The 144179-nt window shown below is 46.0% G+C and overlaps 3 protein-coding genes across 3 annotated transcripts; all 3 read right to left on the bottom strand.

Moving 5' to 3' along the window:
* Window positions 1-25960: 25960 nt before the first annotated feature.
* SMIM24 (small integral membrane protein 24) lies at window positions 25961-41548 on the bottom strand. The gene is made up of 6 exons (XM_085637886.1): window positions 41256-41548; window positions 36947-37073; window positions 35585-35608; window positions 32485-32556; window positions 30509-30580; window positions 25961-27684 (listed from the first exon to the last, which is right to left on the bottom strand). Exons 1-6 carry the CDS (start codon window positions 41317-41319, stop codon window positions 27591-27593), a joined length of 453 nt encoding a protein of 150 aa, XP_085494012.1. The 5' UTR covers window positions 41320-41548; the 3' UTR covers window positions 25961-27590.
* Window positions 41549-57567: 16019 nt separating this feature from the next.
* On the bottom strand, window positions 57568-79943 carry SMIM44 (small integral membrane protein 44). The gene is made up of 3 exons (XM_085639899.1): window positions 79390-79943; window positions 72062-73800; window positions 57568-58743 (listed from the first exon to the last, which is right to left on the bottom strand). Exons 2-3 carry the CDS (start codon window positions 72288-72290, stop codon window positions 58496-58498), a joined length of 477 nt encoding a protein of 158 aa, XP_085496025.1. The 5' UTR covers window positions 72291-73800; window positions 79390-79943; the 3' UTR covers window positions 57568-58495.
* Window positions 79944-84020: 4077 nt separating this feature from the next.
* Window positions 84021-119118, bottom strand: DOHH (deoxyhypusine hydroxylase). Its single transcript, XM_085639898.1, has 4 exons — window positions 118752-119118; window positions 95674-95750; window positions 94728-94965; window positions 84021-90304 (listed from the first exon to the last, which is right to left on the bottom strand). Exons 1-4 carry the CDS (start codon window positions 119023-119025, stop codon window positions 89988-89990), a joined length of 906 nt encoding a protein of 301 aa, XP_085496024.1. The 5' UTR covers window positions 119026-119118; the 3' UTR covers window positions 84021-89987.
* Window positions 119119-144179: the final 25061 nt, after the last annotated feature.

Here is a 144179-nt window from a genome sequence, read left to right as displayed (position 1 = left end):
AAAAGAACCAAGTATAACCAACTGATCCCCAGCAACAAAAGGAAAAGGTTCACCTTGAACTCACCATGTTGACAAGCCCCAGAATGTATTGTTTGTACTCACTCTTATTGTTTCCGTTGTCTTTTTTATCAAACGTAGTGGTGTGTTCCGACTCTGTAGAACTCTGTATCTCAACCTTTGCCTCAAAGTGAAACCCACAACTAGACTAGGAGAAGACACCTAGTGTAGTAAAAAACAATATTGACATATTTATAATATCCTGTGCCTGTTGCACATTAACTATCACCGCTATACCTTTGGGTAGCTTTTAGAGGCTCAGATACTCACACTATCTAAACCCTGCACGTGCTTATAGTTCTCCCTCACCCTATTTGCTAGCTAAAACTAATCAGCGGCCAAGAGAACTCATCTCTCTATCCAAGAGCAATTGTACTTGGAAAATGCTCCCCCCTGCATAGTTTAGTATTCCTAAAACTACATATGTAAATGTGGAGTAAATGACTTACAACTGCAAACGTATTTCATGATTCATAGTATTTGCAATTGAACTAGTAAAGTAAACATTGATATTTATAATTGATAACTTCTAAACATAATTTCTTAATGTTTGAGATATATTTTTTGAACCCATGTTATGATGAATACAAAGATAATTGTGTGATTGTAAGTAATTCCATCATTGCTGAGTATTTTGCCTTTGAAATGTACAATTGACATTTATTCTTGCAGGCTGTTTCGTTTCACACCAATGGATTAGCAGTTGAACTAATTTAGCCTAAACTCAAAGGTTTTTGATGTTTCGATGTAACATGTTTATCATTGCTTACGCTGGATCAACGGGATTAATGCTCTTGTGCTTGCTGGCCAGGAGCAGTCAGTAAGTAAAAGAAGAAAGCTGGAGCGAGCCACTGACAGAAGAACGAAGCAAGCCTCAGACACTTCCGAGCATGCGTATCTCAATTAGGAAGAAAAGTCTTCACTGGAAAACAGTCAAAGGTTGTTAAAGTTTTCAATGGCAGGCTCTCATGGTATTGGCATGGAGATCACAAATATCTTTCTGATGGTTTGAAGAATTATTATGTGAAATATCTTAAACTGTGAAACAATTAAGACTGAAACAAAACATATTTTCAATTTGAAGCCGACTAGAATATGCCGGAAACACAAATTACGTTCATCTGGTAACCAAAAATAAGTATCGGCAAAAGTAGGGTGTCCAGAATATTATAATTAATGTCTCATTCAAGTATATATAGGTAAGGACTCACTTAGTATTCTTAACTCCATACACAATACACATACTGTAAAGGCCAATACATGTGGAATTAACTACTTTTACTTATGCATGTGTGTGTATATGTATATATATATATATATATATATTCACTTAAAAAACCATAGGTTTCACACATGTTATAGTTAGCTGGACAGTTCCCTCGTAAAAAACCATTGAAATTCCCCCGTTATAGTTAGTGCAGGCAACTATAACTCACGCGACCGCAATCCTCTGCTGATGACGTCAGATATTACATCACTGATTACATATGTGTCTTTCTGAAAAATAAATATTTGTAATATATGTATAGCTAAAGATTAATGGAAGAAGACATGGGTAAATATGTGTCTAAATACAGTGATGTAATATCTGACGTCATCAGCAGAGGATTGCGGTCGCGTGAGTTATAGTTGCCTGCACTAACTATAACGGGGGAATTTCATTGGTTTTTTACGAGGGAAATGTCCAGCTAACTATAACATGTGTGAAACCTATGGTTTTTTAAGTGAATTTGCAAGGTTTTTTAAATGCTAATTCCTAACTATAACGTGTGTGAAACCTATGGTTTTTTAAGTGAATTTGTACGGTTTTTTAAATGCTAAGTTATGTATTTATTACTATTTTTTGTTTTTCAGGTTTTTCACTGTGCACGCACCGTGCGCGCGCTGTGGGCATTCGGTGCGCTTCGCGCACCGAGCGCCCACGATGCATTGTGCGTGCCGTGCGTTCACGGTGTGCGCACCCCGCGCTTTTTCGTAAAAAAAAAAAGTTTTTTTCACCCTTGGGGGTCCTTCAGTGACCCCCTGACAAAGGCTAGGGGGTCAGGAACTGTCCACCCTGCCCCCTTTTCACGTTCTCCACCTTTGTTTTTCACTGCCTCAGACTGCGAGAGACAAAATGGCGGACGACACTTCCTGATTTCGACCGATTCGAATGTTTACTGACATATAACAACCAATCAGAATTGCGCTCGCGCACGACACCGTGCGCGCACGGTGCACGCACGGTGGGCGCACGGCGCGCGCTTATAGATATATATGTACTTTTAACTGAAATTTTCTCAGGAACTACTGAACAGATTTATTCCAGATATTCAAAAGGCACATCCCTGACCTGAGGACTACCTCTCTGCCAAATATCAAGTAATTCTGTTCAGCCGTTCAGGCTGTACCTTGGACTAAAGGTCCCTATGGAAAAATGCATGGGGAAAACACGTTTTGGGACCCCCCTTTTTTCTCGGCCCCCGCTTGACTAATCACCCCGAGACTTTCAGGGTAGGAGCGGAGCGGAGCGACCCACCTATTTTGAAAAATTCGCGAGGATTCGTCAACCGGCGCCAAAGTTATTCAAAATAGAATTTTCAGATTTCCTATGGAAACACGGTCCTAACTATAACTATCTACTGGCGACCAGTAGATAATATATATATATATATATATATATATTTTGTTTTATTTTTATACAAAGGAGGAAAATATATATATACATGTGGGCTCTCTCTACAGCAGGCACCCTTTGTTTTTGATGTTGAGCGGCTTCGCCTGAGCCGCAGAGAAAGCCCCGGTGTTCTGCTGAACACCCCTGTGACGACGCCAACCGATGCCGCCGCGCAAGGACCAGGTGCCGGTATTGGGGTAATTACGGTGTCTACGGGGGCTAGAGTCCTGCCCCACACCCCACTTGGGATTGATTTTGCATTATTGGGAGGCAAGACACGCCAGCTCACTGGAGCTTTACCGAGCACTACGTTAACCAGCAGGCCCTGGTTGTGGCAACGCCCACCGGGGTGTGACTCATGAATTTAAAAGTGCCGAAAAGTGCTGTGCCTTGACCCCTCCTTTCCTGCCTCTGAAGAAGTGGAAACATGAAACGCGTCAGGCATTGGAATTGACATTGACTCCTGTGATGCAGTGCTCTGTTCCCGTTTTTCACCCTCCAATAAAATTGAATGGCAACAGACCTACCTGGTGTGGGCTCTCTCTACAGCAGGCACCCTTTGTTTTTGATATATATATATATATACTTACTTTTACAATATATTGCTGGACAAAGCTCCAGACATAGTTTTATAGTCTAATATAAAAAAATAAAAAAAAATGGTAGAATACGGTAGAACAAGAAGTGTTACTGGTGCGTTTAAATGGTATATTCCCAACAGAAAACTTCACTCTCTGCGAGACAAGACCCTGGTGGTTCCCAAATTTAAGAGAACCAACTGAGGCGGCAGAAACTTGATATCTGCACAGCCAATGCCTGGAATCAACTTCCTTTCCACATCAGTTACCCCCCTCCCCCCCACAAACCTGATTATTTTCAGGAAGGCTCTGAAAACATGACTGCTTAACAGTTAGGCCCAGCATTGTCATATTCCTTTTTTTCTGTCCATTCTTGTTTGAACTAGTGCCAGGACACCTTCAGGTAACCGTTGTGCTTTATAAATCCATTTAACATAATATGTTGTTGAGGAAGTTGGGGTGAACTGTTGCTTGTTGTTCTTGCCGAATAGTCGGAATTCTGTTCAGTTGGGGTTAAGTCTATAGAGGTGGAACACATCCATGTCTATAGAAAAGGTACAGGCAGCCCTTGAGATGTTGCATCTCTGGAGAGGACTTTCAATTGTAGTCTAATGCCATTGGAATGTACATTGAGTACATACGTACTTTACGGATGCTTCAGTTAGCTCCATAGAAGGAATAGTACCCTAGATGATGGCTGATTCTATCTAAATGTAGCGGTGAATAAGTGAAATATGTATGCATCATTGCGAAATGTTTGTGTAAATTCTGACTTCACAATTGAGAATGCTGAAATGAGGGCCGATTCACAAACTGCATTTTGTAGTACAACAGTAGTACTAGTTACTTAAAACAAAATATACTTCACAAACCTATGGATGACAATCTCCACCACCGCCTGCCATCTTTTCAATCTCCCTCAGGACTCCATTCCCTTTGTGAGTCTTAAAAAAAGTTTATTTAAGAGAAGGCAGGGGAACATGAGACCACTGCAAATTCTTAAAACAAAATTTAAAAAGGACAGAGCCAGCCGTTCTCAGAGGGTCTACAGTACCTTTCTTGGGACAGTGTGAGCACTTCTTAGAAGCTCTGCTACAACAGCGATGGGACAGTGTCAGCACTTCTTGGGCAGTCTCTTGTATCTTTCACGGGACAGTGTCAGCACTTCCTAGAAGCTCTGCTACAACAGCGATGGGACAGTGTCAGCACTTCTTGGGCAGTCTCTTGTATCTTTCACGGGACAGGGCCAGCACTTCCTAGAAGCTCTGCTAGAACTGCAATGGGAAAGTGCCTACACTTCTCAGGAAGTCTGCTATACTTTTAATGGGACAGTGTTAGCCCTTCCCGTGAAGTCTGCTGTACTTTAAATGGGACAGTGTTAGCCCTTCCCATGAAGTCGGCTATACTTTTAATAGGACCGTGTTAGCCCTTCCCGTGAAGCCTGCTATACTTTTAATGGGACCGTGTCAGCCCTTCCAGTGAAGTCTGCTATACTTTTAATGGGACAGTGTTAGCCCTTCCCATGAAGTCTGCTATACTTTTAATGGGACCGTGTCAGCCCTTCCAGTGAAGTCTGCTATACTTTTAATGGGACAGTGTTTGCCCTTCCTATGAAGTCTGCTATACTTTTAATGGGACAGTGTTAGCACTTCCTGTGAAGTCTGCTATACTTTTAATGGGACAGTGTGAGCCCTTCCCATGAAGATTGCTATACTTTTAAAGGGACAGTGTGAGCTCTTCCCGTGAAGTTTGCTATTTGTTAAATGGGACAGTGTGAGCCCTTCCCGTGAAGTCTGCTTTACGTTTACTGGGACAGTGTTAGCCCTTCCTGTGAAGTTTGCTATACTTCTAATGGGACAGTGTGAGCCCTTCCAGTGAAGTTTGCTATGCTTTTAATGGGACAGTGTGAGCCCTTTCTATGAAGTCTGCTATACTTTTAATGGGACAGTGTGAGCCCTTCCAGTGAAGTTTGCTATACGTTAAATGGGACAGTGTTAGCCTTTCCTGTGAAGTCTGCTATACTTTTAATGGGACAGTGTGAGCCCTTCCAGTGGAGTTTGCTATACTTTTAATGGGACAGTGTTAGCCCTTCCCGTGAAGCCTGCTATACTTTTAATGGGACCGTGTCAGCCCTTCCAGTGAAGTCTGCTATACTTTTAATGGGACAGTGTTAGCCCTTCCAGTGAAGTCTGCTATACTTTTAATGGGACCGTGTTTACCCTTCTCGTGAAGCCTGCTATACTTTTAATGGGACCGTGTCAGCCCTTCCAGTGAAGTCTGCTATACTTTTAATGGGACAGTGTTAGCCCTTCCTATGAAGTCTGCTATACTTTTAATAGGACAGTGTTAGCCCTTCCTGTGAAGTCTGCTATGATTTTAATGGGACAGTGTTAGCACTTCCTGTGAAGTCTGCTACACTTTTAATGGGACAGTGTGAGCCCTTCCCATGAAGTTTGCTATACTTTTAAAGGGACAGTGTGAGCTCTTCCCGTGAAGTTTGCTATTCGTTAAATGGGACAGTGTGAGCCCTTCCCGTGAAGTCTGCTTTACGTTTAATGGGACAGTGTTAGCCCTTCCTGTGAAGTTTGCTATACTTCTAATGGGACAGTGTGAGCCCTTCCAGTGAAGTTTGCTATGCTTTTAATGGGACAGTGTGAGCCCTTTCTAGGAAGTCTGCTATACTTTTAATGAGACAGTGTGAGCCCTTCCAGTGACGTTTGCTATACGTTAAATGGGACAGTGTTAGCCTTTCCTGTGAAGTCTGCTATACTTTTAATGGGACAGTGTGAGCCCTTCCAGTGGAGTTTGCTAAACTTTTAATGGGACAGAGCGAGTCGTTCCCGTGAAGTCTGCTATAATTTTAATGGGACAGTGTGAACCCATTCTATGAAGTCTGCTATACTTTTAATGGGACAGTATGAGCCCTTTCTATGAAGTCTGCTATACTTTTAATGGGACAGTGTGAGCCCTTCCCGTGAAGTCTGCTATACTTTTAATGGGACAGTGTGAGCCCTTCCTGTGAGTCTGCTATACTTTTAATGGGACAGTGTGAGCCCTTCCCGTGAAGTCTGCTATACTTTTAATGGGACAGTGTGATCTCTTCCCGTGAAGTCTGCTATACTTTTAATGGGACAATGTGAGCACTTCCTATGAAGTCTGTTATACTTTTAATGGGAAAGTGTGAGCCCTTCCCGTGAAGTCTGCTATACTTTTAATGGGACAGTGTGAGCCCTTCCCGTGAAGTCTGCTATAATTTTAATGGGACAGTGTGAGCCCTTCCCATGAAGTCTGCTATACTTTTAATGGGACAGTGTGAGCCCTTCCCGTGAAGTCTACTATACTTTTAATGGGACAGTGTTAGCCCTTCCCGTGAAGTCTGCTATACTTTTAATGGGACAGTGTTAGCCCTTCCCGTGAAGTCTGCTATACTTTTAGTGGGACAGTGTGAGCCCTTCCTGTGAAGTCTGCTATACTTTTAATGGGACAGTGTGATCTCTTCCTGTGAAGTCTGCTATACTTTTAATGGGACAGCGAGAGCTGTTTTCAGAAGATCCCCTGTTTTCTTAATGGGACAGTGTAGACACTTCTCTGAAATTCTGCTATAACAATAACAGACAATGGCAGAATATATCTAAGAAGAGCCTTTGTTCTTGTAATGGCTGCACTTTACATGAGATACACGCTAACTGCAATGGGACAGTATCAGTACATGTCTAAAGGTCTTTCTTTTTACCTAAAATAGGGCCGTGGCAGCACTGCTCAGATGGTCCATTGTACTTTTAATGGGACAGTTGAACTCTTTTCAGAAGGTCAACTGTACTTTTAATAAAGCACTAATCAGCAGGTCCACTCTACCTTCCCAAAAGTTTGCTCCACTCCTAATGGGATTGCCCCGGATTCCCCCAAATGGCTGTTGCACTTTCACTGCCAGCACTGGCAACAGAGTTAAGCACTTTTCATGTATTTGTAATTATTAATCCAGAGGTCTCAATGTTGTACCGCAGCTCTCTGCTGCCCTCTTGTGTACAAGAAATGCTGTGCACGCAGAATGAAAAAGGCTGAAGTTTGATTTTGTGACTGTCAGATATGGGCCAAATCAACAAAACCTTGTGTAGGCCTGTGTGAAAAATCTAATTACGCCTGGTATGATTTGCATAATCTTGGTAATTTAGAGTTGAGTTTGTTACGTGAATTTCTCAAAATTACCATTAACCTACTTAACATAATTACTTGACAAAAGTGTACTGAACAACAAAACACAAGCAGTTGTTTTCGGGGCTTTTGTTAAATGCGTCCTCGTACCAAAAATTGTAGCAAGGAGGCATTGCATGCAAAACAAGCATTTGCAATGCAATAGGTCTCGCATTTGTGAGAGTTTGAGCTGTTAGCATTGTAAATGACAATGCCCTTTATTGATGTGTTTTAAAAACTTGCAAGCAGTGCGTAAACACGCCCTTTGTACTTATAGCTGTTGCTTACGAGAAGCAAGTCTGGCTGTAACTGCGCCTCTTTTGTTGCCAGCCTTGCTTCTTGTAAGCAAGGACTATAAGTACAAAGTGTGTGTTTACACACCGCTTGCAGGTTTTGAAAAAACATATAAACTAAAAGGCACTGTCGTGTACAATGCCGATAGCTCAAACTCTTGCAAATGCGAAACCTATTGCATTGCAAATGCTTGTTATTTACTCTTGACAAGACTAGACAACTAGTGGATATTCCAATGAAGATTTGCTGTTTGGGTTTAATAAGAATTAGACCACTAATAAAGATATTTTGCTCTACCCCACCAAATAACAAACTGTATCTAAATGTTGAATGTGTTGGCCAAAGTCATTCTTGGCAGAGATGTAACTGAACTGTAATGAAAAGCACAAGATAGGTAGATGGCTGAGCGAAGCCAAAGCCACAGGGGCCGACTTAAAAGAAATGTCATTGGTTTTCTTGCAAACTGCTGCAGAGATGCTAACACAAGATTGCAAAATCAAATTTGTTGCCTAAAATACTACATACGCATGCAGCTCTCAACCTAGCTACAAGTTTGAATGTGTCTGGAGGTTCTGCATGAAAATGACGTGCTGCTTATCAATCAATTCTTTAAAAAAAAAAAAAAAATTATATATATATATATATATATATTGTCGGGTAAACAACGTTTACCACAAATCTTTTTACCCGCAGGGAATCACAACGCGGTTGTTACAACGACCGCGTTGTGATTCTACATACCATTACTCCGCAAGTCAGAACAACGACTTGTCGAGGTGGGGAGGGGGAATAGTAAATTATACTATTCCAACATCCAGCGCCCCCCCTCCGCAAGTCGTTGTTCCGACTTGCAGAGTAATGGTATGTGGAATCACAACGCGTCGTTACAACGCGTTGTGATTCCCTGCGGGGGAAAAGAATGTGTCATAAGAACTTACATTCATATAGTCGTGCTCAAATATTTAAAGACAAACTAAACTTTTCTTTTAAGCACATGGACTATAAATATTGCTAGCAGAAAGGTGATTTAAAACTACAATCAAACCAAGGTATGGGGTTACCCATTCTTTCGCTCCTATGCGTAGGACGTTGCTATTGTCTATACATACGTGTGATAGACTGGAATAGCATAAGTGATCATCTTCCTTCAGGTTTTGCAAAGTAACTTCCCTCCCAATTAATCAGAGATGGGACATTTTGCCACCGTGGCTCAGCTATTCACTCAGGTAGGCATTATATATCGCTTGCACATCTAAATCCAGCCAGCGTGGCGATTGTCAAAGCTGCTTTTTATGTCTGTGAAGTTGGCATTAGAATCAGGCAGGTGGTTTGGGATTCATCAGACCAATCCTGTGAGCTGTCTGCAAACAACCCATCCTGTAGTTGAAAGCGCAGTCCTCATTGGCATTTCGTTGTGACGAGCAAGCACATTGAGTATTCTCTCTGTAGTGAATGTCCGGAAACTTGGGCAGAAGCAACACATTTTCCATGTGACGGGTTCATGCATCGAATGCTCAGACTCGTCTCTAGTGACAGCAGTTGCAAACCAAGCATGCACATCGCAAACACCCAAAACGCGGGGACATGTTATAGGATTTTATTTCAATTGGACTTTCTTCCTGTTCTCTGAAGTTCTCTGAAGTTGCCAATTATTCCAGGCTGGAATGAGTAGCCTAGATAGAACAAATCCAAATCATAACACAGAGACATAAGGGGTTTCATATTGCGAAACCTGTGCAGGTGCAAAAAAGAGAAAACACCCTTCACACCTTTGATGATACTTGCACCTATGCATATTACACAAAGATGTATGCTCAGGACAAACATGGAGCAAACACTGGGCTGGGATTTAGGCACTCAGTCTATCCATGGCGCGTTAAGGGGGTCGGTATTTTCACATGGTGGGATTTACCAATGTGCCACATATAGAAATATTAGCAGGCACCTGTTGTTAGATCATTGGTGTTTTCAGGGTCACCGTTTGAGCCAAAGGACAAGGGCAGATTATCAACGGTTTTGGTGCAACTTATTACAAGTTAGGTGCACAAAACAGGCATTTAGAAAAACAAAATGGAACCCTGATTGACAAAATGGGAAAATGCTGCAATGTTGCTTTTGTGTGTGGCACTTATACATTCGGGGAGGATGGCAGCCAGCAGTGTTGTTGCATTCGTAAACGTTTGGGGCTAAAATTGTGAACTGGGGAGAGAGAGTGTCCATGCAAAACTGAGTGAACACCACAACCTTACAAGTTTGCGGGTAGAACCAACCATTTTGCAAGCTGTTCCCCACCCGGGAAAAAACACAAACCTAACAAGAACTTTAGGAGACGTAGCATAGAAGTTGATCGTCATACCCTCTGCCGCATCTCCCAGCCTTCCAGTGATCTATGGACGCAGCGAAACCACACCTCCTTTAGAAAATGGTTTAAAAAAATGCGTAGTGAAGTACCGTTGTGTACAGGCACCGGTTGCAGCCACAGAGCTTGCAGCAGTAGACGCCCATCCTGGGAGGAGGCGGCCTGCATTCAGTGTCCAGGTGAGCTTCCCCTGAAGTAGTACTGTCGGTGCGGCGACGTGTGCATTGCGAAAGCGCACATAGCGTGCTGCAAATGCAATACAAAACAAGATGACACCCAACATCCACAGACCCTGCAGGGAGAGGAGGGAATGCCTCAAAGACCCCCGGCGTCCACAGACCCTGCAGGAGGGTCTGTGGAGGGAGTGCCTCGAGAGGTACCAGCATCGGGGCCCAGGAGCAGCTGCAGCCCCTCCCGATGCCAGGGACCAGGAGGTGATTAGGAGGGCGACGCGGACTCAGGCGCGAGCTGAGGGGAGCGCACGCCTGGCCTCGCGAACACAGAGTGCTTGTGGTAAAATTGTATTGTAAAAAACAGAAAGAGCACGGTGTTCCTGAAGCAGGCACCGCGCTCCGAATTAAAGTAAAAAAACAAAAATAAACAGAGCGCGATGTCCCTAAAGCAGGCACCGCGCTCCAAAATAAAGTGAAAATAAATAATTAAACGGAGCGCGGTGTCCCTAAAGCGGGTACCGCACTCCGAAATAAACATACATTTTCAACATAACTCCCCAAAAACACACGTCAGCCATTATGAGTATTGAAGGTACCGCAATGTTAAACAACTCTTATACAAATGGTAAAAAAAAAGTGCTTACCCAGGAATTAAAAGACGTCTAACGCCGCAATTAAAAGATCCAGTCCGGGTGGGCGGGGCCAAAAGGAGACAGGGCCGTAACAAAAAAGTCCATTTTCAATGTGAAGGCAGCATTTAACATAAACTATGATGCCAGCCAATGAGAATAAACGGCGGGGCTTCACGTCCCCTTCTGAAATCTCCTCGATCATAATAGCCCTCACAGAGTGGGCAGCGCATGCGCGCTGCAACGCTAGGCGAGACCTAAAAATACAGAGTAAAATCTTAGATGTCCATTTCGCAAGTTGCGCATATGTTTTGATGTCATTTTGGGTAAAAATTCAAAAAACAAATTGCGCACATTTTGCACACTCCTACTTTTATGTGTTCACAAAAAAAAAATTCTCTTATCCAAAACCCAGTTTATGGGTCAGTAAATGTTAACAGATTCCAAAAATGGGTCTGCAACTGGACACCAGGTCTGTATTTTTAAGGGGTATCTTGTGGCCGTCCCTTACAAATACAGAATCTGTTGGGATGTATCAGTGGTTGGCGAGTGGAATTCTGGTTGCAAATCAGTGAAAGCTTTCTGACTACCAAGTTGGTGGTGTTCATAAGCAAAAAGGAAAAGGGTCCCTTTTATTGGATCACTTTCCCTTTTGGGAATTGGGGTACAACGCTAAAGGGAGAGTAGTTATAGATCGGGGGCACCACTGCCAAATCTGACAAACTTTTGAAAAAAAGATATTTTTTTAAACGAAACAGTCTTGTATACTTTAGAAAATTTGGATGTTAAAAAAAAAAAAAAGTCATCCTTTTGAAGGATGGCTGTCTACTGTCCCTTGCCGGCCATAATCCCGGTGATTTTGACCATTCAGAGAGGGCTGCAATTTTTGACCAACCTAATTAATATATATTAGGTAGGTCTTAAGGCGGCTGACTCTGTTTCTATATTTTGTTAACTGACCGATTAGTACATATGTCAGCTGGCAAAATAAAACCCTTCTTGCTATAAGACTGGTAGCAAATTGCAATCATTTTTGCAACTAGAAAAATTGTATATCTGGCCACATATGAGGGAATTAAATCCATAAGGAGTCTAGAAAGTACTCAGATGCAAATCTCTTCTACTGGGACTCCTGCTCAGCTCAGGGCTGTGAGAAGCAACTACCAAAAATCAAATTTTCAGATCTAAACCCTAACTAATAAAATCTTTCTTGCACCATGCCAAAAACTACCCAAGACGTCTATTCGACATAGTTAAGCGGGCCAACAGCCATACCACAAACAACTGAGACAGGATTCCTGAATTGGAAATGTGAATCCTTTGTAAAATTTGTTTTACTCAAAAGGTCAACTCTTTCCCTATCCTATCACTGATCACTTGGGTCAGACAAATCTGTGTACGAATGCCAATAAATCCATGTCCCATATTAAAGTATCTTGAAGTCTGAGCTTCTCAAAATCATTACCAAAGTCCAAACCTCGAACCACTTCATGCCAGGTAAAACTGGCCATCAAATGGCCCAATACTTGTTACAATACTAGACAAAGTCAGTGAACCGATTGCTAATCCAAAGTGTATTTCCATCTTGAAAACTGGGGACTTGCGCCTCTTAAGAAACCTTCAGCAGACCGTATTGACCTAAACAACTTTCTCCTCGAATCAAGTATTGCTGCCCGGCCCTCTCACTACATCCAGGGGGATAATCTCTTAGACAACTATCATCCTGGTTTCAGACTGTCAATTCAATTCAATTCAAAAAGACTTTATTCGGATAAAACAAACGTCCATAAAAGTTACATAGCGAATATCACAATAAGAAATAACATATTGAGATATGGAGAAAAATGACGAATGCAGCAGCATTCATAAAACATCTCGACAGTAAAACAATATTTGCAGCAATAATTCATAAAAAGTGGTACCATAGCAGAACATTCCAGTGACAACCCACAGATGAACAGGCAATGAACAGCAGAGTTAAGAGAGCATAGTGCGACGGGCCCTCACTGCAAATTTTAGAAAAGAACCAAGATACATGATGATTTCGTTGTCGGTCAATTGCAAAAAAAAGAGCGAAGGCTAATCTAACATGTCTAATGTTGGGGTATTTCTTTTTTAAAAGCAGGATTAAAAATTGTCTAGTATATCTTGCATAATATTTGCAAATGAATGCAAACTGTAACATTGATTTCTCCGACTTGCCATCACAGGAGCATGGGATATTATTCAGGTTCTTAATAAAGTCCAATGAAAACATATCAAGAATTTCACTGGGTCTGGACTACGACGGGAGAGTAATGCGCATTCTCAGAGCCCGCACGCACATCAGAGGTAATTAGGAGAAGAGTTTGACTTACTCATACTCAGGTAGTCTGTACCATTGGATTTAAATTTTACCCTGTTCCTTCTGCAAGTGTACATATAGTCATATAGGGGGGAGCTGTACATGTTTTTTGCAAAGGGTGTTACAAGTTTCAGGCTCCATGAGAACATGTTCCATACCAATTTTACAATATTCAGATTTAACATATGCGAGCCAGGGAATTAACAAGGAATTAACACCACTCTATCACGCGACAAGCAGTCCCATCTGATATCTCTTGATAAGCTAGCCTCTGCGTTTTCCAAATCGCTACCCACTGCAGCAGCCTTCCAGAAAAGACAGGCCCAGGTTTTCATGACAAACTGGATGAAGGAATACGGATGATCAGGAGTCTCCTACAGAAGCGATTTTCTTCCTTCTGGATGACCTCACATTTCGTGATACCCCATACCTCCGCCCCATACATGGCAATAGAGTAATGTTGGGTACCCAAGAACCGGCGGCAGAAAGAGTAGCCCCCAGGTAGGAGAAGGTACTCGTGCTGCTCAAGCAGTTAGTGCCAACAGAGAGGGAGGTAAGATGTTCCCGCTTTGGGCCACGCGCCAGAATGTGCAACTTGAGAAATTTGCTAGAAGGTCCAAGGCGGCCATTAAACTCACAAAGGACAAGCACCAGGAGACGCGGTGCCCTGGGAGTGCGTACCATGAGCACCAAATCATTTGCTTATAAAAGTGCTGGTAACAGCATACCTTTAATTTTGGGTGCATCTGGTGAAACGGTGCTTTAAAAAGGCTAGGGTTCATTGATATATAAAATATTTCGAAGAGAAGCCAACACACACCCCTGTCTCACGCCTCGACAGACGTTAATATCACCAGTAACCTCCCGTGTCTGCTAATTCTGATTCTTGCCTTCAGGTCAGTGCGCAAATACGGCAGAAACCTTTAGAAGGCCGTATTGACCTAAACAGCTTTCGCCTCGTATCAAGCATTGCCGCCTGTCCCTCTCACTACATCCAGAGGAACAATATATTAGACAACTTTCCATCTGGTTTCAGACTGGACTGTGGCGCTGTGAGTGAACTTTTGCAAGTTGTGGAAAATTCTCTCCACTTTGGGGACTTCGGTCGCTCTTGTTTGCCTGTTGTCCTCCTTTACTTTTTTTGCATGGACTTTGATACAATTAACGCATCTCCATGATTCACATCCTTAAGAATCAGATGGACATGCATGGCTTGGTCTTAAGGTGGTTCGCCTCATACCGGTCAAACCAAACCCAAGCAGTAAAACTCAGCAGCACTTTATCCAGCAATGACCACCCGCAACAAGGAGTCCCTCAAGGGTCTATCCTGCCACCAATCTCTGTCTAGAGCCGATTGGGAAATTCTGGGATATTGTACCATCAGTATGCCGATGACATAACCAGATCATTATGAAAATCATGTCCCTTAAAACATTTTACTTCTCTCCAAAAACTCTTGAACAAGTCCTAAATGGATGCCAAGTCATCATCTTAAATCCAGACTCTCAAACACTGAGTTTCTGCTAATCTTACTCTATAAACCCCACCTGTCCATCCAATCATGGAGGGAGTCCTGTAGTCGTCATGATTATAAGCCAGATGCTATAGACGGCGCTGCCTGGGTACCTACCTAGACCATAAATTTAACATGCAAAGGCAAATCTCTGCCCGGGCTAAAAGTGCGGACTTCCAACTCAAACTACTCTATGGCCTCCGACAATCATTCCTGGCCTTAATCTGAGGTGGATACTTTCCAGGCTGGACTATGGGAATTCTTTCTTCGTAGATCTTACCACCCGTTTAGGGTTAGAAATTCAACCTAATTTTCCCGGGCCTAACATCACAACTATGGAAGCTCGAGCGCAATATAAAATGCCAGAATCACCCTCAAAATCCTGCATTTCTACTGGTGGCCACCAAGTATGAAGAAATGTCCAATCCTTCTTCTTGAGTCCTCCAAATTACAAGACTTTGAAACTCGCTTCCTCCACCTCTCCGCACCACCTCATGCCTCACAATACTCTTGTCCAATAAATCTTTTGATTGTATCCGAGAGGCTTTTGGGGAGCTGGTTTTAGCCACTGCTCAGTCTGGTCTGACTCTGGGGTTTCCTGTATTTTGCCAAGAGTTTGTGTTGGTTACTCCCTGTACTTACCTCTTATGTTCATGAAGTTGGACTCCTCTGTACAGGACTCTTCTGACATAGGCATCTTTGTTTTAACCATAGATTTCACCTAATATTTTTCCTTACACTGCGTCTTTATTCCCGATATTCAGCTCCTATGTTGTTGACACTGGCTCTTTTGTGCAGCACTCAGACGTCCTTGAGACACGTTCGCACCATAGCAAAGTTCATCAATACCCTGTGGGGCTTATTCACAAACTGTACATTGTAATTAGGGCTCCCGGTTTTATGGTATTAATTTTTTAACATTTCCGTCTGTATTTATCCATATTTATTTTTGGGCCATTTTATATGTATTTATCCAGATTTATTTTGTGTTTTGCATATAAATGTAGTTGTAAAACTGTACATTTCCATATTTATTTAAATGATAGACACGCGCTCATACTTTGATGTCTGTCGTGTTTGAGCTATTTAAGTTGCCAAATTTTTCCTAACAGTACATCTACTGACAAATATTAGAATTATACCACAAATGTATGTTGACAAATGCAGTTATTTAAAGACATTTCATCCTGGTTTTTAATTTGTCATGCAGTCCATCCGCTCAGCTGCTGGGCTATAATTCATGAAAGACAGCAGGAAGAGTCACTTAAAAGAAGTAAATTTTCTGTAATTATCCATTTTTAAAAATAAATGCAGACAGAAAACACATTGGTTTCTGTCTGTATTTATCTGTAAAAAACAGTAAAAACAGAAAACTGGGAGCCTTAATTGTAATACACGCAGAAGTATTACCGTAGCTACTCGTGTACTACAAAATGTTATTCACAAACCTACATGTGAAAACCTCCTCCATCTTATCTATGTGGAGATCTCCATCCAATTGTCGGAGATCTCTGCTCTATTACGAATACATTTTAGAAACAAATGTGGGAAAAACTGCTGAGAGTGACTGGAAAATAGGGAATACTTACACCTAGAGAGTAGTTCAGGAAAGAGTGTTGGAGGGTTTAGGGAAGACTAAAGGGAGGGACGAATACCAGCCCACAAGATTAAGACAATTTCTTTTCACAAACTAGACTTTTAAAGGTTTTACAGCCAAAAGGTTTCCAAAACAGTAGTAAATGTACTGCAATACAGTTGTTGAGTAAATGCCGCACTAGACATGGCAATCCTGAAGGACTGCAACACAATAATAATTGAAATAATAGATGTCCCAGCTACAAACAAAATAATGGATGTACCAGCTACAAATAAAACCCCATAGAAAACAATGTTCATTATACAATTACACACATAGCATAATTGAATTAAATATTATTGTATGTTATATTATAAAATATATTAATTATGTTAACATATGTAGTTAAGAAATGGTATTTAAATATAAAATGTGATACACTTTTACCTGGTAATTAAGTTACGCTTTGAACTTTTGTAAGAAAGAAAAGTTAAATTATTTAAATTAATTCTATTAATAACTTTTAGTACATTTTAATACATAAAAAAATACGTTTTTTTACTGTGGAAGCATTTTTTAAAAAATGTATTTAAAAAATAGAATATATACATTAATTAAATATATTTTGATTCATTCTTTATTTATTATCATTATTCATCACACATTTACCTAAATGTGCTGTAACATTTTTGTTCTAGGTTTTAATTTATTATTTACAATTATTTTCCATTAATATCTTACATTAAAACATGTTTCATATGTTTTTAAGTTAAATACATGTTATTATTACTTCCCTGTACTTTACCATCGGGAGAAAAGTTACAAGTAATACCTTCACAGTCATAAATTCTCTTAAATGTCTCCCCCCTCTGGTTTAGAGGGTGGAGAAATGTATGTCTACACTCTTTGCATTAGGAATTGATACATAGCCGAAATAGTGTACAATTACTACAAAGTGTGATATTAAATGTACTCATGAGAAATGTAGATGTGTAAATTTACCTTTTTAGGTCTCGGCTAGCGAAGGCTGCGCTTGCGCAGTCTCACTCGCGAGATTTAATGACTTGGATAAGAGGGGCTTGAACCCGCCTCTCTTCTCTCCTCTTCTCCATTGGCTGGCCTCTTTAATGCTGGTCAGCCATTGGAGAAGAGGTCTGTCTCTCCAAACAAGCCCCGTCCTTTTCGGATTCGGGGGCGTGTTTTTTCGATTCTTTCGCTTTTTTTAACACGCCTTTTAACACGCCCATAAGACTACGGCATGTCTTGCTCACGCTGCCTACACGCGCCAGTCGGCTCTCTGATTGGTTGGCAACTACCAAATAAGCACTGTGATTGGTGGACCTTGTCAACCAATCAGAGAGCCTACTGGCGCGTGCAGGCAGCGTGAGCAAGACACGCTGTAGACTCGCGTGGTGCGATGCAGGGCTGTATTCCGTGTTGACGAAAATGCGGGAGTCTTGCAAACATTTCGCTGCTGTCTCTGGGCCAGAAGGCAGGCGACTCTTTCTGAATTCAGGAGACCCTTTGTGATGATGCCCAGTGTCGAACTCCAATAACCCCGGCACCCCGCCCCCAGCCAGGACCCTGTTAGCTGTTGTTGAGGATCACACGTTTAGAAGTGCTCGCTTACTTAACCAAGGGCCGCCTCGGCGGAGCTGAAGGCCAGCATGGAGCTTTCCTTGCCCAGGTAGGTCTTCCCCTCCTCGCCGTCGCTCTGCATTGCTTCGGGCCGGTCTAGGGCCCCCTGCAGGCTCTGGGAGCCAAACTTGCGCAGCGCCTCTTGGTTCCAATTCCACTTCCCCAGTTGCGGGCGGAATTGCTGTTCATGTCTCATCCAGACGGCCTTGGATTCAGGGGTGTTACTTACGCACCCTTGGAGTTACAAGCGCCCCATTAATTCCAGAAGTGCGGAGTTAAAGGTGATTTGCGCACTCTAAAATGCAGGTGTTTATGCTGACATCCTGGTTAAAGGTTTACCAAGGTTTATGGTTTGCAGCAGTCGTGACTCCGTCTGTGACAAACCAATGCATTTCTTTACACATCGTGTTGTGTGGGTCAGGGCTTTGCGCCCTTCAGGCTGCACGCGAGGGATCATGCCGCCTTTTCTGCAGTGGTGCCCTTCTGCATGCGTGTGGGGTGCGCGCTGGCGTGGGTGTTGTGGCTCTGTGTTTACAATAATTTGTATCAGGGCCTTAAGCGAGATTCAAAAAGCGGGGGGCCTCTAAATGTGGGATAGTCGTAGAGCTGTGACCAGGAGTCCTTTACGAGGCGCGTGGTCTAGGTAGTTAAGGGCGTGGCCTAAATCAAGTGCTCTAGAAACCCGTGACTCATAAATTCTAAAAGTGAGCATGCTGTCTGGGAAGCCAGAAGGTGCAAGGCCACCAGGCACAGTCCAGAAACTGTACCCACTAAGATAAGGTTGAAAGAGAGTCCAGGGTTCAGAGGAAGAATACGCATTATGATTATCCCATTTGAGTAAGGTTCGGATTCACGATCCTTTTGAGGCTGGGCCACAGTCCTCCTGCGGAACGTGCTAGGAGAAGTCATAAAAACAAAACAATTACATCGATTTTCATTATCGCATTGCACTATCGGACCCACGGTCAGAAGTGTAGCCAGTGAGTCATGGGCCCCAGCGCTAGGAATAAAATGGCCCCCCTTGGCTGCGTTTTGAATGATAAAATGCAACAATAATCACGGTTCAGTGGGTTCCTCGGGCCTCTATGCCCTGGTGCCACTGCACCTAGTGCACCTATGGAAGTTCCACCCCTGGCCAGCTCGCTGGTCTGACCGCGTTCTTTCTTTCACAATAACATTATTTCCCTTTCCGCGCAGTGCAGGGCCCCTACACACGGGTAGATGAAGACTCCTGCAAGCTGCTGGGAGCCGGGGAACCCTCCGGGCAGGGAGGCCATGAGGGTGGAGGGGAGCGCCATGCCCTGCGCCAGGCTGGAGCAGAAGCCCGCTGCCAGGCTGGCCATCTGGTGGTGCGGCTGTCCGGCCTGGGGCAGGCTGGGTGAGGGAGGAGGAGGCGGGGGCCGCACCACCGGCCGGTAGGGCATGAACATGGGGTACCCGGTGTAGACGAAGTGCCGGGGGGCTCCCTATGAGAGAGTCTGTGCTGAAGGCAGAGCTGCTTCCAAGGGGGGGATGCGTCATCGTCAGGGGAGGGGGGACGGCTGCACTCATAGGGGGCCTGGGGCGAGGGTAGCACTGAGAACAACCGGAGACAAGCGGGACCACTGCTTCAGCCTCTGCGGCGGACCATCGGGGGCAGGAGCGCAGGCACCAGTCAGGCGAGGGTCACAGGAGGCATCGAGAGCGAGCAGGCAGAAGCAGGGTCTGAGGCAGGGCAGGTGCAGCAGGGTGAGGCTGGCTCGGGTTGCAGGGGCTCCACGGGGAAGAGAGCTTTAGAGCAGTGCAGCAGGCAGGACGGGTTCGCGAGTTTCCCTGCCTGTCTTCTTTCTCCAGGTGCCTGCTGTGGCCACAGGGTCCACTGTTCCTTTCTGCCTCGAGCCTCACGGGCTCCTGTTCTCAGGCACAAGTCACTGCTCTGTGTCCGCGCAGGCAAGCACCTCTCAGCCCCTAGGAGCAGGCGGCTGCGTCCCCTGGCTAGGGTGACCAGACGTCCCGGTTTTGCCCGGACGGTCCCCGTTTTTTGTGAAATGTCCCCGTGTCCCGACACTGTACTCCAATGGAGTCAAATGTCCCCGTTTTAGAACAGTGTTCGTGTTGAACAAAGAAATGTCCCGGTTTTTTACTGTTCCGGTTGCGCGCATGCTCTGTTTGCACAGCTTGGTGACGTCACTGAGGTGAGCGCTGTAGCAGGAAGGGAAACCCTTTGAAGAGAGACATGTTCTCTCGGGATTTCCTTTGTCTACACAGCGCCACCTACGTCATCATGCAGCTGGTTAGAACCACCTGTGACCGGCATGACCCTGATTTTACAGCCTGCAGCAATCCACCGTGACCCTGCTCTGCCTTCAAGCGAGCGAGGGTCGGACAGTCTCAAACTACAGCAGAATCCAGCAGCAGCTTCGTGACGCCTCCCCAGCCCTACCAGCACCGTCGGGACACTGCCTTGCATCAGAGCTGCATCATCCAGGAATCCTTGCCCTCCCAGCCTGCAAGCCCGCAACGTGTATTTTAACCCTGAGAGTTTTATCCGCACCAGTGCAGGCTTCCTGGGGGCGCCGTGTAGCGTTTCTTTCCCCCAGCAATTACCAGGCCTCACATAAATGTCAAGAGTGTGATTAATTATCTTCCTGGAGACAGATCAGCATTTTGTATAGTTGAGGTTTTGACTTGGCTGAAGTTAGTGCAGAGGGTTAATATGCCTGCTGCAAAGAACGTGTACCAAGTAGATTACAGAGTGTGTATGATGTAAACAGATCAGCAGGGTTACTGCTTTCAAAAGAGACATTTTTTTGCTACTTGCAATTTATAACTTAAAGTCCTAATATAGAATAGTGAGCTATTAACTTTCATCCTAGAACTGCATACACACTGCAAGGTATACATTATTAGAACATTGATTAATGTTTCAAAAAGGGTTAATTTGGCTAGAAATCAATTCTTATTATTAAAGGAAACTCCCAACTATGCTGTTTCTTTTTCGACTCTGCGTTTGTGCTTCTCCACACCAAGCACTCTTAAACTATACTGCCTACCAGTATGGATGACATGTGACTCCTACACTTTCAGTCCTTTGGCTTATGTAACATTTCCTATACACTGATTTACACACGTATGATTGATTGTCTCTGTGTAATGTGTGTGTGATGCAAAGTGCTTGGACACCCTACACTGGTATGAGTGGCGCTATATATAATGCATCTGATAGAGTGTGGTTATGGTGACTTGGTCACTGTTAAAGGGTGCTAGTGAGAGAATCCGTGGTGGAGGTGGTCATTGGGGGGGGCGCCAACAAACATTGTCGCACAGGGCGCCACCAGCACTAAAGCCAGCCCTGTCTTATATGTTCTAAACTATTTACTATGCTAATGTGCGTAAATGTTTCCACGTAAATAAAGCAAACATTATTTATATTTCAGTCAACTGCGCTGAACGTAGGGGGAGTGCTTTATGGGAAGGAGTATTCTACAAACAGCAGTATCTGATTTTGACGATGACAGAATGTGTGTGTGTGTATATGTGTGTATATATATATCTATCAAACTCGCTAGCGATGCACTCGTTCACTTCCTCGTGGCAAAAATAAGAGCACAAACTCCTCTTCGATTGTGCAATTTTCTTTATTGTTCAGTTAACAATCCCAATATATATACTTATCTAATAAGAAAACAAACTTGGACTAAAGCAAATGTTGAGGCAAAGTCTGTTTAAATGGAATTAATGCTTACTGCCGATAAAAGACCTCTGATTTGTCATCTGTAATGCTTCATCTCGGTCTTGGAGGGAGCTGTCGTAGTCCTTTTTCTATGTTTATCACAGCTGTCAAATAGTCCTACTTTTATGTCGGTGGTTACTGCAAATCGTAGTCCTACTTCTATGTCTATGACCTGTCCCCGTTTTTTGTTTTGAGAATCTGGTCCCCCTACCCCTGGCTCCTCTGCAGGCAAGGCTCTCCTTTGAACCATCTGTGAGGGCAGGCAGCGATCTTCACTTCTTAAAGCCTGTCTGCCAAGCCCCCGGCAGCAACCCCTCAGGGCAGACAGAATTCCTTTCAGTCTTGGGTGCAGGCAGTGCCTCTTCTTTTTGTCAACTCGCACAGGCAGTCGGTGTCTCCCTGCTTCAGTCTCGCCTGTAAGCCTTGCTCCTTCTCAGACTCCGCGTACAGCACTTAGTGGTCTTGCTCTGTGTAGGTGGCTTTTTTTGTAGGTGGCTCTATGCGTGGTGGCTCTGTCTGTGTGTGGGTAACTCTGTGTGTGTGTAGGTGGCTCTGTGGGTGGCTCTATTTGTGTGTGGGTTGCTCTGTGTGGGTGGCTCTGTGTGGGTGGCTCTGTGTGTGTGGGTGGCTTTGTGTGGGTGGCTCTGTGTGTGGGTGCAAATGCAATAGGTCTCGCATTTGAGAGTAATTAAGCTATTGACATTGTAAATAACAATGCTGTTTCTTTAAATGTTTTAAAAACAAAAACATAAACAAAAATAATGTCATGAGCAATGCCAATAGCTCTAACTTTAACAATGCCGAGACCATTGCATTGTAAATGCTTGTTAAATCAGGTCTCTGTGTTTGAGGGTCGTATGAATGTTTAGAGACCTGGGTTTTCAGTAGGTCCTGAATGTTTTGGAGTTTGCTGCCCTCTCGTGGCTGTAGTGAGGCATTATCGGAACTTTCAAGCCTCATTCTTGTTCGGCCCCTCGGAGTGAGTCCATTCAGCTTTGGCTGGCGGGATGTTTCCTCCGTTGGTTGAATGAATTGAAGAGTCGAAATGTATTTATTTTATAGCCTGCGCCTTGCTTTGTAGACTGGCGCATGAAACACATAATTTACTATCTTACCTAGTTTTAAACTTGAGAGGTGGTTGTGAAGTCCTTTTATGGCGGATTTAATGGGACTGTTTCTTCTAATTGGAGGACAGCGCTGGCTGTCTGATTGCGTGACCACGGGCAGAGCTTCAGCAGGGGTGTTTGGGGTGTGACATCATCTAAATAAATGCATTCTTCGTTTGGTGTTGGGTCTGAGGGCCCTGAGTCGGGTCTACTTTGTCTGTGACGGTTTTTCAAGTTGCGACCTTTGTTGTAAAACAGGAGGAAAAAGTGCCAGAGATGTATACATCTGGCGGCTGAGTTTCAAAATGTGAAACCAGATAAACTGAAGTAAATCCCGGCTTCCCTGCTTGACAAACTGTGTGATCCTAGGCAAAAATGTTATATCACAAAACCTCCTTTATTTTTATTTATCACACAAGAGCACTTTTAAATACATGAGTTCAGTAAGTGCACTGTATGGGCACCACTTATATTTCATTTAACAGCCTGTAATTTTGCTCCATCTATAATAAGAATATAGGCCACGTTTAGGGTTTACATGACTATTTCTTGCCTTTTAGTTCACTTATGGCATTGTCGCCGGGGGAGGCGGTGAGCCTTTAAAGTTTTAAAGTTCATGTTTAAAAACCAAAACTTTTAGTAAATGTCTGTCTATGTAGTGATGTAATCCGATGTACTATGAAATAACACTTCAGCATGGTAAAGAAATACACTTTTTGGCATTTTGAAGGGACTGTATCATATTTTTACATTATGTCTTTTTAACAATATAATGCATTGGGGAGAGGATGTGGTCTAACGGCTAAGGCAGTCGACCTCAAATCGGGGGAACTCGGTTCAAGTCTCGACAACGACGCTCAACATCCTGTGATTCTGGGCAAATCACTAAATCTCCCCGCGCCTAACAACAATGAATGTGTTCCTGTGTAATGCAACTGGTGCTCATGGAAAGCGCTCTGACACCTTTGGGTCATGTTTGCGCTATATAAAACTCTGGGGTAAAAAAAAAAAAAAGCCAAATGTTTTCATGACATGGATCGCGCATGGACTCTTAGAGTCAAAGGCAGACCGCTGGCTCAGCTCGGCTCATTCTATTAATTTGCTGGTATCCCCACCTCTATTTGCGACTCAGGCTTAGTACTTCGGGCCGTCAGTCACTTGATGAAATGATTTCTAAAATGCGAGACATGGAAACATGGACCGCTGCCTCCATGCACCAATTTGACACTCCAACATGAAGGCTTTTTGTGGCAGAGACGAAGAGTGTGTGCAGTGGAAATACACTTAAAATAAATTACCCCAGAGTAAGGACTCCAGGCTGCTGTGTAGTGCGTGACCTTAGTCATGAGTACCCAGGGAGAAATGCCAAGCCTTGTTGGGGCAGGCAGGGGCGTAGCTTCGGAGGGGGCAGGGTGGCACACCCTAAATTTATTCTTGGCTTGACAGTCGGGTCTCGGGGCCCAGAGTTGGGTCTGCTGTTACAGTGTCGGCTTTTCTCATAATTGTCATTTGATAAAAAGCTTTTAACTTGTTTGTTTTTTGGAAAGGAAACAAATATATATATATATATATATATATATATATATATATATATATATATGACTGCTTTACTATAAAAAGTAGTTAATCGGCACCCATAAAAGTACTCCTTGAATGGGAGCAAATGTACTACTTTTTGGAATTGACAAGCATTTCAGTAGTAGGGTGGGAAAGCTGTGCCAGTCTCAGGTTTCCAGGCATACTGCTGGCAATCAAACACCCAGAAAGTGATGGAATGAATTCCTGCAAATAGTCTGCGTGCCACTTTAGACAAAGGCCCACCTAATGCAAATCAGAACCTCATGGGAACAGCCCATCCTGAACTTTGGTCATATCACCCCCCACCCAGCCTGCGGCCTACCACTTATTTAGTTGAGAAATTTGAGATCCACATCTCCAAATCTTTCTGACTTTTTTACGCCCCTCTGTGTGACCATTCTCAGCAGTTTAGGATAATTCATGCACACCTGTAGCACACACCCCACAAGACATACACACACATACATACAAACAGAACAAATGTGCTGGTGTCCATATATGTACAGAGCAGAACGCATACAGACACCCATGCCCACAAAGCAATATTGACTCAGACCACCAAACAGACTGAGCAGCAGTCACACAGGCATGCACATGCAAACATAAAACACAGGAAGAGGTATCTATGTGCACAGAAAATTGTGCCACTGGATTCAAGCTAGCCTGGCTGATGAGGGGTGAAACCCCGAAACCGGTCCTAGGATGCTTGTTTCCAGTCCAGGGTGGACCTGGCTTGGCAGTTGAGTCTGGACTGCTCCCATGAGGCACAGGGTCAAGACTGATTTGCATATGGCTGGGTCTAAACTGGAATGGCATGGTGAGCAAAAAAACGATGGATTTAGGCCCAGATCTCTTGACTGGGGGGTGAATGTTTTGATTTGTTCTGCATTCCGCCATCATTTGTGTGTCTTTAGAAAACACAGAGGGGCACAGGTATACCTAAAAACACAAAGTACATTACAACATACAAGCACAAAAAGGCAGGCGGATGCATGGATGATTATGGGCGAGTGGGAAAATATAAAAATTCTGACATTTGATGTTCCCAATGTTGACAATTGGATTTATTTTTTGTTTTGCTACTTACAAGGGAACAAATGTGTTTCTTATGTTGACATTTTACTACAGTCTGTGTTGCAGCAGGTTTCAAACCACCTGTAACTAATAAGAGGTCTCCATTGCTCCGCTGTGAGGATGTCAAGCAGGACAATCACACCGCACATCATTTTCCATGATGGGAGAGTGATAAGAGACAGTGTGAACGCTGAATATCTTCATTGTGGGACACGCCTGCCCTTGAGCATGCATACAATGGCCTTCTTTCTTCAGTGAGACAAGCATTGGTTGGCACATCAGCAGAGCCAATGGCTGACCCTGGCACTGTGAATACAGGAATTGTTTTTATTTGCTCTCCAATGACTTAAAGAAATCCTAAAATAATTCCTTGTCCTTCCTTGATTAGCACCAATCACAAAGACGACAATGAAACTTGACATTCTTGTTGCATGAATGAAGCAACATATGACCCCAGTATCAGGAGAAACGATAGAGAGCCATTCATTCCACGCTGATTTTATTATTGGTCACGCATTGGACAGCTACATCACTCACAATTATTAGAAAAATGACCAGAATGACAAAATGAAATAAAACATTTTGAGAAATCAAATGTATCACAAAAGTCTTGGGTCACATGATTAGGGAGGTCGTAGCTGGGACGGCTCTATAATGTCCCCTCTGTCCCCTTTGACTAAATTATATATTTTTTTTAAACCTTGTCACAATGCTAAACTGAGACCTCAAGATTCCCCTAGTGATGGTTCTACCAGGTTTAAGCTGCTGCGTTTGAAGAGTAGCTCAGGACTATAATATGAAAAAGTGGGGGGCTTTACTATGATGCATGACAGAATGTAGGAGCAGGTATAGTGCTGCTTTCCAAACTATATGACTTCAAGGCGCGTCTCGTAGACTCTTTTCCTTATCCACCCTAATCCACTTGCAGCAATCTCAAAGTTTATTATCCAGGATATTGGAGGCTATAACTAGTGCCTGATTGGCTAATCTCACATGAGAAGTGACTGACTCTGTCCCAGTCATACTCTTCTTTTAGGGGCAAGGCCTCCTGGGAAATCTCCCCATGTAACCATACACTCGAGGCCCTGACTCTGAGCCCTAATTTTCATATTCTCAATTCTAGACTAAAAGCTTGGCAATGCCCACGACTTCCTTTTCGAACCGCAACATCCACAGAAGAACCCTTGGTCCTGGCAAACACCTCTGTCCTCTTTAAGTGTGCTTCTTGGCCAACCCCACCTCACCCACTCTTGGCAAACCACATGAAAAGCCTCCAAGATGGCTACATGTCATTAAATGCCTCATGCCAGTACAACTGCTGCGGTGAAACTTTGGGGTGGTCATTCTGCCCTTGAGACGAAGGACTGAGGTGGCCTGTCTGGCTTTGATAGGAACAATGAGGTGGCCAACCTGTCTCGGAGAAACCACACGGAGATGGCCAGCCTGGTCATGAATTGAACATTATGTAGGCATTTCAGGCCTTGAGAGGACACATTGAGGTGGTCAAATCTGTCCCTGGGAATGAAAAATTGAGGTTGTCAGTTTGCCTTTGAGACTGTCATTCAGCCAGTGGGATGAAATATTAAAGTCACCAAGCTGCCCATCAGTTAATTATAGAAGTGGTCAGTATGTCCCCGAGAGTACATATTGGGGTGGTCAGCCTCCCCTTGGTGAAGCATTTGAGTGGTTAGTCGGCCCCCTAGAGACCACACCGGTGTGACAAGTTTGGCCTAAGATGAAGCATTGAGGTGGTCCATATTGATTTGAGATAAAGAATTGAGGTGGTCAGTCTGGCCCTTGGATGATGTATAGAAAAGGTCATTCTGCCTCTCATGATGCACATTGAGGTGGTCAAACTGGCCTTGAGAGGACAAGCTGAGGCGGTCAGTCTTCCACCAATCCCCATAAGCTCTAATATTGGTTACATAAAGCTCAACAAACATATAGAGAAGAAGGCACAACCACACCAGCAGGTGGCGCAGCAAACAACATCACAGAATGTTCAGTACAATAATCAGACCCTCCTCCCTGAGGGCCAGAGGTCCCTGTCAGATTCCTTTCCCTCCCAGAATCCTGTAGTTCACCGGAAGCTTCGAACAGATGAAATTCACTTTACATGGTGGTGATTTTTTCTCCTTCTTCTGGGTTTCCTTCTGTTTGCCATTTGGCCTTCACAGGGGCGTTCTTGGGCTTAGCTTCGTTGAGTCTGGTATAGAGGAAAGTGGAGGAATTAGATGTATCAGGTGATGGTGTATTCTGTAGAACTTTTAGTTTAAATTACACCAACATTGTTCATTCATACAGCAAACACCGCAAACACAATCGGCCCATGTACCCAACTGAATAGCAAGCATTTTATTTAAGCCTGGGCGAAGCACTACGCTACGCTCGCGTAGTTTGCGAAGTTCGCGCTACTTCGCACTACGCGAACTGCACGTAGCACAGTGCGAACACGCGTAGCGTAGTGTTGCGTAGTGCTGCGGTCATTTTTTGCTTGCTCGCGGTCCTCAACGTCAAGTTGGCGACCGCGAGCAAGCAAAATGACATCCCGGCGAGACTTTTTCCTTGTTCGCGATCAGCAACATCAAGTTGGCGATCGCGAGCATCGAAAATAAACCTCCCGGCGAGATTCCCAATGCGAGGAGGTCAGGTTTCTCGTTGCGAGGGGTCGCGTATGCTCGCGACCGCTCGCGATGAGAAACTACCAGTTCGCGTTGAGAGAGCTGCCGCTCGAGTAAAAATCTACTCGAGCAGCAGAAAACTACAGCTCGCACTGTGCAAGATGCCATTTTCAATGATTGCACAGTGCCGGTTGCTTGTCCGCACTGTGCAATCATTGAAAACAACATCTTGCACAGTGCGAACATGTTACTACGCAGTTCGCGAAGTGCTACGTGTAGTGCGAACTTCACTTTGCGTAGCTTCGCGAAGTGCTACTTCGCGAACTACGCCCACCCTTAATTGACCACGGAAGGATGAAAGACTAAGGAGCTGATTTGGAGTTTGGAGGGTGGACTGCCATCTGTAAGGGTGACCTTTGCCTTTCTGGCCGCACCACCGGTCACCATATTATAGACCTCCACGGTCCCTGCAGAGATCTCTGTGCCTTCCGAGGAGCCCTAATCATGGCAGCTTCTCTGAAGGCGCTGAAGTTATGCTGTGCAGTTGCCTTGTTTCATGTAGGCACTCAGCAAACTGCTATGGCTGATGGAGGACTGCGGGGCACAGCATTCCACAATGATCTTTTCAAGATGACAGTCTCTATCCATTATAATTATTGGGAATGCTATCAGAAAAAAATTGAGCGACCACAAAGTCCATTGTAGCCTTATAGCCTGCCATAGCGGGCTATACTGGCCAGTAAAGGCACACTCCAGAGATTAACAAGGGATCGGGCCTTTAATGTCAGTATAGCCCAACTATGGAGGGCTATAAGGCTATTAGAACATTCCACCACAAGGGGGCAGAATGTTCTAACAATTGAAACAAAGGCAGCACGGAGTCTGAGGGGATTGAAATCCCCTCTGGCTCCGTGAGGACTTAGTTCCCAGCAACAGTTGTGAACAAACATTGGAATGTTGGAGCGCCGGGCTTCTACCGGCCATTAGAAGCCCGGAGTACTCCACTGTTTTCAATGGAGCACCCAACATTCCAATGTTCTGATAATACATCAAGCCCTAAGACATCATTACTCCAGGATTGAAAATGAATTGTTCATGCATGCCCTTTGCTGTCCTTGGCTGACCACTGTCCAATCTATGCCAGAACGACAGGATATGTTTTTCTCAGAGGAGAGTTTAAGAGCTGTGATCCAGTCTAAATAGGTTTGGCAGCTCCCAACCAGCAGGTATTCGGTTGGGCAGGACAATGGGCAGAACAAAGTTGTATTCCACAAAAACAGAAAGAAAATACTGTCTTTGGACCAGGAAAATATATATAAATGCGTCCATGCCTACCCTCCATCGATGCACAGGTCTTCGATTCCCCTTCACTGGTTAACCTCTTACCTGTACATCTCTTTCTTCTGACCTTCTGGGATTACTCTCTCACCTGCACAGCTCTTTTCTTTGCACTTTGGCGACTACCTTTTCACCTGGACAATTCTTGTGTTTACCCTTCAGCTACTAACCTCTCAACTGACAGCTCTTTCTTTTCCCCTTCACTGATTAACCTCTTACCTGTACAACTCTTTCCATTCACCTTCAGGGATTACCCTTTCACCGGCACAGCTCTTTGATTTCCACTTTGATGATTACCCTTTCACCGGGACATCTCTTTCCAGTCCCTTTCAGTGACTAACCTCTTACCTGGGCTGTTTCCCCTTTGAAGATTACCCTTTCATATGGAAAGCTCTGCCCTTTCGCCTCCAATGATTAACCTTTTACCTGTACAGGTCTTTCCTGACCTCTTCAGTGATTTAAATTTCACCTGGACAACTCTTTAGTTTCCCTTTCACAGATTAACTCTTTCATGTGGACAGCTCTTTCCTTTTCCGTTTGGTAAAAAATATCTTCCCAGGACAGCACTTTCCTTTCCCCTTCAGTGATTACCCTTTTACCTGGACAGCTCTATCCTTTCCCCTTCAGTGATTAACCTTTTACCTGGACAGCTCTATCCTTTCCCCTTCAGTCATTAACCTTTTACCTGGACAGCTCTATCCTTTCCCCTTCAGTGATTAACCTTTTACCTGGACAGCTCTATACTTTCCCCTTCTGTGATTAACCTTTCACCTGGACACTGCTTTCCTCTCCCTTCTGGGATTAACCTTTCATCCGGACAGCTCTTTCCTTTCCTCTTCGGTGATAAACATTTTGCCTAGACAGCACTTTCCTTTCACCTTCGGTGATTAATCTTTCACCTAGACAGCACTTTCCTTTCCCCTTCGGTGATTAACCTTTCACCTGGACAGCACTCTCCTCTCCCCTTTTGCGATTAGCCTTTCACCTGGACAGCTCTTTCCTTTCCCCTTCAGTAATTAACCTTTCACCTGGACAGCTCTTTCCTTTCACCTTCAGTGATTAACACCTTACTTGGCTAGCTCTTTCCTTTCCCCATCTTCTCTCAGCTCCTTCGCGTCATTATGGTATATGTTCTCTTCCACCCTAAAAGAAGGAAGATATTTATTTATTTGAGACATTTATACAGCGCTAGCTAGACACGAAAGTTTCAGAGCGCTTTACAACAGTAAATGTTCACAACATAGATAAGAAGTATATAGAGAGCAGCGAAGTCACACCAGAAGAAATATTGTGTCTTAGCACTCAAACCTTCAGTGATCCACCGACCTTCTGATCCACAAACCATGGCCCTGGAGACTCTTACCCCTGCACACCAGGAGGATGCAGCCCATTCCACACCCTCTACCAGGAATTCACTCATCAAGAACGAATTGCTTCACTTTTGCCCACTGAAAGGTCCAGAGGAGGTCAAAGTTTTTCAGAATGTTACTCTCCTCTCTGTGGCTACAAATACCCAGGGCCTTTTCATTTATACGGCAATTACAGGCCAAACTAGAAAGCATTTTTTGCTAAATTATGTGGCAAAGGGAACCACACATCTTGTCCAGTGACCCAGAAATATCTCAGGGGTTGAGTGTGGGAGATATCAAGGCTGGTGCCGCATGTTTGCCAATGATAAGTCTTACAACCTCATTAGGACATTGTGACTGCAGATTTCTAAGGTTCAGGGTCACTATATCGCTTTCAATATATCACATGGGGAAAATATTACATCTAATAAGGTCATCCTAACCACTGCATTGCATGGTAAGTAGATGTGGAGTTAAGAATAGTGAACCTACCCTGCCATCTAGTGGCAGCAATATATTTGACAGTCGATGCTGTCTACTTGACAAACAACCGCTTGTTAATTAAATATAATTAGAGGGAGTAGAAATGAACAGCCAATGGGAGCACTAGGGGACCAAGGAGGGACCAGCAGTAGACACCTGAGTTATTCTATGGAAAGAGATACCTTGGCAGGTGAGAAATGCTGCAGCAACAAATGATGGACGGAATGCTGAATAAATCAAACATTCACCCTCATTCAAGCGATCTGGGTTAAATCCATGGTCTACGCCACCCCAGTTTGGATAAAGCCATATGCAAATCAGCCTTGACCCTGCTCCTCAAGGGAACAGTCCAGGCCAAAATGCCAAGCCGGGTCCTCCTTGGATAGGAAACAAGCATCCTGGGACCTGTTTCGGGGCATCACCCCTCATCAGCTAGGGTAGTTTGAATCCAGTGGGACAGCGAGCAAGGGACCCACGTCTGGGCATACACATCCCACTTAGGGCGAAAAGTGCTGCACAAAAATACTGTAAAACTCTTTCCGTTCACCTTCAGTGATTACCCATTCACCTGCACAGCTCTTTTATTTCCACTTTGGTGATTCTCTTTTCACTTGGACAGCTCTTTCCTTTCCCCCTTGGTGACCTTTCCCCTACAGTAATTACTCTTTCACCTGGACATCTCTTTCCTGTCCCTTTCAGTGACTAACCTCTTACCTGGTCTCTTACCCCTTTGATGATTACCCTTTCATTTAGAAAACTCTGCCCTTTCTCCTCCAATGATTAACCTTTTACCTGTACAAGGCTTTCCTGACCTCTTCAGCGATTTAAAATTCACCTGTACAGCTCTTTCGTTTCCCTTTAGTGAAAAATATCTTCCCACGACAGCGCTTTACTCTTCGAGGAGTAACCTTTCACCTGGACAGCACTTTCCTTTCCCCTTCTGTGGTTAACCTTTCACCTGGACAGCTCTTTCCTTTCCCTTCAGTGATTAGCCTTTCATCTGGACAGCTCTTTACTTTCCCCTTCAGTGATTAACCTTTCACCTGGACAGCTCTTTTCTCTCCCCTTCAGTGATTAACCTTTCACCTGGACAGCTCTTTTCTCTCCCCTTCAGTGATTAACCTTTCACCTAGACAGCTTTTTCCTTTCCCCTTCAGTGATTAACCTTTGACCTGCCCAGCTCTTTCATTTCCCCTTCAGTGAATAACATCTTACTTGGACAGCTCTTTCCTTTCCCCTTCTTCTCCCAGCTCCATTGCGTCATTATCATAGGCGTTCTCTCCCGCCCTAAAGGAAGAAAGATATTTATTTATATAGTGCTAGCTAGACATGAAGGTATCAGAGCGCTTTACAACAGTAAATGTTCACAACATAGATAAGAAGTATATAGAGAGCAGCTGAGTCACATTAGATCAAATATTGGGTCTTAGCACTCAATCCTTCAGTGAACCACCGACCTTCAGATCCAGACCATGGCCCTGGAGACTCACCCCTGCACTCCAGGTAGAAGCAGCCCTTTCCACGCCCCCTACCAGGAGTTCACTCCTCAAGAGCGAATTGCTTCAATTTTGGCCACTGTAATGTCCAGGGAAGGTCAAAGTTTTTCAGATTGTTACTCTCCTCTCTGTGGTTAAAAATATCCAGGTCCTCTTCATTTATACGGCAATTAAAGGCCAAACTAGAAAACATTGTTTGCTAAATTATGTGGCAAAGGGAACCACACATCTTGTCCAGTGACCCAGAAATATCCCAGGGGTTGAGTGTGGGAGACATCAAGGCTGGTGCTGCATGTTTGCCAATAATAAGTCTTACAACCTCACTAGGACATAGAGACTGCAGACTTCTAAGGTTCAGGGTCACTACATCGCTTTCAATATATCACATGGGGAAAATATTACATCTAGCACGTCATCCTAACCACTGCATTGCATGGTAAGTAGATGTGGCGATAAGAATAGTGAAATAACACCTACCCTGCCATCTAGTGGCAGCAATTATTTGACGGTCAATGCTGTCGACTTGACAAACATCCACTTGTTAATTAAATATAATTGGAGGGAGTAGAAATGAACAGCCAATGGGAGCGCTAGAGGACCAAGGAGGGGCCAGCAGTAGACACCCGAGTTATTCTTTGGGAAGAGATGCCTGGGCAGGTGAGAAATGCTGCAGCAACAAATGATGGACGGAATGCTGAATAAATCAAACATTCACCCCTAGTCAAGAGATCTGGATTAAATCCATTGTTCTACGCCAACCCGGTTTGGACCCGGCTATATGCAAATCAGTCTTGACCCTGCTCCTCATGGTAACAGTCCAGCCCGAACTGCCAGGCCAGGTCCTCCCTGGACTGGAAACAAGCATCCTGGGACCAGTTTCAGGGTTTCACCCCTCATCAGCCAGGCTAGTTTGAATCCAGTGGCACAGCGAGCAAGGGAGCCACGTCTGGGCATACCCATCCCACTTAGGGAGAAAAGTGCTGGGGGTGAAGCCTCTGGTTTCCACATTCCAACGCAGTATAAGATGGGACCAACAGACCAGGTTATACATAAGAGCTGAATACCCTGAGACTATTGTAAAGTTGCAGAGCAAGTTGTCAGCTGACCCATCACATGAGCAGGGGTTGCAAGTATTGAAAGATTTTCACCAGTCCCTGACAAGCACTGTGTGCAACTGGAGGGTCTTGCCAGTTCACCTTGACCTCTAGGCATGTGGCTTGCAATTGTACCTCTAAATATCCCCCGAAACGCTGGCAAGGTTCTGAAAGAGCAGAAAGTTGGGCTTGTACTTGAGAGGTAGGTCCTGGGAGTCTACAGTGTTAGTTTCCAGTGGGTCCATTTGATTTTACTCTAGTAAAAATTACAGTCAAACCATGTGATTGTTGTCAGCACAGCTGTCGCGTGTGCTTTAGAATGAACTCAACAGACCCGTTTCCTGCCATTTGTCACTTCTGTGAGTCTTTCTGTCCAAAAGGCTTGTTTCCCCCATTCCATATTCTCGTCCCTTCAGACAGGTACCGGACTCTGACCTGGCCATGCTTGGGTGAGGACTTTGAATGGCAGAGGCCTCTCATACAGATACTACAGCTCAGGTTGCACAAGGGGGACCTCTGTCATGGCAGCTGGTCTCTGGCTGGGGATGATGGCACCAGCTGTCAATCATTTCCCGCCTGGAGCGTGCCACAAATCACATTTCTTTGTTTTGTAGAGATTATGGCACCCAATCGGTTTTCTGTATATATATATTTCTAAGAAGACATTTCGCTGGTTTATCAAGTCCACCACTAAACAGTTTCTTTGGGCTTGATCAGATATTTAGGGGAATGTTTTAAAATGTCTCGTCAAGAAAAGTCAATTAACGAATAGTTGTTTTGTGCCATGAGATGTTTTATACATTATTCTATATTTTGAACGCATTATTAATTTATGCATTTAATTTGTGCTTAACTATTTATTGAGTAAGTTACAACACGCTTCCTATTCCTCTTCCTGTTTATGTACCTATGCTTTACCAATACTACCACTGCTTTTGCCTGGCTTACAACATGTTTTTTTTTTTTTTTTTTAGTTTTATATAGCGCAAACTAGACCCGAGACATCAGATATCAGAGCGCTTTACATGAGCACCAGTTTCGTTACATGAGGACACATGTTTGACTTGCTTAAGACTAGTAAGACAAAACAAGCCATGTTACGACTCCAGTGCACCTTCCTCAAGGCTTCTGAAGTGAAAACAGTGCAAAGGTCTAGGAGAGGCAGCAAAAGTGTCTCCCTCACTCACATTTAAAAGACATGCATCTTTTATAACAAAATTACATTGCTTCTGGCAAGGGGTTTGGAATCAATCTGTACTTTCATCAAAAATAGTTTAATACTAACGGAATGCATAATATAAAAATAGGAAACAGTTCTCTACATTTCAGTAATAGTGCTACCCAAATGGGTCTCTTGTCGGAGAAGGCCTACCGTGACGAGGCACGGAAACCGCTGTTCATTATATCGACAAAACCAGTGATAATAAATTGTGATTGTCATCTCCCTAGTTTTAATCGCTACATGACTTTGTTATAGTACGTTTGTATGTATGGTTATATTTTAAACTATCTTGATGTGATGAATTGATTAATTTACTAAGGTGTTCGATATTTTCGAATTCCGTAAGTTAATGGACACGCAATATATGAATTTTATCACTTTTATGTATTGTGCTTTTATGATTTAAGCATTTAAATCGAATAAAGCTTGTTTTGAATTTTAATTTTAATAGGGATTTCAAAATACAACATTTATACAAAGGCTCTGTGGTGGTTTTTTCTTACCTGGAGGAAACTGGCTCTTCATGCCTGAAGAAGAAGGAAGAGAAATATGTTAGGAAACTGGAGGGCCAATGAAAACATTGTAACACAATTATTCTATCCGCGATTGACTCAGGTGACCCACAGAACATCTATTTTTAGTGGGAATGAAGTTTAATTCCATAAATTGTGAAAGAATGTTAGTTTTAATTAGAATGCACTTAATAGTAAAAGTGTGCAGAATCTTCAGAAAGGAAAATTGAGGGTTACAATTTAAAATATCTTTGAACCTCGTCTTCCTCTAGATAACTATTCTTACGCAAGACTGCTCCTATGGAAATGGAGAAACAGCAATTTCTCTTAGGATTGAAAACATTTCTATAGGTTTACACTAGCTCACTAGGTAGTTTTACAAAACAAATTCTGATACGTAACCGTGGTTAGTGGATCTGTAGTTTTGGATTGTGCAAAATAGGAAGCACAGGGACAGATCTGAAAAGTCGCACTTTCCGGTTTTATACAAAGTAAGGCGGGTGAGTCTACTTTGTGCAAAGGTTCCACATCTCTGAGCCACAAACACATTTACTTCACCACGTCTGCATCCAGGTGTGTTTGTATACATGTGGCCATAAAACTGCACTCAGCAATGCATAACGATACACACTTACACAATTTTAGAAATCCCCAGGCCAGGCACTTGAAGACACAGACAAATCACATTCATCATAAATAGAGATCAAAAAACACTACAACTGTCACACACCACAAGCTACTAACCATAGACTCAAATACAAATACACACACCATCCACAGATAACTCACATTATGTACAATTGTATATTATGCACATTTACACAGGATGCATGCACATAAGAGCACTACAAACCCCTTGGAATCACTCACACGTGAACGTATGCTACATGTGTGCCACAAAAACAGACACACACACAGCACAAATACTTCACACTACATTAAATATTCACACTACAAACTGAACACAAACACACATGGAGACATGCACACAAACCAACCATTGGCAGCGGACACACCAAAAAATCCCACAAATACTCACAACACAAACCAAAGACAAACACTTGGAAAACATACTGATACATGTGTGCTCACAGACGCACGTACACACTGACACACACGGATGCACATAGTCCGGAAAAACAAAATGTCAGGATAAAATACACATGGCACACAACTCAGACACACATCCACACCGCAAAAAAACCAGCAAGCAAATACATCTAGTGCCAAACACAAAAAGCGCAATTTGAGATCAAGTCCCTGGGCTGCACCTCAGGTGTCACCGGCTCCGGGGAGGTCTCACCTATCAACAGCCGATCACCCTGATCGGTGATAGATTCCTAGAGGACCTACCTCTTCTTTTCACACCAGACCCTGTTGATGATCATCAGCACGAAGACGATGAAAAGGAAGACCACCACAGCCGTCAGGCCCACCAACCACGGCTGCAGGACCCTCGTGGGAGCAGTGGCTCTGCTGGCTGCGTGGATAAAAAACACAAACGTAAAATGAGTTCACCGATGAGGACACCATCGTTGACTGACTGGCCTATAAGGCAGCATCCATCCTCTACAGGACTTGCACATTTGGTGTTTGACCAAAGTTCTTGAAGTAGCGGTTCACGGATCCGACCATTGTCAGTGTGGTGATGACCACCCACCAGGTCCACAGTTTGCCTTCCTCCCAATCGTAGAACTGGATGCCTTGCAATTTGTTGTGGGCCACAGGTAAAAAACAAGTAGCAATGTGCCATCCCCAGCAAAAAGGTTGAGAAAATTATACCCCCAGTCCACAAAGCTTTCAGAAGATACTGACCAGTAATGCAATATCAACATTGTGTTCACAATAGCGATGCGTGCCCCACATTTTTTGGAAGATAGGGCCATTGAGGTAAATGGAACTACAATTGAATGCACAGGATAACGCTGAGGACATACGGGCACATTCGAAGATTATCAACTTGTAAGATGAATCTCTTTAGGTGATATGATCTTTTCCAAGATTTTAAATAACTGAATCTCTTGTTTGGAAACTGGTTCAAGATCTTAATCGTGATGTGAGCATTAGAAAAAACACTAAAAAACTGCCAGATTCCATCTTAGTTTATTCTGCAGCACAGTCTTATATCAATATATTTGTGTCAAGAACCTTGTGGTAGAATACTTGGGGGAGACCTCTGCAACTGGGTTGGAGACCTCCGTCTGGTAAACTATAGGGAAATGTTAAAAAATGTATTCAATACTTAATTCATTTAATTATACACATTACATTTTTGTTTTTAAAATATCTATTTGAAACAAAAATCCCCACCTAAATAAAAATGTTTATATTTATTGTTGTGTATTAAGAATTGCTAAAAGTTGTGTATGGAACAGATTTAAGTTAATGATTTTAAAAATATTAAAGTTACATTTTTTCATTTAAACGATGATTAAAATATTTTATAATAAAAATAATATTTGTTATTTATAAATACGTTTTTACTATTTAATTACATTTTTATATATTTTTCAAAAATTTAAATTTATTAATTTAACATTATTTCCTGTGGGGTTTTAGTTTACGTCCCTACCTTCATTATTTTCTATGGGACTGTGTTGCAGTACCAGTAGTTGGCCATGTGTGGTGCTGGGCTTACCTCAGGTCTGACCTGGAGTAGATTTAATGTTATGAGTCCTTTTTGTCTATAGTAATTATAGATGTGCTGTTTGTGAATAAAAATTGGCTTACTGTGGGTGCTTACACGTCCCTCCCTCAATTCCTCCCTAGCCCTCTTTTAATCCCTTCTTACTCCAACTAAACCCCTCTCATTTAGTAGTGGGTATCCTCGTTTGCAGCCACTCCCCTGACCCCCCCCCCCACCCATTTACTACTAAAATGTAGGCGTGCATGTGTGGAGATCTACACAGTTGGGGCAGAAGCCTTCACATAGAAAAGATAGACATCTGCACATAGGTTAGTGAATAGCACGTTGCAGTACTTTAATAATAGTATTGTAGAACTACTAAACATACTACAAGATGCACTGAGTGAGTACGCTGCATGGGAATGATTGTCTGAGGAGATTTCAAGCTTCCCATGGACGTCATGCTAGGCAGACTATTTAATAATACATTTAGACCCCACAGATCACCCGCCCTTATGGTACACCGGTCACACTTTACAGACATCTTTAGGGAGGGATTACACTCTCCCCTCCCACACGCACAATACTTTCTCCAAGATTGGCTACCATCTAATGTTGCGAACACTTTTATTCTAAAAATGTAACTAATGATTATATAGGACCATTGTGTATCTCATTTGAAAATAAAATTGCAGCCACACCCAAACCAAAAGAATAGACAATAAACAACTATCTGATAGATACGCGTGGTAGCTGGGACCAAATCAGAAGATCCATGATAAACTATATTGGACAAAACTAAAACACAGGAAACATCCCCAGATATCCCTTGGAATGATCTGGAAGAGACAATCATAGGGACAATGATTAACATAACGGCAGGGGGAAATAAAAGTGACAACTTAAAACTAGACAGACACAAGCAACAGATTCATACCCCAGAACCTAAATATCTAAACAACAAAGGCACCAAAAGGACCCAAGTTTTACCAGAGATTAAAAAACAAAAATATGAATACAATAAAATGGCGAGTGAGAAAGGACAACCATTTGTGACCAGAAATAAAGCAATTTGGGACATAACTACTTCTACTCCTATCAACAAAATGTTTACATTAGGGTACGTAGCGAGAAAGGTCAGATTTTGTCACCCTAGAAGTTCACACTCACCACAAAATTACTCAACAAATGGAACTTTATCTGTTTGGATTCTATCCTCCCACCTCTACCAAAGTTACTTGGTCAATCATTCTCTGATCCCCCTTTGCAGCTAAAGAACCCCTCGTTTGCTCAGTCCAGATTCTAGACGGCTCACACTGCCTTTCGGATCTAGGACATTCTTTCCAAATTAGGGCTACGCAACTTTAATAAATAGTGGAACTGCAAAAAAAAAAAACAGGAAGTACCCAGCATATGTTAGATAGCTGCATACGCATTCAAACCTTATCGGGCGAGATTCAAAAACTATGTACAAGAAATCTTTCACTTTTACATAAACAAACTATGTCAACGATGTCCTTGGTATATTCGTAGCCTCCAAGAGACCAACCAGCAAACGATAATGACCCGCAGCTTATTGACCTTTTTAAGAATATCTCAGTACCCTCTTGGGGCCTGAGTCACACAGGTGAGTTACACGTTGGTGTAATTTCACAACTTGTTGGCTATTCACAAAATCTAAGTGTAAATTTACTCCATACGCTTAACTCCACCAAACTGAAGGGTATGGGGGCTACACGCTTTTTCAGTAATTTACACTTTTGAGTAATTTTTACTTCTTTTTGGCTACTCTGAGTGTATGTTAAACTTTTGAGTAAATTTACACCTGTATATAATAATGTCATGCATAAGTGTAAATTGCCTTTGTAAATCAAGCCCATGGCGGGCTTAGCTCTGCTTCATGGGGAAGCTCAGATAACATTATTTTTCAAAAAAACACACACGATAAAAGCTTCCAGACAAACTTTTCAACAAACTTGACATCTATTGATAAAAAAATAAAGCCCCAATGAACTGCCCCTTCATACACGCAAACTACACACTCTACTCAGACTAGCCTCCCACCATGACACCACGCACAAGTGACATATTCAACTCTTAACCTGAATCAGTCGCAGTTCCCTGTCTCTGCTCCCCATCTGTCCTCCTCTCTTAACTCTCTTTCACTCATGGGTCGCTCTTTCTTTCACTCTCAAAGACTCTATGGCCTCAATACATTACTGTTAGTTTGTAGTTGCAATCTAAAAGTCTGGTACAAGAAGCTAAAGTTGATGTATGGCAGAGCCAATATCAATTTTATGCCATGGCGAATGTTTTGAATGCTTGTAATTCCGGATACTACACAAATATGTCTCTAAATCTTCCTCCTCTTACTACGTTCACAATCTCATAAAACATGTACACCTGTATTAATGAATGGTTTGTAACTTGCACTTTGCATTCAGTAGATCATGGGTGTGAGACTCCATCGGACAGACTTCTTTGGAAAGAAACAAATGAATAAAAAAAGAGATTGACGAATTAGACAGTGTAAGGGGCCGCTGAAGCCGAGCCGAGCCAGAGGTTGTGGGGTGGTGAGTTCGGGGCGGGGGGGGGGGGGGGGGTGCTTTTCCATTTCTCAAGACTCCCGATGGTAAATGTCCTCCCCTTTGTTGTTCACCTCCCCCTCCCTCTGCCCTGCCTCTTTCTAACCAGGTGTATCTCCCTCTGGCCTGTCTCTCTTCCTCTTCACTGCCTCTTTTTCTCTATTCTCTCTTCCTTTCGTCGTTAACTCACTCCATGTGCTGCTGAGATCAGTCACTCACGGCTCGGCTCGTTTTTAGATCAAAGGCCCTCGAGGACCTCGGGCCGAGCCAGTCAGCGATCTCGCTCGTGCCTGGCCCGAGCTGTGAGTGCATCACCAACCTCTACTGCCTCTTAGGTCATGTCCCCATAGCTCCTAAAGGCGGACGCTCTCCAGCTGGGCGCTAAACATTTCCTCGTTCTATCTGAGGTCTAGCTCGCACCACCCCTTCGGATGGGATCCATGTCACCTACCCTGCTGGGCCTCTGCCGAGGCGAGCAGAACCAGCGCCATCAGGACGGGGTAAGTGGACGCCATGGTGCCCGGTGAATGCCCGCCTGCACCTCCGGATGCCCGCTAGCACTGTCCGAGCAGAGGGAGCTGCTACACAGGGTGCTCGCAGGAGACTGGGGACGCAGCTATGGACCCTGCACCGCGGGGCACCGAGAGACAGGTCCCCGGGGCCCCACCTCTTATCGACCAATGGGGTATGTTCTCGGGAAGGCATTAATCTCCCTGGACGGCCCCTCGACTCTTTTATTGCACTAAGGAGGGCAAACTCCGAAGTGTAGCTGATGCGAGTCATGGCAACGAAATATGGTTAACTCTTTGAAAACGAGAGCCCTGGGAGCAGTGACAGGAAGCACAGGCCCGGCCAACACTGGAGGAAGCACGGCCAGGTAGCACTGGAAGAAAGCACAGAGGTCCAGACAGCTCTGTAAGGAAGCACGAAGGTCCAGACAGCACTGGAAGGAAGCACAGGTCCAGGCAGCAGTGGAAGGAAGCGCAAGCCAGACAGCACTGGAAGGAAGCACAGATCCAGACAGGACTGGAATGAAGCACAGGTCCAGAAAGTACTGGAAGGACGCACAGGTCCAGCCAGCACTGGAAGACAGAACAGGCCCAGCCCACGCTGGAAGGAAGCACAGCAGACAGCACTGGAAGGAAGAAAAGGTACAGACAGCACTGGAAGAAAGCACAGGCCCAGACAGCACTGGAAGGAAGCACAGGTCCAGCTAGCACTGGAAGGAAGCACAGGTCCACCCAGCACTGGAACACAGAACAGGTCCAGCCAGCACTGGAAGGAAGCACAGGTCCAGCCAGCACTGGAAGGAAGCACAGGTCGGACAGCACTGGAAAGAAGCACGGGCCAAGCCAGCACTAGAAGAAAGCACAGGTCCAGACAGCACTGAGAGGAAGAACAGTTCCAGACAGCACTGGGAGGAAGCACAGGTCCAAACAGCACTGGGAGGAAGCACAGGCCAGATCGCACTGGAAGGAAGCACAGGCCCAGGCAATATTGGAAAGAATCATAGGCCCATCACTGGAAGAAAACACAGGCCCAGACAGCACTGGAAGCAAGAAAAGGCCAGACAGCTTTGAAAGGAAGCACAGGGCAGACAGCACCGGAAGGAAGCACAGGCCCAGTCAGCACTGGAAGGAAGCACAGGCCTGACAGCACTGGAAGCACAGACCAGATGGCACTGGAAGGAAGCACATGCCAGAGAACACTGGAAGGAAGTGCAGGGCTGACAGCACTGAAATGAAGTACAGGCCAGACAGCACTGGAAGGAAGCACAGGCCTGTAGCACTGGAAGAAACCACAAGCCAGATAGCACTGGAAGGAAGCACAGGCCCATCCAGCACTGGAAGGAAGCACTGGCCCAGCCAGCACTGGAAGGAAGCACTGGCCCAGCCAGCACTGGAAGCAAGCTCAGGCCCATCTAGCACTGAAAGGAAGCACAGGCCAGACAGCACTGGAAGGAAGCACAGGCCTGTAGCACTAGAAGAAAGCACAGGCCAGATAGCACTGGAAGGAAGCACAGGCCTGACATCACTGGAAGGAAGCACAGGCCCAGCCAGCACTGGAAGGAAGCACAGGCCTGACAGCACTGGAACGAAGCACAGGCCTGCCAGCACTGGAACGAAGCACAGGCCCAACCAGCACTGGAAGGAAGCACAGGCCCAGCCAGCACTGGAAGGAAGCTCAGGCCCAGCCAGCACTGGAAGGAAGCTCAGGCCCAGCCAGCACTGGAAGGAAGCACAGGCTGCGAGAAAGTGGCTCTGTATATACTGTTCCTTAATAGGTACAGGGTGTACCGAGTCCACAGACCCCAAGGGTTTAACAGAGGTTAAAGTTAGATATAACCTTACTCTCCAAAGTGGTAGCCTGGTCGACCAGTAAGGCAGTATCAGAGGACGTGTAAAGCATTTGTTGTACACACTCAGTCAGCAAATAGTTCCACACACTCAATAACTGAACTCTAGGCCAATGGTTTGTATATAAAAATATATGCTTGTTTTATTTTAGAACCAACACTTGGGATTAAAATATACTTTCTCGACAGGAGATGTTTCATAAAAATACTTTTGTATATGTAATTGACTTTTTAGTAAACAGTTACAAATAGTTGCAGTAGGCAACTCTATTTCTACACACAATACATTGAGCTCAATGATAAATTCAGATTATATGCAACAGATTACTTTGTAGATTACTTTTGTAATTCCAGGCTTGGATCCTAGATCCAGTCCTGGGTCAGTTCTCAGAATCAGCTGTTAAAAGTCGACTTTGGTACTGTAATGATTTTTAACTAATATTTAGCTATTTCAAAAGTGAGCACTTAGAAAATATTTCAGAGCAAACAATCAATGATTCCCTATGGACGGAAATGTAGGTTACAGGTACAGTAGGTATCGTTACTTTTGTAATCCAGTACTGGGTGTCTAGACTCAGTACTGGGACATTTATCCAAAACAGGTAAGTAATTACGTTTTCAGATGTTATACGATTTTTGAGGAATATTTAGAAATTGCAGAAATCAACACTTAGAAGAAATTTCACAGAAAAGCAGTCAATGGTTTCCTATGGAAGAAAAAAGGAGTTAAAGGTAAGTATAGTTGTGGGTACTTTTCAGAGTCAGTGCTGGGCACCAAGATCCAGCACTGGGAGCTCACCTAAGAGCAGGTGAGTAAATTCGTTTTTGTCACTCGGCTGATTTTTGGTGATTATTTGAAGTTTTGAAAAGTCCACACTTAGAAGAATTTTCAAGCAAAAGCCAGTCAATGTTACCTTATGAGGAAAATGAAGTTAGCGGTTTAAGGAGAAGTACTCGACTGGCAGAGTTGAAGTTCTGGGCATAGACTCAGGGGCCCCCCAGTGTCAGGTAGGTACAGTTAGTTCACCCTCAGCGGTTTCAGGACGACCGGGTGCAGAGAGAGTTAGGCCCAATGCTATCCTATGAGGGATAGGGGGGCCTTGGTTGGTGGCTGCTGTCTGGCAAGCCACATGGCTGTGGGAGCTGGGCTCCTGGTCACTTACTCAGGGCAAGTGGGGAAGTAGGTTAGAGTAGAGTTTTCAATGCCAGGGCCACTCGGGCGGCTGGCTGCAGGGTGCTTTTGAGCCGTCGGGCGCTCAATTGATTTCTATGGGAAATCTCCGGTTTGGAAAAAGACTGCAGGCTCGGGGACGAGGATTCTTCGGGTGCCACCACCACTTCGAGGGGTAAGTTGGGTAGTTGAAGGATAGGTAGGTACCCCGGGATTGGGCACAGAGGGCCGTGGGGCGCCGGGTGCAGGGGTGCCTTTTGATGTCGGAAATCTTACCCTCTTGTTGATCGCGGTTGGGGTGGCACTCTGTTCTGAGGCTGCAAGCTTCTTCAGGATAGTCGAGGGGGGTCCTTGGGTGCCGGACTCGGGGTCACAGTCACAGTGGGGTCGTCCTCGTGGGTTTAGTTCACTCCGGCACCAGCCAGGCTTGGCAGGTGCAGAGTGGGCTGGGATCGCGGTTTCGGGCTGCTGCCAGGGGTGAAAGGTAGGTTTTGAGTAGAGCCTCTACTCATGGGAGTCCCAGGGAATCAGAGTTCAAAGGTAGCTAGGTCCTCCGGGGTTTCTGAGGTTGCTGGCCACAAGAGATGCCGCGCTGGAGCAGGAGCAGGTTCGAGGGTCGACAGGCCGGTAGGGCTGGGGCCAAAGAAGTTGGTGTCTTCCTCTTCTTAGCAGCGGCAGGGCAGGTCTTTGTTCTTCTTGCTCTTCTTGTAGTTTCGAATCTGGGATCTGGGGAAGGAAGGTTCAGGGTGCCCTTAAATACTAGATTTAGGGGCGTTACAGGTAGGTGAAGGTCAGGGACCAATGGGTCCTTGTCCTGGGGTGGGTACACCCCCTATCCTGCCCCTCTCCTGTGGGAGGGGGGCAGTAGCCTAATCCTGATAGGGTAGGGCCTCCCATCTTCAAGATGGCGAGAGCCCGGAGATGTGCTTCACCTCGCCTCCCCCACCTGAGGGGTGGGGTGGGCAGGCTGGCACATCCCCTGTCCTTGTATGGGGTTTCCGGCCAAGCTTCCCGCCAGAGTGGGGGGTTGCAGTGGCCTGGGGAAACTCCAAGAGGCGGCATGCCTTTGAAGCTTCCCTTTGCTCATCCTGGGGGAGGAGATTTATCACCTCACCCAGGATGTGCATTGTTGCAGGGGCTCTCCCACCCAGGGGTCCAGCAACGTGTCTGCTGTGTGGCAGCCTGGGCAGCCTCAGAGCAGACGTGGATTGTAGGTTAGTTGTAAGGGGGCATCTCTAAGATGCCCTCTGGGGTGCTTGGTACATTAAACCTCACACTGGCATCAGTGTGGGTTTAATGTGCTGAGAAGTTTGATACCAAACTTCCCAGTCTTTAGTGTTGCCATTATGGTGCTGTGGAGCTCGTGTTTGACGAGCTCTCAGCACCATGTACTCTTAAATGGCAGCACTGCACTTACAGTGCCCGGGAATGGACCTGGGTACTGTAGGGGCACAGGGCTCCTGCTCCTGTGCCCACACCATGGGCATAAGGCACCCAGCCAGAGGGGTGACTGACATATGCCTTGGCAGTGTGGGTGTTGGGCATGGCACACAGAGATGTGTGCCATGTCGACTCTTCATTTTGTCCTGCACCCAGACACTCAGCCTGCAAAGGCAGTGTGTGTGTGTAAGGGTACAGGACCCCTAAGGGTGGCACAATGAGTGCTGCAGCCCTTAGGGGCCTTCCCTGGTCACAAGGCCCTGGGTACCTAGGGTACCATTTACTAGGGGCTGACATGTGGCCAGGGTTTGCCAATTTGGAGTTTGTGTGTTTTAAGGAAGGAACATGGGCCCTGGGCACCTGATTGTCAGGAGTCCAGGGTACACTCAGTCAAAGTACATTCAGCAAAAAGTGGGGGCATACCATGCAAGAAAGAGGGCACTTTCTCACACAGGCCAGATAGCACTGGAAGGAAGCACTGGAGAGACCGCACTGGAAGAAGCTCTGGGCTGACAGCACTGAAAGAAAGCACAGGCCAGACAGCACTGGAAGAAAGCACAGGTCCAACCAGCACCAGGAGGAAGCACAGGCCCAGCTAGCACTGGAAGGAAGCACAGGCCCAGACAACATAGGAAGGAAGCACGGGCCCAGTCAGCACTGAAAGGAAGCTCAGGCCCAACCAGCACTGGAAGAAAGCACAGGCCCAACCAGCACCAGGAGGAAGCTCAGGCCCAACCAGCACTGGAAGAAAGCACAGGCCCAACCAGCACTGGAAGAAAGCACAGGTCCAACCAGCACCAGGAGGAAGCTCAGGCCCAGCTAGCACTGGAAGGAAGCATAGGCCCAGACAGCATAGAAAGGAAGCGTGGCCCAGCCAGCACTGGAAGGAAGCACATGCCCAGGCAATATTGGAAAGAATCATAGGCCCATCACTGGAAGAAAACACAGGCCCAGACAGAACTGGACGCAAGGACAGGCCAGACAGCACGGAAAGGAAGCCCAGGGCAGACAGCACGGAAAGGAAGCCCAGGGCAGACAGCACTGGAAGGAAGCACAGGGCAGATAGCACTGGAAGGAAGCACATGCCAGAGAGCCCTGGAAGGAAGCACATGGCTGACAGCCTGAAAGGAAGTACAGGCCAGACACCACTGAAAGGAAGCACAGGTCTGACAGCACTGGAAGAAAGCACAGGCCATATAGCACTGGTAGGAAGCACAGGCCTGACGGCACTGGAAGGAAGCACAGGCCTGACGGCACTGGAAGGAAGCACAGGCCCAGCCAGCATTGGAAGGAAACACAAGTCCAGCCAGCACTGGAAGGAAGCACAGGCCCAGCCAGCACAGGAAGGATGCAAAAACAACAGTTGATGGACAGAATGCAGAACAATGTCATACATTCACCCCAGTACAGAGATCTGGGCCTAAATCCATGTTTTTTTTGCTCACCATGCCATTCCAGTTTGAACCCAGCCATATGCAAATCAGTCTTGACCCTGTGCCTCATGGGAACAGTCCAGCCCGAGCTGCCAAGCTAGGTCCTCCCTGGACTGGAAACAAGCATCCTAGGACCGGTTTCGGGGTTTCACCCCCCTTCAGCCAGGATAGCTTGACTCCAGTGGCATGGAGACCACGGGACCCACGTCTGGGCAAAACCGTCCCACTCGGGGTGACAAATGCAAAAACAACAGTTGATGGACAAAATGCAGAACAATGTCATACATTCACCCCAGTACAGAGATCTGGGCCTAAATCCATCGTTTTGTTGCTCACCGTGCTATTCCAGATTGAACCCAGCCATATGCACATCAGTCTTGACCCTGTGCCTCATGGGAACAGTCCAGCCCGAACTGCCAAGCCAGGTCCTCCCTGGACTGGAAACAAGCATCCTAGGACCGGTTTCGGGGTCTCATGCCTCTTCAGCCAGAATAGCTTGATTCCAGTGGCATGGAGAGCACGGGACCCACGTCTGGGCATACCCGCCCCACTCGGGGTGACAAATGCAAAAACAACAGTTGATGGGCAGAATGCAGAACAATGTCATACATTCACCCCAGACATGGCTTGGCAGTTCGGGCTGGACTGTTCCCATGAGGCACAGGGTCAAGACTGATTTGTATATGGCCATGTCTGAACTGGGGTGGCGGAGTGAGCTAAAGAATGAGGATGGATTAAACCCAGATCAGTTGACTGGGGGTGAGTGCTTGCAATGTTCAACACTCCGTCCATCATCCCCTTTGGTTTTTCTTAGCACAGGAAGGAGGCACTGGCCCAACCAGCACTGGAAGGAAGCACAGGACCAGACAGCATAGGAAGGAAGCACAGGCCCAGCCAGCACTGGAAGGAAGCACAGAACCAGGAAGTAGAGGTCAGCAGGGAAAGAAAGCACTGCCCAGAAAAAAAAGGCGCAGCCGTGGAAGGAAGCACAGGTTCAGGTGATACAGAGGACTGGAATGATGGATAGGCTTGGTATTAAAAGAGAGCACAAAGCCTGGAAGCATTGGGAAGAAGCAGAGACCCATTACCAGAAGAAAGCACAGGGCCGTTGGTGGAAGGACTGCAGGGAAAGCATTGGAAGAAGGTAGCAGAGACCCAGCACTTGAAGGAAGCACAGATCCAACACGAATGATGCACGGGCGCACTAGAAGGGTGACTAGGATTAGCACCAGAGGGAAGAACAGACCCCGGCAGGCACGATGCACGGGTCGAAGGATCATTGAAAAGAAGCACAGACCCATAACTGGGAGCAAGTGCAGCTTTAGAATCAGAAGCAAGGACAGGCCACACTTGAAGAAGTACAGAGCAGGCAAGTGAAGGGATGCAAGAGGGAAAGACCCTCTCACCAGCTCATATGTCCAGGCTGACCATAGAGACCCTTGGGGACACTGCTGGGTCACCATCCGTGAGAGCAGAGATGGCAACAGACCAGAAGGGAGTAGCAGGGACATCAGTAAGATGTCCCATGGGTCTGAGAGAGCGACTAGCACATGAGACATCCGGAATATATTGATCTATCTGAATAAGTGAGACGTATTGTTCAAGAGGAAATGAAGACGTTCTGTCATTTCAGGGCCACTTCTTAGCCCCCCCCCCCCCACACACACACACAGATCTGTGCTTCCTTCCTATTGAAGTTTTAGCCTCACTGTTTCTTGTTTTTGGAGCATTTTGGATTTGTAGCACCATACATTCCTGATTTGCTGGGACCGTTCTAGTTTTACACATTCTGTCTAAGTATCACGACACGAGGAGAATCCCAATGATGAAGCTTGCCACCTCTGGGGGGTGAGGGATTTTGTCCATTAAAAGGGATACCCCTCTGCAGCTAGGTCTCTTCAGCTTTTATCTTTTAGACCCAATGCCTTCTTGTTTGTGATATATTTACACATTCTGTCCCAATACATTTCAGTAAATTTAGCATGTCTGGGTTTTCAGAGATGGTCGGCTGAGCACAGATAAGGGCAAGTAGCACTGTGTTCAGAGCAGAATTAGCTGGCCTTAGCAGAAAACACAATACTTCACAACTGAGACGGTGGCCAGGCAGATAGCTGCCGACTGACTTCACGTCACGCCTGACCCCTATTAATTGGTCCTGGTTTATAGTCATCAGCATGCTAGATTCACATTGGCATTCTAAATACGAGGTCCCGAATACCAGTCAATGTGAGACTCAATGAAACAATCAATCAAGGGATTGTAAAGCGCAACTACCCATCCATGAGGGTCTCAAGGCGCTGGGACTCACTTGGGGTGTTACATAATGCATGGGGCCGCTTGACAGTCATGCCTATAAGTTACAAGCGTCTGTTCCAATTGCAAAGAGCAACAGGCCCTTTGCAGGACCCTGCTTTCAACGTGCGATAGAACACCACTACTGTATTACATTGGCCACAGATATCTACTGCGAGCCAATGGATGAAAGGTGCTGGCCGAAACCAGCCAATGAATAAACAGAGCTGACCCAATGCCTGATGAAAGCTGATCATCTACGTATATTGTAAACAATATGTTCCACCCTTACTGTGCAGTCAAACCAGACCTCAAAATGTTTGCCCTATTGTCAGAGTGCCACCTGCTTTCAGCAGAGGGCCAGGCAGTGCTTAATTTGAGCCGGTGGTTTCCGAAGCACGGTGCCGGAACCTAGTTGTCAACACTGGCACTTATGGCATATGGTGCCGCTATTTGTCTAATTTAGAGATAAGCACAGCAACAGTTGGTTATTATTAGAATACATGTTAAGAATGGCTAATACCTGCCGCCCAAGCCATTCTTACAGCTTTGAGGGCCTGGAATAGTCTGAATTGTCCCACTTGTAGGAGCGTGATGGTTAGTAGTTGTGTTGGTACTGCCACTGGCCTTGCTTGCAGGGGCAATGGGTGGGGCAAGCTGCAGTCACCACCTGACGAGGGCCCTGGAACAAATTAAGCACTGGGGCCAGGTACTAAATAAGGTCTCAAGCCTCATAAATTAGGTTGTCAGACAAGCCTATTTTTGGCATGACACCCTTTCCAGTCCTGGGTTCCAACATTCTATGACATTTCTCTCACAAACTCTCTTCATTCACTCACCCACCACTGGTGTTACAAGCACAAACCTGTGTGGTTATCACCTCATTAATCTGGTCAGTTACAACACCATGCAAAGCTACCAAATGGCCCCTTGTCTTGTACGACACCCTTAAACGTATTGCAGCTAGTCACTTCCTGATTTGTTAAACAGCTGGAAGACAGCAGATGTTTTCACACTTACTCGTGAAGTAGGCCTTCTCTACTTGGGACCTTGGCCATACCATGCCTCCACCTGGCAACAAGGACACTGGGTGCTCGACTTTGGTTTCTTGAGGCTAAGCTGTCACCATGGCGACAGCTCCAAAGTACACTTCACATTGAGAGGAGCTCTTTGGCCAGCTGCGCCTGCGTCACACGCATTATCCACTGTGTACTTAGCGTAACAGGCGGCGTTCTAAGAATAATAGAAGGTGGGCGTTTTGGGAGTGTTGTCACTGGCTTCTCAAGTGAGGGGTGGAAGAGGGTGCAGCTATGTATAGTATAAAGATATAAACGCACATACAAAGTCAGATTTTATGCAAACACTTTTGTAAGTGGCCTCACCACTTTTATGGGTGGCCCAACGGGTGCAAGTAAAGTGGCAGAGCTGTGAGGTGCCATCTTGTCCCATTAAAGATATACATTTTTTTTTTTTAAAACAAGTTTATTTTACAGAGTTTTATATAGCGTGAACTTGACCCAAATCGGGTATCGGAGCGCTTTACATAGCACCAGTTGCATTACATGAGGACACATTCATTTTTTTTTTCAGGCATGGGGAGATTAATTGATTTGCCCAGATTCACAGGATGTTCAGCGTCATTGTCAAGAATCAAACCCAGTTCCCCGGATTCGAGGTCGGCCGCCCTAGCCGTTAGGCCAACTCCTCTCTATTACTAAAAGGAGTGGTCTACACCCACAGTGCCTCGCCGTCATGGAGAGGGAATCATCAATGCAGGGCCGGCTTTTGCGCCAATGGGTTCCGGTGCGACAATGGTTGCGCCCTCCCCCCACCAAAACCTCCTTCTCCACAGATTCCTTCACTACCACCTCCCAACAGTGCCCCTCATCTCTCCATAGCCCCCTCTCACATGCATGTCTTGTGTTTTATAGCACTACTCATACCAGTGTAGGGTTTCAGAGCCCTTTACATCATAAACACATTATACACAGGCAACGGATCATACGTGTGTAAATCAGTGCATAGGAAATGTTACATAAGACAGAGGACTACACGGTGCAAGCGTCACATGTGGTACATACTGGTAGGGTAGGCTGTATTGTTTAGGAGTGATTGGTCAGGAGTAGGACAAACGCAGGATTTAAAATGTAACACCGTTCTTGGGTTGACTTTAGTAATAAGAATTCAACTCTATACAAATCACCTCTTTTTAGCAACATTAGGGTAAAGACTGAAGGAAAAATCATAACGCCCTAACCTCTTTGAGAACAGTTAATAGCTCACTCTGCTATGTGAGGCTTATAACTTTTAAACTGCATGTAACAGAAAGCATCTCGGTGACAAAAGCAGTAACCCACTGAGCTATCCACAGTATGTGCATGTTTGTGATCTGCATGGTACGCGTTCTTTGCAGCAGGCACATTAACACTATGCTCTACTTTAGGAGTCAAAACTTCCATCCATAACACACCATCTCTCTCCAGCAGGAACATTAACCACCAGAGTTATCTCAACATTTTTATTGCAGACTTAATATTGTGGTTTTAACTCCAAAATATTTGAAAACTCCGTGCCCCCCCCAGCCCCAGGTCATCGTCTGGAGCGGGGAGGCACTGCAAACACCGCCCTAAAGCCAGCCTTGCATCAATGTATCCGGAGTATTACTTTTTAATAATTTATAACTGCCAAGATTCCCAGGCCTGTGTGTGGTGTGCTGCTCCAGTCCTGTTAGGTCTCGCCTGACCCAGCGCATGCGCTGGTCTGGCGAGACATTTTGTGAGGGCTCAAAAAAGTGCTACCAGGCCAGCCTAGAGCTACAGTGCATGTGCGCGGGCGCACGCGTCGCGCTTTACCGCGATTACTTTAACTTTTGCGGCCGCTTTGATGCTTGATCGCGATCACTTTCGCAGCCTCAGGGCCACTTTGATGTTCTCCGTGAGGCTTCAATAGATTGCAGCTGTTAAAACAAGCATTGGCATAGCCAATAGGTCTCGCTTTTGGGACCTTATAAGTTGTTTAGTTATACAACTGTTGCATGGCTAAACACTTACAAGGTCCCAAAGGCGAGACCTATTGGCTATGCCAATGCTTGTTTTTCTATTAATTCTGGGACTGGTAGTCCTGTTTTATAATGGACTAAACAAGTATCAGAATTCAGAGAAAAAACCTGGACTGGCACGGCACATCACGCATGGACCTGGGAAACTTGGCAGGGCCGATAATTCGGTTGAAAAAGTAAAGCACATTCTTGTTCGGGTAAACGTTATCAGATATCTATGACACCAAGGGTGCCATGCTGCACTCCTGATATTCCATTTACAAACCATTGGATCTATATTCAAGCACATTGATTACATTGATTACAAGCGGCCTCCTGGGCAACAGCAGCAGTGGGCTGATGTACTCGACCCTACATTAACAGTAAAAGCTATAAACAGCAAGCGTTTGATTAAAAGCTATTTGCAGTTAAAGAAAGGTAGGTTCAAATGTGTCCTGGACCGCTTAACTTTAATAACACCTTCATTTTTAAAGAATGCAAACATGTAAAAATATGTTTTCGAACATGAATTTAGAAACATTCGATTACCCTCACCCTGACAAAAATACCAACCGTGACTAAATCAAACAGAGGAGAAGGTTTTGTAAAGCGAACATCCTGAAGTCATCCATTTCGAGATCCTCAAATATGCATGTGATAAAGAAGAAAAAGGGGGAAAAGTGAAATAAAACAATTGCCTAGGATCACACAATTTGGTCTAGTGGAGAAGGAGATGCCGGGATTCATCCCAGATTTTCTGGTTCCACATTGTGCAATTCAATTCAGCCACTAGATGTACATGCTTCTCCCACCTGCACCCACTCTGCACCCCCCCCCCCTCCACCTGACTACCATCAGCTGGCATCAGTGCAGACCTCAGTCACACCACAGACCAAAGCTGTTGGCCCCTGGGAAACAGTTTGCAAGTACCCATGCATTAAGTTGTCAAATAAAGCCCAGGATTGGAGAAATACATTCAAGGAGTCACCCGATCACTTACATAGATGTGTTCTTCCCACCACATAGTTAGAGTTCCATTTGACTACTACCCTCCTTACCCAGTACCACCCACACCACAACCCCAAAGACTCCTCAGTATATACCTGCTGTGGTGTCTTGTCACGTATGACACTGTGATCGGGTCGTGGACCGACCCAACCAACCCAACATGGTGTCCGCAACAACCCACAGCAGAAGTGCAGGCAGCGCTCCAGCCGCGAGAGGAGAGTTCAGCAGAAAAGGAGCGGAAAGTGGGCCGGCGGGAGATTGGAGGACAACGAACGCAGAGAGAGACAGGAGGACACAGCGGAAGGAAAGAAGTATCCAGAGGAGGTCGCCAGCGTCAGGGATCCTGACGGAGAGCTGGAGGACGTAGAGAACGTCGGAATCCAGAAACCGCACGTCACCGGAGAAAGCAGCTCCAAGAGCAACGCAAGTCAGTCCAGCCCTTCCCCAGGAGAAGAGGAGACTGCGGCTCCCATCCCCACGGCCCAGAAGGGTCGTGGGTTCCGGCAAGTGGCACAGAAGCCTTTGTACCTTGTAAAAGAGTGGTGGGCAGGGTTAAAGGGCACCCAAGTGTAATCGGGCACAGTTTCTTCCCAAACTAAGGCACGAGGCACAGTAGAGACGGTGAAGGGTGCACTTGGCCACCCCCTTTTATACACCGTCGAGATATTTCCTACCTCCTCATCGCTGCCTTTTCATATTTTATTTTCTGGTGCCTTTGAGAGGAAGAGAACCCGGACGTTGTGGCCCGCAGGAGCAAGACAAAAAGCCAAGAGTATCACAGACTTACCTGTTGGTCTGGACTATATTTAGAACCACGTCAAGATATGCCCCTATATTGTTTTGTGAGTCAGCATTTTTTCACCGCATTATAAGGACTGTGGTTATTGCAGCTAATAAAATAATCACTAATCTACACCCTGGGTCATGTGTTTCTGAGAAAGGCGTGCTCCCCGGCCCTCCGGAACCGAGGTAGATCACAAGTGGTGTCAGAAGAGGGATTTAGTGTCTAGTCGTTATGACACAACCCATTACCATGGAGGCTATCCTAACGCAATTAGCAGAAGTACAAAGACACCTACAACTTATATTTGAAGAACAGACCAAAAGCGCCCAGAAAGAAAGGAACTCTCTCCATTCAGCCTTAAAGCAACAGGCCACCCTTTTGACCACCAATCAACAAGTACAGGATACCGCCATCCTACGGTTAACTGATGCTATCTAAAGTGCTAGGGTCCATCCTAATGTACCAGGCAGCGTATTACAAAAATTCCAAGAGGGTGACGACCCCAACTTCTTCTTTGTGAATTTGAGCGGGTTGCCACGACCGCTGCCTGGCCTCCAGAAAGGTGGGGTCAAGACATTTCTCCCTTGTTATCGGGAGAGTAACAAGCTGCCTATCATGCCGCTAATCCAGCAGGAACAACAGCATACCCAGACATAAAGAGGGCCATATTAAAGCGCTTAGGCTGTGACCAGGAGTATTATCTCAGCCGGTTTCAAAAAGAGAAATGAACTGATGGGGACAATCCACGAGCCCTGTACTATCGCATACGAGATCTGGGAAACCGTTGGCTACAACCCACCTCTTCTTCTATAGATGATCTTACGGAAAAAGTTTATTTGGAACAATATCTGGAAGCCCTCCCCCCCAATACAAGAGCCTGGGTCAAACATCATCCTAATCTATCGGTCACCATGGCTGTCGACCTAGCCTGTGCCTATCACCGGTTCCCTGAGTTTAAAGCCCAACCCCCTCGGCCTCCTCCCTCAACCAGGGATTAGGGTTCCCCTAGCAACAGAACCTAAACCACCAGCACTGTTAAAACAACCTTCCAGACCTACCCTAGGGACAGGTTCCCTACAGGGACCCCAGTGCTTTCATTGCACGGAGTGGGGTCACATCGCCCGTCATTGTCCCAGAAGGACTTCACCACAGGAACCCATGGAAGTAGGGTACACTCGGGGAAGGGTACTAGTGGCTGGAGATCCCCCAGAGAGATACAAGAAGAAAATATACTTTAATGGGAAACCAGTGGTGGCCTTTATGGACACCGGGTGCCACCACATGGTTGTTAGTAAGGAATTGATACCAGACGCTCTGCTCTTAGAGGGAGAATTCATACGGGTTACCTGTGTACATGGGGATGAGAAAATGTATCCACTAGCGGCAGTACAATTAAGGAAAGTAGGGGTAGTGCCTTCCCTTCCAGAAACAGTCCTATTAGGCACGGATCTCCTGAGGTTCCACGACTACCTTTCATTTCTGACCTCACCTTCCCTGACGGTAGGGTGGTTAGAAAATGCCCCGTTTTCCCGGGAAGACATTAGCGGATCCCTTCCCAAGGTGCCAAAGTCTCGTAGAGAGAAACTGGAGGAAAGAGCCCTATACAGTAAAGCAGGTCATGTCTTACCTATCCTTTTTTCCCCAGGTGAACCACAAACACCCAGCAGAAGTTTCCGAACAGCTCCGAGAGATGATGATACCTTACACCACGCTTGGAATCAAGTACGAGAAGATCAACCTGAAAAAGACCCTTCTTTTGTGAAAAGAAAGGACTGTTGTATAGAGTGACGAGAGAACAGTCACACGAAGGAGCAGTTGTTGGTCCCGAAAGCCTTCAGGGAACAAGTACTCCCTTCTGGCCTAGGACACCACTATATTTTGGTCTTAGTAGGTTACTCCATACGTTATCCAGAGGCCCTGCCGTTATTCAGCACTACCTCTTCAACAATAGCTCAAGCCATGGTCACTTTCTTTTCCCATATGTGGTTCCCTCATGAAATATTAACTGATCAAGACACCCCATTTGTCTCAAAGTTAATGAAGCAGGTATGCAATATCCTGGGGGTCAACCAAATACGAACAGCAGTGTCTCACCCACAGACCGATGGTCTTGTAGAAAGATACATCAAGACGATAAAAACAATGCTTAGGAAGGTCATAGATAAGGCAGGGCGTGACTGGGAAAAACACTTGCCTTGGTACTCTTTGCTATCCGTACCCATGAGCAGAAATCAACGTGTTTCTCTCCATTTGAACTCCTGTTTGGTAGAAAACTCCGAACACTTCGACATGGCGGTGGAACAATGGGTAGAAGAAGACGAGCGTAAAACCCCTGTTACAGCATAGCTCAGTCCTAAAAGACACCCTGGCGGCCCTTTGGGAAGAGGTACATAGTAATATGGAAATAGCACAAGACCACCAAAAACGACATTATGACCAAAAGACCAAACTCAGGGAATTTCAGGTGTGAAGTCATGTACTCATCCTGCTACCAAGTACTGAGAAAAAGTTGTTGGCCACGTGGCAGGGTCCCTATAGGGTCCTACAATAGACTACTCCTATTACTTATCGGTTGGCGGTACCACACAAACCACGAACAGGGCAAACATACCATGTAAATCCCTTAAAAGCGTGGGAGGAACCCTTACCAGTGTCCCTTTCACCAATTCTCGCATATGCCAGATAACCACAGAGAAACCTCTGGAGATTTTCCTGGCCCTCAGGAGCAAGACGAAAAGCCAAGAGTATCACGGACTTACCTGTTGGTCCGGACTATATTTAGAACCACGTCAAGAGATGCCCCTATATTGCTTTGTGATTCAGCATTTTTCCACCGCATTATAAGGACTGTGGTTACTGCTGCTAATAAAATAATCACTAATCTACGCCCTGGGTCGTGTGTTTCTAAGAAAGGCGTCTTCCCCGGCCCTCCGGAGCCGAGGTAGATCACACACACCTTTTCAGAACAGTCCCTTTGCATGCCGGGATTTATAGATGCGAAAGAAAAAACGTAACTAAATTCCCAGCATGCAATGTGTTCTTGACTAAGAAGACTAGACTGGATCAAAGTGGCACACATGACAAGGGGGCAGCAGGAAACTCAGGTGAGTCCAAGAAACAGTAGTAGGTGAAGGAAAGGAAGGTGGATGTGAGCCGCTCTGTCACAACTGGCGTTTTGGCAGGAGAAGACTACTGATAGGAAAAGGCAGGGGGGGAGGGGCTCATTCGGAACCTTCTCCGGATTGGCTGATATTTTATTGGAACAAAACAAAGGCACATACTAAGGAAAGAAGAAACAGGTAAATCCTTTTATTGGCCAGAAAGTCACCAACATTTCTGGAGTTTTTCAACTGTGTTCTGACCAAATTTACAATTTTTCATCTCTATGCACTTGGCAGAATGCGGACTTTTGGAATTATTGTGAAGTTCTAAGAAGGCATTCTAGTTATAACTAGAAACTGGGCGTGGGAGTCTATTGAGTTAAGTTCTTCTTTAAAAGTACAACTTTGTTTTCATGGATGGAAATGCAGAGTCGAAGAATTAATATGCCACAATGAATCCGGTAGAAACCATTTGCAATGGGTTAACTAAAGCTTGCCCCAGGGTTTCTAGCAAATCTAAGTGTGGCAGAAAGGTTGAAATACTATGCTGGCTTGGTTCACAAATTCCAGAGAATCTTTGTCAAGTGCAATGGGGCTTGGGGAGCCCTGTTTATGTTGAAAGTGAGGACAGCAAATGCCATTTTCTCTGGACAGCTCTTTCCTACTATAGCCTCTCAGGATCTTTCTGTCTCCTGCTTCAAATCAAAGGTAAAATAAAAACACTTTGTCGACACGCATATCACAGAGACTTATTTGAAGGACCAGCCTTACGGAAGGAAGCAAAACTTCAAACATTCCTTAGAAAGGAAAGGCAGTGGGTAATTTTTATTTCACTCGCCATATGCAGTCATTGACGTTGGCTAATGTTGAATCCCAGAATGCCTTTCATGACAGTGCTGGCCAGGATTTGCCAAATGTTCTTAACAATTCATCTAATTTGGCCAAAATGTGAGTCCATCCACCTGGCTTAGTACAAAGTGTTTTTGAGTTCTAGCCTGGCTGCAACACTGTACGTTGGCTCAGAGTTCACCTTAAGAACAGTATTGCTTCTAACCATGTCCAGTGGCAACTAGAAGAACTTGTTTCGGCTTGTCTCCTTGGCGAAAGTGATGGAGGAGCGGTGGCCGGTGCGGCGGGGCAGCGGGTCGCCGTCCAGCAGTGGTAGGGCGCTGCTGCTGTAGGGGAACTCCCCCATCATCACAGAAATCTCCTCGGCTCTCTGGGGGTCTTCGGCCTCCTTAGCCCACGGCTTATGGTCTGCAGAGCTGGGGGCGCCAGGAACTTTGTCCTCTTCTTGTTTTGGTCCAAACGCCCAATCTAAAAAAGCAAGAGGAGGATCATGAGGTCTTGCACTTTGAGTTGGAGAAAGCAGCCTGAACACCCAAATAGTTTTATGTGAGAAGGTGTAAGTGAGAAAATGGGTTTGGGTTGCGCAACGTTAGCAGGTGCACGTGAGGCACTGTTCATCACAAAAGACTTAAGAGGATAGATCGCATAGCGTGTCCTCCCTAAATATCATATGAAACAACAAACAATGTGATGATTCAGTAAAAGTGAACACTACAACCAGACTACCTGTCAAACATGATGTTTTCTGGGTGAGGAGGTCTCGCCCACATTGCGGTACCATGCTTCATTGTAGGCGACCTCACCCTCATAATACGGTATCATGTTTATCATTAAGGTACAAGTAATTGTTTTTAAAGCTCAATATTCTGGTACTGAACCATCTCACCCAGGGAAGGTAATCGCTGTGCCATGTATACACAGGTACTTGTTTGCAGAACCAGGTACCATCATAATGAGCTAAGTAAACTGATCTAACCACACGGAACACTAATAACGTCAGCTCAGTTCCACATTTAAGGCGCAGGGAACTCCCCCTAAAGTCGGCCACAACTCATCTGAAGCAGCTCAAGGCAGAATACAGAGTGTCGAAAAGCGTAACCACAAAGAGAGCTGCATCTTTAGACCCTGGAACCTTCGCAGAGCTAGATAAATTCTATTTATCGAAGGTCCACCGAGGGCCAATGCTGACAGGGGGTTAGGAGGAGGGTCTAAAAACCTGAAACCCTCGGCGAAGAAACCCTCAGCGACAACCCTCAAAACATAATTCTCACAACTAGAGTTTGAAATTAGAAATTTGCCATTGTCTATTGTCTTGTCAGCCTGGCTCAGTATGGGCTTTCTCTCCCAGCTTGGCGTTGCTACATCTTGTATCGTTCCTAAACATTTTGTTTTACTCAACACCCATGTTTTATTGCTCATCTATGCTTCTGTATATAGAGCTTTGGGCTTTACGATGTATTGATCCTCCTCCACCAGCTCGGTGGTGACCGCCTGTATCTTTCACGACCATGTTGTTGTTTGGCCTTACTGGTCTCCTCATTTGTCATTGACTATTTGTAAAGCGCTCCGATACCCTCACGGGTCATGTTCGCGCTACATAAAACTCTATAAATAAACTAACTTCAGGAAAAACTCACACACTAAACGACAGAACATATTTTTATTAGTAGCAAGAGTTAGACAATGAATGGCTCAAAGGGAAGAGCATCTCCTTGCAAACCCAGAACCATAGACCAATTTTCAGCAACAAATGTGCTGAGGTGAAGTAAGTAGCACATGTGCACTACATATAGTAAAAAAAAGAGCATAACAAGAAGTTACTGCCCGTGTAGGGGAGAGGATGAACGGGAGGTATCCTGCTCAAGGAAGGAGCCTGGCCTCACCTAAGCTGGAACTCTGAGCATGATCTTGCAGGATCATCTTATCGTCAATGGTTTTGAAGGCAAGACGTGACTAACAGCTTACCAATTTTCTGAATATCCTTATTTGAGCCAGATCTACCATGAGCATACCCAACAGAAAGCCTTGCTCTAGCCCGGATGACATTCTTTATTTACCATTTCCTTTACACTAGCATTGATGAGTGAGTAAGAGCTCTTGTGACATGCCCAAGGCCCAACGCAAAGTTGCTCTTGTTCCATTAGTCAAGTGCCCAAAGCTTGAAGCCTCCAAAAATGCTCTTAAACCATGGAACCTTCTTCTAGTACATCCTACTTGGTTTTCAAACTCCTTGTATTCCAGTAAAATGTTTTTAAACTCCCTATTTTCAGGAGGCAAGATGGTTGATGTGGACAGGTTTACAGACAGTGGCCTAGCCCTATTAAACTTTTAGGGACTAGCTAATCAAGTACGCACCCTTCCACCCACTTTGCATGTAGGCTAATTCACCTCTGATGTTGTATTCATAGCCCCCCTCCCAAAAAAAGTGTCTATGCATAGTTTACCTTTACTGTTTTTTTATTTTCCTATTTTTTATTTCTGATCTTTTTAAAATTAATTTCAATTGTACGGCATTCCTCAGCTGAAAAGTCTATATTCGTACTGCATAAATCTGTGTAATAATATTACATGAATATTACAGTTGTTGGGTAGGGAAAGTAAGTAGCCAATACACCCTCCCACCATTTTCTCAAACACTACCAATAATTTCTAATAAATCATACTCCTGCCAATAGTGAGTTTTCAAACCCATAACTATGCACACCTTTTAGAAAGTGGTCACAGAAACTAAACACTTTCATTACTTGGCCAACCCCATCCCTGAGCATAATGCAATAAGCTGTATGGATGTTCTAGGTCTGCTCTGGTTCCACATTGTAAACTCTTTCCTTGAACAAGGCTCAATTCTCAATCGTCCCAGCTCCCTGAAACTTGGCTGCAATTCTGGAAAACAAGCACAGCAACAGATATCACACCTTGGGTCCCTTAATATCAGGTTTGTATCTTGTCGCTGTAGGAAAGCTACCATCTGACAAAGAAAGGTCCTAGTGGAACATGGATGCAGTGAAAAACCTGGTCACATGGGCCTGCCAGGCCAATTTAAAACAAAAAAGGTTGGGAGGAAATGCTCCCTGGCAGGTGACAAGGGATATGATTTGACCCTATAAGTTATTGTTGCCACCACCAAGTGTCCACCTGATGAGAGGACTCCAGGAATGCTCAGTAAAGGATGGTGCACATGTTCTACCTGTCAAGACCACAGAAGTCAACTCTGGTGCCCCTTCCATCTCGTAGGGAGTCCTCAGAGCACATGCATGATTGCCATACGGGGGGAGGTAAAAACCTAAAAACCAAGAGAAACTCCCGATGGGTACTGGTGGCCGGGAGCATGATCTCCAAAGCCAAGCAGGTGACCTTTTCCAACCCAACAGTTTTGGTGTTATAGGACTGGTGCTGTTAAAACTTCTGCTGCCTTTGACACTATCGAACAAGTTACTTACCTTCAGTAGCGATATATCTGTAAGAGACATTAATTATGGATTCCTTACCTTGGAATTACACCCAGGCGTCAGAATGGATCCGGAGAATTTTTCTTCCGCAGTACCCCCTGCGCATCGGTAGGAGGCGTCGGTCAACTCCGCGTTAGTCGTTGGCGTTGTGATCACCGGAATGGAGTCGCGGTACCTATTTAGATGCCGCCGCTGCGCCCGGACGTCAGTTCTTTACACAACATTCCACGCCAGAAGTGCAGCGCCATGCAAGACACTGACCACTGGTGCATAAAACTAGGGCCCTGAAAGGGAGTCCCTTACTCTAGAAGACAGTTCGCAGAATGGGGAGGATGGGTGGGGCAGTAAGAAATCCTTAACTAATATAGGTCTCTTACAGATATATTGTTACCGAAGGTAAGTAACTTGTTCATCTGAAAGAGACTATTAGTTATGGATCCCTTACCTTAGAATAGACACCCCAGCAATACCAACCCCGGTGGTGGGTCTGCGAACCAAGTTCACACCAGGAAGTCCTGAAGAACAGAGCGGCCAAAGAAGCCGTCTCTCCGGACTTGGCTGTCCAGGCAGTAATGCGTAGTGAACATGTGCAATGAAGCCCACGTGGCTGCCTGGCAGGTGTCATGAAGAGGGTTTCCACGTCTCAAAGCAGTAGTGGCTGCCGTCGCCCTGGTGGAATGGGAGCGCAACCCTATTGGAGGTTTCTTTTCCGCCAAGGAATAAGACATTTTAATGCAAAAACGATCCATCGAGAGATGGTTCGTTTTTGCACGGCCCGACCTTTCTTAGCACCCACATAGCCAACAAAGAGCTGATCATCCACCCGGAATGGTTTTGTGCGATCCAGATAAAATGCAAGCGCACGTTTTGGATCCAGGCGGTGGAGCCTCTCCTCCTCTTTAGAAGGATGTGGGGGCAGAAAGAAGATTAACAATGTGATGGTCTGTTCTATGTGGAAAGAGGTAACCGCTTTGGGAAGAAAAGAAGGTCGAGTTCGAAGAACAACCTTGTCTGAATGAACAGCAAGGAAAAGAGGCTTAGAAGAAAGAGCCTGAAGCTCACTCACCCTGCGAGCAGAGGTGACGGCAACTAGAAAAAAAGCAGTCTGAGAGGACAATTATGTAGCGGCTCGAAAAGAATAGGAGGAAAAAGATGAGTAATGCTCTGAAGGAAATGATTTACAATAGGGGACTTGAAAAGAGAAGGCTGATCAGGAAGGTGGAGAAAGGCCGAAATGGCCGAAAGATCGCCTTTAAGAGGGCCCAGATTAGAGCCCTGCTGGGCCAAAGAAAGAATGAAGAGGAGAACCTCTGAAAGAGGGGCAGAAAGGGGATCCACAGCCTTTGCTGTGCACCATGCCACAAATCTGTTCCATCTACAGGCATATACCATTTTTGTGTAGGGACGCCTGGCTGCCAAGATAATGTTACAGACTTCGGGAGGAAGGTTGAAAGCTGTCAACTGTTGCCGCTCAATCTCCACGCAAGGAGGTGGAGGCTGGACAGGTTTGGGTGGAGAACCGTCCCCTGCTGCTGTAACAGAAAATCCTCCCGAAGGGGCAGTCTGATTGGAGGATCGATGGTCATGTTCAAGAGCTCGGGATACCTGTGAGAAGTTGGCCTGGCATATGCTGGTCACTAGTTATAGTGGCCACCTTGCACCAGTCCAATTCGACTCTTATGGTAGATAGGTTTAAGACAACCTTTTAAAGAAAGCTATCCTAGTGTTAGCTGTGGAGAGCAGCCTTCAGGCTAACTCTCTGAGGAATGAAAAGCAGCTTGTTTTACCTTATAATCTCTTGAATTACCAAATGAAAAGGACACCACACAGGTATATATATCAAATATATATGTATTTATTTCTAGATACACTCTACTAATCTCTTTATGAGATTAGAACCCAGATACACATTCAAATGTCAACACTTCTCAATAAATTAAGCACAAATATGGCTGTAGCCCTAGGGGCGTACCAGACCATATACTAAGAAAATGGTTTAACAAAGTCGACTTGCAAAATGACAAAGCCTAGGGCCTTGGGAATCACTGGGGCTTCACTACTGCAGTGTTAGCAGGTAAGTAACAAGCCCACGGGAGACGCGTGCAGTGTCTAAACACAGCCGCGGGTTTCCTATAGGTTACAATGGAGCAAGTCGCGGTTTGTATTTTAAAGGTTTAGGGCACTTCGAAGAAGTCAACAAGCAAGCCACTTACAGGGTAAGTATTTCGAGGGCCAACACACACTTGGGCACCGGAGTGCACGAGTTACCTCACCCAGGGAAGCCAGGTGCATAGGTGTCTTTTGGTGTCGGGTCGCGATGCTGTTTTCAATGGAGACCAATGAAGACTTGCTGCTTTAGACGACTGAAGAGGTGTCCGCTGGAATCCGAAGGTGGATTGAAGATGAAGAGGACCTGAAAATTGAGGGGACAGTGTTCAAAGTCACTTGCCAGTGACCGGTGGCCAGCAGGATGGATGACCACTGATGTCGCGTCGTTTCAGGTCGTCGATGGTGACTTGTCTCTTCGCTCACGAGGTCCAGGAGGAATCGACGATGACCAGCAGCTGGATTCGGAGTGTCCCACGACGTTTGCAGCTGATGACGGTGTCGGCAACCGGATTGGAGCCAACAAGCCTTGGCAACTGCAAGTCCCGTGTGAACTGAAGATAGTCGGTGATGCAGACCAGCAAGGTTTGATGGACTTACCAAGCGAGGGTAAGTGAGGGCAGGCCTGGAGCAACCAGGAGATCCCTTGAAGTCGGTGAGAAAGTCTTCGGGTGAGTCACTAGCCAACGGGCAAGTAACCGCGAAGACGCCTTTGCAGGAAAAGTTCCACAGGAGCCCACGGTCACTCGGGACGGGGTAGGCCGCTGATTTTCGGAACCAGACCTGCTAGGGACTTGGACTACAAATGGTCTAAAGCACAAGTTCGTAGAACGTTGTTTAGGGTTTGCACTCGAAATCAGTGCACGGTTGCCTGGTATTGCTGTTGCTCGTCACTCGTGGGGTCCAGATGCCACAGCTTCGCTGGGGACTCAAAATGGCCGTCGAGAGGTCAGGAAATCTGCTTCAGGGGACGCAGGGACTTCGGACTCCGGCGGGAGCGGTGAAGTTTGCAACCGTTGATTGAAGTTACAGGTGCCTGCCGAGCAGGGGAGTCACTCCTTGACTCCAAGGGAGATTCTTCAGTCTTCCAGAGATAGTGGAACATCGAAGGGCCAGGATTCTTCTTTGTAGAGCGTCGTCCAGGGTAATCTGAATTGCATTGGCAATGTTTGCTATCTTATAGTGAAGATAGGGGAGGGACTAGCTCTATGACCACTCCTCTAGGAGGGTCAGGGTAGTGGGTGGTTACACCCACTTCCCTTTGTCCAGTTTCGCGCCAGAGCAGGGGCAGGTAGCCCCTGAAACTGTTTGAGCTGGCATATGCACAGAGGAGCCTACTGCTCCCCCAGTGCAGGACTTCAAAGCACTCTAAGAGTGCACCCACCCAGCTCCAATACACTAAATCCTGTCTGGGAGGTGGTGACACCTCCCTGTGACAGGATACCTTTTGTTGGGCTTCCTCCACTGCGAGTTTCGGTCAGCAGCAGGAGGGCAGCCCAGTGTCTGTGCTGGTGGCATCCATTTTGTGATGCCAGGGCTCTAGGAGATTTCTACCGTTTAGTACAGTGGGTACATGTCATCCCCTCTAGAAGGGTGGGATCATACTCCCACACCAGTTACTGGTGTTGGGGTATGATTCCAAGTTGTTGGACACCAAACACAACAAGTTTTGATGCAGTCATTCCAAAGTTAGCATTTACCGCGAGGTTATAATGCACTTAAGAGTATATGGTTTAACCGCATCCACAAACAGCAGCAGAGAATAGACTCTGCCAGCTGCAGAAGGGTCCTGCTCGTGCAGAAGCACCCCCTCACATAGTAAACCAAGCACCCTGCCCTCAGGATTGTTAGGGCCTGCAAGAGGTTTGTGTGTGTGTGTGTATGGTGAGATATAGGAACCTATACCTCAGTGAGGAGTGCCAACACTACCTCACACAGGCTGCAGTAGCAGGCCTGTGGTGTGAGATTGTGAATGCTTCCCAGGGGTGGCATAATACATGCTGCAGCCCCTGGTAGGCCTGTGAACTACCAATGCCCTAGGTACCTAAGGTACCATATACTAGGGGCTCATCAGGTACCACAGTATCCAATCACTAGTGCATCTAATATGCACACCAAGTTGTTTAGAGAGCTCAGTGAGATTGAGGCCCTGATTAGCAGGGACCCAGCCAGAATATAGCCAGAAACCAGTGTATACATCAGAAAAAAAGTGGGGGCAACATAAGTGCAGATCCTACTCTCCTACAATACCAGACTCTTCGTGCCCAGTCCGGAGCCAAAAGAATTACTTGGGCCTGGTCGCGCTTGATCTTCTTCAGCACTCTGGGCAGAAATGGTATAGGCGGAAAGGCTTATAGAAAACCGCAACTCCACTCACGACGAAAAGCGCCGCCTAGCGAGTGCCGCCTTGGAAACTCCAAGGCGCAGAACTGCAGACATTGCGCATTCTCTTCGGTGGCGAATAGATCCAACCAAGGCTCTCCCCACTGATTGCACCACCTCTGGGTGAAGACGCCATTCATGATCCCATCAAGCACCGGCGGCTGAGTTTGTTCGCCCTGGCGTTCAGAGAACCTGCCAGATGTTGAACCACCAAGGACATGCCCTGATGTTCCAGCCACATGAAGGGCCTCCTGACAGAGGGACCACGACCCCACTCCGCCCTGTTTGTTGCAATACCACATTGCGCAAGTGTTGTCTGTGAACACCTGCACTACTCTTTCTTTAACAGAAGGAAGGAATGCCTTCAGTGCTAAACGAATTGCCCGAAGCTCCAGAAGGTTGATGTGGAGCCCGGAATCTGCCAGAGGCCTCTGATCTCCGCTTCTCCAATGTGGATGCATCTGTCACCACTGTGAAGTCTGGTTGGGGAAGGGAGAGGGATGTGCCGTTGACCCAATCCTAGTTCGTGAGCCACTACTGCAAATGGTGTGCAGTCCCCGCCGAGATCTGGACGACAGACAGATTCCCCTGATGCTGCGCCCAATGGAACCTCAGTTCCCACTGCAGAGCCCGCATATGCCACCTGGCATGATCCACCAGCAGGATGTAGGAGGCCCAGCAGCCTCAGGGTCATTCTCACCGAAATCTGGGATAGAGGCTGGAACATCTGCATTATAGCCTGAATATCCCGGACTCGCTGTTCGGGAGGATAGGTCCGAAACTGCGCAGTGTTCAGAAGCGCTCCGATGAAAAGGAGCTACTGAGAAGGGTTCAGGTGCGACTTCGGCATGTTGACTGTGAACCCCAGCGAATGCAGGAGGTCCGCCGTAGTCTGGAGGTGGGCGAATACAGACTGGGACGAGCTCACCTTTAACAACCAGTCGTCGACATAGGGGAAGACAGGAACCCCTGATCTGCGCAAATGAGCTGCGAACACCGCCATCACTTTCGTGAACACCCGAGGGGCGCGGATAAGGCCAAAGGTGAGCACGGTAAACTGAAAATGCTCATGGCCTACCGTGAACCGCAGGTAACGCCTGTGGGCTGGCAGAATGGGGATGTGAACATAAGCGTCCTGCAAGTCCAACGCTACCATCCAGTCTCCAGGGACGAGGGCAGAGAGGACCTGAGCCAATGTCAACATTTTGAACTTCTCCTTCCGGAGGAAGTGGTTGATGTCCCTGAGGTCTAAGATAGGACGCAGGCTTTTGTCCTTCTTGGGTACCAGAAAGTAGTGGGAGTAGCAGCCACAACCTACTTTTGGCACAGGGACTCACTCGATGGCTCCCTTGGCCAAGAGAGCCGCAACTTCCTGACGGAGAAGAGCCAAGTGACATGCGATGGAGTGTAGGTGGCATGGAGGGAGGGGTAGTCTCGAAGGGGAGAGAGTAGCCCCTTCAGACTATCTGCAAAACCCACCTGTCCGACATGATGTTCTGCCAGTGGGGGAGGTGATGGTGGATCCTGCCACCCACTGGCAACTGGTGGCCCTGAAAGGTCAGACTAGGAAGGTTTTGAGGCTGCTGCAGAGAAGGCACTGGTGGACTGGCCCGCCCGCTGGCCCCCAGACCCACGGCGGTGGGTCCCATGTCCCCGGCCCCGCAGAGGCTGAACATCTTGCGCAGGCCTGTGGCTCTGGGCAGAACGTGGTGGGGCATCGTTTGGGTAGCCACGAAAGGGGCAAAAAGCAGACTGCATGGGGTGAGAGTTGGTAGCGAGGCCCAAGGATCTGGCCGTAGCCCTAGAATCCTTGAAGCGCTCAAGTGCATTGTCCGCCTTGTCGCCAAACAAGCGACGGCCATCAAAGGGCATGTTCAAAAATGGACTTTGCCCGAGAAGCCAGTGGACCTCAGCCAGGCGTAGCTTCTCAGGGCTACCGACGTTGAAACCGTCCTGCCTAGCGAGGCGGCGGTGTCCAGCTCACAGCGAACTTTGCTGCGTCCCTCCTTTCACTGACCGCACGGGAGAGTATGGCCCGGGCCTCCTCCAGGCACTGTGGCAGCACCTGCGCAACTGTGTCCCACACAGAGTGGGTGTAACAGCCCAAGAGACATGTGGTGTTCACCGACCGCAGTCCTAAGCTGGCAGAAGAAAATATCTTCCCAAAATGATCCAGCTTCTTAGATTCCCTATCTGGGGGAGCAGTAGGGAACGCGCCTTTGGATGTTGAGGCTTGGACCACCAAGTTATCTGGGGTAGGATGTTGGGAGAGGAAAGTGGGGTCCACCGGGGCCGTGCGATGGTGTCTGGCACTCATGCTATCCCAGGAGCCCCTGTGCTGGGCTTGGACTAGGTGCCCAGAAGGATCTCTGTGAGGGCCTCAGTGAACGGCAGCCGGAGCTCGGAAGGGTGCTGCTGGTTGAAGCACCTAAGTCAGGAGGTTAGTCCTGACCGCCACCATAGGAAGCTCAAGGCCCAAGGCCTCAGCTGCCCTACACAACACCACAGCGTAGGACGCTCCCTCCTCTGTAGCCACGGTAGGGGGAGAAAACATACCAAGGTCTGGGGATGTATCCACACCACTGGCCTCACTAAGTTCCTCTCTCCAGTCCGGCTCTTCCAGCTGGTCTTCTAGCAGGTTAATAGACCCCTCCCAGTCCTCCTCACCCTCCTCTGGCTGCCATTCAGAGCGATAAGGAACGCCAAGACAGAAAAGAGGTACAAAAGTACCGGTCGGCACCAGTATCGGCATTGGTCGATGCCGGTCTGGCTCCATGCCCTTGTTGAGGGGGAGGCCAAGGTCGACGCCTGCTGGGGACACAAACGGCATCGGAAGGGGAGGAGGTGTCACCAATGGATTCGGCGCCGGAGGAGGTGTTGTAAGGTCAAACTGCGCCAATCCGGATCCAGGCCTGGATCCTTAGAGGCCCTGCGGCGCTGGACCCGGAGCCACTTGCATCGAAGGCCTAAAACCCCCAGCCTAGTAGGTGGGGCCGAAGGCACGCCAACAGAGTCAGGCTGCCCAAAGATGGAGGGGAGGGCTTCATAAAAAATACAAAGTTGGGCAGGGGTCGCACCGGCTCCCAGAAAGGGAGGGAGGCTCGGAGCCGACCTAACAGGCTCTACCTGCGGAGAGGACGAGTACCTTCCGCATCCCGGGTTATGTCGGCTGATGGACGGGGAGAAGGCAAAGAGCGACAGTGCTTCTTTGCCTTCTTCGACTTACCGGAATATGAAGACTTCGAAGAGTAGTGATGGTGGTGACTCCACGACTGGTCGCACGACCTTTCTCTCAACCGGGACCTCGAGCAGTGCGGAGCAGACTGCCGGGCCTCAAGAAGCTTTCGGGACCGCCCACACAAAGACTTTGGGTTCATGGCCCTGCAGGGAGAGCACGACTTCGGGTCGTAGTCGCGCTGCAAAGACCAAAGGCACACGAGATGTGGGTCTGTGACCGACATCAACTTGTGACAGGAGCCACAAAGTTTGAAGCCGGCCATCAATGTGACATCCCTTGCACCAGGAGTCAAACGACTCAAAAAAAAGTTTAAAAAAAAAACTAGTCAAAAAAGACTAAGGGTACTGCTCTCTCCGGATCTGCGCTGGATGGCGCGGAAAAAGAAAGAACTGACGTCAGTGTGCAGGGGCAGCGTCTAAGCAGATACGGCAATGTCATTCTGGCGATCACAACGGCAATGCGGAGTCGACCGACACTACCTACCGACACACAGGGGTACTGCTGAAGAAAGATTCTACGGATCCAGTCCGATGCCTGGGGGTAATTCTAAGGTAAGGAATCCATAACTAATAGTCTCTTTCAGATGATCATATCCACCACCGTCTTCAAGTTGGGATAGAGGGCACTGTTCGAGAGAAGTCAGTCCATCACATTACCTCCATCCAGCTCAGATCCCAAAATAATTAGATGTGGTGTCCCTCAGAGGTAGGTACTGTCCAACATTAATTGAGACCCCTGGATAAACTGTTCCATCTAGCTTGAATTCACCTTTGTATACGCATCAGCAGCACACAGCTGATCGGCAGCCGGACATGATCTCTGTGAGTTGGCAGAGGGAAAGGGGTCAATCAGCATGACAGATTTTCGCTCCCTCGTATGTTGGTGGAGGAACATTAAATTCTTGGAGGAAACCCTTAAAGAGCAAGATTCTTATAACCGCAATCAACTTCTCCAGCCGAAACGTAACCGCTTGGCTGGTCATCATGAGCTCCCCACCTTTACCTTCCAGCAGTGTGCTCAATGTTGGTATTTACTTGGTACAAATTTCTCTCTTTAAATCAAGGTGGCTAAGTTATCTATTAGAAGCTTCTTTCAGAAGGAATCCCTCAAAAAAGCCTTTAACCAATCCTCCGCTGTGTACCAGTGGCCAGTGCTCTTATAAAGTGCAAATTAAACTACAGGAATTCTATCTGCCTTCGTGCAACAGGTTCAGATTGTGGCAGCCCCGTTGCTTACGAGCACACGCAGACATGACCACGTCAGCCCCACTAACCACTGTGCACTACAGAGTTTTCTTTAAAGCAGGAATCAAAATGCATATGGTCCATATGCCAAGCCACGCCTGATTTTCTAGCAGCTCCATTTAGATAGCCCAAAAATGGATGTCGGCAATTCTCTACTCCTTTTTCCACCTGAAGCTCCACAATGGTTGAACTGCCACGTGTTACAAAGCTGCTGTTTTGGTTGCAGCCTGTAAAGAATGAAATATGCTTTACCTTATTCTATGAGCCAAATCATACCTGCTGAGTTTTTATAAACATATGTAAACCAAGTATTTTAAACAGTAGTTGTATCTTCTTCAGACAGTCATTATTTATATTGGTACCTTTATAGCTGTTGTGTTACAACCAGCGCAAAGACACAACCAGCACACAGATACGACCGGCATAAAGAAGATACAACCAGCACAAAGACTCGACCAGCACTAAAAAGATACTACAGGCACAAAAAAAAGACGTGACCAGCACAAAGACAATACAACACAGCAAGTGAGCCATCATCTCAACCCAAGACTAGCATAATAGGCTTATATCATACACCTACGAACAGAATCCATATTAGTCCATGTCACTTTCCGCCCTTTACTGCTTTACCATCTCAACTAAATCAAACTGAGTATTCCCTCCAGACTAACTGATCCACCCTGTAAGCAGAACCCATATTAAGTACCAGTGTATGATCAAACAACACTAGTGCCATCCAATAACACAGCCTGCTGGGACACCCCAAGAGAACAGTACACTTTACTTCCATTCCCTTTAACCACAGACACAATTAGGAATACAAACTGATGCATAACTAAAGAGTCCACATCTGCAACAACAAGTAACAACTAACTTTCTTTCTGGACTAGTAATCCTGTACCACTAATCGTTATATCAACTTTATGCTGTCGGTTGTCAAAGACCTGTTGAGGACGATAACACTATTTACAGGAGGCGTTGCACCAGCCAGACCATTGCTTACCATTGGCTGGCTTGCTAGTCGATCTCATCTGCTTGCTTTTTATTATATGGCTTTCCTTCCTCTTCTTGTGTTTGCCTCTACCCTGGAGCATAACATTTTTACTACCCTTTTGATTGGATGACTTTTTTTCTTCCACTACTCCTACTCAGGGAACTACTTTTTTGTAAAAAAATTTCAGCATTCCATAGAGGTCATGTGTTTTGTTGCTGTCTCTCCCGTGTTCCTAGTCCCTTTCCAATAAGCACACCTTCACATGCCCCATGCTGCTCCATCCTCCCCTCACCCTTCCTTCTATATGATCAAAACATAAAAGACACAAACATATCCGAGCCCACACGTTCCCGATGCCACTGCCTGGCCTTACCAGCTAGGTCGTGCATCAGGTCTTTGATTAGGTGTCCCACAATGGCGTAAGCCACCGCCACCACCACCAAGGCTGCCATGAGCAGGTAGAGGAGGTACTTGGGCAGACGGATGGCATCAAGCGCTGGGGGTTTGTAGTCTGTGTACAATGGCTCCTCCTCCACCCCTGCAGATTGGTAAAGACGCTGTGCCTCCAGAGTGTGGTTGGCATCCCAGTTGTGCAGGTCCATTGTGCTGGATTTTCTAGCCCTACCTACCAATATGATCTTCAGACCCTTGCTTCTCCACCTTGGAAGCCTTTTTGCAGATGTCTAAGCTGTTGGCTGCATGTGATTGTAAATTCTAATCCTGATGAAAATGAGGTTTGAGAAGACTAGAAGGACTATCTTAGATTTTTAATTCTCAAATTGTTCTCCGCACTATTGTTTCTGTGTTTCCATTCCTACCAGAGCTTGATTCCCGGAACAGGAAAAGTCACGTTGGCGTTGAATGCTCTACGGCACCTGGTTCCGAAGCTATGACCATATTTAGCTTTCCAATAAATCCAAAATTGGTTGGATCTATGATGTTTTCAGGTGTGTACGCAACGTTTGAATGGTCATCAGCATAGCATTTTTACAAAAACATGGACAGAACTGACAAGAGAACTGGTTCCCTCAGAGAGATGCTCTATTCCGCTAAATGGATTTTAACACAAATGTCTGCAAAAACCCACAGAAGGCTTTCAATTTCATTCAAGCTTTTCTGTGTGTCTTGCCTTAAATCAGTCTTTTCAGGTTGTGCTTGCTCTCATTTTTCCACTTTTTCCATCGGTCTTCATTTTCATGACTGCTCTTTTTCCCCTCGTTATCCCTCCCCTGCTTTCTTTCTCTTTTTTACATTCGTTTTCTTCCTCCTTTCACTTATCATTCTTCCAATTTTCCTTCTTGATTCCTTTTTATGTTCTACATTTTCTGTTTCTTTAACCAGCTTCCTTCTCGTTTTTGCCTCTTCTAAAGAGTAACCTTAAAAAAAATGGGAAAAGAGTTCTATAAAGATATAGTGAAGAGAAATGCAGGGAAGCTCTAGTTGAAAAAAATGCTGGGGAGATTTTGTGACGGACGATTTTCAGGAAACAGATCTTAAGTAGATATTAACGGGAACAATATTGGGAAGATTTTTAGGGGAATGAAATTGGGAAGAATTTGTGAAGAACAGTCTTGGAAAGATGCCGAAGAATTCGGTAAGATTTTGATGGAGGTTAAATTGTAATGATGGGAAAAATTGAACAAAGTGGGAAGGTTATTTCCTCAAAGTTCTTTTGGAGGGAGGCTGTCGGAAGAACTTTCAGATGACGTGCACAACTGCAGAAACCCAAGAGGAGAACTATCTTGAGATGATCTGTGGACATCACAAATGTAGATAATAGAAGCTTCTGCAGAGCTGCAATATATTTAGAAATTAAGAGGATAGGCGAACGCTAGGACGAAAGTTGATCCAAGATGCTTAGGAAGAAGGCACTGGCAACATCTTGAAGGGAATGGTTTTCTTAGAAGGAAACGATGCAAACCTCATGAGATGAGCAAAGGATGCTGGAAAGGTGACTGCTGGGAATAAGCTTGGAAAAAACACAATTGAGGTCTTGAAGGGAAGTGCTGACCGGAGAACTTGACATGGACAAGCTTCCATCTCTCTCAAGGGAATGTCACATTATGAATGAACTCCACCATGGACCATAAAGAGTCAATCTAGATCTTTGTTCTGCAATGGAAACGAAATGGTAATTCTTATGTACAGCAAATCATACAAGGAATTTTCACAACAAGTCCATACTTCTCTAGATTTTGCACTGATTGTCTATTGTGATTTAACTGGAACTAACTAAAAAGTTCTGAATACAGCAACTACAGAAAATATATATTTAGCTGCTTATAGAAACTCAGTTAAGAAGTGCGAGCCTGCCTACATTCATGACTTTCAGCAATTAAATGGGAGATTTTTTCAGCTACTACAGACCTCAAACTACACTTTTTTTGATGTTTTGAAGAAAATTGCCAGATTTCCATTTTTAACTTGTTTTCTTTCAGGTATGCACTTGTGATTGGGGACCTGAACTTCCACCTCGAGAACAACAACGATGCCAACTCCACCGCCCTGATCGCCAACCTCGCCAACCTCAGACTCAAACAGCTCGTAACGACACCTACTCACGCCGCTGGACACACGCTCGGCCCCATCTTCTCCGCAAGCCCCCACGTCTCCTTCAACCACACCACCGAACCACACTGGACCGACCACAGATGCATCCACTTCACCTTCAGAAAACCCACCACACCCCACCGCACCCAACAGCTACCACGCCGCTGCTGGGGCAAGGTCAACGAGGACCAACTGACTACCGCCCTCGCCCTGAGACCACCCACCGACCCCACCGACCCAGACACCGCCGCGACCAACCTCACACAGTGGATCAACGACTGCGCCAACACCCTCGCCCCTCTCAAGACCTCTACAACCAACCAAACCAACAAGAAAGCCGCCTGGTTCACAGAGGACCTCCGGATCTCCAAGCACACCTGTCGGAAGCTGGAGAAGAAATGGCTCCACGACCGAACACCAGACAACCACACAGCCCTCAAGTGCGCCACCCGCAGACACCACCAACTCATCAGGACCGCCAAGAAGACCGCCTTCAAGGACCGCCTAGACAACAACACACACAACACCAAAGAGCTCTTCAGCATCGTGAAAGATCTCTCGAAACCCAGCTCCAACACCAACGACATCCCGCCATCTCAAGACCTGTACGACTCCCTGGCCACCTTCTTCCATCGCAAGATCACCGACAGCCACGACAGCTTCAACTCTGACCCCCACGCACCCACCACCGAGTCCACCACCCCTGCGACTACCACTCGCACCAGTCGCCTGACCGTCTGGTCCAGCGTCAGCGACGAAGACACCATCAAAACCATGAACTCCATCCACTCCGGATCCCCATCGGACCCCTGCCCTCACCACGTCTTCAACAAAGCCAGCGCAACCATCGCGCCCCACCTCCGGAAAACAATCGTTCCTTCCTTCGAGACAGCAACCTTCCCAGAAATCTGGAAGCACGCCGAGATCAACGCCCTTCTGAAGAAGCCCAAGGCGGACCCCAAGGACGTCAAGAACATCCGGCCCATCTCCGTGCTCCCTTTCCCGGCAAAAGTGACCGAGAAGATTGTCAACAAACAGCTGACCCGCTACCTCGAAGTTAACAACATCCTGGACCCTTCCCAATCCGGTTTTCGCAGCAACCACAGCACCGAGACCGCCCTCATCGCTGCCACTGACGACATCCGGACCCTGATGGACAAAGGAGAAACAGCCGACATCATCCCCCTGGACCTATCAGCAGCCTTTGACACGGTCTGCCACCGCACCCTATCAGCACGCCTCCATGACGCCGGTATCCAAGAGAAGGCCCTGGCCTGGACCACATCCTTCCTCTCCGGCAGAACCCAGAGCGTCCGCCTCCCACCCTTCCGCTCCAAAACCACTGAGATAATCTGCGGCGTCCCACAGGGATCCTCCCTCAGCCCGACGCTGTTCAATATCTACATGGCCCCCCTCGCCCACGTCGCACGACAACACAACCTCAACATCATCTCCTACGCCGATGACACCCAGCTGATCATATCCCTTACCGAAGATCCCCACACCGCCAAAGCTAACCTCCACAGAGGAATGAAGGCCGTAGCCGACTGGATGAAGGACAGCAGACTGAAGCTGAACTCAGACAAGAGAGAGGTCCTCATTCTCGGACCCACCCCATCAGCCTGGGACGACTCTTGGTGGCCCACGTCACTAGGCACAGCCCCGGAACCCACGGACCACACACGCAACCTGGGGGTCATCCTCGACTCCACTCTCTCCATGACCAGGCAAGTCAACGCCGTCTCCGCGTCCTGCTTCAACACCCTCCGTATGCTCCGCAGGTTCTTCAAATGGATCCCCCTCGACACGAGAGAAACCGTTACCCAGGCCCTCATCACCAACAGACTCTACTACGGGAACGCCCTCTACTCAGGAACTACAAACAAGCTCCTCAGACGACTCCAACGCATCCAGAACGCCTCGGCCCGACTCATCCTCGACGTCCCCCGCCGCAGCCACATCACACTCCACCTGAGAGGCCTGCACTGGCTCCCCGTCAACAAAAGGATCACCTTCAAGCTCCTGATCCACGCACACAAAGCACTGCACAACACCGGACCCACCTACCTCAACAACCGACTCAGCTTCCACACCCCCACCTGAAGCCTCCACTCAGCCAACCTCGCCCTCGCCACAGTCCCTCGCATCCGAAAAACCACCGGCGGCGGCAGATCCTTCTCCAACCTCGCCGCCAAGACCTGGAACACTCTCCCCACCATCCTACGACAGACCCAGGACCTGCTGGCCTTCAGAAGACTCCTCAAGACCTGGCTCTTCGACCAGTAGTACACCCCCCCCCCCCCCCTCCCCAGCGCCTTGAGACCCTCTCGGGTATGTAGCGCGCTTTACAAATGCAGTGATTGATTGATTGATTGGTTGGAGCTGCCTAGCACATCCCCCGTTTCGATGATTCAACACCCCCTTTTCTACCATGCATGCTGCACCTCTTGTTATCGGATTTTATTTTGAAACCTTTTTCAAGGCTTTTTATGACCATAGACTAAACTGTACAGGCATCCAAGACTCACTCTTCTAAGCTCTGGACGGTAATGAATTTAGACCAATCAGTTAAAGATCATGGGCACATGACGGAGTAGTTTCTTACCTGTAACTCCAGTTCTGTAGTAGAGGATCTCTGTGTTAAGTCATAATGATGTGAATAGTTCCGCCCATGTGCATGGACCCTGGAACATTTCTTTACATTTTTATTTGGTGACAGGTGCATTCTGAATAAACTTGGCCTGTCTGGAACTCCACCCCTCCGTCTTTCATACGACAAGCTTCTCAAAGTCAGCTACAACGCTGATCCTCAAGAACCCCTACCACTGAAATAGGAAAAGATAGTTGAGAGGCTGGTAGCACTCGGGTCACTAACCAGGAGTGATCCACCAAGAACAGATGTGTAAAAGCACAATTGCAGTAACTAAGTGCATCACATACAAATATTTAAATGTGGTTGTGCTGTAAATGCCTGAAAATGGAATACCCCAGTCAATCTACCATTGAAACTGGTATTTTGAAGAAAGAAACTGAGATTTTGAAGAACGAAGTGTGCAAAGTTAGACCAGGGTTTGGAAGTTCTGGCTATTGCCACTGGCCATCAATAGGAAGAGATGGAGGGTGAGAAATGCTGAAGGCTTAACCTCAACATCCTATCTTGCAGGTACCACACTTTGCAGTCTTCCTGATAAAAGTGTCCCTCATCTCACAATATACCATATGTTTTTGGTGCTAGATTTAAGATGGAGGTTTACCAACTGCGGATAAAGCTGAAACGTGTTGACCCCACACTAAAAGGATGACTAGCAAAGCATTTTAGGCTTGTGTTGGGTGTCATTATCTGACGATCTCTCTCTTTTTAAGCAAACATGATATTATTTTAGCTTCCTGTAAAACTCTTATTATCCCGTCCCATCCCCAATTTCCTTTTGTACATACTTTACATACTACTCACCAATGAAAATGCAAATCTTTCATTGTATTGTAATTGCATTTATATAGCTCTTATTACCCCTGACGAGGCGTCAATGCACTTTTTCATGTAGCTAGGCTACACATCAGTGCTACTCTCTTAAGATTTGATTGAAGTACTAGCTCAAATTTTTTTTTATAATGAGAACCCAACAGTTTTGCCCAGTTTCTTTTAAGCTTCATACGACCTACGATGATATCTGGGCCAAAATACAGACACAATCACGATTACCTACAACAGCAGAACCAGCTACGAAACATGTTTAGAGAATCGTACAAGAGTACAGGTCGACAACCCAGACCAACTATTTTGGTACAGCATTGGAATCTAATGCCAACATTCAGCATCCCACAAACGATTCTACAAAAATAATGACAATAAATTAGAAATATAATATTGAGAACTCCAATTGCATTTTTACTTTTTCATACATTTTATGTTTTAAGAGAAAAAAAACAATCTTTCTGACAAAAACAGGTGTACTTGTAACATTACCTCGGAAAATATTTTTTACAAGCCCACTTTGACATCTGTCACACCCTAATCCTGTCGACCTAGACAGGCTGGGACAGGACGGCCAAGCTGCTGGCACAGTCTGACCTGCTGTAGAGGGTTTATGCCCCGCACCCTTTGGAATGCCAGTCTTTGACAGAAGCATCAGAGAAGGGCAGCTAAGAATAACAACACTGGTGTCCACACCACTCGGCTAGTTTCTAAATCAAAACATAGATAAACAAAATCTTCTACAAAATCTTCTACAAATTGGTCCATATTGGTAAAAGGCCAAGCCCATAAAATCTCAAACTGATCCAGTTTGTCCCACGCCAACAGCAACATCTGTCGAAAATTAATGGGGAGTTTCCATTTTTTGACAAATACAGAAATGGAGTACCAGCGCCCAAATACGGCGGTGGCTCCCTCCATGTCCAAATCAACAACATCCTTTCTAGCCTCAAGAACTTTCCTTAAACCCATACATTGCTTTAGCACTCTCCTTTCATCAACTCCAAAAACATCCTCTTCGGCACCATAAAAACTAAGATTACGACAGCTCCCACTTGGTATTCCTTCCAGCATAAGAAGATTTTCAAGTTTTTTAAAAAAGATGCATGATCCTTAAACAAATTCCTTTCTGCCGGATGGATCCTGCCCAACTTCATCCTGAACTCTGGCTTGATTTCAGTTGGGTGGAGCAGCCCAGTAGATGTCCCACTAACTACTGAGTCAATGACTGCAACGTAGAAGGCCAGCCTCTCCTTAATGCCCCGGAAGCAAAACCCGTACAAAAGTTTTACAAACCTACTAAACTAAACACTCAAATACCCTGCAAGAGAAGTTGCTTCAAATATCGTAAAATGAATAAATAACTGAGTAACAAGTCTGTTTTAGAACCAAGACTCGAGAAACATTGCTAGAGAAGCATTGGGGTACTAAGGACACCCGACGTGCATACAAATGCACCAATTAACTGCGAGCAATAAATGACCAACGCTGCAAAGAACTCTGATCCCACTAATCTCCTTCAGTACGTCTCAGGATAAATAAAGATTACATGCAAAACATTTCCAGATATTAACAGCTGACTAAATGTTTTCTTATGAATCATAAAGTCCGTAAGTCGCTTGGCAGATACATGCTAAATCCATTTTGTCGACACCAATCCCGGTTTCCCGTCCTACCTGCTTCCTTCACTGCATGCTCAAGTTCCGGTCAAAGTCCTGATTTTTTTGTACATGAATTCCTCTGCTCCATTTCAATGGCACCAGGCTTCTCCCAAAGGTCATGAATTCCTCTGCTCCATTTCAATGGCACCAGGCTTCTCCCAAAGGTCCCAAATTTCTTTCCTCTATCTCAATGGCACCAGGTGTCTCCCGGGGGTCGTGAAATCCCCTCCTCTATTTCAATGGCACCAGGCTTCTCCAAAAGGTCATGGATTTCTCTCCTTCATCTCAATGGCCCCAGGCTTCTCCCAAAGGACCCAAATTCCTTTCCTCTATCTCAGTGGCCCCAGGCTTCTCCCAAAGGTCCCAAATTCCTTTCCTCTATCTCAATGGCACCAGACTTCTCCCAAAACGTCATGAAATCCCCTCCTCTATCTCAATGGCAGCAGGCGTCTCCCGGAGGTTCAATGGCTAAGAAACACGTTTTCCCTTTCTCACTGCAAACGAACCGCTTGCCTCTCCGGTATTTGGACTGCGGCGTCTTTGCGGAAAGCGCTTGGTCACTTCTACTGGTTAAGAGGTTCCGCATGATGAACTAGGCCTGCCAGAGTGAAGCGGCAGCTGCAGGGAGAGGATTTAGTGCATTAAGAGGATAAGCAGACACAAAAGCTTTCAGAGGTCACAGCAAATGCAAAGTACAGGAAGGGACTGCAGACAATCTGGGATTAGATTGTATTCCCTTGTATAACGCAGAAAGTGCAAGGATAAAGCTTTTTCCCTACGTCCATGCATCCTTCATGGGGAGATTGGGGGGGGGGGACTTGAACCGGAGTAGATAGGGGGTTGTAGATTGCAATTTGCGTGCTGAGGAAAAGCTGCATTTTTTACTCCAAAAAGTGAGCAATTAAGGGCTGTAAAACAGCATCGTGGTGCAAAGGAAGAACCGAGTGGGGCTTATTAATGAAGGACTTAGCAGGGGGGCGTCGAAGGAGTGAAGTACTTTGACAGAGCCATGGAGGTTTTTGGACTAAAATAGATAGTGGGACATGGAGTGGAGTTATTCTTTGCTGCTTGTATATTGCTACATCCAGCACTAGCCTGCCTCGCGGCACTCGGAACAAAGAAGAAACAGAGGCAAGTGCAAATACCATGACAAACAAAAAATTACTTTACAACACGGTGCTTGTCCTCTGGTGAATTGTGCAGGGAGGGATTTATAAATATCAGGATCTAAGATACTGTGGGGCTCGTTAGGAGTTAAAATTGTGTGGTAATGCCACACAAAATTATGGATATCTTCAGTGCTTTAAGTGGGAAAAAAAAAACTGGGGGTGCTCTAAAAGGGGCGTGGTTAATGTCTTGAAGGGGCGTGGCCTATCCGAGTAGGGGTGTGGTCTAAATCAAAATAACTAGCACTGTGTGCTTAAGAAAATCATAAGTACCGGCACTTCTCCGTGTTCTCCCATTGAGTACCGGGACTTCTCCTTGTGTTAAGAGAGTACCGGTACTCCTAGTGGCATGCTGTGGTCAGTCTCTAGGTTATGGGTGCTTGACAGTTAATGTTGAGTGGATTCCGGCGCTAGGTTGCGGCTGCAGCCCTACACTCCGAGCCGGCATTTGATAAGATAGCGCCTTAGGCGGAGAGAAATTTGGCGCCCTTGCTAATAGAGACTGAAATGCGGCAGCAGGGGGTCCTTTTTGAGTTGAGCTAAGCAGTGACTGCCCCCTGAACCCAAACGCCTCGGGACCTCCCCAGCTCACCTAAATCACCGATAGTTTAGCTGCCTCACAGTGATGGGTCTGTTAGTGTGTGTATCAGCAGGGGTGAGACGGTGAAAGGAGCGCGAAGAAAGGGACAATGAGGTGTTAAAACAGGCCGGCCCTGCTCACACCCTGACAGCGCAACAGGACAGGAAGACACCTGTGTTTTTCTAAGCTAGAGGTCTCGACATTGGAACTGTCGCGCTGTGAGTTATAGGGAAAGTTTGCAGATCCGTTGTCTGTCAGAGTGCCTTGAAAAAAAAAAAAAAAGTCTGCTTTCGCGTAAAACTTCTGCTTCTCATGTTAATGCCCTCGGGCTAAGTTCACGCTATATATAGTTACAACAAACGCTAATTACACCCTGCAGCTATGGGCAGAACTTGGCCAAAGGCACTTTGAACATTGAAGAAGAAAATGCTGATAGTGTACAAGGCTGCCTTGAAGCCACGCCCCCAGACACGCACCTCCCAGGCTCACCCCTATCAATTTGGTGAGTACCGGCACTTCTCTTTTTCCATTTAAAGCACTGCCTAACAGTGCAGCAACCGTGGGCAGAGTCTGAGCACCGGCAGTTTTCTTTTGTCCCTCAAAACGGGTCCGAAAAAAATAAAAATAAAGAACGGACTACCTTTAGTAGCCACGAAAATAGAGCCCGATAGAGACCCGTTTCGAGGGCCCCCAAAAAAAAACTGCCGGTGCTCAGACCCGGCCCACTTAAAGCCCTGGATATCTTGCTGTGCTAGTGTAGTGCAATTTAAGGAGTTTATGCAAACAGAACGTTGAATAACAACAAAAAAGTGTGTTTCTGCGCCCATTTTCGAAGTTTTATCCCATTCATTTCAGGCACTTGTACCCTTTTACTGGTGAAATGTGAAGGAGGGAATTGTACGTCCTGTGCGAGTTTTCGTGCACTAATCAGCGTAAAACCCTCGTTTATGACCGAATCTTTACCAGAAAATTGTATATGGGCAGTGGCCTCTTCCACTAAACTGGGATGCCCTTTAAAGCAAAGAATTTGCCCATCCAAGTTTTCTGTTGGGACAAAAATAGGGCAAAATTGTGTTTTATTGTAATGCAAATTTCACTTAATTGCACTTTTAGTGCGATGTACAATTTGCGGGTATCTTGTGTTTATTCCACACAAAAGCACATTTCACGAGATGCTGGCAGGAAAGAGGTTTACGTAGAAAGGTTTCTAGATGAGACACTTTCCACATACCATTATGCAAAATTGTGAAATACAAAATTTCTCGTAGCACTACATTCAGGAATGTTCTCTATGCAATTTATATTTCAAATGAAAGCACTGCAGAGGAATAAACAATGCATTTTGAAGGTTTCAGTCTGATAATGAATCCGTCAGCTCGACATTCATCCACCCGAGACCCACGAGTGCCGATTGGCAAGACCCAGAGAACTGACAACCCAGAGCAGAGCATCTGTGAACAAACAAGACGCTGTCTGGGCTGCTCGAGTTGGCATGTAAAGTCCGAGGTACTTAAACTTGAAAACGTGCATGTTAAATGAAAAAAAAACATATCAGTTTAATTCCTAAAAATTGAGGTTTCTAAAGTGGCGCCAATGTGTTTTGTTGCATCAGTCAAGTTCAGTGGGTTTTGCCTTAGAATTGTAGTGAAGGGTGAGGAGGATTGGTTGGCGAGGCTCACGTTAAAGAGTTGGGTTTTAAAAACTCGAAAAGATGCTGCGCCCAAGAGGAAGGATCTCTAAAACAGGATTCGACTGCCACCTGTGGGTCAGAGCTAGAATAGCAGTTGAATGATAGTTGTCCTAACAAGACACGAGTTCACGGTTTCAGGAAGAGTTCAAAGAAACTGGGGGAAGGATGCAGCTGTGGGGGCCAGTGCTGAAACACCACCGTGCAACTGGATAGAGGTGAAAGGTTACAGTAGCACCTCAACAGCAGGTGATACAGCACTGGGTGCATCAAAAGAGCTCTACAATGATGCACAGCAGCAAAGGCAGGTGTTAGAGGAGGGGGTGCACCAGCGAAGTGGGTACCTATTGGCACCTGGTTCTCAGGTAGTGCAACAGCGATGCAAAGTGGTGGAGTTACACCGGTGCCTGTGATGGAACACCAGAAGCCACAAAGGAAGGAGGTTTGGTGGTGTGGGTACCGGCTCTAGAGTAAATAGTGATAAAGTGTGGGGTGTTGAATCGGTAGAGAGGGCACCGATGGATGTCAGAGTAATGGGTTGACTTGAGTAATGTTCTATTACTTCATTACTCCTGGTCCGGAGGTCCTCGTCCCATTCATCACAAGTGGGATAGTACTATCAGGCAATAAAGACAAGCATTGGCATAGCCAATAGGTCTCGCCTTTGGGACCTTATAAGTGTTTAGCCATGCAACAGTTGCATAACTAAATACTTATAAGGTCCCGAAAGCGAGACCTATTTGCTATGCAAAGCGGCCGTGCGGCCGCGAAAGCGAAAGTGATCGCGATCAAACATCAATGCGGCCGTGAAAGTAATCGCGGTAAAGCACGGCGCGCGCGCCCGCGCACATGCACTATAGCTCTAGGCTGGCCTGGTAGCACTTTTTGGAGCCCTCGCAATAAGTCTCGCCAGAGCAGCGCATGCGCTGGGTCAGGCGAGACCTAAAAAAGGAACAGAGGAATACTAGTATCTACTGGCCCATCCCCTCCAGCATTCCTTATGAACTACCAAGCCCCCACCATATGAAGGCCGGCAGTCCAGGAGGAAGGGAGGGATGGGCGTGATGAATAGGACAAGGATTATAGGAGCAGGTATTAACGAAGATTACCAGTGAGTAATAGGACATCCCCCTTGTCCCCTTCGTCACAAGTGAGACTACCCAAGCCGAGCCACACGGCATTCCTATGGAAATAAAAAAAACACACAAGAAAGTAGATCCCAATCGTGATTTATTCATACAGGTAAGTGAGCAATTCAAGACACAACAGAATGCAATACACCCAAACCAAAATGGTTTTCATCACATAAAACATTCTGCAACCTGTAATGTTTAACAATGTTATTTGGGATAGCCCACGTAACTGCCCGACAAATCTCAGTGATTGACACAACTTTCAATACGGCCCAGGTAGCTGCGACTCCCCGGGTGGACCTCCCCATAATCCCTGCTGGAGGAGGGGTCCCATCAAAGAAATAGGTCAGAAAAATCAACTGTTTGATCCACCGACTGATGGACAAAGACGAAGCCTTACCCCTATGAGAAAAGGCTCCAAAAGAAACAAAGAATCAGCCTTTCGAAAGGATTTAGTCTTATCTAGGCAGACTGACACAGCCCTTCTGACATCCGACACCCGACACAAGCCACCGGTCTGCAGTGGAAGAACGAGACCCAGCAAAAACAGCCGGAAGCATAAATTCCTGATTCCTATGAAACTGGGAGGCCACCTTAGGCACAAAAGACGAATCCAAACGGAGAACCACCCCATCATCAGAAAAAGACAAAAAAGGCTCCAAAGCCTTCAAAGTTCCCAACTCTCCAATGCAACGGGCAGAAGTTATGGCCACCCGAAACACCACTGTGAAGGTCACAAACTAAATAGCTACTACCTCCAAAGGTTCAAAGGGAGGAGAAACCACCAACAATTTCAGAACCAGCTGCAAAACCCACAAAGGAAACAAGAGGTTTACCAGAGGCTGGGACAGAGAAAAAGTCCACAAGAATCGGGCCACCAAATCCTCGGCATTAGCAAAAGTGCCCTAAGGTGACCTAAAAGCTCTAACAGCCGCCCACTGGGCGCGCATTGTGGAAACTGCCAGACGTTTTTCAAAACCTTCCCAAAAAACTGTAGAACCTCATTCAGGTGACAGGCCAGTGCGGAAAGCTGGAGAGGCTTACAACATAGCTGAAAACTACGCCAATGTCGCTCACATGATTTTAAGGTAGATGGCTTACAGGACTGCTGAATTGCCTCTGCTAAATATTGGGATGGTCCCTTACTCTGTAACCGTCTTCTCTCAACTTCCAAATCGAAAGACGCAGTCTCTGTAGGGACAGGAAGGGGGAGGACCCGAGAGGGGCAGGAGAACAAGGAATCATCCATTGACCCTGGATTGCATTTCTTGGGAAGGAGGAAAGAATCGGCTGAGGGAAACAGCCACCTCAATGTCACCCGTCTGATATGGATCACCACCAGAGACTGCAAGTGAACTTCCCCACTGCTCCTCTCCACCCACTTAAAAAGAAGGGCAGAAACAGTATTAGGAAACTGGACCAGATACACACACCCAACCCACCACAGCAGTGTCCCCCACCTCAGTACCTCGATGACCCTTGCAGTCACTGGAACCACAAATTTGAAATTCCCTGACTTTGGGTACCAAACAGAATGAAGATGGGACCACAGCGGACTAAGATAAAAACGAGCCCATGGCACTGTGAAATCTGCTGCTACCATGTGACCCAGAAGCCCAACCACTGACGAAATGGGAGGGAGCGGCAACCCATCATTTCGCAAGGATAGAGACCTCAAGACCATTGCCCTGGGTGTTGGAAGGAAAATCCTGTTCAGATCAGTACGAAACCTGGCCATCTTATAGTCAAAGCGAGGTTTTGGGAGAGACTTTACCTTTTTGTCTCGACCCTTTTGAGCCTGAAACCTCCTCTGAGAGTGCCGTTGCTATCTCCGGGAGGGTTGGCGCACAGGAGACTTAGGTAGCGCAGGCTGCTTATCTGAAGAAGGATGTTTCAGGGAGGAGGAACATTTCTTTTCCTTAATTTATGGAGCTTCTCCTCAAGTTCTGCTCCAAACTGGTCACCCTGAAAAGTAAGTCTGAGAACAGATGCGTTCTGAGCTGAGTCAGTATGCCAGCCCTTCAATACCAAGTTACGCCTGGCAATCACACAAACTCCTCCAGACAATGCTGTGGCCCTCACAACATCAAAGAAGATGTTCAACATGTATTCCACCTACCGCTCTATTTGTTCCAACAACCCAGAGCAATCAGATGCATCGTCCATGGACTAGAAGAGAGACTTAAGGTCTTAGATCAAAGCCTGAGCCACATGTGTGACATATATCCCTGCCCTAAAGGCTAGATAGGAGCCAGAATGCAAGTTATGCAAGGCAACATCGACCTTCCTATCTGCAGAGACTGATGGCTGCATCCTCTGCCATAGATGCGCTCTCCATCGAAGTGGCCACAAATGAGTCAACATGGATCGAATCAGGGAAACCATGCTGTATATCCTGCAGGACCTCAGTGATGGAGGAATGCACTGGGACATCAAGAGGAGCAGTACTCTGAATCTGGCGGAGGAGGGAACCAGCAGATGCCTCAGGAACCTCGTCCTCTGGAAACCCCATGTTGGATTTCACATGCATAATCAGGCAACATATCCCTTGCAATATATTTGCCCTCGTGCTCCTCGATAGCAGGCGTCTCCTCCTCTGACCGAAAAGAATGAGAGGGCCTCACTGGCAGCAAATCCTTATTTTTAACCTTATAAGGCGAAATCTCCAATAAAGTCTCCACAATCAGCCTCTTTTTAATCGCATCACCACTCTCCCTGCGACGTTTTGGTAGAGGGGGAGATATAGAGGACTCCAAAGATGATGAGGACTTCACTTGTCTCCTCTTCCTAGACTGCTTTACCCTTGCTCGTATTTGGTAGTGCAAATCAGGTCAAAATGCAGAGAAATTAATTCTTAATCAAAAAATACATAACCGATACGCAGTACTCAACAGATCGCCGGTCTTAACTTCCATTACTTCAATGTAGTCCGGGAGATAAAAAGCTGGCGTGCGCATACGCAGATCCATACCCGAAAGCAGAGACGCTCTGAACACTAATCGGAAAATTCCTAAACCGAATAATCGTGCCGTGCTTTCGAGACTACACATCTCCCTGCAAACCCCGCAGGCAGGGACATGCGAAACCACTCTGGCCGACACCCCGCCCTGCCGAAATACTGGCCAGGATGACAAAATGCCGAGTTGTCCAAGCCTCACAGGAGCAACCCCCACCCTCGCCCTCTTGATGCTGTCGATCTAGACAGAAAAAAAAAAGAACAGGAGGAATACTGGGTAGGTACTGCTTATGTATCCTTCAGTAGAAGGTGGGGAAATACATACTATTTATTTATAACGTTTTGTATAGCGCGAACAAGACCTAGATGGGTATCAGAGTGCTCCACAATTTGGAGAACCATAATTAAGAAGGGAGTAAAACCAACGTCATTTGAGAATGCATGCAAGGAACAGCGACAGAGGGGGTATCAAAAAACAGCACATTTAAATAATACAAAGCGTGCTGGGAGAAGAACAAACATAACTTGAGTATAATCGAACAACTCTGGGCTTCACAAGTGATAGTCTAATATAGTAGTTAATCCAAGGGCGGTGAGCGAGACAGACGAGCCATGGTCATTTAAAGGAAGAACTTGTTCATAAGGATTATTTTCACTTCTTCTTTGAAGGAAACCGTTGATGAGATTCTGCGGACTTCCGGTGAGAGAGAGTTCTAGTATTCCTCTGTTCTTTTATCTGTATGGCGAGATGGTACCATCTCCCTTGTTATGAAGGGGACGAGGACAAGGGGGACCTTGGGGTAAAGCAAAGTTATGTAGGTCTCTGTACTGGACTGAAAAAAAAGTATATGTAGGAGCGCTGATCCCCACGATGAGCTGCATTAAAAAGACAGCTGACAAAATAAGCAAATACACAGTACTGCAGATACAAGCAACACAGCAACCAATGTAAAGAAAGCAGAGGGCATTTACCAGGGCATCGTGGCTTTATTGTCTTTGTGCCAGGTGACCTTCCACCCAGCATATCAACAGCAGTCTAGACAAGGTCAATGCATTTCAAGCACATTGATGAGAGAAAGAAGCATGTTTATGAATAATACTATGTGCAATGCCCTTGGGGGATGGACATACTAGTTACTGTTCTTGTGGAGCTTGAATTGCTTCGGCTGTACAAGCGCGCACATGTGTTAGCTGCTCTGAACGGTGCAGATTTCGGGTCAATGGACACAGTTGCAATTGGGATGGATTGTGCCCCCAAAGGAGCATCTGTTCTCGAAAAACTCTATGGCAGAACAAGCACAACCTCACATCAGCGGTTCAGGAAAGGTACAGATTGTTGCACGCCAGTGGAGTGCTGCAGTACCAGACATGCTTATTGGAGCCGCAACCTTTGCAGACATGGAAAAATGTTCCTGGAGCAGTTACGTATTGGTAAAGAGTTAGTCATTCTCGAACTGTAGCAGGTTAGTTTAGTGTTCGAATAAGCTCACTTTGCAGCTATAAAGACCCACAAAGTCCTTAATGCTGTCATGTTACACATACTTTACAGAGGATGTTTAGGTGTACCTAAGAGCCTTGGAAACATCGGACATCCTTCACATCAGCCTCTGTGTGAGCAGTCATTACCCCTTTAACCCCCCAAGAGGAGCAGTCTCAGCTATGTGCAACCTGATGGCTACTGCTTCACCCTTACATCTTCAGCCAAATTCTTTGGTTACTTACTTTCCTAAGTTCAAACTAAACACCAGACCGTCTTGGAACAGACCAGTCTTTTCCACATGATCAGAACACGCTGCTCCAGGCAAAGAGCTTCAAACTAGTGTTCACTCACGTCCTCTCTCACAATGATGTGAATTGTTCACGATGAAATATACAAACTTCTGTAAAAGCTACTTCCACGTCTCCGCACATTTGATCACCAGGCAATGCAAAAATGACAATCAGAAAAAATACGTGAGCACTCCCACATCCTCCCCAAAATGTGCATCAAATTCAAGACGCTTTACATCAAACACAAAGGCTTCCACTTCTGTATCTCGACCATTGAACTGAAAAACGTCTGTGACCAGTAACCAGACCACAGTCCCTGTGAACCTACTAACTGTTGACCTCAAAGCGCACCAAGGTAAACCAAGAAGGAAGGCCTTCTCACCCATCAGCATTTTACCATGGGACAATCGTCCCCAAATTCAAGAAGGGTCCTGCACTTTGAACCTTCATGAAAGAACTTAACATCCATTTCACACCCTACCCGAATCCCCCACTACTCATTCCTCTGATGCACTGTGTTACTGCACTGGTTCCTGTGATTGTAGTTCCATGTCGGAGCGCTAGTAGACGTGGCGGTTGTGCTTCTATAACCCCAGTGCAGTCACGTAGGCCCATGCACAAAACTCCGATGCGCCTGGTACTTGATCCTCACAATATAAATACCCTTAATAATGGAACAATTGGTCATTTTTTCTCATTCTGTCCTCTTGCCCCACCCGCCAATCTTCTTGTATTTCTTCTGGCAAGTCCAGTTAATGGGTTAGTGTAAGCACAACAACATCTCAGTTTGGTGTTTTTCCAGGCACTTGCTGATTTCACATACTTGTAACACTATGAAAGACCTTCTTTCAAATACAGACAGTAAAATGGCTCCAATCATATGCCACTCCCTACACACCATCTAGAAGTGCCAATGCAGGCCTCTAACTTACCGAAGCATAGAGGATTTCAAAATAATATTTATCATTACTAGGGATAAGAAATTGAAAATAAAGTGTGATACGACAAAGCATTTCGGTGGATTGCTTTTAATTCCATCCATACTCCAAGAAGGGAGGTAGAGTAAGGGCTGTAGGTTTACGAGTTATTTTACATTTCTTGTGTTGGACTTGCAATTTAAGGCTGAAAGGGACTTGTATTAAAGATGTGCAAGCGCACGACGACTGGAGAGAAGGCCAAATTTAAAAGAAACTTGCATCAGAATTTACAGTAATCCCTAATTTAACCAGGGTTGTCTGCTTTCTGCCACCAAGAGGCCAAGCTCTGGTTGCTCGATTCATCAGGGGCTTGACATGTGGTACCTATGAAGGCCCAATGAAGTCTACTCCACAGTCTGAAGCTTCCTCAGTCCATCAGCATACTGGAACTGGTCACTATTCTCATATTCAAACATGTCCAGCGCTACTTCACAACTCTCTCTCACAACCCGTTCCTCATCCCGGGCATATGCCCGCAAGGTGTCCAGACAGGAGTCCTTTGCAATTGAGCCTAGCGCCTCGGCACATTCATGGCGCACCATTGGGTTCTCCTCTGCGGCCTCCAGCGCGGCCCTCAGCTGTGGGATGCAGGCCTCGTGCTGCATCTGTCCAAGTACATATCCAATCTCATGACGAAAGAGAGCACTGCCACACTTGAGTCCTGCCGAGGAACCAAGAAAAAATATAAACAAGCTGATTAAAAACACCTAGTCACCTTCATATACCTCCCCTGGCCCAAGAGGAAGCATGCAAAAAATAAAGTCAGAGTTCATTAGTTAAATAAGCTAAATTTTTATATATTACATGCTGTATTGCAATTGAAACTTGACAATTCTTTTCTGTTTCTTAAAACTGCAACAGGATCCTTGTATTCACCACCCACCAAGCATTTAAAGAGCGACCATTTAATAATTGCATTCTCTTCAGCGCTGAGCCTCCAGTAGCTGGCAGAGAGCTGTAGACCCAAAGTTGAAAGTCCTACATGCTGTATAACCATAAATCAAGAAACTGTTTCAACATGATAGCACTGAAACTCCTAAACAATTTCATAAAATGTTTAACTGCACAAGAAACCTTATCAAAGACAACTTCAAGGCTCCAAACAAAATACCCTCAAATCTAATATTTAAATCAAAATATACACACAGTAGCATAACATATTACAAATTCAAATACAAAAACACAGCAGCAATTCCAGCTTTATGTGAACCAGTGATCACTGAGTAACATTATGATTTATTTAGTGGTAGATAATTAAGTCAAGCCTTAAGCTATCTTGTAGCCTCCCTGCTATAACGGTACCTACCCAGCTAGATTCCTCATTCATTATTTCTGACAAGTAGTGTTATGCGGCTTGCATTTTAGTCTCCATTTTAGTTTCTCATTTTAACTCGGCCTCATTTTCTAAAGGTGGTTGGCACATGTTTTTCCTATTGCGAGAATGACCCTTGCACGCATTTATTTCTGATCGACACTGTCGCCTTGTAGTCAGGACATTTAGTTCCAGCGTCGCACCCATCCAGCACGAGGCATTGTTTTATTTTCTGTGCTTGTACGGAGAAGACTCTTCTGCCTCAGTCTAATTAAAATGATGCCCTGCACCTCTGGCACAGTGTGATAAGCTTGCTATTTTGTTATTTAAACCGCGTCTGTGCGGAAGTCGGGGAGAAGTTCACTTCTGCCAGAATCATCATGGAACGCTGCTGTAAGATGCAGTGCTGCTGTCCCGGACCTTCATCCTGAGAAGGAAGATTGCTGTATACTCAGTCGGAGGTGCATTAATGGATGCACTAAGCCTGGCTTCCTGACATACAGTACCAAGGTATAGGGTTAGGTCATTCCAATAGGCCTGGCAGATGGGTACTCCCGATACACTCTCTCTTTAGCATAGAAGCTAGCAATAGACAGGAGTAACTTTATCAGCATTATCAACAATTGCCATGATTGGCTTGTTTGTGTTTTTACTATTCTAATAATGCTTATTAAAATGTGTCTCATCTTTCTTACAATCACAGTTCATGTTTTACTTACAAAGATTAGAGCTGTTCAATAAATGTTGCATCTTTTCTTTGTGAGCACTTTGGGCATGCAAGATTGACAAACGAAAAGATTAGATCTGTAACCACAATTTCCTTGGGAATCTGAAAGTCATGTTGTAGGTTGCTGACAACATCTATAACTCTAGAGGGATAGGAGCGTGGGTGCGGTACGGTGAGCCGGCCACACAGACCAACACTTACTGATTATATAAGAAGACTCAGACTCTGTATTATGAAGTTTTGTTGTTCTGAATGCGCAGTCCTACTAGATTAGTAGGAACCGTATAACAGTAGCCGGGTGATGTGCCTTTTACCACTTCCCACAAGAGCAAAAAAACAAACAATTTTGACACTACAAACATACAGTGGATGACAACAAAATAACATTTCACTATGTTAAGATAGTGCCGCCTGAAATCCCCATATATTGTGAACACAACTGTGCATATAAAAAGACAAAATCATGAGAACATTTATCATATTATTAATAAAGGGACAATAGTTGGTTTTTCATTCCATAACATGCAAGCTGGTCATCCTGTGTAAACATGCTGCTTATCCAGCAATCGAGTTACTTTCAATTCATTTACGTGAACTGCTGAACAATGAGGGGATGCATGCAAATTACTCCTTGCCAAATTGCAGTCGTTGGGATCTTTACTCCAAAAGGAATATAACCACCCAATGGAAAAGTGAACTGCTTCTGCGTTGGTCCATGATTTCGAAGGAAGCACAGGGGTCCAACATAACCAAAAGAACGGCTGCTTCTTCATCAACAATGCACAAGACATTATACTAGAGACCAAACACTGACAAGGACATGAAATGGCCTTAATCAAGACTGGACGGTAATATGTTGAATAACAGCTAAAGAAAAAATCCTGCTAACTGCTGTTTTGTCTAGTTATCTGAGCAGAACAAATGCAGTAGTACAAACATTAAAAGTTGGATATAATGCTTCAGTCCGATGATGAATGTGAAGTACAGGAAGACTTAGCATTTAGCAGATAATAGATCCAAGTAAAAGGTTTTACTTTCTTTAGAAATCTAAAATATTTTCAAAAAAGTTTCCTCCACTAAGTTTCTGCCATTTGTTTTTTCTAAACGCAAGACACATTTCGTTTTCTGAATCCATTAGAGACATGTTGGCCATCAGATGAATTTTCAGAAGAATTCTCAATTTGAATACTTTTTGCAGTATGGTAAGTCTTGTTTTGTTCCTAGATAGATACTGAGTGGAAAGACCTGCGAGAGGGGAGGGTGCCCAGGGGGGTGGGACAAGAGGGAGGGTATCTGCTCCCCTTCCCGACCAAAGTCCTGGAGAAAGCCATCAACAAGCAACTGACTGACTATCTACAACAGAACTATCTCCTCGACGCCTCGCAGTCTGGATTCCGCAGCAACCACAGTACAGAGACCGATCTGATTGCCACTACAGATGGCATCTGATTCCTCCTCAACTGGGGAGAGGCTGCGGCACTGATCCTCTTCGACCTCTTGGCAGTCTTCAACACTGTATCTCACCACAACCTGATAACCAGGCTTCACCACATCGGAATCCAAGAAGACACACTCAAATGGATCACCTCCTTCCTTACTGGAAGAACACACAAGCTCCGCCGGCCACCATTCACCTCCAAACCCAAAGACATCATATGCTGTGTACCCCAGAGCACATCCCTCAGCCCAAACCTCTTCAACATCTACATGTCCCTCCCTAGCCAACACTGTCAGATCCCACAGACTGAACATTATATCCTACGCAGACAACACCCAACTCATCCTCTTCCTCCCCAAAGACCCGCCAGAACCAATTTCTACAGATGCATGACAAGCGTTGCCAAATGGATGAAGGATAACTGTCTGAAGCTGAACACAGACAAAACGGAAGTACTGATCTTCGATAACAACCCCACTCCCTGGAACTACTCTTGGTGGGCCTCGGAACTAGGACCATTTCCCTCACCTAACAACCAAGAACTCTGCATCATCCTGGACAGCAAACTTAGCATGAAGTCCCAGATGAATGTAGTCTCCTCCGCCTTCTTCCTCACACTGCGCATGCTACGAAAAATCTTCAAGTAGTCCCCCCAGGACACAAGACGCACCATCACGCAGGCCCTAATCACCAGTCAACAGGACTATGGCAATGCCCTCTACACAAGAATCATGACTCACCTCCTACAGAGACTCTAGACCATACAGAACACCGCAGTCAGATTCATGTTTGATCTCTGGTGATGAACCCCATACCCTGCACCTCAGAAAACTTCACCGGCTTCCCATACAGAACAGATGCCAATTCAAGCTGATGATCCACGCCTACAAAGCACTTCACAACCAGGGACCTGCCTACATCAACCATCCCATGAGCTTTTAACAACCTTACAGACGTCTACGCTCTGCATCCTTCTCCCACACCCCCCTGCATACACCGAAGCGGAGGACGCTCTTTTTCCTACCTCGTGGTGAAGACATGGAAAGACCACCCACCACAGCTACAGACCTCCACCTCTCTACCCGAATTCCGAAGGGCACTAAAGACTTGGCTGTTTGACTGAGCCTCCGAGCCAAACTAGCGCCTGGATACCCTCCTGGGTGATTAGCCACGCTATAGAAATCCACTGATTGATTGACAATCCTCCAACACAGTGAATTTCTGGTTCACCAAGTCTTTCAGTTCGTCTGCAAACATCTTATTAATGGAATAGCCATTACTAGGAGAATGCTGAAAGTTATTGGCTCTGCCCATTACTAGACTTACTCATATCTTAACCACTTGGAGCACTTACCCACTTGAAGCAGCAGGCATACTCCAAGATGCCACTACAATCTCTATGAAGAAACTTCACACACTTTGAAAGAGCCACTCTTACAAAGGTGTGAAACTGTTTGCTCACTGAACTTAGAAGACTAACATGTGCCCCGTTATGGGGACAGTGATGAGAAATGGATAATAACAATGAAGGTCCAGAAGTGAAACAGAATAATGGCTAATGGAAGCCAGGGGTAAACACTTCAATCAATTGGTCAAGGAGAACTCACCATCGGCCAATGCCAGGACGGCAGCTTCCCCACCCAAGTTCCGAAGAGCAAACATGGCCCGGTACCGGTCAAACAGTGGCAGAGACTCATTCAGGAGTGCCGCTCTCAGTTTCACCACATCCTTCTCTTCAAGAGGGGGAGCTGGATCCACGGATTGATATGGGTTTGCATCAGGGTTATCTTTGTTCTTCTGCAGCCACTCTATCCTTTTCACAGCGAGCTGACAGGTCTCCGCTACCTGGGAAGGTAACACAAAAAGAACATAGTGAATCAGTAACAATGAAGCAGCAGGTCCATGCGGTACTGATCTTGGAAGCCTTTTTTTCCACCTACACTACCATATAAACATGCCCACACACAACACTATTTGTATTTGAGATGCCCCGGCTACAATAAAAATTCTCTGGAGTTGGTTCCCGTTATACATCATATACTCAAGTGAACATATCTTAAAAATAATCATACAGACACCAGAGACACATTTCTCATTATTTACTGGAGGTCACTGGACTACACTGTGCTCAAGATCGCACTGGTACTGTGTACACCTATACAATAAAGGAGGAGAGCTCTGTTCATTATCAGAGGTTACTACTGTGAAGACCCCTCTTGGGATAAACCAGTGACCAGGCACTGTACTATCCCCATCTCATTTCACTAGGGTCACAAGAAAAGCTCTCCACTGTAAGTAAAATGACAAATATCACAGACCTTCTGAGGAATATACACCTTGCTAAAACAATGTTTAATTTCAGAAAAAAAACATTTTTTAAATGCCTTAAAACTTCGAGATGTGCATTAGTCATATTAACAGGCAAGGGAAAAATTACATTGTTATCACCATATTGTGTTAGAGCAGAGCCTGTTTTTCTATGGAAAACCGGATCTGTAACCCATGACACCACAGAAAGCATATTGAAGGGCGAGTGGGGGCAGGTATATTTACCTCTATTACAGGATCTGTACAATATTCCCTCAGGAGATCCAGGGATTCAGGGCTCCCAATGGCTCCCAGGGCCTCTCCTGGAAGGAAAGAAAGAAACAATAGGTTTAGCCGTGGAGGATGAACGCAGACATGATGTCCAGTACCTGTCTTGTTAGAAGTGAGTCGAGGCATGGAGAGGTGTGAGGTACAGCATACTGAAAGAGCTACACCGGAGGACTGCAAACACCCGTGAGTGGAAGCATCATCCTCTCACCACCCAAAGACTGTTGCATCACACGAAAAAGAACAAGATGGACCCAGTGATACATGGATATTCCATCTGCTTCTAGGTCGGTCAGCATCAATGAGCACAACCGCTCTTTTCATTTGAGCGCCCAACTTTGAGCTTGAGCTAAAACAAATGGGGGTGAAAAATCGGTCTGATCCACTTCTTGGGCAACGAGAAGCACCGACAAAAAGAACAGCTGGGCTTTCTGGGCTATATTTGTTTTCAGATAAGTGAGAGCTAAAGGTGTGACCACGCAAGAGGAGGGCATGGGCTTCCACCTTAATGACCAACTATCTTCAGCCCAAATCTCAGACTGGGATGAGGCTCACTAAGCGGATGGAACGGATGACAACCCTCCTTCATATATCAACAAGCACTGGCATAGCCAATAGGTCTCACCTTTGGGACTTTATAAGTGTTTAGCCAGAGCTATTAGCTTCAAGACATTTCCAAAGCCATGTTGCATTATACAAAGCTAGACTACGCAATCTGAGGAAAATCCAGAAAGGCAGAATTCGCTTCACTGCCACGCTCCTGTAACACTTAAAAATCAAGGTTCTCTTAAGGTTGCAAATACAAAGGCAGAAGGAGCCTCTGTGCGACTGCAGAGCATTGCTAGTCTACAAGAGAAACCTCGCAGGGCGTGTGCTTTCTATTTGATCTTTTCCTTCCCTGTGCTTAAGCCTCCTCCTCCTTCATCTAACGAAAGAACTTAGGCACTACATCAATAACCTAGCCTTCATCTGAAAACGAGAACATGCAAATCCCAATGACTAAACAAATAGAGCAAAGTATCACACAGTGTAAAAGGCAATATTTCATAAAGTGCAAAGCAGTGCTGCGGCAACAGCTAAATATAACGCAGCGATAAGCGCTGCTCGGCTAATCAAACTAAAAAACATTAAAAGCACACAGCATGGGCGTCCGCAGAAATGTTTCGGGGGGGGGGGGGCGCAACATTTTTACTTTCATCACCATCCTCCGACACTATTGAGTACATGTATTAAATAAATAAATAAAAAGAAACCCCGGGGGGGGGGGGGGTAGAAGGGGGAAAGAAACATCTTGTGAGGCACCACAGCAGACGACCTGGCAACTAGAATGAAACAGAGGAAAAAACTAAAAATGGCAGAAAAAAATAAAAAATCTAAATCAGATTGATGTGGTTCTAGAGAGATTCACATCAGCAAATCTTTCATGGATGATACAGTGGACGATTGGCTCAAATTCAAGAGCTAGTAGGATCAGTCTCGCTAAGCCACATTGTCTAGAACAATATTAATGAAGCAACTCCTTAATTACCAAAGTCATGACGGATTCCATCTATCTACTTGGACAGAAACTCACAGAGGAATGTCCTCTTTAGAGTCTGTGGAAAAGCAAGAGAGGGAGATCTCAGTGCAGAAGTAAAGGCCAGGTGCAGGAAAACTGAAACAAGGAAAGCAGGGGACTGATAAATGGGTAGGTTTTAGGTGTACTCTGCAAGTCATTGAACACGGAAGTGGCAGGGCTACATGTCCTCTAATGCACACCTCTTTAGAACAGAGGCAGAGACCAAAAGGCAAACAATAAGGATGGACAGAATGGAGTTCATGGGTTTGGTGAGATGGAGTTCTGACAGACTTGGGAGTTACATTGAGCTAGGAGTAGGGGGCAAGAGAATGGAGGAAGAGCTTGATGACATTTTACGTTATTAAGGGGCATTGCCCATTCTAGAGAAGAAACTGTGTTTTGAGGTCACTTAATAAAAGGTGATGTGGTGAGAGTAAAAAAGTACTGTAGATGAAGGGGGGGGGGGGGAAGAGGGGGTTAGCAGGTAGCCCCAGCTCTTTCTGCTGTTGCTAAAGCTAGGACACAGATGCCCAGGGCTAACAGATACATTTAGGAGAAAAGTAATCTGCTAAAGAGGCAGGGCCGGAAGCAATAAATCCCATCAAATATGACTTGCTGGGGATTGATGAGAGATTACCAAAAGGGGGAGGTAGACGAATACAGTTGCTTCTAGTTTTAAGAAAAAGGGGGTGGGGTAACCAGTCAAGTGAACATTCTACCTCTTAATTTGTCTAGAGGGTCCAGGTCAGACATAATATAACCTGGAATCACTGAGATATGGCAGTGCTGGCCTGATACCGGTACGTTTGAGAAGGACTAAAAGATCAGTGTGAAGAAGGTGTCTGGTAGGCCTAAGAGGAGACCAATATGCCAATGCAAAGTGGACAGGCCCTAGAACCCAAAGAACTAGGTAAAGTGGTGAGAGGGATAGCCGAGGGTCAAATACAGGCTAGGTTATTGCATAGTAGATGGTAATGGTACGATGGATTCGTTTTTCATTGACCATTTTATTAGTTTAAAAACTAAAGGGGTGGGGAATTATTTTTAGTTTTTTCTTGTCTTAATAATAACGAACTATATTCAACTTTAAAGTTTGTCTGGGCTGGTTCCATTGCTCCTTTTCTTCCTTCAATGACAAGCCAATTAGTTTGATCCCAAAGAGATACTTCTCCAGTTGCTAGCCCAAGAGAAGTGGCTTCAAATATGCACACCCCGTGTTGACACCATTGCACACACACACACACACACATGTATAGTCTCCACCCCATTCCTGCCTAAAGAGCTGCACTTCACGCCAACAATGTCCCTATGGAGCTGGAGGTTAAATTTTGTTCAGAATAGTGACACCTCACACATCCCAACAGAAGCATAGAGCTTTGCAGACACTTTTCCAAAAGAACTGCATCTCTCAAATACACCAAGGAAGAGTTCTTCCTTTCTGAGACACTGCCCGTTGGTGCTACATAATTAAGGCGACAAGATGCCTGCAAGTTACGGGGAGAATTACTTTTCCAGACCTGGCTTTTGCTGTTACATTATTAGATAGTGTTTTCGACCAAATTGGTTGAAATAAAATTAACCTAGACTACAGCTCCCAGAATGCACTGGTATGGCAAATCAAAACTGGAAAAGTTGTGCCCTGGTGAGAGTCATCTGGTCACCCTATACATATGACAGATACTGCCCCGAAAAATGTATATTGGCAGACAGTGCCCAACCACCACAATGTCACCAAAGCTCTGCACTTCACCCAAACAAAGACCCACATAAAAGGTGAGCCTCATACCAATACTTATGTCTTCCAAACAACATTAATATCGACCCCTGCCAAAAAGGTAAAACAACAATGCCGCAGCATGGGATACTTAATACCAGCACAATACTCCCAGAGAGATAGCCCACACAAGTGGCTTTAGCTGCAACTCCCCGAAGAGGCCCTCCTCAGAAATAACCCCCAAAGCGCACACAGAAAAGAGCGAAACCCCATAAACATGCCACCACAACGAGCTGTCAATTAAGTCATTCTATACTGCCCAACTCCCCCCTGCCCCCCAATGCAAAACGACAATCCTATTTCTGTTCACGACATGGGGGCTAGCTCACTTCACACTCACCACAGGTACTAAACCAACTTCTAGGCGGAGTTGCATCACAAACACACAATGAGCCTCCACTCAAGTTTTGCATAACCAACTGAAACCCTTACCCCTAACAAGCACTGGCATAGCCAATAGGTCTCGCCTTTGGGACGTTATAAGTGTTTAGCCATCCAACACTTGATGTTGTTGCACCAAGGATATTGTGCTGGATAACTAAACACTTATAAAGGTCCCAAAGGCGAGACCTATTGGCTATGCCAATGCTTGTTAAGGAGTGCAACTAGTCCGCCTCCCCCCGCAACCTATGAGGCCCTGACGCTAATTTAAAAAGGTACTTAAATGCCCAGTATGTTACAAAAATGCCTGATAGACTTTGTTTACACTATATTAGTATCTACTACTTTCGTTCAAAATTCCAATAGGAAGTATGATTAAAGACTCAACTTCCTTTGGAAACTGTATACTGTTTCCCCTTTTTCGAAATTAAATAAACCTAGGAACAATGCATATACTGCGTACAGGTACTTACGATGACAGCATGCCCTACATAATACTTCAATTAAGATTGTGCACTTCGAAAACCATTGGCACATTCAGCACAAACAATACATGCTTCTCTGGCAACTTTTACTAACGGTCAGCCAACGTCAGATCTTCTTTATATCCTACATAATGAAACAGCAGGAATTGATTACTTCAGATAAAATCAGGTAATACTTATTTTGGAGGTGAAACATAGCCGTTCCAAAAGCACATTACAAACATAAAAAGCATTATCATCAAAAACACCTCATAATTACATCAATAATAAAAAAAAAAAACAATAAAAACATAGAGTCCCCCTCAAGCAAGTTAAAAGAATCCTTTCATGGGCACAATGCCCAGCGGTCATCGAATGAACAGATCAAACTGGCAGGGTCAGGCTGTCAAAACATTTGTTTTCTCCTGGCAATATCACCCTTTAAAAAGGAACAAATAGAGATGCAAAGTGTAGGAGAGTTTAATCCTTGCAAGTAAAGCAAGGCCTTGGCGCATCTTCTAATACCGCAAGCTCGAATTAAATTGATTGAAAACATTAAAGAGAATATCAAATAGAATTTATACAAAAAAGTAAAATGAAGCAAACTGAGGCAAGGACTCATCACAAGGACAGATTAAAACCTTATTGGAGCCAAGGGATAACTCTAATGCCACTTTATGATACCGAATCGGATTAAAAGGACTCTGTCCTAGGAGGCACCCGCCCCAGACAGGTATAGCTCCATTTTGGGGGTGGTCTGCAGAGGCTCATACTCCCTTACTGAGGTTTTGGCTAGTTACTCCACATCTCTAAGTTGTATTTTTCTGGTAAGAAATACTTTTTTAACCCAGGTAATGTCAGTCTTGATAATGAAAGGGAAAAAGTTCTGGTCTATCCAGGATAGACAATTCCAGCTTAACCTAACCAGGATATGGCCAGGCCTCTATCACAAGCGCAGAGATCCTCCCTGTTGAAACCAGTGTACAAATTCGCCCATATTGGGCACCATAATAACAGGGGGGCCAGTTCAACACTATCTTCAACATATTCAACCCCCAACTCTTTGTGGACATTTTAATTGGCGCAGCCTGGGGTACGCCTAAGATGCGTTGCAGGACCCTATTCTCTTCCGTACGAAGGGCGGTCGAGTTAGAAAATGCCCAAAAACCAGCCCCATAGGTGAGGATGGGTAAACATTTGCTCCTAAAGACCCCCAAGAGAGGAGCCACAGTTATTTTTACCAATACGTGAGGTTAAGTTGCAAATATAGCCCGATGCAATGGAAAACCATTGTGAGGTTTTATATCTGCATGTGTCCCAGTTACCCGTGGCATCAAAATCCACACCCAAGTAGGAAAAGTCCTGTGTGGGAGCAATAGGGTGTCCCTGCAGAAACACATGCTTGGTCGTCACGGATTTGGGGCCACAAAACATAGTGACCTTTGTATGTGGTTTGTGGCTAAACCCAAGGCATTCATGAAGTTAACAAATGCCTGGAAAAGGGTATTGAGGCTCTTATGTGTTCTCCCAAGCAAAATGGCGTCATCCGCATAGAGTAACGTTGGAACTTTTGTCTTGCCCACATATCGTACATCTGCAGTACAGTCCGATAACACATCCTCAAGACAATTGATGTACAATAAAAATAGTATAGGGGTCAATACACACACTTGGCGTACACCCTTCTCCAGCGGAAAGCTGCTAGTGTGTTCTCCAGCAGGGCCAAATCTTACAGACACTGGAAGATCGAAACGCAGAACCCGCAAAAATTGAACGAGCCCTGAATCCATACCCTCCAGCAAGGTCCACAGTTTAGATCTTATGCTGTCGAAGGTGCTCGACAGGTCCATGAAGGCTAGGCAAAGGGAGTTCTGCTTTGCGCTGGTATATTTGCTAATAAGCAAGTGAAGATTTAAGCATTGCTCCAGGGTGCTCAACCCCTTCCTGAACCCATAGAGCACCTCCGACAGCATGTTCGCCTCCTGGACCCAGGACAAGAAGCACTCCAAAACCACTCTCCCAACAGGGAGATCGGGTGATAACTAGGGGACTGCAAATCGCCCTTTTTAAAAATATGCACGATGGTAGCAATATGCTACGAATCAGGGGAGGCCAGAGATGGTAAAAGGCATTGAAACAGTTACATAATAATTGGGCCTATAGTTCTGGGATGCATTTATATATCTCCATAGGGACCCCATCTAGCCCGGAGGCCTTCCAAGATGGGGACTTCATAATGGAATCCAAGATCCCTTCCAGTGTGAAGCGAATGTTAATTGGTAATTCCTCCATTGACTCCGGATCTATTTGGGACAAGTCAGAGCGATATAAAGCACTAAAATGAGCCACCCAAGCCTCTGAGCTAATGGTGGCAAATAACTGATCACATATATACCATTGAAGCAAACATACACGTAGCCATATTCTCAGCATCCACAAATAACGAGTTTAATTTCCTCCTTTGGCATCGTCACTGCATATGCCATGTACAAACACATGGTGATGTTGATCTTGGATGAGTTGTTCAGTAATCAGGTACACCAAGTTACATAGATGTACATAATGGTGACATTCAGAACAGTAGGAAAGAATGAATGTGTTTTACTGTTCTTTTCTATTTTCAGGGGAGGACAGTGTATTCTCCTAACCTGCACAGAGTAAATATACTTGTAACTCATGCGGCCAGGAGAAAGAGTCACTACTGCTCAGAACAGGGATCCAATTAATTTCACTGTCCTGACAAAAGCCATCGATGAGTATGGGCACAAGTAGGCTGAAACATGTTGATCATATAGATGTGAGGGATATCTAGCTTTTCCCTATACACCTCTCTCTTCATTTTTAACCTTACCCCCATTTTACTAAATGTATCTTCTTTTGAGGCAGGAGCTAATTTTAGATCAGCTTCTTGGTCACGGAACCCACACCATCTCTGCATTTCGAGACATCCCATCCTGGTGGAGAGTAGAACAAATAAGGTTTCTGACGTCACTGGAGTTCCAAACTTGGATACTGTATAGTCAAGAATTCTATATGACCAAGCTGTTTAGTAGTTTGCCCTGAAGAAGTCTGTGGTTTACTCCACATAGACGAAACACGTGTTGGCTAGAATTCATACCCATGTTGATCTGTGGCATATGAAAATAAAGAACAGAAGAAGAATTCTGTGGCAACTACCAATGTGGACTGTTCTGATTACTTTGGACACTTATTGCTCAGGATATTAACTCTCCTTTAAGTTTCATACTGTGGCTGCTTCTTGACATCTCACACTTACAATCAGATATGGGATATTATTCACAAAGCCTATCCCAGCAGATTTCAGCACCATTTTTGATCCTCCAACCTTTGCCGGCTCAGGACTATAAACGTTAAACAAAATATCTAGACATGAACAACAAAGTGCACTAACCAGCTAAGTGGGTTATGATCAGAAGAAAGACCATATAGGGACCTGCAGAGCAGCTCAAAGTTGCCAGCTACTGGAAAACCATGAACAGAACATCTCTCTCTCTTTCACACTACTAAGCGCTGCTCCCCATAACACGATAAAAGCACCCCGGTGCTCATCACACAAGGCATGGAAACATTTCCCACACAGGATCCAAACAAAGATAACCTAGTTCCAACAATAACACCCGATAGGGCGGAGCATGCTGTCCATGTCCGCAAGCTTTTCAGCACCCCATACAGGGGTAGCAAACGCCACATAAATGATGCAATACAAAGAAGTGACAGCTACGAAAACCACCATCTCATTGTTGACACAGAGTAGGTCTATTATAAAATCTAAACATTTGAACAGACTAATAGGTTTTATCATCTATAGGCTAGAGACACCGACAGATAAATACGCAAGTGAAGCTATTTATGCCAAAAATAAGACAACAGACAATGGCCGAGCCGTCCTGTCAATTCATCTCCCTTTTGCAGCTCTCTTTCTCTTACCGGCTGCGAAGTGCAGAGGGGTGCTCTTCCTGCCAGCCAGATCATTGGCATTTACATTGCTTGTGTCCACCAGTCGCTTAATTCGGGACACATCCCCATTCCTGCAAGCTTCGAAGAGCTCTCGGAAGGCCCCGGATACACCAGCGGCCTCGGTGGGGCAATTCGCTGGACTTGAGCCGGAGGAGGGGCCGCTGGTACTGCCGCTACTGCTGGAAGAGGAGCAAGAGCCTGAGGCGACCCCCAAAGGAGAGGGATCGGGGAGACTAGGGCCGCAGGGAGCACCAACCAGGACGGCGCTAGGCACTGCTCCACTGGCCTCTCCTTCGGGCTCTGCGTCCAAGCCGCGGCACGGGGAGAGGCTGGGGCTCCGCGGCGGGGAGGGCGGCACAGCAGGGGCAGCTGGGGGTACAACTGGGGGCAGCGGCAAATGCTGATGCTGAGCGCGACGAGACGCCGCCATCTTCCCACTGCCCAGCACTTGTCACTGCGGCAACGCAACCGGGACCGCTTCCTGCCTAGCACTGAACACGGGTGAACCTACAGCATCACATCCGCTGTCCAATCGGGGCAGTGCGCAGTCTAGTACTTTCTCTCTGTCAATTAGATGTTATGTACACAACGATGCGGCGACAGAAAAAAAGGACGAACAACAAGCCACAAACTCCCCCCCCCCACCACGCCTTCCTCCAGCGAATGTGACGGGCATCGAAGAGTGGGATACATTTTCTGTTTGTTTTGACTGACTGCACGATGATTTAGTATAGTCGTAAGTACTAATACAAATATTTTCATATAAATCGACTAGAAGTTAAGAAGGCTAGGTTTTGAATGCCCTTTTTTTAACTGATATTCTGCTGAAATGCACTTTAAAAATCTAGCATTAAAAAGACTTTACAAATAACACATCTGTTCTGAACTGGTGCCTGAACATAATTACGAATCACTCAGGTACACTATTTTAATACGATGATTCGAGCATTACTATCTAAAATAAAACAAATTCCGCTGGCAAGTTTGTTCCGTGGTCCTCGTTCTAGCTCTTGGGCGAATGTCCTCACAAGCGCTCCCCATGACGTTTTCGTTTCGCTTTTTCTGCCGTCCCACTTGGACGGCGTCGCCTGCTAAAAGGTTTCTTATCTTTATGGGGCCATGTGTTTGGCCCCATAAAGATAAGAAACCTTTTGCGACGCAAGGAAGGCAGAAGAGCCCGTCCAAATGGGACGGCTCAGAAAGCCGAGCAAAAACATCACAAACACCTCTTTTCCAATGGCTGGCCACCGTTTAGCATAAACGGTGACGCCGGCCAATGGAAAAGAGGGGCAGGGCTTAATGCCCCTTACAGAAAACAACCAAAGGCATTAAATCTCGCCAGCAAGACTGCGCATGTGCGCAGCCTACGCCAGGCGAGACCTAATAAAGCAGCTTACATAGCATTCCTCTATGTACCAATATTTCACACAGCCTGAGATGTACTTTAACAAAAATCAACATCTTCCCCAATTAAATAAACAATTTATCATACCGAAACTTGGAGGATACCAAAAATAAGAACAAGCATTTGCAAAGCAATAGGTCTCGCAGTAGTGAAAGTTTGAGCTACAGGCATTGCAGCTAATAAGAGAGCCGGCGTGGTGACAAACACACATGGGTGAGTGTGAACACACACACTCGCGTGCGCACACACTTACATTCAGCTCACCAGACCATGTGGACCTGTGCAAGAACAACAATCTGATGTGGGAGGTAAGGGAGTCGGCATGGTAACACAAGCACACATGGATGCGTGTGAAAACACACTCACGTGCACCGTCCGCAGACGTTATTTATTTATTTACCATCCAGTTTTCCCTACTGGAAAGCACTGATGCATACGGGCTGAGTCCACGCTACATACAGTCACAAAATAAATTAAATAAATAAATGCGTGGCATGAGCATGGCCCGTAAGCTTTATAGCGCCTCCTGGTGACTGATGCAATTGGCGCACGGTGAAACGGGCAACCACAGAGGTTATTGAAGACTACACAACCAAATCTCAAATATCAGAGCAGCTTTACACGTCGTGAGTTTGGAGGGAAACAGAGGAGGTAAAATAAAAGGTGTTAGTGTGTGTGTGGGGATACTGTAAGCGAAGGTAAAGGGGGCGGTGAAGCCACAGAGAATGATTTGTCATGTGTTTGCCGCCAGACGATTCTCTACAGAAATTACTCCTGCGCCATCTAAACGGCATCTGTCCATCAGAATACATGAATTACTCCTGCGCCTTCTAAACGGGGCTCTGTGCACCAGGATACTTTACTCCTGCACCAATAGACAGGTTCTGTTCCTTAAGATACTTTTACTCCCGCACCATCTAACAGGCTATAAAGGGTTAGGAATTTGGTAGGGAGGAAGGGGTATTTAAAGGTGGGCACTGGGCACAAGGCACTCTTTCTCCGGGAATTTTGTCAGGAGAAGAGGTGCGGCGGCTACAGTGTGAGGTGAGTGAGGGGAGGGGGGAGGAAGGGAGGTGGGGAACAGTAGGTCTTGGGAGGGATGAGGAGCCGTTAACCAGGGAGAGGATAGAAGAGTAGAAGAGATGCGTGGGGCAGCCGGCAGGGTAGGCTGATGGACCGGGGGTACTGAGGGCATCCTGGGAGGGGGACCAGCGCGCAGCACAGTGCCATCAAATTGGGGGGTGGGGGGCGTTTGTCGCCTCACTCAGGCAAAATATGGGATAGGCCGGTTGGACAGGGGGGGGGGGGGGGGGGGTCGGTTGTCAGTCCTCCGCCCTCTAAGTGACTAGTGGTCGGGTTGCAACTCGCACAACGAGAGGATTCAAGGAGACACTGGTGTCCTTGGAAAGCGGTGCGAGGGCCAGCCTTAATTCACAGAGAGAGTCAGTCACATATAAAGAGTGAAACCGCTTGAAGAGCTTGCATGAGGGTTTTAAGATTCACAATGAAACAGCAAGGCAGCAAGTACTCCAGACTGTGTGAACGTGCCAGATTGGCACAAAATGCAAACTGCACCAACTATGCGGGGAGTGCACTATTTGGTATTGCGGGGAGGGGAGTTGGAGGTGTGAAATGTGTTGTTTAGCAGGGTGCGTTCTAAATTTGCAAGGCGTCGGAAGGGTCCAAAGGAAAAGCATGCAAGCTCGAACACGACTTCCATCGGACACGAAATACTACTCAACAGAAATATTAAAATGCCCTGTTATGCACAAACTGATCTAATAATGGCATTTCTCGAAGTGTTGTGGTAGCGGTCTAGAGAACTGTTAATTGTCATGGCTGCTGTGATGGGCATCAGGTGCTCAGAGACCAGACCCTATGGAATGCCCAGAAGCCAAGTCTGTAAACCGCTCTGTCCACCCCGGTCCTGAAAACGTCTACAGACAAAACTTGGAGGGTATCTATGGTGGACTCGAGCGCACGGTACGTTAGAAGCTGGCATTGCACTTTTATCAGCTGTGCCTGTTATTGCATGGGCTTACTGTGGCTGCAAGGGAGCGTGGAGCGCCCTGGGACACTATCACAAACCCCTTCTCCCAGTACACATCGTCTCCCGCCAGGGCTTTAAATGGAAGTATAGAAGTGCAGGTACTCACTATCCCGAGTACCTGTTTGCTCCTGGGAAGTGTCAGCACTCGCCCATTAAATGTATTGCAGCCGACCTGAGAAAGTGCAGTTCTCTCCCTTTCAAATTAAAGAAGCGCAAGTACTCAGTACCTGCCCACTTAAAGTACTGCCTCCCTCCACATATGTGCCATTTTGAAGTGTGCTTGCACAATACACGCCTTCTGAACGGTGCGTTAGATGCACGGTGGTCGCACCTGGCCATAAATTGCGATGGATCATTGTGTTCGGGTGTAAAGCCTCAGCAGCGCCAGCAGCCCTGCTCAGGAGCTGCCAGCGTATGCCATGCCTGCGAGGGTATGAACTGCGGATATTCCGTTACCCCTGCGGTCGGGGGGCTTCCATTGGGAACCCTTCAGCCCCAAAACCCCCATGGCCCCCTGCAATTTTCGTTCTGCGTGTCTGAGTGCTGGCGGTTTAAATCCAGCGCCTTGAAGTCGCTGTTCGCAGACAGGCACTAATGATCTGCAGGGTAGACCCCTGAGGGACTTGGATTGTGTGATGGCCTCTGTGCCTGCTACCTACTTCAACGGGAGTGGGAGCTAAGGGGCGCTATAAAGAAAAGCATCCCCCTCAGAGAACAGCTGGCTTCTTGAACGCGGCCAGCCTGGGAGAAACTCTGAATGTAATCTTTGGAACAGATGAAGTGCGGCAAATAAAGCGGCTGCGCATTTTTCATTAACACAGCGCCTAAAGTAAACATAAAAATCGCTTTGAAAAGCACTGCACCAGGTCTTTAAGAATATGGACACTAAAGTAAACAAAACATAAATACTTATGAGCCCAGCGCAGACAGTAAAAAACCAAAGTTCCACACCGTGCGTTAAAACAATTATAAAATAAAAAAATAAAAAAAAAAACAAGAATGCGCCCAGCATCGAACTCCGGCAAGCTGCATACAGGAAGCAGCCTTTTCATTGCAAGAACAATGAGAGCTTCGCAAGATGGCAGAACTGTCCACGGCAAGCTGTATAAGCGAAGCAGCATTTTCGTTGCTATGACAACAAAATGGCGTCGGTCTGGCCACAGTCCCTACGGACACGCGCATGCTGTTTGCTTTGGACAAATGGCGAGAGCAGCCATCTTTGTCCATGCAGACGCGTGCATGTAAGCCTTTCGGAGAATTGATTGCAAAAGGCACTCGCAAGGTGAGAGCAGCGCGCCAGGCGAGACCTAAAAATGGGACAAGTTGTTCATGGCTTTAACAGCCTCCTAAGAAAGGTAGATTGCACAGAAGCAAAGATAACGGTATGGGAGGGTCAACTGGAGGGTTTTCAGAGCGCGCAAAGGATAGCCCTCCCTGATGTTTCCCAACCTTTCGCACTAAAATATGCTGGGAGGCGTCCTACATGAAATACACTATATGACAATGTTCATCTAAAGGCTATGTTGGGTGAATCTGGAGTGAGGGGTACTTTTTAAAGAAGAACTGTAGGTAAAACGACCTCCTCTAAATGAGGGTAACCAGAGGTCAATACTGCCTGGTTCTCTCATTAGACAGTCTGGCCTGTACAGACACAGGAACCCGCCTGCAACCCAAAGGGTCGCGTGCAGCTAGTGCTTTAAGGTGGATGACAGAGAAATTATGAGGGCATTAGACATTTTGCTTTATAGGACAGTGATCTAAGCGGCAGAAATAACTGAGTAATCATTATAGAGATGTGGCCTGCAGCTATACAAGTGTCATACATCTGAAAAATTAATCATTGCTTCTATCTTTATTATACAGCAAATACTAGAAGGAGTCTTGGAACTATCAACCAATCCAAACTCCGATAAGGTAATTGCTACGTCATCCTGTGTAGGTATAGCAGAATAGGACGCCGCTGCTGTCCTTGCTGCTAAAAATCTGTCACATGGTAATCAATGCTAAGGCAGAAAGCACGGTTCTCTGGTGAGGCGTTAAAGGCTCAGCCAGGGAAAACTCACTGCACTCATTTCCTAATGTACTGCCTTACGATGATTTTTATGATACAAGCCGAAGTCCTAAAATTTCAAATAAATGTATTTCCACTATTTCTTCAGAGACTACTGAAAATGAACTTGTACCACAGTACCAGATTCTATCTATCGAGATTTTGCGTACTTCCTTGATTCATAGAGTTCTACTCCATCACCTGGTTGGGGCTATCAGTTTTGGCTAATCTTCAAACCCCAATATCTTGGAACCAACAATTGTGGTAAGGAGAGTGTTCTGCCCCAGTGAGCTCCTCCAATGAAGCACCCTGCAGATATTGTTAATTTAATATTGTATAGCGCATATATACCGGCAGGTCTCATAGCGCTCAGACAAAGGAAGAAACAAACAACGAAAAAGGCTGGGTCCTTAGGTACTGAAAGGTTTCACAACCATATCAAACGCTTCTCTGAAAAGGAGGGTTTTTAGTTTTGTACGGAAGGGTAAAAGTCTAGATTCCTTCCGTAGCTCTCCGGGCAACTGATTCCAGAGTTGTGGCAGGAGGATCGGGAAAGCTCTCCCCCCTTTGGTTGTAAAATTGAAACGAGGGCATATTAGTCTACTGGCTTCCGCTGAGCGCAGCACACGTCCTGGCATGTATTTGAGTACCCGTTCTTTTATGTACTCAGGGGCATGTCCGTGGAGGGCTTTGTGGGTGATACACAAACCCTTAAACTTGGCTCTTTGCCTAATGGGTAACCAGTGCAATTCACTCAGCAGAGGGGTAGCATGAGTTCTTCTGGGCAATCTAAAAATGAGCCTGGCTGCATCGTTCAAAACTATCTGCAATTTACTGGTGAGTTTCTGAGGTAGCCCAACATATAGTGCATTTCCATAGTCGAGTCTAGAGACTATAGTAGCAGCTACTATTGCCTTCATGGTCGAGACCGAGAGGAGGGGAACCAGTTCCCTCAGCTGTCGCAGAAGACCAACACAAGTACCGACCACCGCATTAACCTGATTGAACTAGTTCAGAGTCGATCTTTATGCCCAGACTTTTCACCACAGATACTGGTATGGGGGGGGGGGACTTCTAGCTCCTGAGGCCAGAAAAGGTCATTCCAGGGGTTACCTTTAGTTGAAATAGCAAGGACCTCCGTCTTGTCAGGGTTGATTTTTAAAGAGTTAGCCGTCATCCAGTTAACTGTGAACCTGAGTATGCTCCGAGCAGACTGTTGAGCGTGGGACGAGTTCTCAATCCTTAGGATGAGCGGAGTGTCATCCGCATAGTTGAACACTCTGCAGTCCATTTTGGCTAGCGCGGTCACCAAGGGCTGTAGGTATATATTAAAGAGAAGGGGGGGGGGAAATAGTGCGGATCCTTTAGGGACCCCGCAAGAGATGTTGCCCTTGTCTGATACCTGCTCAGCCAATTGGACCCTCTGCGTTAGTCCTGATAGAAAGGATTCTAGCCATTTATGGACCTGTCCTTGAATGCCCAGGTCTGCCAAACGAGAGAGTAGTTTTTGGTGGCAGACCGTGTCGAACGCCGCTGACAGATCTAATAAAATCAGGGCGTTCGCTTCTTTATTATCGGCCTTTCGTCTGAGTTCATCCACGACCGACAGCATAACCAGCTCAGTACTATGGTGGGCTCTGAAACCTGCCTGGTGGACCTGGAGAATCTCATGCTTTTCCAGAAATGCTGAAAGAGTTATCAGAACATGTTTCTCCAAGACCTTCGCCAGAAAGGGAGGCTGAGAGATAGGCCTATAGTTCTTTAGTATAGTCCTGTCAGCACCAGGTTTTTTTAAGAGAGGAATAACTCTGGCCTCCTTCATATTAGCAGGGACCTGACCGATTGCCCGGGACTTATTCAGGAGCGTAAGAATCTGATTCTCCAAAGCAGGAAATGCCATTCTAAAGATCCGAGGGGGCAAGGGTCAATAGGGGAGCCTGACTTGGTCCCATAGGCCAGAAAAGAAAGAGTACTTGTGTCCAAGAGCGGAAAGCTGGTGATAGGATTGCCCTTAAAAGGAGGGGAAGTAGGCGATTCCGAGGCGCCTGTAGTGGTCCGTATGTCTTTAATCTCTAGAAGAATGCTGGTTACTTTCTGCAGAAAGAAGACCTGAAGAGCATTGCAGTCAGAAGGTGCGGCTGCAGGGTTGATGTCAGACTTTTTGCTAAGTTCTTTCAGAATCTTGAAAGTCTCCTTTTGGATGTTGGGTGCGCTGGCAATACGCTCCGCATAGTACTCGGCTTTCCTAGATGTAATGGCCTTTTTGTACAGTGTAAGGAGGGATTTATAAGTTGTTAACTCAGCAGGGTCATAGACTTTCCGCCATCGTCTTTCGGCTTGACGAAGGCTTTGTTTCCTTTCCCTCAGTGGTTCATTGAACCAGGGGGGCCCCTTACATTTGTGTCGAATTCTTTCCGTACGTTCTGGAGCTACCTGATCAATAGCAGCATGTAGGGTGTTAGTAAGGGTAATGCTTTCTAGATCAATGTTGCCTGCGTCGAAATTGGGTGGGGATAGCCTCTGTAATATAGCCCCTAAAATCTCGGCCTGAATTTTATTCCAGCTCCGCACCTTCCTCCATTTGAGAGGGGCTAGTGGAAGAGGGCCGTCTACGGGCACCCAGCACGAGATCAGGAAGTGATCTGACCAGGCGCATGGTTGGATGTCCATGAGCCTGTCCCACCTATCGGAGGACCAGATCAGATCTAGAGTATGCCCCTTAATGTGGAATGGGCGGTCAACTATTTGGACAAGCCCCATGGAGGACATTACCATTTCAAGCTGTTTGGCGTACGGCTCTCTCGGGATTATTTCCCAATGGTGATTGAAGTCTCCAACCACCATGAGACGTTGGTATAGAGTGCTGAGATCAGACACAGTCTCAGTGAGATAGTCATAAAACCTCGGAGTTGCCACCGGAGGACGATAGACCACCAGGAGCAGAAGACAGGAAGATTTAAGGGAGATTTTAATTCCTAGTAGATCGGTGTGGTCAATGCTCTCTGCAATGATCTTTGTGCCCATGAGCTTGGTTTTAAAGAAAATCGCCACACACCCCCCTCTCTTATTATCCTGCCTGTTATGCCAAAAGGCATCAAATTCCCCAGGAAGGGCAGCGATAATATCCGGGGCAGAGGTATCACCCAACCAGGTCTCTGTTAATGCCAAAATGTCGATGTCCCCCTCCTGGAGAAGTGTGACAATTTCTAGGTGCTGTTTCTTTAGTGATCTTGTGTTTAGGACCACTATATTTAGACCCGGAACATGATCCGAGCTGATGCTATTCAGAGGTGCTTTCCTCAAGAAGGTGTGGCTGCTAGTCACCTGTTGCCTCCGAATGTTTTCATTTTCCAGTTTGGCAATGGTGACGTTATTGAGCCCCTGATGACCCACAGCCAGATGAAGTAACTCTGAGGCAGAGTATCTTAGCTTAGGACCAAGGGTTATGGCCCCTAGCCCCGGACGGCCGTGGACGGGCGCAGACGGGCGTGCCTTAGGCGCGCCTTCGGCATGCCCGCGGCGCGCGTCCGCTCCAGCATCAAAGTTAAGGCTGGCCGCTTCCTCTGAACAGCCAATCAGCTCTGCTGTGCAGCAGCTGTGCCCCCCCCCCCCCCGACCATTAGACCGCTTGAATACAGCAGAAGTGGATAAACGGAGGCTTAACAGATTTCCCCGCGCTGACCCCCAGCAAGTGATTAAAAAGTCATTTAAAGCAAATGTGTTCTCAGGAGTGAAATTTACGATGTTACAGGAATTCAAGGATCAAATTTGAATATCAGCAGCACATCGCAACACAATTACCCCCGTTCCCCACAATGCTTTCTAAATCAATTACAATTTCAGACAGTAAGTAAAATAAAGTTTTAAAATCAACTGATAACGCTATCCGGAGGGCAGCCCGATTACCGTGGCTTGTCTCTCCCTCTATCCAGATATGAACTCCTTAATACTAGAAAAGTAATATGTCTTCAGACTGACGGTTTCACTAGCAGATTTTCTCTTTTGGCTGTATGTTAATTGAATTTGTTGAGTGCACGAATACCCAAAGGTGTCTTGGTGCTAGGTACAAAGTGCTGTTGAGACCAAAGAACAGATTACACCGAGTTAAATGCCTGGGTCTTCAAAGATTTTCTAAAGACAAGAGATTTGGCAAACTTTTAATATCAAGAGGAAGTTTATTACAAGCAACAGAGGCGCCCAACACAAAGCTGCGACCTCCCCAGGCCATGCGTTTGAATTTGGGAAAGATCACCGCTTTGGCATTTGCTGATCTGAGTGGCCTATGGGGAATGTGCCATTTGAAGCGGTTTCGCAAGAACATCGGTCCAACCTCATGTAAGGTTTTATAAGTTAATCAAAGAGCTTTAAAGATGATGCTTTGTCCGATTGGTAGCCAATGAAGTTTCCGCATGGGCTTAGAAACCTGTTAGTATTAAGGGATGCTACGAGACGTGCCGCAGCATTTTCAAAGTTAGTAATTTGTTGAGAGCATGTTTGTGAGTATTAAGATAAAGGCCGTTGCAATAATCAAGCCTGGACAGCACAAGCGAAGTAACAACTCTTTTCTAGAGCTGTAATGGAATAAACTGGAGCAACTTCTTGATGATCTTGAGGGTATAGAAGGCCTTAGACATAACAGCATTGGCTTGGTCACTGTAGGAAAGTTTATCATTTATCAAGACTCTCAGGTTCCAAGTTTTATTGTGGGAAGAGGGCCCAACTCTTGGGGCCACCAAGTAGGTCTCCAAAAGGAAACTAAACTACGAAGAGGAGCACCTCGGTCTTGTTTGAATTTTTCCTGTAGGCAGTTTTCGGCCATCCATTTGCTGACCACCCGCAAACAGTTGCAAAACTAGGTTTCTGGGTTAGATAATCCTCTAGCTAGGGAGATGAGGATTTGAGAATCGTCTGCATAAGAGAAAAACCAAAAGAATAAATGAGTTCAGCCAGAGGTGTTACATATATATGGTGTACCTGGAGCCCTAGTTGAGTGGTCCTACAGAACCTTACTAGCCTCCACTTTCTCTTCACCAAGAAGATCCAGAGGGGCAACACACCATGAATGCTGCCGATACTGGATCCAAGATGTCTCTTCTGGTGCAACATTCAGGACAATAGGTTATGCAGTGCCAGTGGACAAACGTCGGTCTCGTTGCAGATGGAAGGATAAGCTCACAATCTGAGACCTCAAATTAGTTTCTTAACACAGTAAGGCACCATGTTGTGGTGGTGCAATTCAGGCATTCGTCAAGCGTGACTCATGGTCCCTCATGCCATTTGAATTGGGATGGAAAGGACTGGGCTCCATTCGCTCAGGACAGAGCGAAGGGGTACTGCATATTGAATAACAGAGCCGAAAGGTGAAAGTCAATTGTGGGCAATACCACAAAGTTACAGTGGGCTTTGGATCAAAGTGTCACATGTTTGTCTTTGTTTGCACTCTTGTTTGCTTTTTAGTGGATTGCTCCCCTTGTCCATCCTGTTTCTGTCACTTTGCTTCTTCTGTTTGTTCCTTTTCCGGAGAACAGCCTTTTTTACCACCTTTTAACTTGATAATGTGTATCCTTTCATGGGTCACATTTAAACAACTACTTTTGAGGTTTTGCCTTAGGCTGTGCTTGCTTAATCACTTGTAATTTAAAAAAAAAAAAAAATCTTAATAGGGCCTTGCAGCTGGCCCAGGACTTACTATCCCTAGGCTTTGCGGTCTCTAATTGTTTTGCTTCTTACTGGTCAGCAGCATCAGTGTCACGTTATTAGGTTTCACTTCCTCTTTCCTTGGCTGTCCCCTGGAGCTTTGACCAAGTACATTTTTGTCTGGTAGCCAGTGTCCTTACACTGGCCAGGCACTTCCACTGTACTATTTGTTTCCCTTGCACTCCCCCTGCCATCCTCCAGCTCACTCATGATGCATTACCTACTCCGCCCCCCAGTTCGTCCAGCTCTTCTTCTTGGAAGGTTCCTTGATCCAAGCGAGCTCTCTGAAGTCTTTATCTCACTGAGAATTCCAAAAGGAGGCAAACTCTACTTCAAGCTCTTGGAGAAAACTAACAGCAGGATGATGAAAGTACAATCCAGTCTTTTCCCTGGCCAAGACAGAAGCAGCAGGCCAACATAGAGCACGCAGCAAAGTGGCAGTTCCTCCTGGCAGATTTTACAGGTCTTCTTCCTGGCAGGTTCCTTAGTTCAGTAGTAGTCTGAAGTTCCGGGCCCCAATATTAATACTGCATTTCTCGTTGTTCTCTTGGGCAGAGTGTCTGTGCTTAGTCCAATCCAGTTTGGTCCTCTCTGGCCCAGCTTCCCAGCAGGAGGTGGAGACAGCATTGTCCAAGGCAGACCAGGCCCAATCAGGGGCAAGGAAATCTCCTCCCACTACTCTAAATGCAGCCCAGGTCTATTCAGCTCAGCCCTGACCTATCCAAAGGCAGGACACACCTCAATCATCCCAGTGGCTGGCTGAAGAGAATGCACATCCCCAGCCCCTGTCACTCTAAAGCCGACAGTCAATCCACAACCCAGCAGAGGAACACAGGATGGCTAAACAAGAAAATATCTACTTTCTAAAAGTGGTATTTTCAAACACAGAACATAAAAATCATCTTTACTAAAGGATGCATCTCTACATTCTGAGTTCAGACATACTAAACTCAATTTTTCTATCTTGTTCCAATGGGAATATATACTCACAAAATGTTAAAGAGCATTTTTTATTCTCTCCTATGGGACAGATACCCTTTCAACATTGAAAAACAAATTACACAGAACATGTCACACACACCAGTACATGTCCTACCTTTCAAATACACTGCAGCCTACCTTAGGGGTGACTCAAATGTACTACAAGGGAAGGTTAGGGCTTGGCAAGTGGAGGCACTGGCCAGGTTGACATGGCAGTACAATCTGCATGCAGACACTGCAGTGGTAGGTCTGAAAAACCTTTGAAAGGCTGCTCGTGTGGGTGGCACAATCCGTGCTGCAGGTCCACTAGCAGCATTTGATTTACAGGCCCTGGCACTCTCAGTGCAATTTACCAGGGACTTACCAGTAAATCAAATATGCCAATCATGGAAACACCAATCCATAATCCAATTTACAAAAGGAGCACTTGCACTCTAACACTGGACAGCAGTGAGAAAGTGCGCAGACACACTAAACCAGCATCAGAAATAGTCAAAACTAGGAGGTCAGAAAGAAAAAAAGACAGGGGAAACACACAAAAAGATGCCAGGTCTAACAAGGATGATCTGTTGTCCTGTGCTGTACACTTTGATGGGTGGAAACAAAATGTAAATGGCTTAACAGACCAGTGGAAGAATAGGGCTAACTAAAAGCCCCTTTGTGTGTCTTTATATGCATATACTTAAAAAAAGGAAAACAAAAAAGTTCTTGGCTAACACCAGAATGAATAAAATAAATCATTCATCCTTGACATGACCCTCCAAATTATCCTCTGCACCCAATGCACTTCAGTAGTAGAGATGTGAGGACGGAGTTAGTAATATCGTCATGACACTACGCATTGTATTGAGAAAAATAAAACCTAATCTGTCAATTGCTTAACCACTAAATAGCACTGTCATCATTGAGTATGGACTTGTGCCTCTGTGAGGAAGTTCTCCCACTCATAACAAATGCAAGTGAGGAGGCGGTACGTCACCATACATCCTCCTAGGAAGACAACATTGTCACAAAACGTACGGCAGCTGCAGGTAGAATACACAACAGGTATTCTTGCCAGAGGAAGCCTCACAAACAAAATTGTGTAATGCTTCATCATAGGCAACCTTTCCCCACCTTAGAAGGACAATACCTACAGGGCGGAATCAACCTCCTCTTCTGACTCGGCGCAGGAGGGAGTTCTTAGATAAAAACTACTGGACAATAAAGGAATCTAAGTCAGTGAATTAAAAATACCTTAATGTATCCCGGCTATTTGCCTTTATTAGTGGGTACATTAGGTAAGGTTAAAAACTAGAGGGGCGGTAATAGGAGAGCAATGACTAACAAACCAAAAAAAAAAAAAAAAATAATAATTCAGGCCAACATGTTGCTGCCCCTCTTAGAAGCCCATACGGGTCTGGGGCATTCCTCAAGGCTAGGGAAAATGGTGAAAAATAAAGAATTACTAGTGTGCTCAGGTAAGTCCTACAGGGAAACCTACTCGGTACCCGCTCTCCGAGAGCGGGTGCCAAGTAGGTTTACCGGCATGGTGGGCCTTTTGACGAATGTGTGACTACAAAGGATACCCTCCCTCTCTCTGTTCAAGAAGCCGGAATCCCCTAAAATCCAGGGTGATTCTCCTTGTGCGTTTTCAGGTAGGACTCTTCTGAGCACATTCATAATTTTTTATTTTTTCAGCATTTTCCTTCCTCACTAAGTAAGCAGGCGAATAGGCCCCCAAAAGTAAGGTAGGGATCCCTGGGCCTGAGTAATAGGGTTTCTGTGACCGTCCAAGTGGGACTTGTTGGCTGTCTTTAGGCAAGAATACAAACCGTGTATTCTACCTGCAGCGTACTTTTTGTGGTAAGGAAGCTTTCTCATACAGTTCCAGGCTTTCCATTAAGAGTGAAGTTTGTGCAATGCTGGCTGCTGATCCAGATCTTGGAGGTCTGCTGAGGTAGGTTATCTTGTATGTACCTTGCCAAATGTTTTATTGCTAATGGTCATCATTAAGGGCAGGAGGGGATATTTTTTCACTCATTCGGCTTCACATTGTATAATAAAGATAGAACCAACTATTTATTTTTCAGAACGATGGCACTCCTCACATGTATTCGGCCACACTCTTGGCTGCAAGCTACATCCGATAGTGGTTGCTTAGCGATTTATGCTGCTTAGATCATTTTTCAATAAAGCAAGAAGTCTACTGCCCTCATCCTTTGTTTTTCATCCACTTTAAAGCACTAGCGCCAGGCGACCCTTTGGGATGCAGGAGTTTTAGAAAAGATCACTATTAGCTGGCTATGCTCGGGGCACTGGATTTATGCGATTTTTCAGAGTTTTAATATAAATATGGATTTGCCACATAATGCACCATCCGCTGCATAATCAGCAGATTAAAAAATACATTCAAGCTCAAACAGAGCAAAAATTATTAAAGATGTGTTGCGTGCAGCAGAAGACACTTTGCAAAGGTTGACTGTTCCACTTTCAGTGGCGTATTGCTGTGTTGAACGAGTACCTATAAGATGAAACTCTTCTCATGACAATGATAATGTGGAGCAATGACTAATGAACACATGGCAGTACGAAATGTGCCACATAACTTGCTTTTTGTTGCCGGTTAATTTAGTGAACCCTACCACATTATGTGGCTCTCCCTAGCCGCATAATTACAGTGTCCTTGGCTATGCCATACGTAGACTGGCAGTCTCACCCGCTTCATGCCGCACCATGGGCTCCTGCTCTCTGTCCATCAGAACTGTCCTGAGAGCCGGCTCGGCCGCACGGTCCCCCATCTGTCCTAGGCAGTAGGCCGCCTCATGCTTGAGCAGCGCAGACGGATCATGGAACGCCCCGCTGATACCGGCTATGGCCTCCGGGCCGCCCAAAGCGCGGAGGGTAAAGAGAGCTCGGAAGCGCTGGCTCAAGGGCCGGCTCTGGTCCACCAGCTCTCGGCCGAGGCGCTGCAGCTCCTCCTGGGGCACCATCTTTCCCCGGACAGCACCGGTGTATCTTTAATTGCCACACCGGTCCTAGGCACAGAGCGCGGCCATCTTAGAACAGGTTCAACGTAACAACCGGGACCAACCAAAGCACGAAATACATATTAAAACATATTTAAAAAGTAGGCAACGCTTGGTCATGCCGTAAAGAACACTTGCTTTTATTTATTTTAACTTCATCGATTACGATATTGAAGATTTGTTCTTCAAAAGGCAGTGATAAACCCAAGCTTTCATAAACACGCACCCCTCTCTAGGCTCCCAAATGGTAATGCTCGGGTGTGAAAATAGAAACAAAAAACAGACAATGGCTACTCTAGGATACACGACAGAACACCGAAACAGAAGAAGGACAATTTGTAACTCCAGCTATCTGGGCTGCCCTAAAACTTTAGAATAGGATGGTTCTGCCAGTTTACTGTCGGTCTACGGTATGTAATCGCTGCCAAGGTTTCTGTTTGCTCAAATGTGGCACTTCTGTACTTTCGGTGTGCTTATGTGTGATATTTTATTGCTATAAGCGTGACCCTTTGAGTTGCACTTCACTGCGAATAGAACACAGCTGTTCTTTCCATGGATTGAAATAAATATCAGAAACTACCCACTTTGTGCAACATGAAGGCTTAGAAGTGCTTTTAAACCAACGTGATCTTGGCAAAAATACAAGGACAGACCAAATGTGTCAGTCACCCAATATATGGGACTGCTTGCCAACTATATCATAGGTTTACCACTTTCCCATCACGAACCTTGACGGGTTCAGCTACAAATAGAAGTATGCATGCACACAAATAGACAGAATATCAAATGTTGGAAATTGTTCTTTTTAGTTTATTTTCGAAAAATGTAGGACCCTAAAACGTCAATATAATTATAAGCACAACCACTGTAATCTGGTATGATGTCTGTGCATATTAAGAGACAGAAAACTACAATTCCCAGAATACATTTTAACATCACTAATTATCTCAGCTCAGAGGGTTGAAAGGGGGAGTAAGCCTGGGCAGAATTTTAACCTGTGACCTTTAAATTATGGTCACCTCAAGGCAGCCGGGGAAGTAGCTACTTTGCCATAAATGTGTAGCATTTCAGTAAATCTCCGAAGCAGTAATAATAATAATAATACTTTATTCGGTATAAAAAAATACCATAAAAGTGCAGATCAAATACATCATAATATAAAAACAAAACAATCAACAGCTTAAAATAATACATATTCGATCCTTCCATGAGTGGGAACCCCTTATCACATGAAATTCATATTAAAGACCAATGAGAGGCTAACATCACGGGCCACAAAGGTACATATAAGAAACATCAAAATTAAGAGAGGAACATAATAGTTTGACAGCTTAGAAGTGATATATATTTGCTCCGATCACAATTTGTTCATCTGGTACCTCTTGTGTTTCTGAGTCTGATGGCTACCCTTAAAAAGTTTACAGTGCAGAACAGGGTCAGTGTGTCTGTAGACAATTTTAAAAATAACAGGGCCACCTTTGCATGTTTAAATCTAGAAGTCCTTAGAATACTTTTTAAAAACAAACTCCTAGATAGTGAATAAAAAGGGCATAATAAAACCAAGTGAAGGGTATCCTGAGGAGACCGATGGTCGCAGCCACACAGACCCTTCCACTCTATGGATGTTGTGTATCCTGTCGGATCAGCTAGTATGTGGTGCAATAGATTGAGCCTAAACCGTGTCATTATAAATATATCATGGGCATTATAGAAATAAGATAAATAGGGCTCGATACCCAAACATGATTTAGTCAGGAGGTGTTCTCTAACTGACTGTTTAACCAGTTCCCTATCTTCCCTGCATGATATAACATGCATCTGGAACCGGGCTTGCACCAAGGTCTTATCATGCACTGACATTTTAGTGGGGTTATCAAAAAGATCTGCGCATCCTATGGCTTCTAAAGTCTCCTTTACATACTTAAGCCATGGGATGTTCAGCCCCCGGTCGCGGGCAAGGTAGTCTGTTATAATCTGCTTACTAAATGAGGCCTCTGTATTTGCCAATATTTTGGCCCAACAGGTTAGGGGTTTGGCTTTCAGCCTATCTCTGACATAACTGACACCCAGTTCTTCGTGAATGATGTGGAACAGTGTGCTCTGAGGCACTTTCAGTAGGCGCCGAAGGTACTTGTTTTCCTCGGTCTGCAGATGCTGCGTGTCAATAAAACCCCATACCTCGCTTCCATAAAGAATTTTGGCACAACATTTAGAGCTATATAAGCTCAGTATTTGCTCCGGGGACCAACGGCCCAACCTTCGTGCAAAGTTCATGATCGACCCAGAGCAGCTCACTAATGTGCGGCATTTCTCTTCTACAAGTGCCTTAAAATTAAGACGACTGTCAAATAGTATCCCCAAATAAGAAAAGGAGTGCACCTTTCCCAGATGATGGGAACCAATCGAGTAAACATCATTTTTACTCGTTTTTTTTCCCTACTTCCATGATGTACGACTTAGTTAAATTAGGGGACAGATCTAGTTTCTCCATAAAGGAAACAAAGCCATCTATCAAACCTGGAGCCCTTTGGATGTCCGCGCGAGGAGAACCGCGTCGTCCGCATAAAGCAGGACGGGGATCCCTCTTAAGCTAATCCGCGGGGTATCAACCATTAAAGTGCTAAGTGCCTGATCCAAGCCATTTATGTACAGGGTGAACAGAAATGGGGCCAGAATACATCCCTGTCTCACCCCACTTGAACATGGAAAAGGGTCGGTGGTACTTCCCTCCTGATTGTATCTGACACTGGCAGTGGTGTTCTGGTGCAATACCTTTAGAATGTTAATAAGTCCCGGGTCCACACCAAGACCTCCCATAATTGCCCATAATTTCCTACGGTTGACTCGGTCAAAAGCAGCCGTCAAGTCCATGAAAGCCAAGTACACAGTTTCTTGGCTGGCAATGGTGTACTTGGCTACCAGTAAATAAAGGTTAAGACATTGATCGGTGGTTGACTTTCCCGGCCTAAAGCCATATTGGGTGTCAGTGATAATCTGTCGATCCTCCGCCCAGTCCATTAACCGGCTGAGGATAGCCCTTCCTAGAAGTTTCGCTGACACATCAATTAGGGAAATGGGCCGGTAGCAAAGTGGGCTGTCCTTATTGCCTTTTTTGAAAATGGGAACGATTATGGATGTGGACCAAGCTGGTGGCATACCTGTGTCTACTACTGCATTAATGACTCTGGCCAGGATTGGTGCCCAAAGATCTACCTGGCACAAGCAAAGATGAGGAGGAATCCCATCAGGGCCCGGTGCCTTATTTCGAGTCAGTCCATCAATTGCTACCTTGATCTCCCCCAGGGTGAAACTTATCTGGTTGATAGACTGCTCCCCCCCCCTTCTGCTTCCGTCTGGGCCTCATTCAGGCAGTGATTGTAAAGCCCATGGAAATGCTCATACCATGATTCTGGCAGGATGTGATTAGCTACCCTTGATTTATTTGCCTCTTGGAAGCAAGAGTCATTTATAACTTTCCAGAAAGCAGTTGTGTTCTTTCGCTCTATCGCTTCCCTTAAGTCCTCCCAAGCCTGCTGCTGCAAACTAGTTTTACGGCGTTTTACCGCCGATTTATAATTTGCCCTACATAGGGTCACCCTCCTCTTATCTCTTGGGGAAGAATTTAATGCTAATTTCAGCCCTCTCAGGGCGCGGGAGCACTTTTGGTCGAACCACCTTGGGTCATTCGTTCTTTCTTTGTATGTTTTGGCCCTAAGCAAACCATAAATTAGATGGGCAATACCCTCGAATGCCATGACCAGTTCAATACCCTCCACATTTGGGTTTAGACAGTCCGCGATAAGCTGTTGGCCATTTTCAGCTAATGCTCTGTAAAAAGCTTTGCCGTTAGTCTGTGACCATCTGAGCCTCCTCCCTTGATCAATAGCACATAGCACCCCTCCCCCCCCCACTCTCTGTGGGTTCTTGTAGGGATTTAACTCCACGAGGGACATGACTAGAGGGTTATGATCACTGAAAATACTTAGACATATTTTGAAACCCGTGACCCATTTTTGTAGTATATTCGAAACAAAGATAAAGTCAATAAAAGAAACACTTCCTCTGCCTTTAAATGTGGGGTGCACAGTTGTATCCTTTCCAGCTTAAGCCAGGTCCATGGTATGTGTGAGGGCATGTGTGTTTAGAAGCTTGCCTAACGCCCTTCCGTCCTTTGTATGTTCCATGTGCGGGCCCTCTTCCAGAGTGCACGACAACCAGTCCCCTCCATTAACTTTCAGGTGTGGGCACAGGTGGCAGTTAAAATCGCCAAGTAAAACCAGCTGGGACATCTGCGCCCCTTGCTCCTGAATGCACGTGAGCCTACTCTCCAGCTCGTCCACTCTTGCAGTACTCTGGCCCGGTAAAATCGCATTATAGAAATTAATAACATTTAATTTGTGGCCCTTATTCTAAAACTTAATCCCCTGCATAAAATCTGAATTCCAGCCCAGATCGGTCCATCTGCCCTGTAACTTGAGGTCGACATAAGTGATCAATCCTCCCCTTGCTCTCCCCGATGTGGCCTTACTTGCTGGCACAAAATAGGTTTTATAACCCTCAAGGTGGAGGGTACTATTATTTACCTCCCACGTCTCCTGTAGACAGATAACCTGATTTTTTTTTAATGTAAACTAGCCAATCCTCATTTTTAAATTTAGTACCTAAGCCTGCTATATTCCAGGAGATTATCTTAAAATCCCTCAGGCTGTGTCCGTCTGGAATATCTGGTGTAAGGCAAAGTAGGGGACTGTGGGGTTCTGTGAGTGGGTAACTATGCTCTTGCGTGCCAGGTCCCAAAAGCTCTAAATACGATGGACTTGAAGTGTCCTCATTTGGATTTGCCCTAGCGGTTCCTCCCAAGTCTGCGTTAGAAAGATGACTCCCCACACCATGGGCGCCCCTATTTACCCCCGGCCAATCCAGTCAATCAATATCATTTAGATCCCTCGCATTCTTAAGTGAAGCATACCGATTCCATACTGAGATTGTTGAACCACCCCCATATGTTCCCACCATGTGGCCCTTGTGTTCACCACTGTTGTTCGTGTTAATCGTATGCCTATAAAAGAAACCCAGGGGTAGCATTTTAATGCTGGAGCCACCCTCATCATGATGAAACCCCTTACTTAGCGTGAGCAGGTTATGTACAAGCTCAGGGTGCCTTAAATTCACGATCACGCAGTCCCCTGGAAAACATTTTGTGGACTTGCAGATCCAGAACACCCTTCTGACCATTAGAATATGCTTGTGATTAATAATGTTGAATCCTGCGTTTCTACTCATCCAGTGGGCTGCCTTATTAATCAACATTAGAGGGGTTTCTTCTCCATCACTTATAGAAGCCGGAACCCCTGTCAGAACCACTGTGTATGGGCATGAAGCAGGCGGCAAATCTAAAGACGGCAAGTCTGGGGTACCCCGAACAATAAGGGATGACATTTGCTCAGAGTCTTGGATTGTGGATACTCTACCCCCAGTATAAATGGGGGGCTAATTGTTGATTTGTGTTGTGACCTATAGTTCCTGCCCTTGTGTGCCTATGACCTCTGGGGTTAATGTGTACACTGGGTGCCCTTCCTTCCAGGGGCACTGGGGATAACACTCTACCTATTGTGGTTGGTACATCTGGTAAATTGGGACCCTCCTGTTCCTAGTGGCTGCTAGTTACACACCCATTACCCTCAATAATTGAGGTACTGTTCTGTGTCAAGAGCAGCGACAATTTTTCTTCTACTGACCTGATTTTCTCTAGTACGGGCCCCAAAAGGGTGGTGTGAGAGAGGACCGGACATTTCTCTGCCCACACCCCTCCCACAAACCCGAGAGCGGACCTTACCCGGGGAGACCGGCCTCGAGTATTCCCACAGCATGGCTGCAACGTTCCGGACACTGGCCCGCCCCCTCGCGCTCAGACCCGGCCGGGCCGTGACACCGCCAGGAGGAACCCGGAAGTGGGAAGGACTAAACCCGGATGTACTTCTGCATCACAGGTGAAAAGGGGCATTGAGACAGAAAAGCAGCGGGAAAAAGAGAGCAGCGGAACGAAGGAGGAGCAGCGGGACGAGGAGCAGAACGGAGCAGGAGTGATGCAGAGCGAGCAAGGAGAGGCGGAGCAACGAAGAATAAGAAGAAGCCCAGGACGAGACGTGGTGTGAGGACTGGTGGACCCCACAGGAGGAGGCTGGAGAGCGGCCGCAACCCGGGAGAGTTGCGGCGGGGCCGGTGAGTGGCTGAGATAAGGGGAAGAACGGGCCAGTGAGGCGGGTGGTAGAGGAGGGTAACGGGGAGGAGGGTGGTTACGGGGACAGCGATTTCTTTCCTCCTTTCTTAGTTTCGGTTCTCTTTTTTTGGTGTTTGCCCCTTCCTCACCTTTGCACCTCCCTGAGAGAGCATACCCAGGTTGCAAAAGGAGTGCTCCGGTGGTCGGGTCTGACCTCTATCTACCCGCATCAGTAATCCGTCTATACAAACCTTTGTGAGTGTTTTTTCCCCCTCAAGAACCCTAACACCCTCATAGAAAACTTACGCCCTGCACTTCCCCTAAAACCCCTACCGGGTGTGGTGATGGACCTATGGTTGCCGATAGGCAAGACAGGCCAGAGTCCCTGACAGCTTCTTGTTTGTTTTTCTTGTCTCTCTCATGAGCCTCCCTGGGGAAACCACACCGCCCATCCCCGAAACGCCGTTCACCGAAGAGGACAGTCCAGACCCAGCAGAACGAGAAGGGACCCGAAGACCTCGCCAGGACTCCCTGAGACCCGCCCCGACCAGCACTTCTCCTACCTTATCAATAAAAAAATACCAACTGGCTCATTACATACAGCCTCTGCGTCTGTTTATCCGGCCCGCCATCCCACAGGTGGTTAACAACATTTCCATCCGGGTCCAAAGTTCAGTGTCCACTCCCTGCCCCGCGTTATCCCCTACACAGTTATGACACAAGTGATTATCTACACTGCTCTCTATATCTGGGGGCCTAATAGCCTTAGGCGCTGGTCTGGGCTTTTGTTTCGGTTTTTGTTTGGAATTAGAAGGCCCCCCACCACTCGTTCGCTTTGCTGGAACAATATCGTTGTCCAGTGACTTTATGGTGCTATTTAATTTGGTGGCCCTTTTGGAGCGAGTTATAACGTCCCCACCGGAGTGTGATGTGGTTTCAGCGTTTGTGCTTGGTGCAACCAGTGTGATGGTCCCCTCCCCCTGCCATGACAATGCGTCCAAATCAGTATCCCCCCCCCCAATATCTCTTGCAGCTTTCTCCAAGGAGCCACTTTCCACAGACTGCGGCTCACCAAGTGGGGGTAGCGGGGGAGATACCTGTGGGGACAAAACAACGGGAATTGGGCTTTTTTGGTTGTTACCACCTCCCCTCTTTTCTGGGCATGGAAGAACCCCGTCATTAGGTGATTTAGACATGGCTAAACTACCCATAGATGATCGTTCTGGGTCACTATGGAGTCCAGGGAGTCTCTTCTCCGTGAGCTGGATTTGATGGACCAATAATGATTCCGCTCTAATTAAGAAAGCATCAATCGTCCCTGTCACCCCACCCCCCACCAAAGAACCCGTTGCCTTGCGCTTACTCATTCTACGGGGCTTACTGCTCTTTGAGGTTAAAAAAGAGAACAGTACCTTTTGGGTCCTTAGTTGGCCACTCTAGGGTCCGTTCTAAAAAGCACAGGTATCCCCTAGTGCCAAGATGTCAGATGGGTGGCCCGGCCCAGCCCCGACCTGCGTCCCGCACCGAGGGAGCGAGGCAGCGCTTTGAGCGCGGTGGCGGTGCCTCCCCCTCGTAAGCGGCGGTGGGAGGATAAGGCCGATGCACCCTGGGACTTGTGGTCCCACCAGGGTGAGGTGCGGGGCAGAAGATGCGTGCGGCGGCAGAAGGTACTTCCTAGGACAACAATCCCACCAAGATGCTGCCAGACATGCCCCCAGAGTCAGCCCCACAGCACAGAAACCAAAGCAGCAGCGTTGATTATAGTCCTCTGGCGATTCCTGATGTTGCAGAACAAAGGCTTCACAATCCGTGCCACATCAGAAGCCAACTTGCGGCTTCTGCTTTAGGAGAATCAGAAGCCAACTTGCGGCTTCTGCTTTAGGAGAAATAATATTTTGCGACTACCTGCTACTGCCGCCTTGGAAACTGGAGAGCAGCACCTGACGCCGTAATAAAAAAAAAATACTAATAATAATTCGCAGCCTCTGCCGCTTGAAGGGAGCGTTTGGCAGCTCCCGCCACAATGAACAAGCACCCGCGACTGCAATGCCCAGCGATTCCGGCCGCAACGGCCCCCGTCGGGCGAAGAACAAAGGTGAAGGGGCTCCAGCCACAGCGGTGAGGCACTCGCGGCTTTACCGCAACAAGGAAATGTCCCGCGGCTCCGGCCGCAGCAGTGAAGCACCCGCGGCTCCACCACCTCTGAAAATGGACTCGTGGCTCCCGCCGCCCTGCCCACAGCAATCAGCAAATCAGACGCCCAGTAGTCCACCAAAAATCACCCAATGGGTCTGCAAGCAGCTCTCCGCAGTCAGACCTCCGAGCAGTCCGCTCACCGCACACGGAGCACGCCTCTCTCAACAGCAGCAGCCGGGATCTCTGGCACAGGATAGGGTCTGCAAGTTAGTTATTTTTCAGCCCACTTGCAGCCAGCAGTTATATGCTACAACTCAGTGTTTTTGGACGCCTTCCACTTATGCAGACCGCCACTGCTGCACCCCTATGGCCTCTCGTAGTGTCCCACGGAAGCAGTATACAATCAACCCAAATTTCACTTGAGTGACAGGGTTTACAACACAATTTCTGAAGTAGAGCCAATGATATTGAGAAAAAGGAATACATTCTGGTATGAATATGCGGCGTGATGTACAGAACAATCTTGCTGCCTAAAAAATAACGTATATATGATATGTCAGGCGCTGATCCAATGCGCCTACCGAAAGTACAGCCGGACTACATCTCCCAGAATTCCCGGCTGTAAGAAGGCGTGGTCACAGCTGATAAGTACGGGCGACGAGAACCAATCGAAGCGCGTAATACTGGCAAATTGGTGTCAGGTTGTGAGACCACACGGACGAAGCGAGGAGTCGCTGGAGCTCGCAGTGGAGAGATTGAAGTACACGCGTTCCACTTCGCATTCCGGATCCGCCGTGGGGTATGCGGCCGATGGGATTCCGTTTCCATACCCAATGAATTCACTTGCGGGACACTGACGTAAGCGTCACCGCGTTTCAAGTGCACAGGAGGTTCGAAGTGAGCACCTTCATCGCGGGGCACTGATCTAAGCGTAGCCGCGTTTCCCTGCGCAGAGGACTGTCGGGAGAGTAGGAGCGGGCGCTTCCTACTCGGACTTCGTGGCAGGGACAATCTGGGCGGGGGCTGCCGCCCGTACAGCTTTCAGGTAGCATCGAGTGAAAGGGAGGGGGCTGTCCTGTGCGTAACTATTGACTTTGGTAAATACGATGCAACGAGTGTAGAGTGCTGGGGTGTGCGTGACATTTAACCTTACTCCCCGCTCTCACTCTGCGAGGATATCGGCCATAAACCAAACTCTACATGCTATCAATGTTAGAGTAGACTTGTAAGAGGTCCAAGCCTTTGAGCGGTAGACAGGAAGAGACGCTCATCAAAGCCCATGAATACTGGGGAGTAAACAGAAAGACGAAAGCAGAGAGTGAAAGGTCTTACCCTGTTGTTGTTGGAAGGGGAGTGTCCCCTTGTTGGAGCCACGTTACCTATTGTGGCAGAGTTGCTAGTGCATTAGCATGACTGAGGTGACACATTGGTGAGGCACATATAGTGAGACCTAACTGAGAGTAGGTTGTCTTGTGTTACTCTTTTCTAAGTTATGTAATTTCCTTATGTTACAGGTATCCCCATCCCCGCTGTTCCCTTCCTAATTCCCTTTCCCTCGCCTGATTGCCCTGGTACTCTGTGTTTCTATATTCAGAGCCGGGGACGTCGGGAGGTGGAACCCTTGTGCTTCACTCGACTCTACAGGAACCACAGTGGACTGTCACATGATCATCTTTACTTTTAAAGAAAAGATTACACTTTTTACATTGTCATAATCAAAAATCAACAATTGTTTTCTGTGATTATATTTTTCACTCTTAAGTTGTAAAACCTCCAGCATCGTGGGCCACATAAACACTTTTTAAACCTGGTGAAGAAGTGCAAGAATCGTTGATATATATGTAACTTTTCTATGAAGGCAGTAATCATTTTTTCTGAGTTAGGATATTCTAGTGCTGCAAAGCAGCTCTGCTCACCTTGTGACTGCCAGTGTGAGCTTCGGCAGCCCTAGGCTCAGTTACAAAGATTAGAAGGCTCTGTCCCTCAAGAGGTGCATATTGAAATTCAGTACACTCCTTCTGGCAGCCAGTTGACATCCGTGTGGGGAGGGAGGGGGGGGAGGTTGCCACTTAACTAACCGTGGCAATTTATTTTCCTTCTGAGTCAATAGGTTGGCTGCCAGCTCTAAAAACAATCATTACTGTATAAAGGAGAAAATGACAGATAACCGAGTTTTCATAGCAAACGTACAGCCCAAAAGTGCAAGGTAGATTACATAGTCAATGGCGCTGTAATCCTCTCCTGTTTTTCATAAACAAGCAGTGGAGCCAGTTAATCAGGAACAGCTTTATTTACTCAGTTGATTTCAGCCATATCAAATTCCACACATTTTCATGACTGTCTTCAAGCCTTGCAGGTATGCAAAGACATTATCTATATGTGTAAATCACATTAGAGCTGGTATTTTGGAGCAAAGATTGGAAAATTGGTGGGGAATTTAGCTACTGCGGCATTACCCATAACACCAAAAACAGGTTATTCAATAAAAACATTCGGAAGCATAGTGTGCACCAATAGTTTGTACTGCAAACCAGTGAATATTTTTAATTTATACAGAATATATGCATTGCACATGTATTTCAAATGACACTGATTTTCGTGCTTTTTTATATTCGCATGTTGCAGTTTTCTCACCGAAACAAATAAGCATGCTTGAGTGATCAGTATAGCAGAGCAGTTTTGTCAATGGTGAACGGGCCCAATGTAGTGTGGTACGATCACTGTGAGGCAGTGTTTGGGAACCCACAAGGTAGGTTAAAAGACCCCTCACACACCAACCTGGTTGGTGTCATGCTTCATCATTGGGGCCCCAACCGGGTGGCCGAATGCCCCCCGGTTGTGCTGCGACGCTGGTGTGGTGCAAGAGTGTGATGTAGTGATAGTTAAAAACATATATCTCTGAGAATCCTTGCCTTAAGGAGATTTATTACTGGCGGCTCAGGATATAGACTAAAAAACAGGGTATGTGATGCAACTACTGAAGAAATAATTATCTACTAGTTGTCTGTGTTGTAGGTCTACATGTTTCAGCTCTCGTATACAAGTGTGGAGCTTTCGTCAGGACCAGTGCATTAAGTGAGTGGCAAAGTGTGAAGTGGTAAGTGAAAAAAATTAAAAAGGTCGTTTACCTACACACTCGCTAAGGTGTGTGGACACAGTGTCGGCGCAATTGCGGACACTGCGGCGCAAAACACTATGGCTGAGTGAGAGCGCTGTTCAGGAATCGGGAGGGGGGCGCTCCTCACAACAATTTTGGTTGAGAAGCTACCATCGCCTGGCACCTACTGTGGTCACCCGAAGTCCCGGATGCAGAGCCACAAAGTTCTGAATAGAACCATTCTTTGTAACCTAAGCTCCTATCCTGGGCTGGATCTAGTCAAACAACATTGCTACCAGGCAGGATTCACTTGTTGCTAATAACTAAATGTGCCCAGAATATTTGATTGGTTTACTTTGGCTTGTGTTTTCAACTGACGGGTGAAAAGGTAACAGCAATTGTTTCGATCTTGGCAACAAAGCCAAGGTTGGTGGAGTGTGGATAGTGTAGATAGTGCACAATACTCAACAACATATAACTTTTGAAATACACTATCCAGTAAGACCAACGCAACCTTCACATGGACATGACTTTCACAGATCAGTCCACAACCATGCCAGCCGGTCTTGATGGGAAAGCGCCAGTCAACAGACCCACACACAGGTCTGAATTCAGACCTGAATAGGAATCATTCATCCAGATTTGTCCCACTGAACCAGAACCACCCCATCTTCCTTCAGCCGAAAAAACACAGTTTAATCATAAAGATTACAAGTCAAATACTAACCAACAACAAACGCAACCTTTTCCCCATAACAGTACGCAAGCATATGTGTGTCAGATGACAGCATGTTTAAGAAAAGAAGGCAACTTAAAAACGTGAGCGTGTATAATGGTGGTGTTCCTACCGAAGCATAAATGTGGACACATGACACCAATAAGCGTTCAGTGTGCAGCTTCATGTGAACTGGTGAACTTTTTGAAATTTCAGGCATGATTTCTACTAGAGGTGGGTGTTTCTTGCATAATTTGCTGCAGAGTAACTATGCAAAATTACAATAGATTACACTGAATTAAGCGAGGAGCATAACGCAGCATTTGGCTCTACTTTTTGAGCACAAAATGCACCCCGGCATCTTAAATGTACTTAGCTCTATTTTCTTAGTGCAAAATGAAGGAGTGCTGAATGCAACAGAACTGAAACAGTATCAGCCAAATGTGCTGATTAAATTTGTTATTCCTGTGTTCCCCGAGGTAGGCATTTTGTACCAAATTACTCATACTTACACAAATTATCTTAATTGTGTAATTTTCAGTAATTTTGCATCAAAAGAGCAAAGCAAAATTACCTAAATTACTCTAATTACTCCAGTATATTAACAATGTCACCCAGGCCTAGTTTCTACCATTAGGTCTCATCAGCACACTTCAAATCAATTTGTTGTTCGGAAGCCAGGGTCAACTATTTTGTATGAATATTGGACATTTATGAGAATTGTAATTTTAAATTGGTACTTATAGAGCGCGCAGCTACTCAATAGTGTGTCCCGGCGCTGTAAGACCTCAAGACCTACAACTGACAGTAATAACTAGCGGATACTCAGTACAGTGTACTATTGCTGGAATAACCATGTTTTCAGTTTCTTCCTGAAGGTGAGTAAATCTTGCTCTTGTCTAAGTGTAAATGGCAAACAATTCCATAGTCGAGAGGCCTTCACCTGGAAGGAGCGATCGCCAATGCGGGAGAACTTGGGGATGGACGCCTGCTGTTGCGATGAAGACCCCAAAGTTCGATGCGGAATATAGTGCTGGATTCCTCCTGATATAGAAGGCTCCAGTGGCATGGAGAGCTTTGAAGGCTAGGACCAAAGCTTTGAACCGAATCCTCTTGCTGATCGGCAGCCAATGAAGGGATTTCAGATGGGCAGACATTCGCGTTCTGGGGCCTAACCTGAGTATCGCCCTGGCCGCCGCGTTCTGGACCACCTGAAAGCGTGTCAATAGATATTCCGGTAGACCCAGGTACAGGACAGTAACGTAGTCCAGCCTTGATACTATCAGAGCCTGGACCACTGTTTTCCAGTGAGCAACCAGAAGCAGGGTCAGAAACTGCTTTAGCATTTTTAACAGGCCAAAGCAGGACCCACCTACTGCTTGAATCTGGGCTTTCATGGATAAATTTTCCTCCAACTTGACCCCTAGATTCTTGACTGTCGTTACAGAAGTTGTGTGAGGGGACATGTCCGGAGGTCACCATTGGCGCCACACATCACAAGGGGGAAGGCCAAAGAAGATGATCTCCGATTTCTCGGAGTTACATTTTAATTGGTTCAGTTGTAGCCAGGAGAACACCTCTGACAGGCAGTTGTTGAACTCATCCCTTCTAAAATCAGCGCCTTTGTTGCAAGTAAAGAGCAGTTGAGTATCGTCTACGTATGATACTATTGTCGGACCACATGCCTCGGCCAGGTGCGCAAGGGGGATCATAAATAAATAAAGTGTCAGGCTCAAGATAGAGCCCTGAGGAACCCCTACATTCATGGGGAAAATAGGGGCAGCAAATCGTTTTCTGACGTCCTTTCAGAAAGGAAGAAAAACACTTGAGTACCATGCCGCCGAGGCCGCACTCCTGCAGTCTCTGCAGCAGCCGGTCATGGGGCCCGGTATCAAAGGCCGCAGATAGGTCCAACAATATCAGCACCGCTTTGCCTCCCGTATCTAATGTCTCCTGGATGACCTCAGAGACTTCCAGTAGAGCTGTTTCTGTACTAAAGTTTGCTCTGAAACCACACCGGCTATGGTGGAGCACATGGTTGACTTCCACATATCCCGTGGCGACTAGATTCACATATTTCTCAAATGCTTTGGTGAAAGAGGGGAGCAAAGATATTGGCCTCTAATTTGAAGCTATCACGGGGTCAGACCGAGACTTTTTTACTAGAGGAAGAATCTTTGCATTCTTCCATCTGGCTGGCATCTGCCCATTCTTCAATGAGGCATTGAGGATCAGATTCACAGCTGGGTTAATGATCCCAGCTATGGAAGCCAATACTTTGGCTGGGCAAGGGTCAGAGGGCGAGCCTGACTTGAGAGTTTTCATAATATCCAAGGATTTTTCCGGAGGGATACAAGGAAACTGAGTGAAATACAGTCCCTTCCCCAAAATGGGAAGGGACGGAGGTCCCGAACACCCTTCCTTACCACGGGGCAAGTCCTGAAAGGAATCTTGAATATTTGTAATTTTTTCATAAAAGCAAGAGGCCAACTGGCTGGTCCATGCGTCCGTGGGGGTGAAAGAATTTTGTTATAATGGACCTTCAGCGCCGGTTTATAAGTTATTTTGTCCTCAAGATTAAAATTCTTCCACCAAGCCCTCTCCAAACGTTTGAAGGCACTTTTACTCTTTCTGAGGGCTTTGGTAAACCAATGGGCGGAGGCAAGGGGGGACTTTGCTAAGCGAGTGGTTGGGGGTGCAAGCTCCCACGCGCGAAGCTGTAGCCAGTTCTCCAAATAGACTACATCGTTCTCAAGAGTGCCACTGAAGGGAATCGGATGCTTACTGAGAGCGGCGCTCAGGGCGTCTGGCGTGATCAGATGAAAAGGTCTGACCCTGCTGTGGTGGGGCTACCCATAGGATAGGGGACAGTTAGGTTCTGTGCTAACTTTAAAACCAAGGAGAAAGTGGTCGGACCACGCCAGGGGAAGGGGTGCTGCTGTTGTTATTTTTACATTGGAGAAGATCTGATCCAGAGTATGTCACTTCTCATGAGTGGAAAAATGGACATACGGGACCATCTTAAAGATATCCAAAGATTCACGCAGTCTAATGGACTCCTGCTCAGCTGGCTTGTCCATATGGATGTTGAAATCTCCGAGCAATGTTTATATTTGGTGATGAGAGGAGAAACTACGCCACTGACAGACTCAAGGAATGTACCGGCAGGGCACGGGTGTCTGTAAATTAAAATATCCGCAAAGGTTTGATTAGCAGAAATCGTGATGTGGAAGCCGAGGCTTTCAGCTCCTGCTACCTCATCGATAGGTGCTATAATGCAGGAAAATTTGTTTTTGAAAATTATGGCGACACCTCCCCCCGTGCCCACTATCGGGTCCTTCCTAAAAATCTGGTAGCCGGAGGGAATGGCACTCGCAATGGTGGGGTTCGAGCCTTCGCTGAGCCATGTTTCCATTAAGAACAAAAAATCAGGGCTTCTGTCAAGTAGTAGATCATGAATATGTAGGTCATGTTTCTTTAGGGACCGAGTGTTCAGGAGCAGTGCCATTAACTGGCCATCCTCCCTATACAACTTGCCCTGTTGGGGTCCCAGGCTACTCTTAACCACCCTTCCTGGCATTGTCTCGATCTTAATAGTGGAAGCTGCCCAGTTACACTATAAGCAGACAAGGGCCTTTGTATCTGTGTCAGGAGTTAAGTCTGATCAGCAGCTCACACACTTACCGATATCAAGGAGCATTGTTCTGCTGTAGCATAGGCGTGTTCCGGGATTGGGTGACCGCCAGGCACGCCTACGGGACGCGCACGGCTTGCTTTAGGTGCGCCTTCGCCTAGTTGCCAGTAGTTACTGTGGGCAGATAGTGGTAATGGCCAAAAGGGGCATTGCCTTACCAGCCTGAGGGGGGAGGCAAGGAGAGAATTTTAAAACGCCAAGCAGCTGAAAACAAATTACTACTTGCTGGCTGCTCTCTCACTTTAAACGGGGCAGCTGTGATAAACTGCAGATGTCCTGCTGCACACGTGCCTGCTGGCCGAGGTCGTCTTTGACCTGCAGGCACCGGCTACAGCAGTGAGATCATGGCAGAGGGTGTGCAGAGTTGCAATGCTGTGGATAAGGATACTTTTCAGGTGCTTTACACAATGGCCTTAGGAGTTCACTGAACTCCATTCATTCCGAAGGCAGGGGGTAGGGCAGGCTGAGAGAGAGAGAATGAGGTAGTGGGTGGCAACAATTAAACAGTCATCACAGGAGGGGGTAATCTGTAGGAGGGGTGAAGCTGGCTGCTCTCTTCGTTCCTTTCCCCTCGTGTTGTGTGCTTTCACTTTTGAAAACGTTATGTAGCTGAAGCGGAGCCCTTGTTTGTTGCAGCACAGGCCCAACAGAATGCAGCTTGGTAGGTACCCATTACCCCTTTAACCCCTTACCTGCGGGGGGGGGGGGGGGTGCCGCGGCGCCGCTGTGGTCGTAACAAGCTCAGCTCGTCATGACTCGCAGTGGAGCTGTGCTCATGACGAGCTGAGCTCGTCACGACCCCGCCCACTGATTAATTCTCCCGCACAGGCAGGGAATTAATCGCGCGTGGGCGGGCCGCGGCAGTTATGACGAGCTCAGCTCCACTGTGACTCATGACGAACTCAGCTCGTCATGAGCACTCAACGGGTTAAGTTGCTATTATTGTGCTTTCGGTTGATGATTTCCTTGCAGTTGAGCAGCCTCTTGGTGTTCATGCAGAAGACTTTAGTTTGTAAACTGGACACAAATGTATTGGCACGCATTACACGAGTGACCTGGTTACATTACACAAGGTCAAACATTTTTAGGCACCAGGAGGCTAAGCAATTTGCCTAGGATCACAGGATATTACACATGAGATATCGAACTGCTTCTGAGAGAGTTGCCAGATTCAAGACAAACATCCTCCGATTGGCTAGGTCAGATAAAGTGCCTCGTTTCCAGGACCCACTGCTGGGCACGATGCTGCCAGCAGAGGATCAGCTTAGTAGCTAGGTTCCTGTGGCCTGAGCTATCTTGTGCTTTCTGCACAGCAGCAAGAACCTAGGCACTATAGCTTGCCCAGCAGGCAGGAGGAGCAGCCAATGTACCAGTAACAGGGCGCCATTAGTGAAGCCAGGTCGCACAATTTAAACCCATATACTGCTTAGTGTGCTGGTGTTTGCCATACCGTGACACTGGCCTAGATTCACTGGTGAAGGTGCTCTCTACAAACCGTTCCTTGGGTGAGTAATGTACCTTGCGTACAGTAGCTGGTGCTAATGTCAAGCGCTCCAATACCTTTGGAATGAGTTTGAGATATATAAAATGGCAAAATAAATTGGAGTAACACTCTGGAAATGCCCTGATAACTTGGACTATTCTGAGCAGCTGAGGGCAGGTGGAGCTTTACATAGAGGCCTCAGGGCAGTGGCTGGTGTTCCAAACCAAAAGACACACAGATGATGGACGGAATGCAGAGCAAATCAAACATTCACCCCCAGTCAAGAGATCTGGGTTAAATCCAACGTTCTTTTGCTCACCATACCACCCCAGTTTGGAACCAGCCATATGCAAATCAGTCTTGACCCTGTGCCTCATGGGAACAGTCCAGTCCGAACTTCCAAGCCAGGTCCTCCCTGTACCGTAAACAAGCATTTTGGGACCGGTGTTCTAAACCAGGAATATTAACGCTAGCCTTACCATTTTCAAAACGGCTTGTGCTGTCCATGAGCTGCTGCCTGCCCCAGAAAGTGCGCACTTTTAATGTTAAATTACGTTATTTAGAAAACAGAACTCCTAAGATAACCCTTTAACAGTTCTGAATCAATGCATTATGTGGAGGAAAGGCAATATACTCCCACTTCGCCATGCAGTTTATATTCTAACTTTGTAAGATGATGTTTTTCATGGCAATTGTTTCCTGGAGGCTGGCAGCTTGATCACCTCTGAGGTAGGACGAGAATTGCAGTTAGAGAGACACAGGGATGGGGGTAAGGAATGGGAAGTGGGAAAAGTACACTGGGGGGGAAGTGATTGAGGCATAAGGCAGGTACCTTGAGAGGGAAATGCATACATAGCTAAAAGAGAAAGGTAAGCAGTGGAGACAAGGTAAAAGTGAGTCTGAGATAGAACCAGAAGGACGTTGTAGACAGCTGAGTGACAGAGGGTTGAAGTTCTACTAAGTCATGGATTTCCTTTTTATTCTTCTATTTGTAGTATTACTTCTTCAGTAATAAACAGAAAGCTACAAGTATCGGAACACAAAGGAAACAGGAATAGGCGAGCTGCTTATTCCTCACATGTGGCCAAGTGAAATCGCGAATGTAAGCGATCCAATGGAAAAGAAGAAGAAGACTAAAGGGAACAGTAAGTAAATGAGTAGACGAGGCAATGAGAAGAAGAGAGAGAGAGGGGTGGAAAGGCAGTGGGACAAGTAGGATAAGGGAAGATAGGATGTACTGAAGGCCTGAAAGAAGGGATGCAGAGGAAGAAGTATAGGCAAATCCGGTGCATGGCATTTCAATTACAGTTGTTTTTCTGTGCATTTCTGCATATAAACTTGCATTCACTGCTCACATTGGATAACTTGAAATCTATGAGGAATGAGGCTGGAAAGGACAGGCAAAGGCAAGAAATGAGGGAGTGGGTGGGGGAGGAAACATACTGGGCAAGAAAAATTAAGGGGAGGAAAATGGAGGGAAGGGAGAGGCATGTGGAGGGAGAGGAAAAGGAATGTAATCAACTAGCGGAGAGATGTGGGGGCATATACAGAAATAGAGGCGTAGAGGAAGGTAAGGAGCAAAAATAAGAGCTGAAAGGTCACAGAAGAGGGAAGGTGGATCCGTCTCCTATAACCCTTTTTAATCACAGCAGTATCAGTCACATAATTATTTTCTCCTTATATACCCCATGTCCATTTCTACCCTTCTGCTAGCGCCAGACACTTGGTGTCACATGTATGAAGCTATTTTGCATTCGCAAACAGGGCGGTTAACAGAATCGGCCCGATTGCCGATACAAAAAAGGCTTTTCCAAAGAACCAACCTCTATTTTGCGATCCGATAACCTGTTACCGAATCGCAAAATCGGTCTACGATTCAGTATTAGGAAGGGGCGTATTTAATACCAAATCGCAGAGTTGTGCATGAATGTTTTGTGACCAAATACCGGTCACAAAACTTTCGCAGTTTACCATCAGATTCAATCTGGTGGTAACCCATTCGCAAATGGAAAGGGGTCCCCAAGGCACCCCTTCCCCTTTGTGAATGGTGGCAAAAAAAATTGAAAAAAGAAATCTTTTCATTGTTTTCTTTTAAACGCAACCCGTTTTCCTTTGAGGATAATGGGATGCATTTTTTTTTTTTTTAAATGATTGCTTTATATAAAACCAATCACAGACATGGTGGTCTGCTGACCCAAGCAGGCCACCATCCCCGTGATTTTAGCGATTCCTAATGGGTTGCAAATTGCGACCTACCTCATTAATATTCATGAGGTAGGTTGATTTGCTACCACCAGGAACCGCTAAATGAAACTCACATTAATATTCATGAGGTAGGTTGATTTGCTACTCACAGGAACCGCTAAATGAAACTCACTACATTAATATTCATGAGCTAGGTTCATTTGCTACCCACAGGAACCGCTAAATGAAACTCACTACATTAATATTCATGAGGTAGGTCGATTTGCTACCCACAGGAACCGCTAAATGAAACTCATGGAGTTTCATACATTAGGAATAGCGGGGACCTAATTGCGAATCGCAGAAAACTGCCATTAGGTAATCGCCATCCCTAATATTGATACATGTGGCCCTGAGTAGCATGCCAGAGGGAGGGTCACGGTACTACACACCTGCAACATACATGGGCACTGCACTCGTGCTCCATGTATGGCACCTTACAAAGAAAGGACACCCCGAACCGCCAACTCTGCTCCGCCGACCTCGCTCTTGCCACCAACCCTCGCATCCGAAGAACGACCTCCTGCAGCAGATCGTTCTCCCACCTTGCCGCCAAGACCTGGAACACCCTCCCCATCCTCCAAGGGCAGACCCAGGACCTAACCTTCAGGAGGCTACTCAAGACCTGGCTATTCAAGCAGTAGCAGCACCCCCCACCCCCCCCAGCGCCTTGAGACCCTCATGGGCGAGTAGTGCGCTTTATAAATGCCATGATTGATTGATGGTGGGGCTTTATGATACATTTTTTTGTCATTGTGTTAAATATGCACTACTTTATTCAATTTTTGAAAAACGATCCTCTGGGGAGATTTCCCATGAACATCGCGTGTGACAGTCATGCTAGCTTGCTCGCACACTATATAAAATTCAGGACTTGACCTTACGCCTTACCACTTTCAAAGTCCACCAGCCGCCACTGGTAGTTACTCGCCTACCTTGGACCTATTCATCATATCATTAGCTTCCCACCCCTGCTCTGGTAGTTGTATGCCTTCCTGCCAGTATGCATACTATGCACACTGAGTTAGGCTGTGTTAGCATCTTCGTTTTGTGCCTCCTCTATGCCCACAACACGCACTGCTTTTCAGTGGTTTAAGTGTGGACACTTTTCAAGCTTCAGCCAACTAACAAGAAAATCATTCAAAGAGCCTGCAAAATTAAAATGCCCCTTGGCAGTCTATATTTGCATCGGCTGGAATTACACCAACACTAACCATGCGCCAAGTCTGCCGGGCACTGTATTACCACGAAAACAGTTTGAAGGCAACTCCTCTTAATACTAGCTTATATTACTGGGGAATCTCAGAGGGCTCTTTCCAGAACGAGATGTACAGAGAAGGAGTAGAAACAAGTGTGTTATAGTATGCCACTTGGTACATTCCACACACCCCTTCCCTACCCTTCACACTGGTAATGCTTAGAATGTTGACATGAAGGCAGCTTTGGAATGTTGACAGGCAGTCTTCACTGTGTGTACCGTTTCCCAGCAAGCTGAGGGTGCAGTTATCGTTTATACTGAATAAAGGATCCTATTCTTACCTGCGTGATGATCTTTACTTCATTTTGGCGACGAGGGAAAATGGAGCTGTGACAGGGACAGCGCTGCATCCTTCCCTGTGAAGTTCTTTTATCTTGCTTGCTGGTGTTTTTTTTTAGCTGTCCTTCTATGAATCGGGCTTTCCATGAGTGGATTCGTCTTGATAAACTCTGACGATGAGGTGTAATTGGCTGTTTCTGTGACTTTTGGAAGTGCAAGGCGTCATTTCACTGCCCCCTCCCCCCCCCCCCCGAGACTTTTCCAAGGATTAAATTCAGCATTCTGGAGAGTGGGGGATGAGGCTGAGGGGCGACACCTACACTGGAGCTTGCCCTTAAAGGTGATCCCTGTGAAGTCGCTTCGGGGTCTCCATTCAACCTTAGGGGTGTTGCTGCTTCGTGCCTCTCAAAGGACATCTTTTTGCTTTGCTGTGCCCCACGTAGGGGTATTGTTTTGCCGGAGGACCTCTGCGTGGTTTGTTGGCAGCAGAAAGTCGGGTGTGTGCGAACCACCTTCATCGTGGTACCATTTATATGAAGAAAATGCTTAAATCTGGTTCGCAGTGTGTTTTCTGCCTTCCACAACGCGCATTCAAAGTGTGGTGAACGAGTTGCAGTGAGGGCTGGTTTCCAGTGCCCGGACATTCTCGCATCAGTGGTGCTGCACTCCGTACGAGCGCATTGCGTGAGGGCGCCTCGGAGAGAGAAAAGCGGTCCAATATCGACAGGGTAACAACGGTGTCTAAGGCACGGAGCAGTCTCCAGCGGTGAACGTACTTCGAGGGACATTCTCATTCTCGTCAGGATTTTTCAGAAGAGGTGTTATCCGGTGTTTCCAGAGTGTGTTTTTTTATTTTGCTCATGATTACAGCTACAGGAAGTGTATGCTCTTGCCTGGCTGGGGGAACTATGGGAGATTGCCATCAAAAACAGAAATAGGACTAGAAGTTGGTGTGAGGAAAGGAGAGTAAGGGAAAATACGTTCCACTTAGGTTTTAACGGTGTAGGGGTAAGTTGCATATTATCCTAGGAAGGAATGTATTGAGAAGGATTAAGAAAATAATCGCATGTTCAATTTTATTTGGCTACACTCTTGCTTAGTCTACACTATTTCCTTCTATTGTCCTTACCTTTGTTCTGCATTTTGCTCTTCCTTCATCTGTGTTGGTAATCTCCTGTCTAATTTGTGGCTGGTAGTTAGTTCAGTACTGTACACAATTCTCACTATGGCAGGTGCAGGAATGTGTCAACCGCCTCCATTTTTAAATGAGCTAGGGGAACCGGATATTCCTTGGGAAAAGATGGGAAGGAATTTTCAAGTCTTATCTGATAGCCATAGGGGGCGGGAATTTTTCAAACATAAGGAAGCAACATATACTGTTACATAATCTAGGTATACAAGAGAGGAAAGTTTTCGAGGACATTACTGGTAGACTGGTGGAAGATAAACATCATGACGAGGATGAAGGGGTGGATATCTATGAATATACTTTACGGAAACTAGAGGCGCATTTCAAAGTTAAAATAAATGTGGTTCTTGAGAGGCACAAATTCTTCAAAAGAATTCAAAGAAAAGAGGAGAAGGTGTCCTCTTATGTTGCTGTCTTGAGGGGTATGGCAGCCACTTGGGAGTTCGGTGCGCTTACGGACTCTCTTATTAGAGACCAATTAGTAAGATGCACTAATGAAGTGAAGGTTCAGGAGGAATTACTGACAAGAAATCCAGATCTAGAGGAAGCCATTAGTATAGCGAAAGGTCTGGAACACACGGCACTATGTATGAGAGAAATGAAAGTTTCAGAGGAAGTTAAGGAAAAGTCTGTAGTTAAAGACTCTTCTAGTATGGAGGCAGTCTGCAAAGTTGAAAATAAGAATAGAGAGTTCCCTAGCAATAAAGTGGAAGGCCTGAAATGTTTTAGGTGTGGAAACCACAATCACTTGGCTAACAATTGGCGATGTCCAGCCAGAAATGTTATATGTAGAAAATGCAACAAAAAAGGACATATTTCTAAAGTTTGCAATGTTAGTAGTACAAAGGTTCATGTGGTAGAACACAATGAGGTTGTTGAAGGGGAGGAAAAGAGTTTTATCTTTCAGATAGAGGATGGGAGCAAGGAAGAAAACACACAGTATCCCACATGTGAGATTAGTCTTGATGGGGAAAAGTTCAAGGTTTATGCAGACTCGTGCTCCCCTTTTACCCTGGTAGATAAGAACATGTTCAACGAGAAATTTTCAAAACACAACATCAAATTAGAGACAGCTGACATTGTTCCTTCGGGTTACAATAGAGTTCCCATCCCGTTGGAAGGAATGGTAAGAATGAGAATTTCTTTTAAAAACAGGCACACTGTGGGGAAGGTATATGTAACCAGGGAGGGCTCAAGTCTATTAGGGTGGAAACATCAGAAGGAATTGGGAATTAAGCTCGACCCTAATAACCAGGAGCAAGTACTTCTTATTGATCCCCCAGTGGTTGGGGCTAATCTGGTAAAAGAACTTCCTGAAGTTTTCAATGAAAATTTGGGGGTACTTAAAAATTACATGCATAAAATTGAACTCAAGGATGGAGCTACACCAGTGGTGCACAAAACACGTTCGATCCCCTTATTGATGAGAGAACCGTTAAGAATGGAATTAGAAAAATTGGTCAAACAAGGGGTCATACAAGAGATTGAGTGTTCAGCATGGTTGGCGCCCATTGTCATAACGAGTAAGGATGGGGGGAAAAGTATTAGACTATGTGTGGACCTGAGGGCGTTTAACGCCAACATTGTGGTTGACAGGCATCCTTTACCTAGGATACATGAGATGTTGAGCACGTTGCAAGGAGCTAAGTTTTTTAGTGTTCTCGATCTCTCATCGGCCTATCATCAAATTAAACTTCATCCTGATTCGCAACCATTGACTGCTTTCACCACCCCATTTGGTAAGTACAAATTTTTAAGAATGCCTTTTGGGCTGGCGTCAGCAGCTTCGGCGTTTCAAAGAGCAATGCAACATGTGTTAAAAGATTGTCCTAAATCGATGTGTTTTCAGGATGACATTCTGATTTATGGTTCGAGTGACATAGAACATAATTTGAATGCCGAGAGAGTACTTAAAAGGTTGAGAGATGTAGGTTTCACAACTAAAGAAAGCAAATGTAAAGTGGGTGTAACTTCAGTTGACTATTTAGGACACACAATTTCTGGAGGAGGGGATAAAGCCTAAAATTGATCTGGTTGAAGCAGTGAGGAGAGCACCTACTCCATCTTGCAAAGAGGAAGTTCTCTCGTTTTTGGGTTTAGCTGAATATATGGCTAAGTTCATCAAGAACTTTGCGATGTTAGCACATCCCCTCCGTTAAATCTTAAAAAAAGACATGCCATTCACATGGGAGAAGAATCAAGAACTGGCTTTTGAAAACATAAAGGAGTCAATTGTGTCAGCACCATTTATTGGCAACTTTGATGTGAACAAGGACACTATCATTACAACGGATGCAAGTGGCAAAGGAATAGGTGCCATGCTTTCACAAAGAATTGATGATACGGTGAAAGTGGTAGCTTTTGCATCAAGGTCGTTGTCTGGGGCTGAGTCAAATTACTCTACGATAGAGAAGGAGGCGTTGGCTGTGTATTGGGCGATTAAACATTTCAGTTTCTATGTGTGGGGTTTGCCATTTGAGGTGTGCACCGACCACAAACCTTTAGTCTACTTGTTTGGCAATAAGGTCTTAGAAAACATGACTTCCCGCATAGCAAAATGGGTTCTAGGTTTGCAAGGTTACAATTTTAGGATGATATACGTTCCGGGCCAACAGAACAAAGTTGCCGATTTCTTATCTAGGTCCCCAGTGGATAGACAGGGGGAAGAAGTCACGGGCAGGGAGGGTGTCCTGGAAGTAAAACTCCCAGCTGTGACAAAAGAACAGTGGAACTATCACACGGAACAGGATAGTATCCTCAGCAGTGTGAAAACATTTGTCATTAAAGGTTGGCCCAAGAAGTG

This window comes from Triturus cristatus, chromosome 12 (assembly GCF_964204655.1).
Source record: "Triturus cristatus chromosome 12, aTriCri1.1, whole genome shotgun sequence".
In the NCBI taxonomy this organism is placed as follows: domain Eukaryota; kingdom Metazoa; phylum Chordata; class Amphibia; order Caudata; family Salamandridae; genus Triturus; species Triturus cristatus.
The sequence above is the reverse complement of the archived record's forward strand: the minus strand, read 5'-3'. Positions and strand labels throughout refer to the sequence as shown.

Excerpts from the sequence above, each read along its gene's own strand:
- SMIM44 (XM_085639899.1), bottom strand. The coding sequence starts at position 72,290 with ATGGACCTGCACAACTGGGATGCCAACCACACTCTGGAGGCACAGCGT. Across the intron at positions 58,744-72,061 it reads CCTGATGCACGACCTAGCTG|ATTGGGCGTTTGGACCAAAA; the intron begins GTAAGGCCAGGC and ends TTGCTTTTTTAG.
- DOHH (XM_085639898.1), bottom strand. The coding sequence starts at position 119,025 with ATGGTGCCCCAGGAGGAGCTGCAGCGCCTCGGCCGAGAGCTGGTGGAC. Across the intron at positions 95,751-118,751 it reads CATGGTGCGGCATGAAGCGG|GAGAGGCCCTGGGAGCCATT; the intron begins GTGAGACTGCCA and ends CTTTCCTTCCAG. Across the intron at positions 90,305-94,727 it reads CGTCCTGGCATTGGCCGATG|GACTCAAGTGTGGCAGTGCT; the intron begins GTGAGTTCTCCT and ends GTTCCTCGGCAG.
- SMIM24 (XM_085637886.1), bottom strand. The coding sequence starts at position 41,319 with ATGGCGTCCACTTACCCCGTCCTGATGGCGCTGGTTCTGCTCGCCTCG. Across the intron at positions 30,581-32,484 it reads GAAAGGAAAGAGCTGTCCAA|GGTGGAAGAGAACATATACC; the intron begins GTAAGATGTTAT and ends TCCTTCTTTTAG. Across the intron at positions 27,685-30,508 it reads GAAAGGAAAGAGCTAGCCAA|ACTCAACGAAGCTAAGCCCA; the intron begins GTAAGGTGTTAA and ends CCTCTATACCAG.